Here is a 144,179-nt window from a genome sequence, read left to right on the forward strand (position 1 = left end):
AAATCAGAAATCTGAAGCTGGATAATTGTGTGTGACAGTAGGTTTTCCCCAATCGGACTACTTTACCACGTGGCATGCGCTTTTCTAAGGGTGATGGCGCCAGTGGAGGAGGGGAGAAGCAACCCTGCAGGTTAGTAAAATAGACTCATTTTCGCAACTGAAGTTGTAGTCCCTCCCTTGATTTTTGGGTTCTCTCAGGGCGAAATACGTGTACACTTTAGTAAATGAAACAAAACTAGATGATATACTAGAAATGTAGTTTTTGTTTCTTCTTTCTTCAAAGCCTATGTTTCCTAATATAACTGTAGGCAAAGAAAAAGAAGTGTTTGTTCTATTACGTAAGACATAAACTTCATTTGGTATTCCACTGACTTTCTAACGCCGCAGACAGGACTTTACATCTTCAAATACGGAAAATAAATTGCATTCTTGGCCCCTGCTTTCAAAGGTTATAGAGAAGAAACGCGCATCCTCGTCGTGTTCTAGTGATCTCCCTAATCTCAGTTGCACTTTGTCAGAAAGAGGTAACTGGTAGTTAAGTGAAATACCCTAGATCAAAGGGGGATTAATCACCAACTGAATCCTTGCTGAATAAACCTGTCATTCAAGAAAATTATTTCCACTGAACTTAGCAGAGGATTGAAGGTATTTGCATAACAGGGACCAACGTACTTCAGCCAGGTTAAAAGGTTCAGAATTCATCCCATGTTTAGCTTTTTGCCTCCTTTTCCTTTCAGCAGCCTGGTACAATGGTTTCTAATCTGATAATACAGCTAACTATCTAAATGATGTCAGAACAGGAAAGTATTGCAAAGTTTGGATGAGGGATGGATCAATTTCACTTTCAGTAACTCCTAAATCTGATTTGTTGGAATTTAAGATGTAATCCGAAAAAAGTCCCTTGAACCTGAGGACTATTTATGAACGGCCCCTCTGACCTTCGTCTTAGGGACAAGCACTCTGCTGTGGCAGCAGTGCCTGCACAGGTTCTGGATAATTCACCTCCCTCCCTCGCCGGGGTAGCACGGGGCTCTGTGTGTCCACGGAGATGGAGGACTTTGAAATGCTGCAGCAAAAACGAGAAGGAAAAATACTAGTAGCTTTTATGTAAAATGTCTGCTTCGGAAGATCTTAACTCATACAGTATGTAAAACTATAAGAACTTTCATCTAGTAGAAGTACTGATGTGGTATGAAAAAATTAAACTATTTTTACAGGACAGACTAATGTGTAATAAAAAAAAAAAAAAACCTGTTTAAACAAATAATTCTCCTAAGAATTCCTGACAAGGCTATTTACTACAAACTTAACATTTGAATTAATTATTTAAAAAGTAAAAAAAAAAAAAAAAAAAAAAAAAAAAAGCCACCACTATAAGGGTATCCTAACTACTTTGATGCTGGCTTAAGAAAGTTTAAAAGTCTTGTCATTAAAAAGTGGAGGAAAAAATGGTTTTGCCAAAAAATCATGAGCCACCTTTTCTCCAGTTCATTCTCAGACATCTGACACTATTTTTTTGGGGGGGAGGCTCACTTAAGAATAACTACCCATAAGATAGACATTGACTTCATAATCATTTTTTGGCACTAAAAAGGAATTCAGTAAATTTTGCGTCTAGAGTAGGTCTGACACCATCCAAATCTTTCACTGGCAGTAGTTGCTCATATTCACTGCAAACCAAAGCATCTTTCAAGTTAAAAATGCAAAGAATAGTTATCAAAGAAAATGAATAAAATCCATAGTGAGATAATTTTTTAGAAAATGATTGAAGTTTTAACCCAAGAAAGGACTCTTAGAGTGTCTTATAGCTTAGAATAAGAACATGTCAATCACGATTAAGCTTCTGGAATCGGAATCCCTTTGAAATGCAGCTGTTTCTTCTTTAATTGTGGCAGCGGACTCTGAAGAAAAGAAAGGTCCAGCCTTAAAGATGAGTAAGGAATACAAAATAGCTCAGGATTAGTCGTGGAGTTCAAAGGTCGCTAATTACACTAAGGAGTTCCCAGACACAGGGAAAACATTAAACAGGTCACCTACCAAACGGGAAACAGACTTTGTCTTCAGAAATTATCCTGAAGTGACAGGTTTCTAGACAAAATCAAAAGCATCAGTGTGCCCAGATGATCTCAATGGAGGAAAACGCTAGGTTGCTTCGGTTCTGTGGTGTTATGTGTTATGTAAGAATGCAATGGCAACAGATGGCACCAGGTCCTTCATCGCCCCTACACTTCCCAGTATTCCTGATCTTTCCCTCAGGTTTCTAGAAACATCAACTTAAAGATCGTTGGCTTTTCTAACTGTTCACAGAGAAAGTTTTACTTAGGGAATAATCATGTTGAATCTCTGCCTTCTCACTAGAAAAATACCTCTTGGCCATCTTACGATGATTGCCAATGGCACCATTAATATTAACACAAGTGAAATGTTAAGCTTTGTGTTTAAGAGTGATAAATAACTTATGAGGAATGATATTTTCTTTTAACAAAAGGAACAATTTTTACTACTGATTATCTATGATTAAGCTAGAATAACAATTTAAAGTCCTGGTCAGACAGTTAGTCTCTTTTCTTTGTTACTTGGGATAAGTTTGACATAGAACCTCATGGCATGATAATGCTTTGCAGAAAATGAGTTTATAATGAGTAGGATTGATCTTAATTAAAAAATCGTATTTCAAATCCTAAATGTATATGAACTATCCCTTTAAATTCTTATACCTCTCTTTCAAGGAGTTAGCAGCTTTTTCTAAGCTTTTCCTTAAGAGACTCATTTAAAAACAGAACCCAAGATATAACTGGATTGAGTATTAACCTATAATGCATATTTTTAAACAGTGCTTCTAATTTTGTTCTGTAAGAAGAACTTTACATGGATTAAGTTTTGAGACTCTTGATTTTCTTGAATTGGTAACTTAAAGTCTAAACTGACCATGAACTTCTCTGAAAACATAACGTGACATTAAGTGTACGGACAGGTAGGGAATAAAGAGTACTATATGGTTTGTGAATAAATCAAGCGAGTGGTAATAAGAATGTGAAAGTGACAAATTTAGAGACAATATGCTATAAGAGACTGAAATAAATGAATTAATTTATCTATGGAATAGTTTTTGAATTTTTACCTGAATTCACTCATTTAAAAATGCAGTATTATTCAGAAATTTATCTTAACACTCTGCGCACCTTGTGAAGGTATCCCACCCATCTGACTGTGCCTGACTGACATCCTAAGCAGATGTTGTGGCAGATCAACAAGCTTCCTTCAAGGTAATCTGAGGACAGAGACCAACACCCCAGAAAGATGCACACTCTTTATTAGTGAATCAGATGGTTCTAAGAAACGATTCTGTATAAATCACTTTCCTCTGTCTCCACTGGCTGTTTTTTTTTTTTTTTTTTTAAGAGATTTATAGTTGTTGGGTGGTCTCTGGTATTCTTTAACATGTTGAAAGAGGAGCTTAGTACTTAGGTTTGGAAGAGCCAATAATTATCCTGCACATCCTCTACAAATACATTGAAGTAGCTGCCTCAAACTCTACACTGAGAAGGAGCCTGGGTTTTTACCCAGGAAGGCTCAGTGCAGAAAGGGGGCTGTGACTGATTAGCAATGCCTGCTGCATTGAACGGGGCAGGAAGGCGAGAAGATGACAGAATGGCCCAGGATGAGTCTCAAGTAAGCCAAGTGACTCACTATGCTTCCGTGCTATGAGTCATATTGCAAAAGATTAAATGGAAAAAAACTGGAGACATTACCCTTTGAAATGTTTTTAAACTACATCAGATTAAAAATATCAATAAAAGTGTTTTTCTAATTAAAAATCATTCAATGATTATTCATTCACTGGTTATATGCAGACAAGTAGGAAAAAAAACAAACAAAACTATGATTCCATTTAAGCTATGTTACCATCATTATAAATCCCATTTATACATGAGAAAATTACAGTAATAATGATCCATATGTTACTGGAGCAGGGGCTTTAGAATTCCAGATGTAGTAATCAGAAGAAATTAGCTTCCGGTCTAAGAAAAAGAAAAAAATTAATGATAAGATTATTTTATCCTGGCAAAACTTCAACAAGAAAGCAGGCGTGATTTTTTTTTTTTTTTTAAATAGCGGAATATAATCATTTCAAGGCAGCATATTCAAATATTCATTTTAATTCTACTTTATCTAGGTTTTGTTATACCTTTTACCACTTGAAAAATATGGGCTGGGCTGGGTGTTTGGCCTGGTGATTAAGACACAGGTTCTCAAGTCTCCTGTTTGTGTCAAGAGTGCTTGCTTTCCACACCCAGCTGCCACTCCTGACTCCAGCTTCCTGCTAATGTGGACCCTGCAAGGCAGGGGTGACTGCTCAAGTATCTGGGCTCCTGCCAGCCATGTGGGAGACCTGGGTTGACTTCCCAACTCCTGGGCTTGGGTCCCAGGCCAGCAGGAGGCTATTGTGGGCAACTGGGAAGTCAACCAGTATAAGGGCGATCTCTGTCTCTCCCTTTCTGCCTCTGTAAAAGGCAAATGAAATTAAGATCTAGGGTTTTTAAGTATTTGAACAATCCATCTCTCAGCTTGTATGAAATACCTCATTTCCAATTTGCCATTCTTTTCTTCATATTTTCCCTAACTTTTTGAAGCAAAGAGAGGAAAGAAATAAGATACAGGGAAGTAAAGAATACTGACTTGGTCCTGGCATTGTGGCATAGTGGGTAAAGCCACCACCTGAGATGCCGGCATCCCGTATGGGTGCTGATTCATGTCCTGGCTGCTCCACTTCCAATCCAGCTCTCTGCTAATGACCCAGGAAAAGGACTGGATGATGGCCCAAGTACTTGGGCCTCTGTTACCCACATGGGAGATGTGAAATAAGCTCCTGGCTTCAGCCTGGCCCAGCCCTGGCCATTGTAGCCATCTGGGAAGTGAACCAACAGATGGAAGATCTCTCTGTCTCTCCCTCTCACTCTGTTAACTCTTTCAAATAAATAACTAAATCTTTTTTTAAAACAAAAATGAACACTGTCTTATGGTTACATATAACTTATTATTCTATGCCAATCACAATTCTGTAGTTCTGAGCTCTATAAATTTTTTGAAATTCTGAGGGAGATTCTTGCCCTGTTCTTCCTACTTTAGGGACCCTAATCCTTAGTTTAAGGATAAATAAGGATAAATATCAGGGGGCCGCCACCGTGGTATAGCCAGTAAAGCTGCCGCCTGCAGTGCTGGCATCCCATATGGATGCTGGTTTGAGTCCTAGCTGCTCCGCTTCTGATCCAGCTCTCTGCTATGGCCTGGGAAAGCAGTAGAAGATGGCCCAAGACTTGGGTCCCTGCACCCGGGTGGGAGACCCGGAACAAGTTCCTGACTCTGGGCTTTGGATAGGCCCAGCTCTGGCTGTTGCAGTCATTTGGGAAGTGATACAGTGGATGGAAGATCTCTGTCTCTCTGCCTCTCTGTTATGATGACTTTCAAATGAATAAATAAATCTTTTTTTAAAAAAGGATAAATAGCAGGGTAGGCATCTAGTGCGGTGGTTCATGTCACTGCTTGGGATACTCATATCCCATACTGAAGTGCCAGGTTCTGGTTCCGACTCCTACACTTACAATCCAGCTTCCTGCTGGTATGCACTCTGGAAGCCAGCAGATCATGGCTCAAGTACTCTTGGGTCCCTGTCACTCATGGAGATCAGCAATGAATTCCTGCTTTTTGGGCTTTTGCCTGGCCCAGCTCTGGCTTGTAGGTATCCAGGAAATGAACCAGTGTGTGGAAGGTTTCTCTCTTTTTTTAAAGATTTTATTTATTTGAATGTCAGATTTAGAGAGAGAGGTAGAGTCAGAGAGAGAGAGAGCGGTTTTCCATCTGCTGGTTCACTCCCCAGGTGGCTGCAACAGCTAGAGCTGGGACAATCCAAAGCCAGGAGCCAGGAGCTTCTTCTGGGTCTCCCATATGGTGCGGGGCTCCAAAGACTTGGGCCATGTTCTGCTACTTTCTCAGGTGCATTAGCAGGGAGCTGGTCTGGAAGTAGAGCAGCCGGGACTTGAAAGGGCACCCATACTGGATACCGGTCTGCAGGCTGAGACTTTAATCCACTGTGCCACAGTGCTGGCCTTTCTGTCTCTTTCAAATAAAATGAAAATAAATACGTAAAAATTATCTAAATATATTACCATCATAAGAATGGTATAAACTAGGATTATTCTTATCTAAATATAATAGTTTATCTCTTTAAAAAATCTCTCCTTAACTAAGTCCACTTTGCTCTAGCTACTTTTTTATTTTGCTACATATTTGAGCTGAATAAATTATTCTCTCCTTATATTTGCATACACACTCACACACTCCTAGATGTCTTGTTTGGTTTTTTTTTGTTTTACAACTAATAGTCATTGAAGGGAAGAAATATTCTCTCTACTGACCTCCTGGTGGCAGAAGAGACAAGGTGCTAAATAATGCCTACTGATTACATTGCTAAAAATTTTTAAAATTTTAAGCCTCATAACAATCTTGAGGTAAATAATACTATTATTTTCATTTTATAGATGAGGAAATAAAAACTTCAAGAAGTTCACTAACTTCCTCAAAGATACACGGCCAATGTCTGAGCCACATTCAAATCCTTGTCTGTCTTACTAAAGCTCTTGTGAACTGCTCTGTGCAAAAGGACAGATTACAATCAGAGCAAAACAAATCCAGTCTTGTAGCAAAGCCCATCTCTTCCCATTGCTACTCATCCAATTATCTTATGAGAAAGTGGAGCACAATGTAAAGTTCACAAACTCTCCTGTCAGGTGGAATTTGGGAGTTCTTTTAATAAGTTGGGATTATCTCCAATCTTTAAATTCTGTTACATTTTAATTTTACATAATAACTATACATTTCATCCCACTAAGTTGGTTTGAATCTATACAACTTACGTGTACTTATTTTTGGTTTTCCTGATGCAAAAACTTGAACAGAATGCTGATCCGCACAGCACCCGGTGAGTGTGTAATCCAGGATTCTAAAATGAAGCTAGGAAAAGAAGAAAAAATGCACCAAACTGAGGTGATGATTTAGTAAAAATTAAAAAGAAAAAAAAAAGGAAAGGTCATGTTTCTTCCCTTCAACATGATTGTAAGGAATTTATGTTAGGCAGTTCACAAATACTAAACTGTGTGTGTGAATGTGTGTGTATACATACACCACACACAGAGTGTCTACCTTTGCACTGGGGTCATTTCTTCTTAAGATGCCATTATGAAGTGTGTGACATATGCCAAGCACTTCACTGACATAACCTGTATCCGTTCTACAAGGCACCCACGAGGGAACTGAGGTTCACAGATGGAAGCAAATAGCATCCCAGCGCTTCAGCAGCTAAGCTGGCATCTGAACTCAGATCTGACTGGCTACAAGAGCTGGCTGGGCTCTTGAGCACAGCTGGGCTGTGTGGCTGTGACATACTCTCGTACACACAGGAACATACATTCCTTCCAGCAGAATACAAGAAGGCAGTGACTAAAACAGAAGACTGGTTTATCCTGTGTCTGTGGGAAATGACTTGTTCTATGTAATTCTCCAGAAAATTGAAATTTAACTTTTACAGAACTAAGCTTAGAAGTATGACCTTGTGGGGAGGGTGCCAGGCACAGTGAAGGTGCTGCCTGGGAAGCCTGCATCCCATATCAGAGTGCCTGGGTTGTGGACCTGGCTTCATTTCTGATTCCAGCTTCCTGCTAATGTGTACCCCAGGATGTAGCCAGTGATGGCTCAAGTAGTTGATTGGGCCCCTGTTACCCATATGGGAGACCCGGCTTAGGCCTGGCCCAGCTCTGGCTGTGGTAGGCATTTTGGGAGTGAACTAGCAGATGGAAAACTTCTCTCTGTTGTTCTCTGTCTCTTTCCCTTTCAAGTGAATAAAAACTAAATTAAAAATTTAAAGAAAGAGATGTTACCCCTTCCTTCACCTAGAAAATTCTTTAATTATAATCCAGAGTTTCTAGATTGCATTGATAATGTAGGGTTATCACTATAAATGCCAATTATCATACTGTACTGAAACAGAGCCATTAGTATGTTCTCTATGAAGGCATAACATTGGGGTGCCTCTGAGTCTTATGTGAACTATGAAAAAAATTTTTATTTTACAGAGCTAGTCTCCTTTTACACAGTTCCCCTCATCTCTACTGCTAAACACTCTAGATTTTCCAACATCCTGGTATCTTTTCTATACTTTTTCCCTCCAATCTCACTTCCTTGCCAATTTCTTCCACGGTCTTTCTCTTTCAATTGCAAAATTTATCACAAGCACTGGATGTGATTTAGGATTTGTTGTAATTTTGAGATCTCAGCAATGTTTTCCTGTTGCAACTCAAGTCATTTCTGACAGTAAAGGGCTTTTGCTCGCCTGTTTGGTATAATTCGGAAGCTGTAAGTCATGGCAACATTGATTTCCACACAAGATACCATAAAACTCATTCAGTCTGGGGCTGGGGCTGTGTCGTACTGGGTAAAGCCACTGTCTGCAGCACTGGCATCCCATGTAGGCACCCGTCTGCGTCCTGGTTGCTCCTCTTCTGATTCAGCTCCCTGCTAATGGCCTGGGAAGGCAGCAGAAGATGGCCCAAATGCTTGGGCCCCTGCACCCACAAGGGAGGCCCTGAAGAAGCTCCTGGCTTTGGATTAGCCCAGCTCCAGTTCTTGCAGCCATGTGGGGAATGAACCAGCAGATGGAAGACCTTTCCATCTCTCCCTCTCTACGTCTGTAACTCTACCTTTCGAATAAATAAATAAAATCTTTAAAAAAAAAAAAAAGATATACAATGAAACAACATCTGATCTATTTTCTAAAAAATACTTAAGTAGGAATTTTTATAATAATCCCTGAAACAAAGCTTGTGAACATAGTTGAAGCCAAGAAAGAAGAAATGAGTTATCACCAGCATATTTCTGACTTTACTACCTCTTCTCATTAGTGCCTGTATGTACAGATTGTATTTTCTATTCTTTGATTTCTTTGGTACCATTTGATTTAGATTTTCTTGCTACCTTTTTGGTGAATTCTTTCAATTCGCTTCATTGGTTCTTCTGAATGGTTCCCTCATTTGATCTTTTTTGATCATATTCATTTCTATTGCCTCAACAACTTCTTTTCTGCAGACAGCTCCTAAATCCCGCACAGCTGAGCTCTCTCTAGAGCACGGATTGGGAATGTCTGGCCCATGGATCATCTATGAAATTATTTGGTCTGATCCTGCCAAAACAACTATAGGCCAGTCTTGAAATTCAATAAATCTACAGCAGGTTAATATTTTAAAAAAGATTTATTTTTATTTATTTGAAAGGCAGAGTTACGGTGGGAGTGGGGTGGGTGGTGAGATACACAGTGACAGAGATCTTCAATCCACTGGTTTACTCCCCAAATATCCCCAAGAGCCAGGGCTAGGCCAGGCTGAAGCCAGGACCCAGGAGCTTCATCTGGGTCTTCCACGTGCGTGCAGGGGCCCAGGGACGTGGGCCATCTTCTACTGCTTTCCCAGGCCAAGCAGAGAGCTGGATCGGAAGTGGAGCAGCCAGGACTAAAACTGGCACCCATATGGGATGTTGGCACCGCAGTTGGTGGCTTTACATGCTATGCCACAGGGTTGGCCCCAAGGCTTTACTTTTATCAAGGCTCTTATAACATTCCTTTTTTCTCTCTTCCTTTCTCTTTCTGCTGATGTGACACTGGGTCACCATCATTAACTTAACTATCTTTCATTTGGAATATTAATATAACTATAAAATGATTTCTTTGCCTCTATTTTTTCACTCACTTTCTTTACATTCAATCCAGATGACATTCATAAAACCTAACTTTGTGAAAGACTACTTCTCTACTCAAAAAAGCACATCAGCCAAAGGAATAAAAGAGTCAAACCTTCTAAAATATAAACATAAATTATGAATATATGAATATGAATATAAAGATTTATTTATTTATTCGAAAGGCAGAGTTAATGAGAGAGAGAGAGAGAGAGAAAGAGAGAGAAGTCTTCCATCTGCTGATTCATTCCCCAAATAACTAGTACCAGACAGAGCTGGGCCAGGCCGAAACTAGGAGCCAGGATGTTCGCCCAAGTCTCCCACATGGGTGCAGGGGTCCAAGCACTTGGGCCATCTTCCAAAAAACTGCTTTCCCAGACGCATTAGCAGGGAGCTGGATCAGAAGTGGAGCAGCTGACCTGGTGCCCATATGGAATGCTGGCATTGCAGGTGGTGCCTTAACCCACTGTGCCACAACACTGGCCCCCTTCTTCATTTTTTAAAGTCACTTTTATACCTAAACAAGAGTTAGTCAATCTTTAAGGTTTAAAATTCATGTTTACCCAGGTTTCAGTTTAGCTTAAACTCCATCTTCACTGTAAAGCCATCCTTGTCCCCTCAGCCAGCAAGGCTCACTGTCCTGGGCAGACCAAATGCAGAGTGCTGCTCCCTGATGGCATCACGGAAAATCTCCAGAGCTCGAGGACTGCACTGTGTGTTTCTGCATAACAATCTCAATCTGATAACGAAGAGCTGGGTACTAAGAGGTGAAGCTGGGATGTTTAGGTTATACTGAACTATTTCCCTTAAAATTTTTTTTTTGTATTATAAAGATCTTCCTTCCGTTGGTTCACCCCCCCCAAATGGCCGCTACGGCTGGCGCGCTGCGCCGATCCGAAGCCAGGAGCCAGGTGCTTCTCCTGGTCTCCCATGCGGGTGCAGGGCCCAAGGACTTGGGCCATCCTCCACTGCCTTCCCGGGCCATAGCAGAGAGCTGGACTGGAAGAGGAGCAACCGGGACAGAATCCGGCGCCCCAACTGGGACTAGAACTTGGGGTGCCAGCGCCACAGGCGGAGGATTAGCCAAGTGAGCTGCGGCGCCAGCCTCCCTTAAAATTTTTAAGTAGTTTTTTAAGTATTAAGTGAAATAGACAAATGACTAAATGACAAAAAGAATAAAAAATCGGAAAGGGACTTAGCCCAGACAAAAAAAATAGAATTCCATAAAAATATTGGAGAATATTAAAAATCAACTACAGGCAGGGCCGGCGCTGTGGCCTAGTAGGTGAAGCTGCAACCTGAATGCCGGCATCCCATATGGTTCTGGTTCGAGACCCGGCTGCTCCACTTCCAATCTAGCTCTCTGCTGTGGCCTGTGAAAGCAATGGAAGATGGCCTAAGTCCTTGGGCCCCTGCACCCATGTGGGAGACCCGGAGGAAGCTCCTGGCTCCTGGCTTCGGATCGGCGCAGCTTCGGATGTTGAAGCCAACTGGGGAATGAACCAATGGATGGAAGACCTCTCTCTTTCTCTCTCTCTCTCTGTAACTCTAACTTTCAGGTAAATAAATAAATCTTAAAAAAAAATATCAGGCCGGCGCCGCGGCTTGGTAGGCTAATCCTCCGCCTTGCGGCGCCGGCACACCGGGTTCTAGTCCCGGTCGGGGCACCGATCCTGTCCCGGTTGCCCCTCTTCCAGGCCAGCTCTCTGCTGTGGCCAGGGAGTGCAGTGGAGGATGGCCCAAGTCCTTGGGCCCTGCACTCCATGGGAGACCAGGATAAGCACCTGGCTCCTGCCATCGGAACAGCGTGGTGCGCCGGCCGCAGCGCGCCTACCGCGGCGGCCATTGGAGGGTGAACCATCGGCAAAGGAGGACCTTTCTCTCTGTCTTTGTCTCTCACTGTCCACTCTGCCTGTCAAAAAAAAAAAAAAACAAAAAACAAAACAACAAAAAAAAATATCAACTACAGGCAATTTAAATGCAAAGGAGGGGCTTTAATGTGGTGAGCCATTTAAATATGTTTACCTTTAAATATGCTGTACCTCCAATACAAATCGGGTCAAATGGCTGCTTCTCATGGCTCTTGGCTCCAAAAGTTACAGTTCCAGAAAGACTAATGTCCATTGATTTGGGAAACTTCTGGCCTAAAATCACAAGCACATCAATCAACTACAAACAAGTAAATTGTACAGCAAATGAAAAGTGGGGAAAAAAAATAAACAAAACCCTGCTCACCAATAATCCAAACCAATAAGCCTTTCTCTCGAAATACTTCAAGCTGGCCAAAACTAACTTTGTATTCCAAATGTGTAATTGGACCTCTTTAAAAAGGAAAGGGACAAAATAAAAAGAAAATGAGAAGATCAGATATATCACTCCTAAGAGTTTTACAATCTTGCTACTATTAGTTAATATAAAGACAGTATAAAATCAGATTTCTGTTCAAGTGTGTAGAATAGAACACATAATGAACATTTTTGTTGATACAGATTTCATTATTGGTTCTAAAGAGAACTATAAAATCATATAGGATATACTAATACAATCATACAAGTTCGCATATTAAAAACTATGATTACTACTATATATTTTGTTATACTTTGAAACTAGTTATACTGCAGAATAAATCTAAAACTCATGAAGCAGTTTATGTTACAACTGGCTAATTCACCATGTTGTTGTTGGTTGTGCTATATTTGTATGTAAAATATAGAGAAATTACTAGAATTAAAACCAGTAATAAAAGAATCCCTCTGGAAACTACAATGGCTTAAGTTTATGGTACATTAGCAAGTTTAGTGAGAAAAATGAAGAGGCATTTTAAGGTAAAGAATTACTTTTATGACTGTTTTGGTTCAAAATCAGCATGTACTTAAATAAGATAAAATACTTTAAATCTTAAAAGTATGATTAAAGAAATAAAGACAAATAATTATCTGGGGGCAGCAGGAATGTACTAAGGTTGGCCGAAATCATGACGTCATGTTATTTCACTCCTACCTATTGTAAAAAGGTATGTGAGCTTCACAGAATTCAAAAGTGTTTTTTACACTTTCATGAAGTTTTAAATTAACTGTTATTTTTAGCTGTATGTCTTCCTCCTTTATTTGATAAAAACCCAAAATTGGTGGAACAGGGACCTGAAAAAAAATAAACAAATTTTATATACTTTTCAGAATAACAGATATAAAATATCAATGGTGACTGAAAAACAAAGCCTGGCAGTACTATGTTATATACATTAATACATTGTACTGTGTATATGTATACACTGCATATGATACATACATAATATATATTTTATATAATAGTCATTATATAAATACAGGACTAATGGTTAACTCCACCATTTTGATAGTAGCCAAAATCGATCTACATTCATTCTAAGGGTAAGGATTCTTCCATTTCTTTCTGTTCCCAGAGATGAGAAAGGTGCCTTTCAAAGATGGACAATACATTCCTGTTCCTGCTCTTGTTCATCCGTCTTCACCTGCTCCAGGTTCTTTGACTTGTACCATAAAGAACCTGTACCTGGACAGACTGATTCCTGCCCAGAGCTCTTGCTGCTCCATGTGTACCCTGTGACTCTCCTCCAGCCCCTAGCCCTGCAGATTACTGGACTGGTCATTATGCTCGGAGGGGAAACTATCTGTAGGCTAGGGTGAGTCAATCATTCTTTTTGTTATATGTGAAGGCACAGAGAAATTCTATTTATACAGCACAGGTTCTAGAAAGCAGAGAAAGTCAACTGAGAGACTGAGACAGACAGTGTGGACCACAGGTAAAGAGAGATTTTAATTTTAAGTTTCTGTTCTAGTCCCAGTACGGTCTAGGTCTATTTTTCTTTTTCTTGAATGACAATAAGATTGCTTATTGCATTCTCAAATTCCCTTTACTTAGTTTAGCTTATAAGTTTCTCTATCCTGTCTATTCACAATTAGGACAAGAGACAAACTATGCAGTAAAAGTTGGGCTTCTGGGGTCCGGAAAACATGGACTCAAAGTCCTGCTCTGCCATTTATCATTTATCAATTATAAGACCTTATGCACATAATTTAACTTCTCTGAGATTCTCATCTGTAAAATAGGGATAATGAGGGTTAAAAGTACCGGACAAAATACATGTGGGGTTTCTAAGACAAGGTCTGACACACAGCCATTAGTCAATGAGCAATGAATAGCTATAATCATATTATATATTTATAAATAAAGTTGCCTCAGAGTACAGGTATCTTACACACATTGTTAAAACCATGACTAAATAATACCAGAATCTATCTTCTGACTATGGACTCCTTACTAGGGAACATTAAAAACCAAATAAACTCATCAGCTAAAAATGCATCAACTAAAAACTATTTAACACTGTTACAGACACCAGAAATAACAGAACTGAATCTTCATCTTCATTCTTCAACAACTGGTAAATAACTCATAAAAAGTTCTCATTTGGAACAAGAATATGAATATTTGCTTGTCCATAGTCACCTGTAAAGACAGCCAAGTTTCAGCCTTTCCAAGATTGTTTACCTGGGAAGTATAGTAGCATAAGTTGAATGATTCTAGAGGTGGGATGAATGGAAATTTGTAAGGTCCACTAAATGCAGAATCATCCATTCCATCAACACTACTAGAAGTCAGAATGGCAGAGTCAAGAGATGTCACACAAGGATGAACCAGGATGTCTTGAAGTGGAGATCCGTTGGTGGGGAGATGCAAGCTGACAGTTACATTTGGCACGAATCCCTCCAAATCACACTGCAATATAAACGGAAGTGGCTATTACCAAGATCTCAGAAGCATGTAGCTTCAGTCAGTCTGAGGCTTTTCTGAATTCGTCAAAGTCTTTTTCCTTAACTTAATGCCAATCAACCATCGGCATTGGCGCCTGTTTCCCTTCTGAAACTTCACATTTTTGGAAGATAAGCACTGTTATATTTTTCTTCACAGCTTAAGTCCCTAGCACATTGCTCTGCATAGGAGACACTTAAAACTGTTTTGTTGAGTGGATTTTGAAAAAGTTATTGACTACCTAGTTCTAGTATGAAATGTTTCACTTCTTAATGCTTTAGCTACTGCTTGACATATATATGAGTTCAAGAATTTAGAGAGCAGGCAGGCATTATGAATACTGCCACATACAATGAATGCTTTATGAAGGTCTGTTGGTGACAATTACAATAATGTACCTGTCAATGCATTTGAAAATAAAAATGCCAAATAAACTTACTTCCAAACTTTAACATGTTTTAGTGTAGCAACTTTTAAACTACTTGCTAATTTACTTTTTATTTGTGAACTACTAATAAAAACTACTTTGGGTTTTTGATAGATATTTACATAGTAAAATATGCAAATATTAATAATACCATTAAAACTTAAAAATACTGTTTATGCTTATTGAACTAACTCCTAACAATCCAACATTCAAAAAGGGGTCACAGAAACAGCAATCATTATGGAAACCTCTAACAAGTTGTTTGGTATCAAGGCACTTAACCAATCAGCCATTTACTATATCTACAAGGAAATCTATTCGAGAAGGAATCAGGTAGTACACTTCAGATCAATCTGGTATATGCAAATCTCAGGTCTAGGAAAACAGAAAGCATTTAAGAACTTCTCTCATTTTAAAATGAGAAAAGATTCACAACGTTATTTTCCCAAAGGCACAGAAAATTAGTGAACAACAAAAAAAAAACAACAACAAAAAAAGAAAATTAGTGGTAGTATGATTAGAACTTCAATCCATGGGCTTTTGTTTCTACTGGACTAAGATCAAACGAAGAGAATTATTTCTATTTACAATGAGCTTCACAATAAAACATCTTTAAGTAATAAATTCCTGAGGTACTTAAATGTTTGGCAAATAGCTATGCAACTTACCTACAACTTATATAAACATTTAGTATGTAGACTATAATACAGTCCTATTTTTTTTTTTTCAAGATGTCTTTATTTATTTGAAAAGGAGAGAAAGAGAGATCAATTGATCTTTTATCTGCTGGTTCACATCCCAAATGGCTGTAAGAGCCAGGGCTGCACCAAGGCGAAGCCAGGAGCCTGGAACTCCTCTAAGGTCTCCCATGTGGGTGGCAGGGGCTCAAGGACTTGAGCCATCTCTGCTGTTTCCCAGGTGCATTAGCAGGGAGCTGGATCAGAAGTGGAGTAGCTGGGACACAAACCAGAGCCCATAGAGGATGCCAGCCCATGCTGGCACTGCAGATGGCAGCTTAACCCACTGTACTACGATGCTACACTCATTTTTCTTTTAAAAGATAAAGCTTCTTAAAGAAGAAAGTTCTCTATCATGATAATCTGTATTAGGACCAAGAATGAGAACTAAAATCCAAAATTCCATAAACAACAAACTAGGATCCATCTGTCAATGAACTGAGACATTTAAATAGCATATTAACATTATATTATACAACATGTTTCTTACTCTCATTGAATGAAAAAGAACTAGAAATGGTGAATTTTCCTACTTTTATTTTACTGAACTTATGGTGAAAAAATGGTTCGACTACATTAAGATTTCTGACTGATATAATCTATGAAAATTCTGGAGCCAATAAAGGCAATGTATTTGGGATCAAGGTAGAAGTGAGTTTAAAAAGAGACACAAAACTTTTTCGTCATTTTAAGGTGAAAAGAAGAAGAGGGCTGGCACTGTGCCATAGCAGGTTAAGCCTCCACCTATGGCACCAGCATCCCATATGAGTGCCAATTTGAGGCCTGGCTGCTCTACTCAATCTAGCTCCCTGCTAATGCACCTGGGAAAGCAGCAGCAGATGGCCCAAGTGTTTGAGCCCCTGCCAGCTATGTGGCAGACCTGGAAAAGATCCTGGCTCTTGGCTTTGTATCGGCCCAGCTCCCGCCGTTGTGGCCATTTGGGGAGTGAACCAGCAGATGGAAGACCTCTCTCTCTCTGTATAATTCTGCCTCTCAAATTAATACATCTAAAAAAGAAAGAAAAGAACAGAATGATCCGATATCCCCATCTGTACTATTCTATTTCTCTGTTCTTGAAACATACTTTTATCTATGGTCTTTATAAAGTAAGTTTTATGTATAAGATGTTTACATTTATTGCGTAGAGACTAAAGAAAGATACCAGAAAAATAAACATAAATAAGAGTACTATTAGTATATACTCGGAGGAAGCTTACTTGGAGGATTATTTTTGACCATTAGTCAACATGGCATTAATCCTTGCTGACTGTATTACTATTTTCATTGTTTTTTTCCTATTTTCTAACCATAAACCAGAGTCATATTTTTTTTTAATTAGCTCTTGCTTTTTATTTATTTATTTATTTGAAAGACAGAGTTACAGAGAGAGGTGGAGAGAGAGAGAGAGGTCTTTCATCTGCTGGTTCACTCCCCAGATAGCTGCAACAGCTGGAGCTGAGCCAATCTGATGCCAGGAGCTTCTTCCGGGTCTCCCACATGGGTGCAGGGGCCCAAGGATTTGGGTCATCTTCTACTGCTTTCCCAGGCCATAGCAGAGAGCTGGATCGGAAGTGGAGCAGTCGGGACTAGAACCGGCACCCATATGGAATGCCGGTGCTTCAGGACAGGGCTTTAACTTGCTGCGCCACAGTGCTGTCATCCCACATGAGCACTGGTTCAAATCTCAGCTGTTCCACTTCTGGTCCACCTCTCTGCTATGGCCTGGGAAAGCAGTGGAAGATGGCCTAAGTGCTTGGGAACCTGCACCCACATGGGAGACCCAGAAGCAGCTCCTGACTCCTGGCTTCAGATCAGCCCAGCTCTGGCCATTGTGGCCATTTGGGCGAATAAACCAGTGGATGGAAGACCTCGCTCTCTCTCTGTAATTCTGCTTTTCAAATAAATGATCTTTTTTTAAAAATCCACAAACTCTTTGACAGTACTCTTCACAAGGAGGTGCCTAATTCCACACTCCTTGAATGTGGACTTAGTGACTTGCTTTTAAAGAACAGAAAGTAGTGGAGATGATGCTATGTGATCTCCTAGGCGAGTAATAAAAACAGCTTCTGCCTGTCTCTCTTTTTCTCTTTCAGATCATTCCAATGAAGGGAAACCAGTCTCTGAACTGTGAGGACCCTCAGGCAGCTCACTGGGAAGTCCACAGGGTAAGGAACAGAGGTCTCCCTTCAATAACAAGCACCAACTTTTGCCAGCCTCTAAGTTATCTTGCAAATACAGGTGGTCCTCCATGTGAGGGTTCTAGCAAACAACCCTGGATCAAAATATTCAGGAAAAAAAATTACAATCAAAAACTGTGTCCATGTAGAACAGTTACAGACTACTTTTTTCCTTGCCATATGGTACAACAATTTATATAACATTAACAACACATTAGGTATTAAAAGAGGTGACTTAAAGTATACAGGAAGATGTGTATAGGTTATATGCAAGTAAAACATCCAAGATTTTGGTAACTGAGGAAGGGTCTGGAACCAATCCCCCATGGACACCAAGGGATGACTTTACATCTTCTAGCCCCAGGCACAACTTCAGATGACATCTGCTGCAACAAATTCTGATTACTCCTTCTAAGAGATTCAGCACTGGAAATTTCCCAGCTAAGCTGCTCCTGAAGTTCTGACCCACAGAAACTATGGGGATAATATGTTTATTTTAGAGTTAATGGGAGAATTCATTACACAGCAATAGGCAGCTAATATAACTGGTAAAGAATGCAAAAAATTTCACAACTAACATCTAATGACTGCTGCTTAAGTTAAAAATCAAGAATGTTATCGAACAATGTAAAACAGTTAGCAACTTTGACTTTCCTTCTTGTGTATAGAAGGGTACAGTAAAGCAAATGGCAGAGAAACTCACCTTGCAAGTGACTGTTCCAACTACTTGCCATGTATCTGCTATATCCTGTTTACCATACTGCATGGATTTTACCTTTTCAGTGATAGAAATGGACACCTGGGGTTTTCCTTTGTATGTTCCAGCTCTCCAGGCTGGCTGTTTTTGTGGCTGAGTCACAGAAGCAAAGCCGACATTATCCAGTGAATTTTGTAAGTTGGCATCTAATAGAGTACCAAATGGGCAAGCCTGGAGAAGTAACTCAGGCAGCTGGCTCAATTTTGTATTTAGCTCAGTGTCATTTTTTTGACCTGAGTAAAGAAAATCCTGTATCCCAAAAAGCAACTCCAGGCCTTGAGAAATCCCACTAATGCTAATTAATGGTGGACGGGGGTTTAGAGTTTGTTCAACCAGTGGAACACAAGCATATATCATGTCATTCTTCAGAAAGGCAACAACTGGCCAGAGCTCTTCACTTCCTACTGGGAGTCCATAGATGGATGTTTTATTGATGCGTGAACAGCTATCACGGCTCTCCACGAAGTCCTTATCATCACCCAGTAATCTCAGTTCGGAGAGTAGTGCTTTGAGAAAGGGACCATCTTCAGGAACAGGCACATAATTTGCTCCATTGTGGACGCTGGCTCGTTTTTCAACAGTTGGGTACCGTCTGCATTACGGAAACAGAAACATTATACATGATTCTTCCAGGTGAATTTCAACAAACACTTAAAACACAAGGTAAACAACAATAACAATGAAACATTAACAACAAATACATACACACACCCACAAAAGCCAACAACTGAAAATATTATATGTTAAGTACTACCACAACAACTTTTTCATGTTTGGGGTTATCTCAAAATATAAAGTAGCACTATTTACTAATGAATATGTTTCCTTCAGCACAGCAATTTCATTTTTAAATAGGCAGAGTTCCTGATTCTAATTCAGAATCCTTGCTTCTCAGCCACTAGAATTCTCTCGATAGGCAAGGAGCGTATACCAGGACCACTTCAGGCATTTGTAAGGATTTTCGCCCTCTGATTCCATCTTAGGAGCATAGGATCAAAGAAGTCGTTCAATTTAACCCTCCGCGATTTTGGATTCACTAGTTGAGATGATACTATTTTAAATGAATGGTTTTACTACACTGAACCTGCAGTGAATCCCAGGCACCTTGAGTCTTCTTGCTAACCCCTACAAACACATGGAAGATCATTTTAATAACAATTATTTACATTTATAGGCCTGGAAGATATGAGGAGGCAATCAAAAAGAAGAACATCAGAGAGTCCTGTATGGTTTGCATGCTCTGGGTTGAATGGTAAGTTTTTAACTCACCACCCCCCTTTGAAAATAGAAGATACTTTTGCTTATTTACAGAACTCTGTTAAATCACATTTTCTTAGTTCCAAAAGTTGCACTTTTCCACATTCCTTTTCTCTCTACTTCCAAGTCCATAACAAAGTCATCCATTAGCTATTAACTTGAATAAACCACCAAAATCTTTAAGCTTACTTTCTTACTTGTAAAATAAAAGGGTGGGAACAACAGGTTTTATCAATGGTCGAAAGCATATCTAAAACAGTATTTTTCACTAATCTGATGCATTTTCTTGATTGAGAAAGGCAAAAATTAGCTATCACACTAGTAATGAACTAGCAGGTAAATGACATTTCTTTCTTTAAGTCTCTAAATATGAACAGTAGCTAACTCTGGACTAAACCGTAGTCTTATTCTCTATCTATAGGAAAATTAAAGTTCTTAGGGATACAAATTTCATGATTGAAATAAACATAAGAAAGACGAGAAGTTAGTCTGGGATCCTACATAATGCCTGCATTTGTTAGATGACTCAACCTGTTACTTCCAATTTATTTTAGCCTTTTTCTAAAACAGGACTTAGCCCTTAAGTAGCCCTAATGACGGGTTACAATAGCAACTTAAACCACACTTTAGCTGATGTTATTACTATCCGGACAGCAATTTTTAAACAAGTTTTGTTGTGAGTATGTGTGTGGGGGGAAGCGGCAAGCTCAACTTGCCTTACCAAATTTGAAATAATGGACATTATCCTTAGACTTACTCATGGGTAAGATGTAGCAAAGACTGTTTGGCCTTAACATCAGTCCCAGGGGTCAGAAAACAGGATATAAGAAAACAATTAATTTGTTCAATTTGTACAGAATTAAAGTGATAGATGGGTTAACTGAATCCAATTCGTTGCCTCCACAGAGATGCTGAAAAGCTTCCCCAAACATATTTGCATTTTTCTTCTAAAATATTGAGCACAGTGGGAAAACAATCTGAAAACTGTTTTTAAGTAGTAAAAATCTTACCTCTATGAGATACTAAGATAAGCTACAAAGTCACATACATTTTGGTTCGAGGTAGATAATAAGACAGACTGATATTTATATCGGGGACATAATAAACAGTATCAATAGCTCCACCAATCAAGAAAGGAAAGATACACTGATTGGAAGATGGTAGTAGGAAAACTGGCCCACAATACAGAGAAAAACAAAATGACAGTCCGACTTAACACTATATCCAGAGATGGAATACAGATGGGTTAAAGACCTAAAGACAATAGATAGAATTAGAAAGTTTAAACAAGATAATGTGGGAAGAAATCTCCAGCAAATATGGACAGAAGAAGAATTCAACAAATTCCCCAACGCAGTAACTACTCTGAATGCATAAAAATTAGTGACTTCTGTTTAATCATGGGCAACACAAAATGAAACAACAATGATAAATTAAAAGGAAATACATGAACTACCAAAAAATGGCATGGTACTAATATCAAGAATATACAACAAATTCCTACAAATCAAAAGGAGAAAAACAGCAACTTTCAAGGAAGAAAAGGACACGAGCAATTCACTGAAGGAGAAAGCAAGGACTGGTAATCATTCCTGCATGGAGAAACACACCTGAAGACATCCTTCCTTGGCAAAAATTAGAGTCAGGGTTAGGGAAGAACGGAGTACACGAGCCTTGCTCACTGCCGATGTGCAGGTGGGGGAAGCGGAGGTGTGCCCCAGGGACTGGCTGAGGTAGTCCACATCAGCATTGTTCTGATGGCTGAGAGCTGGAGGCCACTTGGGAGAGGGGCACTAGGCTAAGAGGACAGGTGAAATGTGGAGGACACAAACCAGGAGTGCTACAGAGCAGGTAGAAGCAACGGGCTAGCTCTGCACGGTCCAACATGGGAGACACTGGCTACGCGGAGATACCTCAACTTAGAGTTCAACACCCACGTGCGGTTAGTGGTTAGAATATTAGCCAGCACCATTGAAGGACATTCCCTCTTTCCCAGCATCCTAGAAAGTGCTACTGGCAATGCTGCTCACGATGAACACAAAGTAACGGGATGTTTGCCACAAACAGGACAAATGCAAGAAAAGGAAATGAAGTCACATTTAATTATTACTTAACTATGTAATTTCAAAAATACAAATAAAAGGCTAAAATCAAATATGTAAGAATTACCTGTGAAGAGGAGGGGAACAGTAGACCTAGGAAACCAAAGGGAATACGGAAGCAAAATGAGGGGTACCTTGGATGGACCCGACAGGCTGATACACCACGGACCAAAGAATATTATCAGCCTCCTGTGCTTGAGGTCCGACAGCAAACGCCAGGCCTCCTGGCGGAAGCCTCTAACCTCCAACTCTGATGCTGTTGGTAACGAAAACTGTCTGGGGTATAAAAAGGAATTTTTCCGAACCCACGTTCCCAACCACGTTTCACGTAAGTTTACAGTCATTTCAGTCAATTCCACTACGCTGCTTCACTCGTAATAGAGTTTTCCTCCGGGAAGAATAAACTGTCGGCAAACAACTTGCAGTGCCACCGTGAATAAAGATGCAATTCATCATTCGACCATCACTCACATTTTTGTTTTTCAAGGATTTATTTTTCATTTACTTGAAAGGTAGAGAGACAGAGAGAGGTCTTCCATTTGCTGGCTCACTCCCCAAACGGCCACAGCAGCTGGAGCTGGGCCAGGCCACAGCCAGGTGCCTGGAGCCAGGTCTCCCAGCTCCGTCCAGGGCCCGAGCACTTGGGCCATCCTCCGCTGCTTTCCCAGGCCATAGCAGGGAGCTGGATCGAAGTGGAGCAGCCGGGTCTTGAAGCTGGGGGGGGGGGGCCCATATGCAATGCCAGGGTGGCAGGAGGTGTATTAACCTGCTAGGCCACAACGCTGGCCCCATCACTCATATTTTCTGAGCTATCGCACAGGTCTCTTTACAGAGCTATTTTGACAAAACACGAGGGCCAGGTCACCTACACCACCTGAGAAAAGGCGAATATAATCTTATTTTCCGACTTCTACTTTCTTTAACAATTAGGGAGTCTATCTGAGGATTTCTGGCCGCGACACACTCTGAAACGTGAAAACCGGCTGCTGCTGTTCAGCCAGGATTCCTAAGCAGGAGGTAAAACGCCCCTGAGTGATTTGTTTAATCAATGAAAGCTGAAAACCGGGAGACACGGTCAGTACTCAGCTCTCCCCCCTCCCTCTCCCATACCGATGCTGAGCAGGCCGAGTCCGGCTGAAGATGCAATCGCACCAGTGTGTGTGTGTGCAACACAGAAACAGTCGCTACGGGCCGGGCAGCAACGCATTTACTCCTCACAACGCTACGAGGTAGAGGCATTGCAATCCACACGCCGCGGAGTGAAGGGGCTTGCCCCAGGTCAGGCAGCCCTGCGTGGCGGACCTGGGTCACCCACGCCCCGAGCCCCGGGCCGGCCGACGTGCGTTTACCTGGAGAATCTCACCGTGCCACCACGCGGGGTCCCCGGCTCGTGGCTAATGAGCCACACCGCCCGCTGGGCCATGGCAAGCCGCGGGAGTCTCAGCTCATCGCCTAAGCAAGCTGCCCAGGGAGACTGGCTTTCTCCGAGGATGGCCTCGCACCCGGCACCCGTCCGGCGGGTTTCGAACAGCACCGGCTCCTTCCCGTAGGAGACGAAAACCCGACCCCCTCCGGGGCAAAGCACAGCGCAAAGTTCCCAGACCCTGCGCTCGCAGTAGCGCCCGAAGCGTACTCGACCCCGGGACTCGTCTTCCTCGACAGCCCACTTCCGGGATGGTAGCCCGCAAGGACCAAGCTTCCTCAGGCGCCCGCGTTTTCGGTTCGCCGGCCGCTCGCGTCCCTCGCCCGCCCCTCCCGACCGCCGCCCGGGCGCGCGCAGCTCCACTTCCGGCGTACGAGGCGGTGACAATGGGAGCGGCGCGGGCGGCGCCGGGAGGCAGCTGACAGGCGTCTGCGGCTTCGCTTCATGGCCGCCCTGCCGCCCCGCCTGGGCTCTGAGGGGAGTGGGGAAGCCCGCGGGGGCCCCGAGCCGGAGCTGGCGAGCCGAGCGGGGAACCTGAGCGCGGCGCCGCGGGGGCGCAGCATGTGAAGCCAAGACGGCGGCCAGCGCGGGGCGATCCTCCCAGCCGGCCGGGATGGCCACGACGGCCGAGCTCTTCGAGGTGGGTCCCGCGCGTCTCCTCAGGGAGCTGCAGGCCCGGAGCGGGGGGCCGGCGGCGCGGGCGGAGGCGGTGGGGAGGAAGGGGCGACCGCCGAGGGGGGCGGCGGGCCGGGGTGACGGGTGCGGGGTGGGGGTCCCCGGTGCGGCGGGCGCTGGCTCCCCGCGGCGCCGTGCGGAGGGGGCGGCGGGAGGCCGGGACCCCCGCGCCCGTCCCTGGCGGTTTTGGGGGGATCTCTGTCGGGAGCCGGGCGCGGGCGCCTGCGGGTTTCCCGGCGCGTTCGAGAGGGTCGGGAGTGGGTTTTTTTATTTTATTTTATTTTATTTTTTATTTTTGGACAATGAAGGCCTACTGAGTCCTTCCGATGGGAGGGCGGCGGGACTGAAGGGAGCTGGTGGGTTGGGATCGTGCGGGAACTGGGGTGTTGTTATAAAACCACCCGAGGAGCGACAGGTGACGGGCGATGAGCCTCGGTGGTCGTGTATTTCCTTGAGCGATGTCAGGATCCAAGCCTTGACGTTTGATGTCGTGAAGCCCACTGTGAGGGCCGTGGTGTTTGAGATAATAGAATGGGAAACCTCTGATCAGACGGATGAAGCATCTCCTGGTGTGAAAGGATCCGGGTGAGAAAGAGAAAGCGAGGCGCCCCCCGCCCCCCCTTTGTGTTGGGTGTACGCTTGTTTTTCTTATTGAGTAACCAAAGTGTGAGTAAGAATTGAAACACTGCGGCTGACAAATGGAGACTTTCTCCATGAGTGAAAATTGTGTCCAGAAGATTCAGCAGTTTTTGTGGCTTCAAATTTGAATATCACAGTTTCTGTAACAAATAAAATTCTATTGTGCGTATTTTTTTCTTTAAATGTTTAACCACTTTTCGCTTATTACATTTGGGGTTTTAGTTGATCGGTGTTTCGATAAGTAATAGTAATTTATGAGTGGAGGATTATACTTACAAGGGAGACTTCAGCAATATTGATCGCATTTTCTCAGACTGAAGTATTAGGAGATAGAGTACATTAATTTTTCTATTTCAGAATTGTGCCTGGAGCAAGGAGACCTTGTTCTTGCTAAGAAGTTTTACTTTGTGCCCCTGGGCAAGATACTAAAGTAGTTTTGGAGTTCCTTGTTTTATTTTTCACATCTTCCAAAAGGGGAAAGCTGTTTATGGAGTTGTTTGAGATCTTCACTTAATGAGTTTCATTACAAACCCACTGTTAACAGAAAACTGTTATATTGTCCTACAGTTCACAAGACTTTATGAATATGGGTTGAGGTTCCCAGTTGTGTCTTGCACTTTATTATGTGTATTTTTTTTAAAAAAGCTTGACCGTGTGATTCTAATAACTTGTTTGAAACGTATATTTGATTCCTGTTCTTCACCCTCAGGAGAAAGGATAGGATGTGGAGAAATAATGTATCTTGCTTTCTACGGTACTACCATTTGTAAAGCAGTTAAACCAAGTTAGTTTAACTTAATTTAGTGACTCCGGTTACATGGTAATCATAGTGATGATACAGACTGTAGTCTGGTGGCCAGAGGGTTCTTAGAACAAATTTAAACATATTTATAGGTTTTAAACTCATGTGTCTTTTCCCTCTGACCATTTGTGGCTTATTGCTTGGTCAAAATGTGGAAGCATGTATTTGTACTTAGAATGAAATGCTCCCAGTTGCAGTTAGGAAGTATCTGTTTTGGGTTGATTACCAGTCTAGCCCTACAGTGGTCTCTGCTCTTGAGTAAATTTTCACCACCAACTGAGAAGTTGACCTCTTTGCTTCAGGAAGAGAAGGGAGGGGGGAAAAAGCAACTCAGTCTCTGTTGCTATTTTCTGTAGCAACTACATTAGGAGCCAGGTCCTAGGATAAGTTAGGGAGTGTCTTTTTCTCTTGCTTCCCTTTCTTAGTCACAGCTGAGAACTGTGGGAAACATAGGGCAGGACGTTGTCAGCCATACTTTTTTTTACGCATCCTGGTTTTCATGCACTATCCAACAGAACTGTGCTTTCCTTTTCCACACTGAAGAGAAGTTAAGTAACATAAAATTAAGTTTTTCAATTCATGAGGCTTCATTGTGTTAACTTTTACCCTTTTAAAGTTCTTTTACTAATGCGAGTACTCTTTTTCTTTAACAGAAACAATTTCATACATAAAACCAGAACTGCAGAATATTTCCTCTGTTGGCAGAAATAATTTAGTAATAGATGACTTATTTATTGTAATAGCCTATATCCTAGAAACTGCTCAGAATCGGTTTTTAGTTTCAAACCTTGCTAACAGATCTTTCTGAAGGGATTCTTCTGTTTGGGTTTTCTTTTTTTAAAGATTTATTTATGTATTTGAATTCAGAGTTACACAAAGAGAGGAAGAGACAGTGATATCTTCATCTACTGGTTCACTCCCCAAATAGCCTCAATGGCTGGAGCTGGGCCAGGCGAAAGCCAGGAGTCAGCAGATTCTTCCTGATCTCCCATGATGGTGCAGGGGTCCAAGCACCTGGCTCATCATCCACTACTTTCCCAGACACATTAGCAGGGAGCTAGATTGGAAGTGAAGCAATCAGGACTTGAAGAACCAGTGGCTTTATCCGCAACACCATATCACGAGACCCAAGATTCTTCTGTTTCACTCCAGGATGGACACTCTGAACAGGGATTCCATATGGTTTGGATTAATTATACTTTCTTTCTCTCTCTCTTTTTTTTTTTTGACAGGCAGAGTGGATAGTGAGAAAGAGAGACAGAGAGAAAGGTCTTCCTTTTTGCCGTTGGTTCACCCTCCAATGGCCGCAGCATCTCGCTGATCCGAAGCCAGGAGCCAGGTGCTTCTCCTGGTCTCCCATGCGGGTGCAGGGCCCAAGCACTTGGGCTATCCTCCACTGCCTTCCTGGGCCACAGCAGAGAGCTGGCCTGGAAGAGGGGCAACTGGGACAGAATCCGGTGCCCCAACCAGGACTAGAACCCGGTGTGCCAGCGCCGCAAGGCGGAGGATTAGCCTGTTAAGCCACGGTGCCAGCCTAATTATACTTTCTACATATAAAAAGTGGTTTGGATAAATTCTTTTTCTATTGCAAATATTTCTCTTACTGTACTACTAAGAACATGGACTGCTTTCTTATTTGCTAATTTTCTTTCCTACTTTTTAAAAGTCTTTTCTTCCGGGCAGGCTACCTTTGTGAAGAGTTCTTTGTAAGATCCCTTACTCATTCATTCAACAAATCTTTCTTGATTACATAGTAGGTAGAAGATAAGGTGCCAAGTAATGAGGCTGCATGTCTCAAAGGGTACAACTTTAGAAATACTAATCCTACAAGGTGTGCTGTAAGAAGTCCAAAATGGTTCAGAGGCCAGATAAGTTATGAATGGACATAGTCTGTTCATTGGCAATTTACAATATATCTTTCTATATTTATATCCCAACTTCTGTTGACCATGAGACTGCTTTATATTCTGTACTTCTTAACTTGATTATGTACTTAGTTTGAAAAATGTAGAATTAGATGTAGAACCCATCCTCATCATCAAATAGGGGAGAAAAGGTAGAAATATAACAACATTCTTTAGACAAAGTTATAAATGGTATCAAAGAAGGCTAAAGTGCCAAAGGCATTTAGAGGATGGGAGGGAAAGGATTAGAAAATAGCATTTGATGGCCGGCGCTGCGGCTCACTAGGCTCATCCTCCGCCTTGCGGCGCCGGCACACCGGGTTCTAGTCCTGGTTGGGGCACCGATCCTGTCCCGGTTGCCCCTCTTCCAGGCCAGCTCTCTGCTGTGGCCAGGGAGTGCAGTGGAGGATGGTCCAAGTCCTAGGGCCCTGCACCCCATGGGAGACCAGGATAAGCACCTGGCTCCTGCCATCGGATCAGCGCGGTGCGCCGGCCGCAGTGCACCTACCGCAGCGGCCATTGGAGGGTGAACCAAAGGCAAAAAGGAAGACCTTTCTCTCTGTCTCTCTCTCTCACTGTCCACTCTGCCTGTCAAAAATAAAAAAAAAAAAATAGCACTTGAATTATATACAAAGATAAAATAGTTTGTAGAACTGGGTAGAGGGACTTTCCAGTAAAGCAGACTATGAAAATCAGTGCATAAAAAGAAGAGGATAGGCTTGAGAGACAAGGAAGAGTTCATTTTGGCTGGATATAGCACACATGAAGAGGGGGATTGGCTTGTAAGGGAAATAGGGATTTAATTGTGGGGATCCTAAATACGGAATTGGAATTTGACTTTTTTTTTCTTGTAAATGTAGATATCTTGGTAATAGTGCCTGAGGCCAGGTAATTTGTGTATGGTGGCAGTGGCTATTTGACTTCCACCTTAGAATGTGAGTATCCAAGACACATTTATGTTTCTCTTAGATTTTTTCAAACTACATTACAAAAACTATTTGAAACAGACTTGTTGAAAAAAGTGTCTCCTGTTCTGTTAGCTAGCTAAGCATGTGTTTGTGAAATTGAGATAACACAAGGGAGGAGTACCCTTTACCCTCAAGGTGCTAAAATGCTATTTGACCATATTAGTTGTTAAATAAGTATTTGCAGAATTTGGCTCCCACTTATAGTATTAATGTATTAATTAATTATTAATTCACTAAACATTTATCAAATACCCTGCCTGCCTGAGACCAGACATTTCAGATACTGGAGTTAAAAGATGTTGAAGTAAAAATCTAGTTGAAGGAGGTGGACAGGTGAACCAGTAATATAGTACAGTGTGAGTAGAGAATCTCTTCCTGTGCTTATTAGGAAAGGTTTCATGTAGTAATGACATACAGGTTGGGTGTTGATTGATGGGTAGAAAGCTGGAGAAGGGCATTCTAAGGCAGAGAGAGAGGTGACTCCAGTTTGTAAGGTGAGGTGTTTTGAGGGAGTATTGAGAAGGGATATTTAGGAACAGGGAGTGATGGTTTATGCCAAGGCATTTAAACCAAGGAGTTTGGGAACCTTGTGAGACGTTCAGGGGACTGACTGGAATTTATACCAGCTTAACTTCAATAATACATAAAAACTCTGCTCCTTAACAGGTATGTCCCCACCCCTTGTGAGGTGATACCTTGCTGATAATATTTTAGAGGATCCCTTGTATGTGACAGTTCACATTGTTCCTGCTGCTTTCACAGTTATCTTTGTCTTTTGAAAGTTTGATTATAATGTATCTTGATGTGGATCTCATTATAACGTATCTTGATGTGTTCATCTTACTTGGAGTTCAGTAAGTTTCTTGAACGTTTATATTCACTTTTTTTCAGATTTGGAAAATTTTCAGTCATTATTCCTTCAAATACTTTGTCAACCCCTATTGCTCTGTCTTCTCTTGAGACTTCCACATATGTATGTTGGTTTACTTGGTGGTTTTCCACTATTTCCTTAATTTTGTCAGTCTCTTTTCTGTGTGTTTCTCAGACACAGTAATTTCTATTTCCTGTCTTCACAGTTTCTTTCTTCTGCTTATTCCAATCTGCCTTTAAATTCCTGTAATGGAGTTTTCACTTTGGCTATTGTATTTTTTAGCTCCAGAATTTGTTTTCAGGGTTTTTTTTAGGTTTTCTCTTTATTGACATTTCCATTTTGTTTATACATCATTTTCTTGACTTTCTTTGCAACTTCCTTTTATTTCTTTTAGCATCCTTAAGACAGTTGGTTGAAAATTTCTGACTAGTGGATCTACCATTAAGTCTTTTTTCAGGGGCAGTTTCTGTTAATTTTTTTTTTTTTTTAAATTTGAACAGGGCATAGTTTTCTGTTTCTTTGTACGCTTTGTCGATATTTTGTTGAAAACTGGATATTTGAATCTTTCAATGTGTTAATTCTAGAAATAAGATTTTTCCCCTTCCTCAGAGTTTATTGCTTGTGTTTTTGGTTTTTGTTATAGGCTGTCTCTGTGAGGAGTAAATACAAGGTATACCTTTCCCTGGTGTGTACATCACTTTGCAATTTTCTGTGTACCTGAAGATTCTTTTGAATATCCTGGTCTTTAATATCTGATTCCCAAAAAGGGGGAAAGAGAAGAATGAAGAGGGATTTATTAAAAAAGATTCCAGCCCTTTGAGTCCTCTGGAAGTTACTTTATCCAGAGGGATAGAGGCTTGTGAAATGGGAGGGAGAAAATGCAACAACAGTAGTCATCAGCTTCTTTATTCTTCTAGGATCTGAAGCAGAAATCAGAGCACAGACCTCCTATATTTGGAGGACAAGGTCGTTTTTTCCCCCACCCTGGTTCCTGAAAGCTTTTTGCAGATTGTTCCAGGAATAAGTGTACAGCTGTCTGCTACAATGCTTGGGGGTGGAGTCTGGCCAGCTGCTACTAGCTAAGAGCTGAAATTGACCAAAATTAAGCAAATTTTACTGTTTAAAACTTCTCCTGGGAAATTTCAAGCTATCAGTAGACTCCTGAGACCCAAGATGGTTAAATCAGGTTGTACCAGTACAATGTTGTTTAAGTGGAGAGTCAGATTTATTGTTTCCTACTCCATCGTCTTCCCAGAATCCTCTCTTTTTAAAATTTTGTTAATACATAGCAATGCCTGTTTGTGTATTATCTGTGGTCATATTTGTACCACAATGGCAGAATTGTATTATTGTTACAGAAATTGTGTAGTTTGAAAGCTTAAAATATTTGCTATCCTGCTCTTTAAGAAAAAATAAATGTTGATCTTTAACATTTTTCAGATATTTAAGGGTGGCATTAATTTTGGCATCTTATTTGATTAGCTACCTTCACTAGACAGGGGCAGCTTTATTGTTTCTATCCTTTATATGTTTGCATATTGGGGAAATGGCTATTAGGTGGGCTCATGGACCCCCTGGACTCAAGCATTGCTAGACCTTGGCTAGGAATCTATTTAGTTATTTGGCCTCCACATGTCTTCACTTTGATAAAGTCCATGAGACTCTGGGTCAGTCAGGTGTTAATGCCAGCTAGGACCCTATATCCAGTAGATTGCATGAGTGTTCCCTGTTCCCTAGTTTACCAAGGTAAATGCTTATAGCTCTTTTGGGGGGAAGCAATAGTAGATTCTTACTGGATGTATTTGCTGGCATATTGCAGGTTCCTTCTTCTCGGGAACCCAGCCTTTTTTCAGTTAATAACAGAGTTATAGGAGATTCTGTAAAACTTTGGTATAAACTCTGGACACCATTCCTTCTCTTGACCTCATCTTGACCTTCTCTTGACAACTAATCTCCCCTTTACAAATGCTGTGTTAGTCACATTTGCCTTGGAGTGCATATTAAGAGTGCTCCCTGTGCTTGGAGTAGTCCTCCCTCAGATGGCTCATTCTTTAGGTCTTTGTATAGGTCTTTGCTTAAAATTTACCTTCTTAGGTCTTGCATGATGACTTTTTTTTTTTTTTTTTTTGCATGATGGCTTTTATCAGATAATCATTCTCTTCACTACTCTGTAGTCCTTTTTTCTTCATAGTTCTTACCATTTTACTACTCCTATGTTTGTCACTGTCTTCCGCTAGATCTAAAGGAGCAGATTTTCCCTCTTGTCTGGTATTAGTATAGTCTGGCATGTAGTAAACTAAATTCATATTTGTTGAATGAAGAATATTTTGAGAGAATTTAAATTTGCAAATTATAGTATTGAATGCAATAAAGTTGTTTTAAAAGATTTATTTATTTATTTGACAGAGTTACACAGAGAGAGAAGGAGAGGCAGAGAGAGATCTTCCATCCGCTGGTTCACTCCCCAAATGGCCACAACGGCTGGAGCTGCGCCGATCCAAAGCCAGGAACCAGGAGCTTCTTCCAGGTCACCCATATGGGTGCAGGTGCCCAAGGACTTGGGCCATCTTTTTTGCTTTCCCAGGCCGTAGCAGAGAGCTGGATGGGGAGTGGAGCAGCCGGGACACAAACCCATATGGGATGCCAGCACTGCAGGCGGTGGCTTTTACCTTCTACACCACAGCGCCGGCCCAGAATGCAATAAAGTTTGTAAAGTACTAGGCACATGTCTGGGACATAGTAAGCAACTAAAAAAATTAATCATCACCATCTCATCATTACTTGAGCATTTTATACATACTTGTCGAGTTTAAAAAATTTTTAAGTAGCTTAGTTTCCAAAGTTCTGAGTAGCTCTAAATGTAAATTCCTTTTTCCTAAGTCAATAATTGTCAATTTATATATATAAATTAAAGATCATGGGGCCAGTGCTGTGGTACAGCGGGTTAAAGCCCAGGCCCATAGTGCCTGGCATCCCCATATAGGCGCCGGTTTGAGTCCCAGCTGCTCCACTTCTGATCCAGCTCCCTGCTAATGTGCCTAGGAAAACAGTGGAGGATGGCTCAAGTCCTTGGGCCCCTCCACCCGCTTGGGAGACCCGGGAGAAGCTCCTGGCTTTGAATTAGCCCAGTTCCGGCCGTTGCGGCCATCTGGGGAGTGAACCAGCAGGTGGAAGTCCTCTCTCTTTCTCTTTCTCTTTCTCTTTCTCTTTCTCTTTCTCTTTCTCTTTCTCTTCCTCTTCCTCTTCCTCTTCCTCTTCCTCTTTCTCTTTCTCTTTCTGCCTCTGCCTTTCAAGTAAATAAAATAAATCTTAAAAAAAAAAAAAGGTTGTTGTTTATGCACTGTATCTTACATCTCAAAAGAATTGAAGTAAAGTAAAAATATGACTATCTAAATGATGATAGATTTGTTAAATGAGTTCAGTGTCCTTTATGGTGCTGAAGTTTTTCACTGTGCCTTGGTTATCTAATTCATCCTTAAGACTCCATCTCAAACATGTCAGCAGTAATGGATAAATTAAAAGAAGTTTTATTTTTATTTTTAAAGGATTTTTTAAAAAACATTTTATTTATTTGAAAGGCAAAGTTAGAGAGAGGAAGAGAGAGAGAGAGAGAGAGAGAGAGAGAGAGATCTTCTATCCAATAGTTCACTGCCCAAATGGCTGTAATGGCCGGGGCTGAGGCAGGCTGAAGCCAGGAGCCTAGAACTCCATCTGAGTCTCCCACGTGGGTGGCAGGAGACCAAGCACTTGAACTGCTGCCTTCCCAGTTGCATTAGCAGGGAGCTGAATCAGAAGTGGAGCAGCTGGGATTTGAACTGGTGTTCGTTTGGGATGCTGGCATTGCAGATGGCAGCTTAATCTGCTGCACCACAGTGCCAGCCCCAACTAAAAAAATTTCAAATTAGGAATCTTGTTTACATTTTCTGCCTTGATCATGTCACATATTTCTAATAATGGAAATCTTCTGAAATAAACTGGATTAATATGACTGCTGGTTTTCAGTTATTTGGCCACCATGAAAAAACCTTTTATGGTAAAACATAGTCTTTTAAAACACCTTACTTACACTGTTTTGAATTCTTTCTGGTTGACATTTACTCTTCTAGTGATCAGTGATATTATAGTCGTAAAGGCTATGGGGTTTATCAGTTGTGTGGTAAGCCTGCTGGTTTGCATTATTGATCTGTCATATGATTAACATTTATTAATAATAGATTAATAGATACAAATTTATAAGACAAAATCAGTGACATGCGTGGGTGTTCATATAGCAGCTTCCCCTCTTCAGTGTTACCAGTTAGCGTTCCCCACCTAGAACTGTCTGGGTACTAGGAGCCATTTGTAGTTTACCAAACTTGCCATTCAGTTTGCATAGCAATAATGACACTGATTTATGTATCAGGCTTGCCACGTGTAATTTGTGTTACTTAGGGCAAGTAATTCAGTTTCCTTATCATAAAGTAAGTTAAATAGGATCCTCCACCCCTTAAAAGTGTTATTGAGAGTAGTAAATGAGATAATTTCATGTGAAGTGTCTATGTGAAGTGTTTTGCTTGTTGCTATTCCCATTTTTCTGGAGGATTATTCTTACTCTGACTGGAATTCATTATTTTATTCCTCTTCTTACCACATTAGATTGGTGAACCATTCTCTCAAGTTCCAAAGTGATGATGAGAAGGAGCACCAGATTGTCAACTATTGGTCTCAGTTGTCCTTTCTCTGGATACCCTGTGTGGTCGCTGTGACCTCATCTGTGCTTGCTTCTCAGTTCTTGTAAGGGGTTAAGCTCTGTCTTGCTTTTCCCTTTGAGGAAAACTATTTGTTTCATTTTTATCTGGCCAGCTTTTTTGTCTTCCTTGACTTAAACATCACTTCCTCAGCAAGTTTGCTTGTTCTAAAAAGCTTTACCAATCTTTTATCTTTTCCTGTTTTCCCTGTTATGTTTTCTTAAAGCACCCAGAACCTTTCTTTCCACCTCATTTATTAAAATTGTAATTAGTTATTTCTGTGATCACTTGTTTAATTGCCATTCCTACCTTGGAGATTCTTTCCATGAGGCCTTGCAAGGAAGCTGTGTCAGTTGAGATCACAGTTGTGTTCTCAGTGCCGAGCACAGGGTAGGTGTGAACTTTTGTTCTTGTTGCTAGAAAGTATTTGCTGAATTAAAGAATAACTCAGTTTCGTCCTTCAAACTCCCTGTTCCATTAATAACTCCCTCAGCAGTGTTAATACTGGAGTTTGTATACATTTTGTCACACATTAATGCATTCTTTACACTTCTCTTATTAGGCTATAAATTTTGTACAGATACAGTACAGTATATATTTTATTTTTTAGTTTTTTAAAGATTTATTTACTTGAAAGACAGTTTATGGGGATTGTTTCTTCCATTTGTTTGTTCATTCCCTAAATGGCCACAAAGCCAGGGCTGGACCAGGCTGAAGCCAGGAGCCAGAAATTCCATTCGAGTCTCCCACGTGGGTACAGGGACCCCAAGCACTTGGGCCATCTCCTGCTGCTCTCCCAGGCCATAGCAGAGAGCTGGAACGGAAATGGAACAGCTGGGACTTGAACCCGGCACCCATATGGGAATGCAGGCACTGCAGGTGACATCCGTACCTGCTGTGCCACAGTGTTGGCCCTCTGTTTATTTTCTTGATTGAGCTTTCTACTCTAGTAACCTTTTTAAAAAAATTAATGGTGCTTTTTTAATGAGAAAACTTAGATTTTTGAATTCTGCTTTTTTCATCAAATATGTTAGCATTTTTCTCATTTTTTAATGTTAATTACATGATTTTACCAGGAACATATTTTCATTCTGTAAGTTTATCATAATTTATCAACTGTGTTTTGTTCACTGTTTATAAAATTATTCTATTTTATACCTAATGCTTGGAGAAAATTCTGCAAATATTTTTGTGTTCAGATGTACTTTTTCCTTAGAACTTTAAAACCAGAATTACCTGGTTAAAGAATATGAGCATTTCCGCCGGCGCCGCGGCTCAACAGGCTAATCCTCCGCCTTGCGGCGCCGGCACACCGGGTTCTAGTCCCGGTCGGGGCGCCGGATTCTGTCCCAGTTGCCCCTCTTCCAGGCCAGCTCGCTGCTATGGCCCGGGAGTGCAGTGGAGGATGGCCCAAGTGCTTGGGCCCTGCACCCGCAGGGAGACCAGGAGAAGCACCTGGCTCCTGCCATCGGATCAGCGCGGTGCGCCGGCCGTGGCGACCATTGGAGGGTGAACCAACGGCAAAAGGAAGACCTTTCTCTCTGTCTCTCTCTCTCTCACTGTCCACTCTGCCTGTCAAAAAAAAAAAATTAAAAAAAAAAAGAATATGAGCATTTCTAATACTGTTGACGTTACCCAGTAGTTACCAACCTTTCTTTTCTTTTTTTTTTCTTTTTTCTTTTTTTATTTTTGACAGGCAGAGTGGACAGAGAGAAAGGCTTCCTTTTGCCACTGGTTCTCCCTCCAATGGCTGCCGTGGCTGGTGCGCTGCGCTGATCCAAAGGCAGGAGCCAGATGCTTATCCTGGTCTCCCATGGGGTGCAGGGCCCAAGCACTTGGGCCATCCTCCACTGCCTTCCCGGGCCATAGCAGAGAGCTGGCCTGGAAGAGGGGCAACCGGGACAGAATCTGGAGCCCCGACTGGGACTAGAACCCGGTGTGCCGGCGCCACAAAGCAGAGGATTAGCCTGTTGAGCCACGGCGCCGGCCACCAACCTTTCAAAAATACTGTATTTGATAACATTCCTACAGTAATTAAAAAGTTACTGTATTTTGTGAAATTAAAAAAGTGATAAAGTAAATTCATTTTAGTTAGTAGTAAGACTGAACATTTTTTCCTGTGTCTTTTTGGGCCATATTGTATAAATTGCCTTTTTGTGTTTTGCTCATTTTTCTGTTGAGTTGTTCTGGCTGGTTATTAATACTATTTTAATGTTTTGCTATCCTAATTTTCATTAAGCAATTTGTTTTGATAATTGAAGATTATTTTTAAAGATTTTATTTTTTTTTATTTGAGAGAGTTACAGAGAGGGAGAGAGAGACAGAAAGATCTTCCATCTGCTGGTTCACTCACCAGATGGCCGCGACATCCAGAGCTGAGTTGATCTGGAGCCAGGAGCTAGGAACAATGTGAGTGCAGGGGCCCAAGTACTTGGGCCATCTTCTGCTGCTTTTCCAGGAATATTAACAGGGAGTTGGATCAGAAGAGGAGCAGCCAGGACTCAAACTGGCACCCATACAGGATGTTGGCATTGCAGGCAGAGGCTTAGTCTACTAAGCACTGGCCCCAGAAGATTTTTTTAATTGGGAAAGACCTAGTACATTTTTCATAATATGGATATACTTAAATGACTAGTAATTCAATACATTTTTTCACGTATAGTAGACATTATTTTTCTAAGTAATATTATTTTCCAAGAAACTCAAAGCATATTTATTTTGTAAACTAGGAGCCTTTTGTGGCAGATGAGTACATTGAACGTCTTGTGTGGAGAACCCCAGGAGGAGGCTCTAGAGGTGGACCTGAAGCTTTTGATCCCAAAAGGTGAAGTAAAAACCCAGTCTTCCACATAAACTCAAGCTAATGCTACAAATTTGTGTTTGGAATAGAAGTGACTGTTGAGGTTACTGCTGACATTCATGTTTACATTTTTGTACAATTAGTCAATGAAGTCCACCAAAGACTAAAAGAGAATATTGGAAGTTTGGGCTGTGTTTTTCCTTTTACATTCCTTTTATTTTAATGCTTATTTATTCATTTATTTGAAAGGGGGGAGAGAGAGAGAGAGATCTTCCATCCATCGATTCACTCCCCACATGCCCACAAGTCAGGGTTGGGCCAGGCTCCATCTGGGTTTCCCCTATTGGTGGCAGAGACTCAAGTACTTGAGCCGTCATCCACTGGCTGCCCCTTGCATCAGTAGGAAGCTGGATCCCAAGCACTCAGATAAGGGATGTGAGTGTCTTAAGTAATGGCTTAACTTGCTGCACCACAGCTGGTATGAGGGAAGGGATTTTATTGAGCGTAAGAATTTAATATTTTCTTCCCTTAATAATCATAAAGGATTGTTACACAACAGCAACATGGTGAATAGGTTGTATTAAATACAGTAGTTGCAGAAAGTCACTGAATTCTGGACTGGGTAATGCTATTTTTATATAGTACGTTCTGGACTGTCTAAAATAAGCTATAGGCTATGAAGTTTGTTTTTCTCCTGGAGTTTTTATGGGGATTCTGGGTGAGGTTTTCATTCACGTCCGAAATTATCCCCTGAAAAGTCAATAAAGACTGGCCATATTTTTCAAATGTTATGTTTGTTTGAAAGCTGTGTGGCTTGGAGAAGCTATGAAAAAGTCACCAAATTACAGACTTAGTCTTTTCACTGAATAAATTCCTAGCAAAGTGCTATAGAGAAAATTGACAAGTTCGTCTCAGCTCAAAGAACTCTTTTTTTTTTTTAAAGATTTATTTATTTTTTTGAGGCCAGCGCTGCGGCTCAATAGGCTAATCCTCCACCTGCAGCGCCGGCACACTGGGTCCTAGTCCTGGTTGGGGCACCGGATTCTGTCCCAGTTGCCCCTCTTCCAGGCCAGCTCTCTGCTGTGGCCCAAGTCCTTGGGCCCTGCACCCGCATGGGAGACCAGGAGAAGCACCTGGCTCCTGGTTTCGGCGGCCATTGGAGGGTGAACCAATGGCAAAAAGGAAGACCTTTCTCTCTGTCTCTCTCTCTCACTGTCCACTCTGCCTGTCAAAAAAAAAAAAAAAAAAGATTTATTTATTTATTTGAAAGTCAGAGTTACACAGAGAGAGGAGAGGCAGAGAGTCTTCCATCTAATGGTTCACTCCCCAATTGGCTGCATCAGCCAGAGCTGTGCTGATCCGAAGCCAGGAGCCTCCTCCGGGTCTCCCACGCGGGTGCAGGGGCTCAAGGACTTGGGCATCTTCTACTGCTTTCCCAGGCCATAGCAGAGAGCTGGACAGGAAGTGGAGCAGCCGGATCTCGAAACAGAGCCCATTTGGGATGCTGGCGCTTCAGGCCAGGGCGTTAACCCGCTGCTCCACAGTGCTGGCCCATCAAAGAACTCTTATTAGGACTTTATTTACAAGTGAATTGTTCAGTTCCTTTTGATTAATAATAGATTGATAGATACATTTTCTGTTTTCATTTAGATTATTAGAAGAATTTATAAATCACATTCAAGAACTCCAGATAATGGATGAAAGGATTCAGAGGAAAGTAGAGAAATTAGAGCAACAATGTCAGAAAGAAGCCAAGGAATTTGCCAGGAAGGTGCAAGAGCTCCAGAAAAGCAATCAGGTAAACGTTGAGCTAAGCAGTGAGCAGTTTGTATAGCCCATGATAACTGTCTCCTTCCAGCTTGCATAACCCATAGTAACTCTTTCCTTCTAGCTTTACGTTTTTACAGACAGAGGGAGAAGCAGTGAGGTCTTCCATCTTCTGGTTCACTCCCCAAATGGCTGGAGCAGGTCCAATCCAAAGCTGGGAGTCAAGTGCTTCCTCCAGTCTCCCACGTGGGTTCAGGGGTCTCGCGAGCACTTGGGCCATCTTCTGCTGCTTTCCCAGGCCATTACAGGAAGCTGCATTGGAAGTGGAGCAGCTGGGACTCAAACTGGTGCCCATATGGGCTACAGGCGCCACAGGCGGAGGCTTAATGTACTGCACCAGAGCACCATCCCCTAGTTAGGAGCTTTTAAAAAAGTTCAGTGAAACAATAGTAACTATTGAGCTTTTGCTTTGCCATTGTGGTCTCATGAGATGAAGTGTTAATAAGTTGTTATCAAATACTCCTGGCATTGGCTTGCTACTAAGTGTTAGTTTGGAATCACAACACTAGCATTTCAAGATAGAGTGGTATCCTGTTTATTGTGGTCTTTGCTTTACTTCTAATAATGCAAATTTTCAAGAATGTACTTCAGTAGACCTATATTTTGACTATTTTAGTTGGCATTTGCATTCTCTATAATCATAAAACGAAGTAGTATTAGACCAACTATTGCCTGGATCAGGTTTTTCACTGAAGTAAACCTAGTCTAGGAAATGTCAAACTTTGAAGCATATGTCCCAATGAGAGCTGTTGTACTATGGGAAAAGGAGATGCTGAATTCTTCCTTGGCCATTTTGGAGTGAAACCAAATCACTTGATTGGCACTGGGGCTCAGTAGGCCAACCTTTGTTGTCACTGTCAGGCCCTAGAATTAATCTGGAACCCATGAATTCTTCCTGTGGGCTGAGCCTGATCTGGAATTTGATCACCTTGGTTTGAAGAGCATTTGTTTAGCTTTGTTGCTTCCCAAGAGCCATTTGTTCTTTTAGTAGTGTTAGGGATTAGCAAGTTGATTTCTGCTAAAATTTCATTTATTTATTTATTTATTTTTTGCTTAAGCAAATACAGCTATGAGAAAATGTTTCATTAAGGAAGTCAAAAATTTAAGTAAGATAAGAAGTGTGTTGTTTACTAGTCGAGGTGACAGTTTTCAAATATTTTTAATGGAGTTTTTACTTGATAATAGAATTAATAGCTAAACTAAAAACCTGTGGAACCACACTGCCTGATTTTTAATTGCAGCTCTATCACTTATTCAGTATGTAATCTCAGGCAGTTTAACCTTTTTGTGCCTCAGTTTTTCTTTTTAAAGATTTATTTATTTATTTCAAAGTCAGAGTTACACAGAGAAGGAGAGGCAGAGAGCGTCTTCCATCCGCTGGTTCACTCCTCAGTTGGCCACAATGGCTGGAGCTGCAGTGGTCTGAAGCCAGAAACCAGGAGCTTCTTCCAGGTCTCCCATGCGAGTGCAGGGGCCCAAGAACTTGGGTCATCTTCTACTGTTTCCCCAGGCCATAGCAGAGAGCTGGATAGGAAGTGGAGCAGCTGGGACTCAAACTGGCCCCCATATGGGATGCTGGCACTGCAGGCAGCAGCTTTACCTGCTACAGCATAGCACTGGCCCCCTCAGTTTTTCATCTATAGTATGCTTTGTTGTGTGGGTCAGATTTTTAAGTAAATACATATAATAGGCTTAGAACAGTGTATAGCACAGAGAAAGTCCTTGGGCCGGCGCTGTGGCTCACTTGGTTAATCCTCTGCCCGCATGGGAGACCAGGAAGAAGCACCTGGCTTCGGATCAGCACAGCGCCGGCCGTAGTGGCCATTTGGGGTGAACCAACAGAAGGAAGACCTTTCTCTCTGTCTCTCTCTCTCACTGTCTATAGCTCTACCTGTCAAAAAAAAAAAAAAAAAAGAGAAAGTCCTCAATTAACTGTTTACAACTTTTTCCTGCTCGATTTAAAGTCAGAAGAAAGTACAATACTGAATGGCGGCAGTTCTGCTATAAGCAATTCTAAGGCATTCATTGCACACAGTTTTCATTTACCGGAGGACAGTAAGTTCCTGGGAGAAGGGAAGGAATATTCTAGAAGGCAGTGTACCTTTGCCGTAGAATAATTGTTGCAGTCTTTTGTTTTAACAGCTAACAAGAACAATTTTACCTTGTATATAGTATTAACATTGCTTTTTAAATGTGAACTGTACTGTATTTTTTAATAAATATCTTTTAGTTCTGTCTTTTTTTATGCTTTTCAGAGAGTTCTTTAATGTCTGATTCCTTCCATGTTTAGTCATTGTTTCAGAATCAATGTTCAGGAATAAATGGTACTGAGTTATTTTGTTAAACAGGTTGAAAGTAGCCTTGTTTTGATCAACACATGTATTCATTGTAAGTGTGCTTATTTTAATATTAAAAGGGTAAAATCAACTTGCTTAAAAGATTTTCAGATCATATTATATAAATGAGCATGGACTGGTTTTATAGAACATCTTATGATAATATTACTTCAATGTTATCTTTGTAGTGATGAGATTGGCAGTTTAGTTTTGATGCATATTAACTTATATAAAATAAGTTCTCTGATTGTGTTTTATGCTTGTGGACATTTTCCTAGGTTGCCTTCCAGCATTTCCAAGAACTCGATGAGCACATTAGCTATGTGGCAACCAAAGTCTGTCACCTTGGAGACCAACTGGAGGGGGTAAACACGCCCAGACAGCGGGCAGTGGAGGCTCAGAAGTTGATGAAATATTTTAATGAGTTTCTAGATGGAGAATTGAAATCGGATGTTTTTACAAATTCTGAAAAGGTAAGCACTGGCAGAGGATAAAAACAAATTTTAGTATTAATAACAATGCTCTAATTATGAACTTCAGTTAATACTTTTCAGATTCGACTTCAAATCATTGAGTAGCTGACTTAAATTTTTGTTGTTTTGAAATGTAAATGAGCACATTGACCTGTAGATTACTGATGGAGTATTGTTATTCAAATTTAAATTGGATTGCTTGGTACTTTTGTTTATTACATTATGTATAGTTTAGAAATGCCAGGGTAACTGTGTTCATGAGTACTCATATTTCCTGACCAATGATTTTTTATATTAACAGAAATTCTTTTTTATGTGTAACATATATAGAGCCGGCACTGTGGTGTAGCAGGTAAAGCTGCTGCCTCTAGGGCCGGCATCCCATATAGGTGCCAGTTCAGGTCCCAGCTGCTCCACTTTCGATCCAGCTCTCTGCTATGGCCTGGGAAAGCAGTGGAAGATGGCCCAAGCCTTTGGGCTCCTGCACCCACATGGGAGACCAGTAAGAAGCTTCTGGCTCCTGGCTTCGGATTGGCACAGCTCCAGCCGTTGTGGCCATCTGGGGGGTGAACCAGTGCATAGAAGACCTCTCTCTTTCTCTCTCTGCCTCTGCCTCTCTGTAACTCTGCCTGTCAAATAAAATAAATAAATCTTTAAAAATATATATATATATGTAACATATATAACATAAGTGTTATATATGTAGCAACCTAAATCATTGGTAAGTGAAATGTCTTCCTGTAAAGGATTTCAGAACTTTACATTTTTATTAGTTGAATAAAGGTCTCTAATAAAAAGTTAAAGCTGTTCGGACCAAGGATAATAGAAAAGCTGAATTAATTGTTCATGTTAATTCTTTTTATTGCACTGGTCACTTAATCCTGGTCTACAGGTTCATGGAATTGGCTTCTCTAGAATTTGGTAAGATTTGGTAATTTGCCTCACTTTTCTCCCCTCAGGGGATGATTTCATGAAAAGAGGACATTCTTATGGATCATAAATACACAAAACATTGTCTACTCATGTATTGAATGTAGTCTTTCTGAACTATTCCACATTTGCTCCATAAAATATCTCATATAGAGGAATGTTAAGAGATAGATATTATTGAGCTTCACTTTGAATAAAGCAACACATTTTTGTATTACTCTGTAGGGTTGTGGGATTTATAATTTTTAGAAATCTTTGAAAAATGATTACTGATAGCTAAGTCTGTATTTTGAAGAATAAGTTTCAGGGATTTGCAATATAGAGTAATACTGATAAGATTAACCTCAAGAAAAATATACTTACAAATTTGTAAAATACTGACAATGTAGTTTTGTACATTTATGTACTTTAAAAAAACTTTTCTAAAAGATTTATTTGTTTGAAAGGCAGAGATACAAAGAGAAGAAGAAGACAGTGAGAGAGAGAGAGAGAGAGAGAGTTTCCCATCCGTTGGTTTACTCCCCAAATGGCTGCAATAGCTGAGGCTGGGCCAGGCCAAACTCTGTCTTGGTCTCCCACATTGGTGGCAGGGGCCCAAATACCTGGATGATCATCTTGTTGCTTTTCAGGCACATTAGCAGGGAGTTGGATTGTAAGTGGAGCTGTCCAGGATTTGAACCAGTGCTGATATTTTAAAAAAATATTTATTTGTTTATTTGAGTTATGCAGAGAGGAGAGGCGGGGCTGGGGGGGTATTCCATCCGATGATTCACTCCCCAGATGGCCACAACAGCTAGAGCTGTGCCTATTTGAAGCCTGGAGCTAGGAGCTTCTTTCAGGTCTCCTACACGGGTGCAGCGGCCCAAGAACTTGGGCTATTTTCCACTGCTTTCCCAGGTCATAGCAGAGAGCTGGATCAGAAGTGGAGCAGCTGGGTCTCAAACCGGTGCCCAATGGGATTCCGGCGGTTCAGGCCAGGACGTTAATCCACTGTACCACAGCGCTGGCCCCAACCAGTGCTGATTTGAAATGCCAGCACCGTAAATGGCAGCTTAACCTGCTGCAACATGATACCAGCCTTTTATGTCATTTTTATACTGACATGTTTATATTAGTATATAGAAGGTTTGAACACTATACTGTTTTTCAGGATACCTTATAGACTTTTATGTTTTAGGTTTTTCTAAAAACAGATTTATCTTATGAAAATACTTGTACATATTTTTATATATAAAAGTTATTGTCCGGCTCCGTGGCTTAACAGGCTAATCCTCCGCCTTGCGGCGCTGGTACACCGGGTTCTAGTCCCAGTTGGGGCGCTGGATTCTATCCCGGTTGCCCCTCTTCCAGGCCAGCTCTCTGCTATGGCCCGGGAAGGCAGTGGAGGATGGCCCAAGTCCCTGAGCCCTGCACCCGCATGGGAGACCAGGAGAAGCACCTGGCTCCAGGCTTCGGATCAGCGAGATGCACCGGCCGCAGCAGCCATTAGAGGGTGAACCAACGGCAAAAAGGAAGACCTTTCTCTCTGTCTCTCTCTCTCTCTCACTATCCACTCTGCCTGTTAAAAAAAAAAATTATAACTCAAGTCTCATACTTTGGATTATATCTGTCAGATTATATAGTATATTGATGCTATTTTATAAAGAAAATGCAGATATTTTATTCCCTGTGAGTTGGCCTGCTTAGATGTATACAGTTCAAATTAGTCATTAGCTAGAGAAATATGTGACTTGGAGAAATTAGAATGGGATGTCAGCACATCATACTCTTTTCCTGCCTCCTTGGTCATTTTGCATTTTATACTCTTTGATTTTCAGAATCCTCTTCTTCCCTGAGAATATGCTGCCGTGGATTACTACTGTCTTTACATGTGTGCTGATTGTTTTCTCCTTCCAGTGGCAGCCCATTGTTCTTTGGTAGATAATGGCTGTTGGTCCTGATGAAGTGTAATACACTGTCACTTATTTAAGAGCTACTTTTGCTTTAAACAATTTTATAAAATAATCAGCTGTGGGAAAAACAAGCATCATAGTACTTGCTACATTAAGCAGTGTTTGCACACTTCAACTTACAAGGGCTTCTGTCTCTTAGAAAAAGAACAAACTCTTAATGGAAACATGGAATTGGCTGTGTGTCAGGCATGTTTCTGAAGGGGTATTGGTTAAATGAAATGGCGGATTTGACTAGCACTACCGATGGGCGTGATTGTACCATATGCAGGAGGAATGAGAGAATGTTTGTTAGCTGCCAATGACCGTGAACTGCTGACCAGGAGAGAAAAGATAGTGGAAGCAGAAACGCTATATTCAGTATCATTTGGAGCAAGAAGTAGGATCAGGCCGTGCTGTTGTTATCTATAGTTGCTTGCCAGAGTTCACGTGGGTACATAGAAAAATCTATATTGATGTCCCTAACTCTTCCTTTTGTTTGTCTTTTTTTTTTTTTTTTTTTTTTGACAGGCAGAGTGGACAGTGAGAGAGAGAGACAGAGAGAAAGGTCTTCCTTTGCCATTGGTTCACCCTCCAATGGCTGCCGCGGCTGGCGCGCTGCGGCCGGCGCACCGCGCTGATCCGATGGCAGGAGCCAGGTGCCTATCCTGGTCTCCCATGGGGTGCAGGGCCCAAGCACTTGGGCCATCCTCCACTGCACTCCCTGGCCACAGCAGAGAGCTGGCCTGGAAGAGGGGCAGCTGGGACAGAACCGGCACCCCGACCGGGACTAGAACCCCGTGTGCCGGCGCCGCAAGGCGGAGGATTAGCCTAGTGAGCCGTGGCGCCGGCTTTGTCTCTTTTTTTAATGTAAAAAAAGTGAATCCTCAAAATTAGTTACTTAAGTTGTGTCAAGATAAAATTGGTACTAATTTGAAATTTAATTAAACGTGAACATTATATAACTTCGCTATACTATTGTGTAGATAAGCACAAATACCTGTAATTAAACAGTTTTAAACCCATTGTTTAAATCTCTTAGTTCTGCAACTTAAATAACTAGGTGCATTTCTATATAATATTTCATTTAGGAGACTTAAAAATAAGTCTTATTTTTGGTTTTAGATTAAATATTGTGAATTTATCTGGTCATTAAATGAGAAACATATTTGTTGGTTTATTCTCTTAAGGTGGAATATATGCAGCAGTATGTCCTATCATTTTCATAAATCCTGTTTATTGTTTTTGAGTTCATAAACTTAGAGATTTACACTTGTTTTCAGCAAGTAATGATGTGAATTTGTATATCTTCGGAGTAAACACAAACTGTAGATTTCATTGGGAAAGGTTATGGCATCAAAAAAAAGAAAAAAAAAATCACAAATTTCAGTGACAGAAAGACAAATATTTGTATTTTATTGATTCACATTTGGTGACACCCTAAGTAGATTCTTGCTGCTTGCAGATTTTATTTATTGGGAATTTTTAAAGAAAATTACTTGGGGGAGGGCCTGTTTGCATATACAGGGAGATATTAACTTTTCAATATTTAATTATCTTTGATATTCATAAGAGTTTTTAATAAAATTATTGCTTTTTAATCTATTTATTAATAGATAAAGGAGGCAGCAGACATCATCCAGAAGTTGCACCTAATTGCCCAGGAGTTACCTTTTGATAGGCAAGTTTATTTCTTAAGAGCTAATTTGGATATGTGTTGTAATTTTACTAGATAAAATTATGTTTTTTTCTCTTTATGATTTTCTTTGCCCATGAATTCAAGAAGAATTTACTGAGCATCTCCTTTGTACAAGATATAGTACAAAATACTGGATTGAGAAATAAGGTCCACTGTTAATATCTAAATTTAATGATATACCCTGAAATAATTTTTATCTTTTATCTTCTGAAAAAGTTAATGGAGAACTTTGAGATTGACTTAAATAAAAGTTTGAATTTTTGTATTGAACTTGGAGGACCAGGGAAGTAGGAAACAGGGAGAGATTAAACATGAGGCTATTCAGTTGATTTTCCTTTTTGTAGATGAGGGTTTTAAGGTTTTTGTGGTCTTGGGTAACTTTGAAAAACTGATGAAAAGCTATAGAATTGTTTCAAAAAATTAAGATACACACAGTGCATTTTATAAATTTTCAAGGCATTTTAGACTCCTTAGTCTATCCACAAAACACTTTCTAAAGACTTCAGGTTAAGAATCCCTGTTTTAAATGCCAGGCCACAGGTGGGCATTGTGGCACAGTGGGTTGAGCCTCCATTTGGGATGACTGCATCTCGTATCAGATTACTGATCTGAGTCCCGGATACTCTGCATCCAATCCAGCCTCCTGCTAATGCATCATGGGAGACTATATAAGATGGTTCTAGTGCCACCCATATGGAAGATCTTGGTGGAGTTTCAGGCTTCTTGGGGAGTGAGCCAGCGGATTGAAGATCTTTCTCTGTTGCTCTGCCTTTCAAGTAGATGAAAATAATAAATATTCATTTAGTTAATGCCACGTCCAGGGCCATTGTTTACTTTGAGTTCATCATAAAATAAATTTTCCACTGAGAAGGAATTTTTTCATGATTTCCTCTAGTTTATGGGATGCCAGGCTCTTTAATAAAATCTTGGTAGTATTAGTTCCTCTATTTGAATCTGAAAGACATATGACTTTCTATATAACAAAATCTTTTGGTGATACTTGAAGATCCTCAGGTACAGACAAAATGTAGATATATTGCTACACTAAAAGCTTTAATGTTGTCTATGAAATGTACAATGAATACTCCCAAATGGATGCTTACATACATACACATACATGTGTATTTATACATGTATTACTCTCAGCTCAGATTCATCATAAAAGATGAGTAGTAATAATCACATACCACTTTTTAGCTATTAATAACCTCATAAGCATTATGATTTAATGTGCTGTAATAATTTTTAAAATCTCCCACCCAGACCTCTATATCTCATTTTAGAGTTGGATGATTTACTTGAATAGGTAAAAATGTCTAGCTCAAAATAGGTACACAATGACGATTGGCTACATCCTCCATCTCACTCTCCATTCTGTTCTTTTGCGCTTGAACACAAACATGTATAGTCATCTTCTTTACCCCTCAACTACATACTTCTCTCGCTGTTTTATTTTAGCCCCTCTGCTGAGGTTTAATGTATCTTCAAATATATGTATTTATATATATTATATATAATATATTCACACAGGACAATATAACCTTATAAATATTCTGTATTTACCAAATCTTTCTTTTTTAAAGATTAATCTTATTTATTTGAAAGGCAGAGTTATAGAGACAGAGGAGAGGTAGATAGATAAAGATGTTCCTTCTGCTGGTTCACTCCCCAAATGTCCATAACAGTTGGAGCTGGACCAGGCCAAAGCTAGGAGCCAGGAACTCCATCTCAGCCTTGTACGTGGGTGACAGGAACTCAAGTACTTGAACCATCATCCACTGCTTCCCAGGCACATAAGCAGGGAGCTGAATCAGAAGTGGAGTACCTGGAACTTAGCCAGCACTCTGATGGAACGTGGGTGTTCCAAGCAGCAGCTTAACCTACTGTGTAATCACTCACCCTGGTATTCTAGTTTTTGACGTTGTAAAGGTTGAATAGTTATTCAGCTAGTCATGTTGCTGGATATTTTTTATCATCTCTATTTTTTCTAGTTTAAAAATGATTGATTTATATATTTTATCATTAATCATTTTACTTTTAGTAATCACTTTTTTTTTTTATTTGTTTTGACAGGCAGAGTTAGACAGTGAGAGAGAGAGAGAGAGACAGAGAGAAAGGTCTTCCTTCCATTGATTCACCCCCTAAATGGCTGCTATGGCTGGCACACTGCGCCGATCCAAAGACAGGAGCCAGGTGCTTCCTCCTGGTCTCCCATGCAGGTGCAGGGGCCCAAGCACCTGGGCCATCCTCCACTGCCTTCCCTGAGCCACAACAGAGAGCTAGACTGGAAGAGTAGTAACTGAGACTAGAACCTGGCGCCCATATGGGATGCCTGTGCCAAGGTGGAGGATTAACCAAATGAGCCACGGCACCAGCCCCTTAGCAGTCATTTTATCATTAGTATTACATATTGTTTTACCATTGTTTTTATTTTTATAGTAACAGTGAAACTTTATTTTTAAAAATCCTCGTTGGGAGGGACGTATAAATAATGAAATGAATTTAACATGCTAGTGAATATGAGTAGAGACAGTAGCTTAGTTTTGAGACTGGCTGGGTTGTTAGTGCACTGTGCAGAACTGTTCCTTCTTTAGTAAGGGAATTTATTATTCCATTTAAATTTCCTAAGTGAGAACTAGCTATACCATCAGAATTGCCTAAATTTAATTATGTCATCTAGTATGCTTTCCATCAGTACTCTCCTGATTTTTTCTGTCTTGTGTATGTGGGTGTATATACATAAAATAACTTTCAGATTTTATAACAGTTTTATAGGAAAGTTGGCAAAGATAGTTTAGAGGTTTCCCATATTTTTCTGCACACATTTCTTCCTTTTGTTACATCTTATGTCACCATGGTATGTTTGTTAGAACTAATGGATCTCATTATTCATTTTTATCTTTCAGATTTTCAGAAGTAAAATCCAAAATTGCAAGTAAGTACAGTACTTGAGCCATTATCTGCTGCCTGCTAGGGTACATATTGTTTTACATATTTACATATTTCGATAATATTATCAAAAAGCTGGATGGGGCTGGCGCTATGACTTACTTGTTAATCCTCCGCCTGCGGCGCCAGCATCCAGTGTGGGCACTAGTTCTAGTCCTGGTTGCTCCTCTTCTAATCCAGCTCTCTGCTGTGGCCTGGAGGGCAGTGGAGGATGGCCCGAGTGCTTAGGGCCCTGCACCAGCATGGGAGACCAGAAGGAAGCACCTAGCTCCTGGCTTTGGATCGGCACAGCGCTGGCCATGGTGGCCATCTGGGAGTGAACCAACGGAGGGAAGACCTTTCTCTCTGTCTCTCTCTCTCACTGTCTATAACTCTACCTGTCAAATAAATAAATAAATAAATAAAAATAGAATTAAAAAAAAAAAGAAAAGCTGGAATAGGAAGTGAAGTCTGGACTCAAACATGCGCACTCTAGTATGGGATGTGGACTTCCCAAGTGATGTCTTAACTGCTTTTTTAAGTGCTTACCCTGAATTTACCTTTTAATTCCATGTTTCTATAAGCTCTTTGGAGTATATTTACCTTCCTAAAGGTCTTCAAATAAGGATGACAGTTGGATTTCCTGGGAATATTTTTGTTTACTACAGATTAATCTCAAATTCGGGTGTTCACTAAGAACTGTATTTTCTTCAAGAATGTAGTAGATCGAATACCACCTATTATCAAGATGAAACTTCATGTTCATTCACCATTGTTCATGAAAGAGGCATCTAAACCATAGAAAAGTGTTTTACCAAGTCATCCTCACCTTTTCCGCAACTTCAGGTTTCAGATTTTTCCTATTTTTGCTGTCAGAACTGGCATCTGGAGAGGTTTTTTCTTATGAGCTGCTGGTTTAAATAACAGACACAGGAGCTCAACTATTTTATAACTCTAGAAGTATTTTTGTGTCTTGAATATATAGACATATATACTATAGCATATTATTTTTGTAATTTTTTTAAGAGAAGGCTAGATCCACAGTCATTATGCTTGTAAATAATTCAGATATTCATAAATAATTTGGCTATCTTATACCTCAGTATAACTGGCTGACTGTTTCTAGGTAAATATCATGATTTAGAATGCCAGCTGATTCAGGAGTTTACCAGTGCTCAAAGAAGAGGTGAAATCTCCAGAATGAGAGAAGTAGCAGCAGTTTTACTTCATTTTAAGGTACATAGAAAAATTTTTAAAAATTTTAAATAAAAACTAGTCTTTAAGATTGAGAAGATATTTCATGTTCTATATATTATAGTCTCAGATTTTCCTGATAGTTGTGTAACTGTTTCAATAGAAAATTTTTATTATTTTGATAATTTGTACATTTTATGTCTCTCTTCATTAATGGTATTAAGTGTTTAATATTTAAATAAGGACTTGATATTCAGTAATATATCAATGAATTTTATGTAGTTTAATAGAATCATGTTATCTGCCTTCTTGGTTGTCAGTACATCCTTTTTTCAGTCAAGTGTGTTATAATAGATCCAAAGCAAAGACCTGACTGTAAATATCCGGTGGAATGTAGCAACCAGGGAGTAGATGGAATTTGACTTGTGAAGTAAAAGCCTTACATACAGGGAATCTCAGGTGTTCAATACAAAGAAATGTCATATTAGGAGCCATCTTCCTGGAATTTGAATTGGAGAGTAAATCCCTATGAGGTTATTTCTGCAAAGAAGAGGTTTGAAGAAAGACTCATCCTTCAGGTGTTTCTTCATTTTTTTTATCAGATTAGGGAAATGGAAGATGTTTGTTGAACTTTTCATTTTGGTAACTTCTGAATAGACAGTATTGAGAATGGCTCTTGAGACAGTATAGTGATTTGTCAGTAGGCAAAAATCTCATTATAGTAAGTGTAATATGATGCATTAGTTTGTTTCAACACATTTTATTAAAACTACCAGTTAAACACAGCTCTGTCTAAACTCTTGCAAGAGAGAGAAAATGCTTTGAATCTAAGAAAGAAGTAAATATGCATGTGTATGCAAAACTTTTTCTCGAGACCCTGAGTCTTTGTGTGTACGTTTGTGTGAATTAAAGATGATCATAGGACAGAAATTACTGTAAAGAATTCAGTTGTGTCAATTTTCTTCGTTCAGTCTTTTTTTCCTTCTTTCAGTCTTAAAGTCCAACATGGATATAAACCAGCTGATCAAATTTCTTGATAGAAAGTGTGGGAGAGGGCGAGGACATATTATGTTATTGATTCACTATAATTAATCTAACAGCTATTACTATTGACTGTTCCCCGGGATATAGGACAGCTTTATTATATATAGTGCTTCTTTTATTGGGGTGATTTTTGTTACAGTTGAAACAGATCAGTGGTAACAATATGTTTCTTCTTCCTAGGGTTATTCCCATTGTGTTGATGTTTATATAAAGCAATGCCAGGAGGTAACATTTCAGTACACTTCATTGGATTTTATTTTATGCTAATTTGTGTTTTAAAACCACCTAAAATTGTTTATTATGTAAAATGCCTTTGTTGTGTAGGGTGCTTACATGAGAAATGATATATTTGAAGATGCAGCAATACTCTGTCAACGTGTAAACAAACAAGTTGGAGATATCTTTAGTAATCCAGAAACAGTACTTGCTAAACTGATTCAAAACGTATTTGAAATCAAATTACAGGTAATTTTAAATAATGAATTAAGTATTCTTGTCAATGTATTTTTTTTTAATATTAGAACATTGTTAATTTAGTTTACTTAAAGTACTTGTGGAAAAATGGAATTAAAAGATAAGTTTATTTTGATATAAAAGAATTCTGAAATCTATGCATAGTATGCATAGGTTCTTCTTTTCTTTTCTTTTTTTTTTTTAAGATTTATTTATTTTTATTTGAAAGAGTTACAGAGAGAGAGAGAGAGAGAGAGGTCTTCCATCCGATGGTTCACTCCCCAGTTGGCTGCAACAGCTGGAGCTGCACTGATCCGAAGCCAGGAGTCTCTTCCCAGTCTCCCGTGCGGGTGCAGGGGCCCAAGGTCGTGGGCCATCTTCTCCTGCTTTCCCAGGCCATAGCAGAGAACTGGATCGGAAGTGGAGCAGCCGAGTCTCGAACTGGCACCCATATGAGATGCCGGCGTTTCAGGCCAGGGCGTTAACCTGCTGCGCCACAGCATCGGCCCCTAAGCATAGGTTTTTCATAATTCATGTACTCTGAATTTTTTTTTCTTTTTGCTTTTAAAACTTTTATTTTGAGTGAGAACCCTCCCCCCACAATCTTCTGGTGCTGCCCCCAAAGGCCTAAAATGGCCAGAGGGAGGGCCAAAGCCAGGAAGTGGGAGGGCATTGTCTGATCCCAGGTGGGTGGTAGAGGCTCTCACCTCTGGCATGGGGAGGGAGTGGAGAGGGGCAGCATTACCAGGAGGCTAGAACGGAGAAGTAACCAGGAACTTACACAAGGTACTCAAGAGGCTGTCCCAGTGGCTTCCACCCTCAGCTTGTGGTTTCTGTGCCCACTCTGGCTACAAATCAGCTGCACTTAAAGATCAACTCATTCCACTGAGAGAGTTCCACCCCATCGAGTGACTGGGTTCAGTTCCCGCCTCGTACCACCAACCCAGCATCACGCCCCAATCCAGAAGCACCTGTGTTGGCTTGGGGCTAGGATTGCTGGCAACTGGAGACCGTAATGTCCAAAGCAATGTCATTGAGCCACCCTCCCAGGACTTGGGAAAATATCTTTTGGGTTATTAAGACCCTCACAGCATGGTGGGACAATAGGCTCCCCTGCCCAACCCAAACCAGGCCAGACCTTGGTATTACTCCATAAACTCTGGGAGGTGCCCACCCAGCACAGGCAGGGCCAGGAAGCTGCCACCACCCTCCCTCACCGCCCAACCCCAGTACGTGCTGCTCAGCTGAGGCGCCATCAGGAAGGTGTGATATCCCGGTGAAGGTTCCTTGGCAGTGTCTGGACTTTTTAAAGACCCTTTCTTTAGGGACCTTAGAAATAGTAATCAGTTAAGGGCAAGGGAATGCTAGTATCATGCTTTTTAAATGATGTTTTGGTATTCATCAAGGAAAAAGTGTCAGTCACCGTCATCAGGGTACGTGCGTGAAGTTTGTGTAGCTCTAGTAGTAGTGAGATACTGTAGTATAGCCTCAATTTTTGTTCGTCCTCGTTTTGCCTGATAGATGACTTTTATAGAATTAAACAAGAATTATAAGTTTAGTCTGTAGAATTTTTAGTAATGATATCAGTTTAAAAAGGAAAAACATAGGAATTTAATTTACAACCTTGAATGCTGTAGCACTATACTTTCAGGAAACGCTTCCTACACTATATTTACCACTGGATTAAGCAACATTCAGTATATTTTTTGTTGTTGCTGTTAATGCAGTTTAGGACTTTCAGTAGCCTTACAAGTTGTGATTCTTTAGAAATGGGATTTTAATGTATAGCATTTCTCACATTGACCAAGGAACCCTATTTTATAGTCATGCCTGTTAATATCTAAAGGGACACTGGCACTATGTGGATCACAGTTTGGGAAATGTGCTGTAAGACATTGACGCTAGTGGTGTGGTTTCAGTTGTTTGATTGAATTTGTTTGTTTTAAATACCTCATGAGGCAGAATAAGCCAGTTTCAAAAGAAAGGGTATTTCTAAACTCATAATATTTACTCCGAAGACTGAAAGGGATTTTCTGCAAGCAAATAGGAGAAACAGAAAATAAAATTTTGTTTTTTTAAAGGCTTATTTATTTATTTGAAAGTCAGAGAGAAAAGACAGAGATCTTCCAAGTGCTGATTCACTCTCCAGTTGGCTGCAAATGGCCCGCAGCTGGGCCAGGATGAAGCTAGGAGCCAAGAGTTTCCTCTGGGTCTCCCCTGTTGGTGCAGGAGCCCAAGAACTTGGGCCATCCTCCTCTGCTCTCCCAGACACATTATCAGGGAGCTGGATTGGAAATGGAGCAGCTGGGAATGGAACTGGTACCCATAGGGGATGCTGGCACTGCAGATGGGGCTTAATTTGCTCTGCCACAGTTCCAGCCCCTTTTCCCTTTTTAATTTTTATGATTGGTCTATTTCTCTGAATTGCCTTTGAAGATGTATGTATTTATTTATTTGTTTGGCAGAGTGACAGAGGGAGGTAGAGAGGAAGAGGGAGGAAAGGAAGGAGGAAGGAAGAACACAGAGAGGGAGAGAAAGAGAGGGAGAGATGGAGCGAGGAAGGAAGAAAACAGAGAGATTTTCCATCTGGATGTTCATGCTCCAAATGGCCATAATAGCCAGGAGTCAGAAACTCCATCTGGGTCTCCTACAGGGATGGCAGGGACGCAAGCACTTGGGCCATCCTCCACCTCCTTCCCAGGCTTGTTAGCAGGGAGCAGGATCAGAAGGCTAACAGCTGGCACTCGAACTGCAGCTCCAGTTTGGGGTGCTGGCGTTGCAAGCTGGGTCACAATGCCAGCCCTTGGTGTTGCTTTCCTGATTGGATTTTAAGTCAATGTAATTCAAACTATGGAAGAATTTTAGAGACAAAAAAAAATCTTGGGGCCAGTGCTGTGGTGTAGCGGGTAAAAGCCGCCTCCTGCAGTGCTGGCATCCCATATAGGCGCCAATTTGAGACTCAGCTGCTCCACTTCCAATCCAGGTCTCTGCTATGGCCTGGGAAAGCAGTGGAAGATGGCCCAAGTGCTTGGGTCCCTGCACGCACGTGGGAGACCCCAAGGAAGCTCCTGGCTCCTGGCTTTAGATTGGTGCAGCTCTAGCCATTGCAGCCAATTGGGGAGCGAACCATCGATGGAAGACCTCTCTCTCTCTCTCTCTGTCTCTCTCTCTGCCTCTCCTCCTTTCTCTGTGTAACTCTTTGAAATAATAAAATAAATAAATCTTCAAAAGAAAAATCTTGGGAAGTTAAAGAATTTAATATTTACTTAATTAATAGAATGTTGACTTTTTTTTTCTTTAGGGTTTTGTGAAAGACCAGTTAGAAGAATGTAGGAAATCTGATGCAGAGCAGTATCTCAAAAACCTCTATGATCTATATACAAGGTATATTTTTAATTGTTAGAAAATAATAATCCATCTCAGATTTTTTAAATAGAAAATGGGGAAATATTCAGGTACTTTTGAATAACATTTTGTCAGATAGCAGTATGCCTTTTAGCATTAAATGCATGGCCATATAGAGTAATAATATGCAAGAGCAGTGTTCTTAGTGCATTAACCTTAGGAATTGGATGCTATGCTTTATGTTAATGTACTTTAATGATGAAACATAAGACCTTATTTAAACTTAAGACTCAGCTATTTTTTTTCTGAATTTAATTGTGGCTGTTTCACTATTCTATATCATTTTCACCTATAAATTAGTGTAGTTACATTTATCTGAAGTTAAAACTTGCAGAAAATTCAAAAGGGAGTGATATTTGTAACAAATAACAATTTCAGCTTTAAATGATGTGAGAATTTCCCTTGTACTTTTAAATATTTGTAATCTATTGTACTTTTTTTTCAAATATTTGTAATAGTCTATTGTACTTTATATATATCCCTGTTGAGCTGCTCTCTGCATCCTAAGTAGTATTCTCCCAAAGTTTAAGAAATTGTTGCTTAATTAAAAACATATTGTAAAAATACATATTTCTTAGTATTGTTACTATACAGATGCTATCTCAGAAGCTTCATTTGGAGCTTTTGTTCTTGACCTTTTCCAATTCTATTGCTTTTCTTCAGTGTCTTCATTTTGAGAGAAGGTTCTACAAAAGTTACCCTAATGAAGAAGTCCCACTCAAACACAAGATTATTGTGTACCTATCTTTAACAATAGGAAATAGAAAATTAGAGGAAAGTTCACGAGGACAAAGAGGAAAGGGGCTAAACGGAGAGCAGAGCTCCCAGTGCTCTGTTGCGGGTGCCCTGTGGTGAATGGCACTCGAGCATCCTTGAGGCAAGAGTCTTGCCACTGTTGTCATGTCTAGACTGCTTCTTGACCTCGCAGTTTCTTCTCCTAGAACATCCAGAGGTGCTGGGGTAGTTGTCAGTCATAATGTTATTTGTAATATTCCATTCTAATTTATATAAAATACTTTATATATATCCCTGTTGAGCCACTCTTTGCATCTTAAGTACTATTCTTAAGGATTAAGAAATGGTAGTTTAATGTAATTCATTAAAGTCAAATTGTAAATGTATATTCCTTAGTATTGTTGCTATACCTAAATATACATTAATCTTTTTCTCCCCCTTTTCCATCAAAAGAACCACCAATCTTTCCAGCAAGTTGATGGAGTTTAATTTGGGTACTGATAAACAGACTTTCTTGTCTAAGCTTATCAAATCCATTTTCATTTCCTATTTGGAGAACTATATTGAAGTGGAGACTGGATATCTGAAAAGCAGAAGTGCTATGATCCTACAGCGTTATTATGATTCAAAAAATCATCAAAAGAGATCCATTGGCACAGGAGGGTGAGTGTTCTTGTTAAATATTATAGTTAGAACTGAAGAGATTAAGAACTTTTTTTTTCAGTTTGGGCAAGCATAGAAAATATTGACTGTCATTAGAATTTTCTTTTTCTTTTTTTTAAGATTTATTTATTTATTTGAAAGTCAGAATTACAAAGAGAGAAGGAGAGGCAGAGAGAGAGAGAGAGAGGTCTTCTATCCGGTGGTTCACTCCCCAGTTGCCCGCAACGACTGGAGCTACACCGATCCAAAGCTAGCAGCCAGGAGCTTCCTCCGGGTTTCCCACGCGGGTGCAAGAGCCCAAGGACTTGGGCCGTCTTCTACTGCTATCCCAGGCCATAGCAGAGAGCAGGATTGGAAGTGGAGCAGCCAGGACTAGAACTGGCGCCCATAAAGGATGCCAGCGCTTCAGGCCAGGGCGTTAACCTGCTGCGCCCCAGCGCCAGCCCCAGAATTTTTAGTATAGATCTTTTACCCCAGTTGTTTATATCATGTTGACATTTCAACTCTTGACCACATATTGAAATAAATTAATATAAATGATTATAATGTTTAGCAGATGTTTGTTAGTTTTTTAAAAAATTAACTTTTAAAAATTAAAGCAGAATAGCAGTAATATAAAGAGTTCTGTAGTTTTTTTTTTTTTTTTCTGCCAGAGTAAATTATTTCAGGTTATTTTTGTGGAAGTTTATCATTTTTTTGTTTGTTACTTTTGTGAGTTTGAAAATATAGCAGGTATTTCACAATTTAGGTACTCGAATTGATGAATTTTTTTCAATGACTTGGGCATAAAAGTTAAATTAATACTTGAAAACTGGCTGGTGCCGTGGCTCAACAGGCTAATCCTCCGCCTTGCGGCGCCGGCACACCGGGTTCTAGTCCCGGTCGGGGCACCGATCCTGTCCCGGTTGCCCCTCTTCCAGGCCAGCTCTCTGCTGTGGCCAGGGAGTGCAGTGGAGGATGGCCCAAGTGCTTGGCCCTGCACCCCATGGGAGACCAGGATAAGCACCTGGCTCCTGCCATCGGAACAGCGCGGTGCGCCGGCCGCAGCACGCTACCGCGGTGGCCATTGGAGGGTGAACCAACGGCAAAAGGAAGACCTTTCTCTCTGTCTCTCTCTCTCACTGTCCACTCTGCCTGTCAAAAAAAAAAAAAAAAAAAAAAATACTTGAAAACCAATGATTATCATACTGGAAGAAAGTGATTTGTAAGAATTGGCTTTCAGTTACTTAGACCCTAACCACTTGGAACCCAGTTGTTTCTAGAAGAAGGCTGAATGATTTCTGTGAATGCAGAGTCCACACACGTGCAAACCCAAATCAGTGTCTCCTAAAAATATTTATTTAGTTAGTTAGTTATTTGAAAGGCAGAGCTAGAGAGAGTGAGAGCGAGCGAGCGTCAATCTGCTGTTTCACATCTGATAAAGGATTAATATCCAGGGTATATAAGGAGCTCAAGAAAGTCAACAACAAAACAAGCAATCCAGTTAAGAATTAAAGATATGAACAGGCATTTTTCAAAGGATAAAATGTAGATGGCCAAACAGACACATGAAAAGATGCTCAGGATCGCAAGTCATCAGGACAATGCAAATAAAAGGCATGATGAGGTTTCACTTTACCCCACTTAGAATGACTGTCATCCAGAAATCAAAGGTTAACAAATACTGGCAAGGATACGGGTGAAAAAATACCCTAATACTCTGTTGGTTGGAATGTATACTAGTACAACTGTTATGGAAGACAGTGTGGAGATTCTTCAGAAACCTGAAAGTAGATTTGAGACATGACCCAGCCATTCCACTCCTGGGAATTAACACAAAAGAAATGAAATCAGCATATCTGTACCCCCATGTTTATAGCAGTTCAACTCAGAATAGCTGAGATACGGCATCAACCCAGATATCTACCAACTGATGAGTGAATAAAGAAAATGTGGTCTATAAACACGATGGACTACTACTCAGACATAAAAATGAATTAAATCCTGTCTTTTGCAACAAAATGGATGCAACTGGAAATGATTATGCTTAGGAAATAAGCCAATCCACAAAAGACAAATATGTTTTCCCTGATTTGTGGTAACTAATATACAGAGTACAAAAAAAGTAATGTTTCTAAGCAAAATTGACATTTTGATATTTGATTATTGTTTGTAGCCCTTGTCTATGCATATCCTTTTTCTACTTACAACTTGTTGAATTCCAGGTTTAGTGGAGGATTTAGCTTGTGATTGTAAACAAAATTGAAATTATGTCATTTAAAATTTTGAAAAAAAGGGAGGAATGGAGAGGATATGGTGAGATATATCATGCTCTTTTTTTTTTTTTTTAAAGATTTATTTATTTTTTTGAAAGTCAAAGTTACACACAGAAGGAGAAAGTCAAAGTTACACACAGAATGAGAAGCAGAGAGAGGTGTTCCATCTGCTGGTTCACTCCCCAATTGGCCACAGTGGCCGGAGCTGTGCCGATCTGAAGCTAGTTGCTTCTTCCAGGTCTCCCACGTGGGTGCAGGGGTCCAGGGACTTGAGCCATCTTCTACTGCTTTCCCAGGCCATAGCAGAGAGCTGGACGGGAAGTGCAGCAGCCACTTTGCCTGCTACACCACAGCACTGGCCCCTCGTTATGCTCTTTAAAGTATTATGAAATACATGAAATTTGTTCCTTTCAGGTAATTTTTAAGAAGTTTTTTAAAAAAATATTTATTTAATTAATTATTTATTTATTTAGTTGGAAGAGTTAGAAAGAGATGTCTTCCATCTGCTGGCTTATTCCCCAAGTGGCCACAGTGTTCACTGCTGAGCTAGGGCAAAACCAGGAGCCAGGAGCTTCCTCCGAGTTTCCTACATGAGTGGCAGGGGCCCAAAAACTTGAGCCATCTTGTACTGCTTTTCCCAGCCATTATCAGGGAGCCGGATGAAAGTGAAGCACTGACTCGAACCTACGCCCATTTGGGATGCTGACATCGCAGACAGCTATACCTGCTATGCCACAACACAGGCCCCACAAATCAGTCTCTTGTTTCCAAGTTTATTGTGTATTAAACAGTGATCAGAGAGAGGTTGTAATTAGAACTAAGAAGTAACATCTGAAAGGCAATAACAAGAAAAGGATGAGAAAAACTAAAGAGCAATCATAAGAATTTCTTAAAAATGAGTTCATAGTAGCTGGAAGCTACATATGTATTCTAGGAGCAAGAAGGATTTTAAGCTTCTAAAGCAATAAGTGTTCCAGGCTACCCTCAGTCATTAAGAACAGCTAAATAATTGTTTGTAAGTACTGTTTAATACAGTAAAGAAATGTGTAGTATGTTTAGATGATTAAATATGTTTTCAGATATTAAAACTTTTACTAAAAGTTTTATTTTTAAACAGGATAGTTTAATTATCTGGAATATTAATTTATTGGAGTAACTTACTGCCTGAGAAACCAGATAAAAAAAATTTTTTTTTTTGACAGGCAGAGTTAGACAGTGAGAGAGACAGAGAAAGATCTTCCTTCCATTGGTTCACCCCCAAAATAGTCACCACAGCCATCGTGCTGCGCCGATCCAAAGGGTGCAAGGCCCAAGCACCTGGGCCATCCTCACTGCCTTCCCAGGCCACAGCAGAGAGCTGGACTAGAAGAGGAGCAACCGTACAAAACTGGTGCCCCAGCTGGGACTAGAACCTGGAGTGCAGGCGCCACAGACGGAGGATTAACCTAGTGAGCCGCGGCCCCGGCCCCAAATAAGTTTTTGATTATTGAGTCAGAATTGTTAAGACCCAAAGGCCCTTTAGAAGTTGTGACTCCAAATCCACTAATTTTTCAAGTGAATGTCTTCTGTTTAGAGATCAGATCTTCCCTCATGAAGTAGTTATTGAATTAGGACTTAGGTCTCTTGTTCTTGTTTTGTTTCTGTTGTTCTTGTGTATTGAGTTTGATAGTACTTGAAGTAAAAAAATCTGTGTATAATAAAGTGTTCTTTTTTCATTTTTATATCTGATGTTCTAGTATTCAGGATTTGAAAGAGAGAATTAGACAACGTACCAACTTACCACTGGGGCCAAGTATTGATACCCATGGGGAAACTTTCCTATCCCAAGAAGTGGTGGTTAATCTTTTACAAGAAACCAAACAAGCCTTTGAAAGATGTCATAGGGTAAGAATGATTGTAAATTTATTTTATTTGTATATACTTAAGTATTTTAAATTTTACCTTGTTTATACTAAAAATTTACTGTCTGTTTAGGATCAGCTATTTTTTGATAACCAAAAGATAGGATTTTTGTTTTGGAGGATAGAATTATTTTTAAAATTAGGAATAAATTTTAACATAATTTAGATTAAAGTTGAGTAGATCAGATTCTTATTCTGTAAAGTATTAAAATGATGTGAAAGGGACAGTTAGAACTTTTTCATAGAAAATTGGAATATCAAGAAGAGAGCATTTTTTTTTAAGAACATAGATAACAAAGGTAAAGAATGATAATTTGATTCCGTTAAAATTTAGTATTTCTCCAACAAACACATAAGTAAACAAAATAAGCAGTTAAATCGTAGTAACTAATAATACCAGCATAAGATTATTTGAAATAAGAGGAACTGTGTTCTGGGCACTATTATAAGCCCCTTAAGTATATATGTAAACTCATTTAATGGTTGTAACAGCCCTGTAAGGTTGTCATTCCATTTTGAAACATGTATATACATAGACCCTAAGTAATGAAATTGAGAGTTGAGGCAGTATCAATCTTTTATTTTTGTAGCTATGTATAACCTATTTATATTGAGGAATAATAGATCAGTATAAATTACACATAGAAATGTAAGTCAACAGAAAACAAATCAAAGAATACACATAGGCAATTTACAATAAAGAAAATATAAATCATCAAATGATATTCGATTTCATTTTTAGGGAAATGAAACTTAAAGTAGGAGAGATACCACCTCATTTCATTTGGTTGGCATAAATTAAGAAGTCTCACAGTACCAAATATTGGTAAGGAACTAGAGCAATAAAATTGTTCGGGTACTGTCAGCAGGCGTGAAAACTGATGCAGTTACTTTGAGGAGTAACGTGGCAGTTCCCTAGAGAAGCTCTGGCAGGTGCTCTGATCAGTTTTGAGTTGACTTTTGTAAGTCATACAGTTTATGGATCAAATTTTTTTTTTTTTTTTTTTTTTACAATTAGGTATCCACCTGGTTGTTTCACCATTGCTTATGCATAAAACTTCTTTTTCCTCCAAATTGGCTTTGAATCACAGTGGTAAATCAGTTGACCATTTCTTTGTGGGTCTGTTTCTGGCTTTATTCTGTTGTTCTGTTTGTCTTTATGCTGGTACTGCGCTGTCTTAATTGCTTTATCATAAATCAATCAGATAGTATAAGTTCTCTCATGTATAAATTACATTTTATTTGCATATTAAGTCTGACAGTGGCTTGTCAGTTTCTTTAAAAAAAAGTCTAGATTTTGATTGAGATTGCCTTGAATATACAGTTCTGTTTGGAGAAAACTGACATTTTTCTGCTTTTATAATATAGATCTTTCTATAAACATAATTTATAGTTTCACTTAGTTGTTAATATACAGAAATACTGTGCTTTTTAAAAAATATTTGTTGATACTGGACCCTTGAAAAAACAAGCCAAAAATTCATATGGAATCACAAAAGACCCAGAATAACCAAAGCAGTCCTGAGCAAGAAGAATCAAACTGGAAGCATCACCTACATGACTGCATACTACATACATAGCATACTACAAAGCTATAGGAATTAAAACAGCTTGGTACTGGCATAAAAACTGACACACAGATTAATGGAACAAGATAAAGAGCCAAGAAATTAATTCACATAACAAACTGCCAACTGATTTTTGACATTGGAGAGAGGATAATCTCAGAAATAAATGGTCCTGGCAAAACTAGATGTTATGCATGGAGAGAAATGAAATTAGATTCTGAAACCTACAACCTAAGCTCAATAGCTTTTTCTTTTCTTTTCTTTTTTTTTTTAAAGATTATTTATTTGAAAGAGTTACACAGAGAAGGAGAGGCAGAGAGAGAGAGTCTTCTATCTGCTGGTTCACTTCCCAGTTGACCACAACGGCTGGAGCTGAGCCAGTACGAAGCCAGGAGCCAAGAGCTTCCTCTGGTCTTTCTGCATGGGTGCAGGGGCCCAAGGACTTGGGCCATCTATTACTGCTTTTCCGGGCCATATCCCAGAGCTGGATCAGAAGTGGAGCATCCAGGACTTGAACTGGTGCCCATATGGGATGCGGGCACTGCAGGCTATGGCTTTACCCACTACGCCACGGCGCTGACCCCTCAATAGCTTTTTTTGTAGGTTCCACTATCATAATTCCATTATCACTTTTCTTACAAATTCCACAGACACTATCACATTGTCTGCCCATGAAGACAAGTGACATTCCTTTCCTATATATATGCCTTTTATTTTGTTTTCACTTTATGATTCTGTCCAGACTCTACACAATGTAGAATAGAAGGGATGAGAGTGAATACCTTGCATTATTCCTGAACTTTGGAGCAAAGCATTCAGTGTTTCACCATAAAGCATGATGCTAACTTCAGACTTTTCATAAATGATTTTTTTTCCCAGATTGAGACAATTCTTTATTTCGTTTGCTGTTTTTTTTTTTTTTTTAAATAAGGGTTAGATATTAGATTTTTTGCAATGCTTTTTATTCTCATATTTTGGTGAATTATATCACTTCTTTTTCAAATGTTTGTTATGCTGTTGGTCATCTATTTGCTGTTATCCTATTTATTGGATTAGGTTTACTAAACTTTTGTTGAGAATTTTTTATTTCTGTGTTCATGAGAAATATTGGCATATATTTTCCTTTTTTTTTTAAAGATTTGTTTATTTATTTGAAAGAGTTACACAGAGAGAGGAGAGGCAGAGAGAGAGAGAGAGAGAGGTCTTCCATCTACTGGTTCACTCCCCAGTTGGCCGCAATGGCAGGAGCTGTGGCCAATCTGAACCCAGGAGCCAGGAGCTTCTTCCAGGTCTTCTACGTGGGTGTAGGGGCCCAAGGATTTGGGCCATTTTCCACTGCTTTCCCAGGCCATAGCAGAGAGCTGGATTGGAAGTGGAACAGCCAGGACTCGAACCAGTGCCCATATGGGATGCTGGCACTGCAGGCGGTGGCTTTACCCGTTACACCACAGTGCCGTCCCCTATTTTCCTTTACTATCGTTATCTAGTTTTGCTATTTTGGTAATACTGGCCTCATAGGATGTGTTGGGAAATATTTACACACACACATATATACCTTTCAGTCTTCTGGTGTAAACTTTTTAATTTTCTTTATTTTTTTATGTATTTTTTGTGTGTGATTTCTTTTGTTTAAATGTTTCATGGAGCTCAACGATGAAGTCATTTGTGGCTATGATTTTCTTTGCTAAGTTTTTAAGCAAACATTCAGTTTATTTGATAGATACAGGGAGATTCAGATTATTCACTTCCTTTTAAGTTAGCTTTGGTAGTTAAAGATTTGAATATTTCATGAAACTTGTACTGGAATAAAGTTATTCATGATACTCTATTTTCTTTTTAATATCTGTAGAATATATATAGCTGTTACCTTTTTCATTCCTGATATCTATAATTTTTTTCCTGATCAATCTGTAGAGTTTATTATATTATTGATTTTTCCTAAGGAGCCAACTTTTTGTTTCATTATTGTTTTCCTTTTTGTTTTTCATTGCCTTTTACTTTTTATTTTCTTTTTCCTCTTCTTTCTTTGGTTTCTTTGCCCTTGTTTCTTATTTTTAAATATGGAAGCTGAGGTCACTGATTAAAGACCTTTCTTTTCCCTAATACGGGAAATACAATAAGTTAGTCTTAAATTTCCTTGTAGCTAGTGTTTTAGCTTCTTCTCCCAAATTTTGATTTGCTGTATTTTACTTCCATTCACTTAAAAATATTTTTTAATTTCTCTTTTGATTTATTTTGGCCAACAGGTGATTTCAGAGTTTCTAAATATTTAGAGATTTGTTAGATTCTGTGTTCAGTTTGATTCATGGTGGTCCAAGGACATGTTTTGTATGATGTGAATCTTTTTAAATTCATTGAGACATTTTTTAGCCCAGATATAGTCCATCTTGGTAAATGATTTGTGTATACTTAATGTATATCCTGATATTTTGTTATTGGACAGAATATTCTGTTAAGTGTCAGAACCAGAAAATTGTGTTGATCAAGTCTGTCCTTACCAGTTGTCCATCTACCCCTTCTATTATGCATGGATGTTTAGTTATAAACCAGAGGAGAGAACAGCAGTGAACAAAGTAAGGATTCAGAGTTAAACTAATAAGGGGTAGCTGATGGGGTTGTTATTAAGAAACCAGGGGCCGGCGCCGTGGCTCAACAGGCTAATCCTCCGCCTTGCAGCGCCGGCACACCGGGTTCTAGTCCTGGTTGGGGTGCTGGATTCTATCCCGGTTGCCCCTCTTCCAGGCCAGCTCTCTTCTATGGCCCAGGAAGGCAGTGGAGGATGGCCCAAGTGCTTGGGCCCTGCACCCGCATGGGAGACCAGGAGAAGCACATGGCTCCTGGCTTCGGATCAGCGAGATGTGCCGGCCGCAGCGGCCATTGGAGGGTGAACCAACAGCAAAAAGGAAGACCTTCCTCTCTGTCTCTCTCTCTCACTATCCACTCTGCCTGTCAAAAAAAAAAAAAAAGAAAAGAAAAAAGAAAGAAACCAGGAAGGGAATTGAATGGTATCAAATCAATAATTATAATCAGTGAGGATTTAAAGTGGGTTATGGAGTTTTTCATCAACTCCCAGCTTTATATATCAGATGGTAAGCATTATCCTGAGAGTATGCATGAATGTATAAATAGGTTTGACAAAGGCTGAAATCAGCTTATGCATAATATAGAAAGCAGTTTTTTTTAAAAACTTTTATTTAATGAATATAAATTTCCAAAGTACAGCTTATGGATTACAATGGCTTTCCCCCCACAAACTTCCCTCCCACCCGCAACCCTCCCCTTTCCCACTCTTTCCCCTTCCATTCACATCAAGATTCATTTTCAATTCTCTAGAAAGCAGTTTTAAGAAAGCCAGAGTAATTTTCTAATTTTTGAAGAATTTCATTTTTTCAGTGTAACTACTAATCATTCTTTTACTAAATAGTTTATCAGTAACAGCAGCAACATTGTGAGCTTTACTGTATGCCAAATAACTATGTTAAAAACATTTCACATTAATTTTCATATTTTATTCTTACCTCAAGGCTAGAATATAAGAAGTTACTATTATTTCTACCTTACAAATGAAGAAATTGGGGACTGGTAGAATTAAATAGCATTTTAAAGATTAACTTAACCAGGATATGATAAAGCTGAGATTTGAGCTTGTTGTATTTTCTAATGCTACTGTTACAGATTTCCCCAGCTTCACTCCCCAGCAAAATAATCATTTGTGAGTTTTACTAGAAGAGCCCACATTTAGTCATTGACTTTCTAACCTCTTTGATTGTGACCCACAATAAGATATGTAGTTTATATGGTAGCCCAGTGTACACATGTTAAATCTATGTGTATATTTGGGAGCTTATGTGTATGTTTTATGAAAGTGATCCACTAATGGATTGCAATCCGTGTTTGAAAAATGTTGTTCTAAGTCATGAGAGTTACAGACAAATGTGGAGCATTATAATTGTTTGGGAGGGGATGTTGGGGGCAGTGACTTTTTCTGATACCTGAAATACTATGTCTTATAAAAAATTGATTGGAAAAGAACAGTTGGCTGTTTTAAAATGTAAACTTGAGAAATGATATTATTTGTTTTTTGTTTTTAAAGCTCTCTGATCCTTCTGATTTACCAAGGAATGCCTTTAGAATTTTTACCATTCTTGTGGAATTTTTATGTATTGAGCATATTGATTATGCTTTGGAAACAGGACTTGCCGGTTAGTATATTTTAATTATATTTTGTGTTAAATTTCTTTGATCCTACTTGGTAGAGTATATGCATAATCTTGTTTTACATAACTTACCTATATTTACCAAATTCAATTCAGTGCAATGAATTTCAAGCTTCTGTAATACAAGAATTTATCAGGTGTTAAAAGCTATTCAATGGCTTTGTTCTCTCATATTGCTTATATGTAGCAAAGTAGGATTAGAAGCTTCATAAGTCACTATAGTGTATGGCAGGATATATTACAAAGCTAAGTTATAAAATGTCAAGGAGCGGAAATAAAGAGAATAATTCTGGTTGGGAAATTGCGTAATAAGAGATTTAGAAAGGAAAATAGTCAAAGGGTTTGGAAAGGAGTATATTCATATTAAATTTTTTCTTTTATTTCTTTACTAGTAACTTACTCGTTAGTAGTAGTGTATTAATGATCTCTTTCCGATGTTCTGATCACATGAATTCAGTTGCCCACTTAACCCCTCTACCTGTTAAGTGAATGCCTCAAATTTAACATATCCAAGGTGAAACTCACCTTTTGCTTAAGCCTGTTCCTTTCCCATTTTTTCTATGTCATTAGAAGACATTACTATTTACTGGTTGCTCAAGCCTCAAACCCAGGGGTTGTCAAAATTCTTTCTTTTAATCAATTGTGAGAATCAGTGTATCTACACATACTGTCAATATATCTAAAGGCATAATTCAACTACTGTTCTATCCATTTCTATGGATGCTGCCTAGTTTGAACCTCTTTTTTACTGTTCTTGTAACTGGTGTCTCTATGGCCATTGTTGCTTTTCCAAGTTTCTGACTTCATGTAACAGTCAGTTTAATTATCATTTCCTTGTTGAAACCTTTCAGTGGCTTCCTGTTCTTAGAGGGAAAACATCATCAAACTCTTAGAAAAGCGTGGCTTTTGAGCTGGCCTCCGATGTATTCATCCCCATCTCCTGTTGCATTTTCCCTCACTGCTCCAATCATTCCGGCCTTTATCCTTTTTCTTTACGTAGGCTCTGCCTGAGTGTTTTCTCGTGGCTGACTTTTCAACTTTCTGATCTCAAGTAAGCTGTCACCTTTTCAGAGAGGCCCTTGCTGATACTCCTAGTTAAATTAATGCTCCTTTCTCTCCCAATTACTCATGATCTCATTGAGTTAGCTTTTTTATAGTACTTACCTCTGATATTTATATCTGTTAATGGCTGCCTTTACTGACCAGAATTCATAATCCTGTACCTATGGAGTTTACATTCTTAATGAAAAAGATGGTTAAATGATTAGGAAGTACAATGAAGAGAAGTAAAACTGGGTAAGGGATAGACAATAGTAATGGGAGGTAGGGTGGAAAATTCAAGGGCAGAGGCTTTTTTTTGAAAGGTTGGTGAAAGAAGGCCTCTCTGAGGAGAACATAAGAACCAGGGACCTGGACAATGTGAAAGGGTGAGTGGAATATTTGGAGAAAAAGTGAGGTAGAGACAGTATAGCATATTAAGTTTTTTTGGTTAGAAATCTTACCTGTTTTATTCACTGTTGTACTCTAATATCTAGAAGGTCCAAAATTGATGCCCAGAAAATCTTATATTGACTGTATGCAATGACATTCCATAAAGTTTCTAACAGGAACAAAATTTAGCCATAATTCGGTCATTTTGGCTTAACTGTGGTTTATTATTACATATTTTTCACATTATTGCTGTCATGATAGACATACGCTTTTTAAAACTTAAAGCAGAACCTTGACATCAAGTATTTCCACATTTGCTGTTAACAATGAGTTAATGTGGTAATTTCTATTGAGATAATAGTGTCATTAAGCTATACCTTTAAAAAGAGAATGAATACAAAAGTAACATGAATTTGAATCTGTGTGGTATGAGAGATTTGTTATTAGCCAATATAGAGACCTAGCATTTTTAGTTTAATGGCATAATTCTCAATTTGGAGAGATTTATTAGGAAATTTTCTTATAGGCTCATATTCATAAGTTTTCTTTCTTTTTTTTTCTTTTCTTTCTTTTTTCTTTTTCTTTTTTTTTTTTTTTTTACTTATTTGACAGGTAGAGTTAGACAGTGAGAGAGAGAGACAGAGAGAAAGATCTTCCTTCCGTTGGTTCACCCCCCAAATGGCCGCGACGGTCGGTGCTGCACCGATCCGAAGCCAGGAGCCAGATGCTTCCTCCTGGTCTCCAATGCGGGTGCAGGGCCCAAGCACTTGGGCCATCCTCCACTGCCTTCCCGGGCCACAGCAGAGAGCTGGACTGGAAGAGGAGCAGCCGGGACTAGAACGCAGTGCCCGTATGGGATGCCGGCGCTTCAGGCGGAGGATTAGCCAAGTGAGCCACGGCACCGGCCCCCATAAGTATTTTCTATGCAGTAATTTAGTTAGTATTCAGTTTAAGCTATTACGAAGGCTTGGTAATTGGAGAAAAATTATGCATAAAAATAGCTTTGCGTGATTTTATTAAGATAGTTTAATTTTCCTTTTATGTTCACAGGAAAATATTGCTTCGTCACACAGCAGTTAACTTTTGTTCATGTTGTATATTTAAAACCACACTCTTTTTCTGTTGTTAAAATAGATTGATTCTAATCTATATATGTCTTCCAATTTTAGGAATTCCTTCTTCAGATTCTAGGAATGCAAATCTGTATTTTTTGGATGTTGTGCAACAAGCCAATACTATTTTTCATCTTTTTGACAAGCAGTTTAATGATCACCTTATGCCACTAATAAGGTTAGTCAAAATATCTGATTTTCATTTATATTTTGGTGAATCTTACAGTGTTCCACATATATTTTTAGAAGTTTTAAAAGTAATACATGTTCATAAAGACAACAAAAGGGATAAGATGTAAAATACATAACAGTTCTTTTCCTTCTTTCATTTCTGTTTTCTTTTCCTACTGTGTTATTAATTTTGGTGTATTTGAAAGACTTCATCTGTCATAAACTAAAACTGAAATCTGAAATGAAAGAAGACATTCAATTTAGTGAAACTCAGCAAATTAGATGGCCTTCAAAAGATTCAATAGGCACTGTTCACTAGGAATGACATAAAAACATTCAAAAATTTATGAGATTTTGAAGAGTTGGTTTATTTTATATCTTGATACCAATTTATGTGGGCTTTTAAAGCATATGAGAATTAAACAAGGTAGTGTATATATGAACGTGCTTATGAGCTTGTTTAACAGTATTGAAGAAGAAAAATAGCCATATGAAAGATAAAATGGTAAACATTTTGGTGTAAGCACTGACATACCAGAACTAGTCCAGAAATAGTCTCAAAAATCACTTGTGATTCCTGAGTCTTACTTTGACAGGAAATTTTTTTGAAGAACTGTTAACGCCACATTATAAAGAATCCCCATAATTATATCTTAGTTTCTTGGTTTGTTTTGACTTTTTGGTAGCATTCAGAATGCAATGTTAGGTTTTTTTTGGTTTTTGTTTTTAATTTAAGAAAGCTGAATTCAGCTGGATTAACTTTTAGCCTCCAAAGTTTAATTACTGTGATTTACTTAATCTATTAAGAGTATAGTGATACCCTTGACTTTTCTGATATACCAAGTATTTATTTGTAGAGGAAAACCAAGTAATTCCAAAATTTTAAATTTTAACTGTTTCTATCTTTAGATGTATCCTCAGACATCTGAATAATCTTTCTCTTTTTTCTTTTCTAATGGATTAATTGTTCTTCATGTGATTATTAGGATGAGTTTGGCGTAATGAATATTCATTATTATAACTACTACACATGAGCTTCTTGGACTAGTGGATAAGCTAAATTAATGAGTGTGTGTATATATTTAAAGTGTGTGTGGTACACTTGTGTATGAGAAACTTTTAGAAGTTATAAGGCCGTTAATGTGATTTTTCTCCCCTTTAAATATATAATAGCTCTTCTCCTAAGTTATCTGAATGCCTTCAGAAGAAAAAAGAAATAATTGAACAAATGGAGATGAAATTGGATACTGGTATTGATAGGCAAGTTGCTGGTTTTTTTCCTCTTGCAATTGTTTTTTTAATTTAAAAATACTATCTTAATAACATGGAAACAGTTTTAGAAAAAAAAAACTCTACCTTTTTTTTCACCATTTTGCTATATGACATTTGGTTTTATCTTTGCATATTGCTTTTATCCTTACTACAATATTTTTGAGTTGCCAAGCTTTTTATTTCTGGTAGTCATTATGCTCAGATTAACTTTTTCTTTTTCAGGTTTATATTATTTATTTGAAAGGCATTGTTACAGAGTGAGAGCAAGAGAGAGAGAGAGGAGATACACAGAGATCTTCCATCCCCTGGTTTGCTCCCCAGATAGCCGCAACAGCTGGGACAGGGCTAGGCTGAAGCCCGAAGCCAGGAGCTTCATACAGGTCTCCCACATGGATGTAGAGGCCCAAGGACAGGGACAATCTTCCGCCGCTTTCCCAGGCTGATTAGGAGGGAGCTGGATTAGAAGTGGAGCAGCCAGACTTGGAACCAGTGTCCATATGGGATTCTGTTTTGCAGGCAGCAGCTTAACCTGTTGTGCCACAAGGCCTGCCCTTCAGATTGATTTCTTCTTCTTTTTTTATAAAGATTTATTTATTTGAAAGGCAGAGTTACAGAGAGGCAGAGAGAGGTCTTCCATCCACTAGTTTATTCCCTAGATGGCCATAGCAGCCAGAGCTGGGCAGATCCGAAGCCAGGAGCCAGGAGCTTCTTCCAGGTCTCCCACGTGGGTGCAGGGGCCCAAGGCCTTGGACTATTCTCTGCTGCTTTTTTAGCACAGAGCTGGATTGGAAGTGGAGCAGTGGGGACTTGAACTGGTGCCCATATGGGATGCCAGCAGTGCCAGTGATGGCTTTACCCGCTACACCACAGGGCCAGCCCCTCAGGTTAACTTTTTTTTTCTTCAAAGATTTATTTATTTATTTGAAAGAGTTACACAGAGAGGAGAGGCAGAGAGAGAGAGAGGTCTTCTATCTGCTGGTTTACTCTCCAGCTGGCTGCAATGGCTGGAGCTGTGCTGATCCGAAGCCAGGAGCCAGGAACTTCTGGGTTTCCCACACGAGTGCAGGGGCCCAAGCACTTGGGCCATCAACCACTGCTTTCCTAGGTCATAGCAGAGAGCTGGATTGGAAGTGGAGCAGCCGGGCTTGAACCGGCACCCATATGGGATGCTGGCACTGCAGGCGGTGGCTTAACCCGCTATGCCATAGCGCCGGCCCCCAGATTAACTTTTAAACCAGATTCAGTTAAAAGCGTTTTTGGTTGTAAGCCTCCCTTTTCTACACCACACAGTTAAAAAATGTAAACTTTTTTTAAAAATATGTATTACATGAAGGATTATATTTTCATTGAGAATTTGCAAAATTATGTTTGAAATATTCTAAATAAATGTATTAATACTCTAAAAGTAACTTCTAGTTGCAAGAAAACTTTTGTAATGTTAATTACTATTAATTACCTGTTTATGGTATAGTCTTTAGAGTAATGGCAACTCACCCCCCAACTGGTTTTTGCACTAAGCCATAGAACTACTAGAATATAATAATAAGTGGACAAGAAATAAAATAGAAGAGTAAATCTGGGAAAAATAAAATGTTATAAAATTAATTAGTCAAGCTAGTTTACTGAAGAATAGGCTAAAAACAGTCCTAAAAACTGGTCACACTCTTTTTAAATTCAGCTTTATTGAGTTATAATAGACAATAAAAATTATAGATCTTTAAAGTATACAAGGTATGTTTTGATATAAGTATAGATTTTGAAATGATTGTCACAATAAAGCTGATATATATTTTTATCACCTCACATAATTACCATCTTTTTTCCTTAAGATGAGAATACAAAAAGATCTAAGCAAATTTCAAGTGTATAGTACAGTATTATTAACTATAGTCACCATACTTTAGATCTCTGAAACTTACTATTTCTGTATAGCTTAAATTATCTTTTGATCAACATCTATTTTATTTTCCCCAGCCCTTGGCCCCCACCATTCTACTCTGTACTTCTGAGTTCGACTCTTTTAGATTCCACATATAAGTGAGATCATGTAATATTTGTCTGTGTCTGGTTTATTCCACTTAGCATAGTGTTCCTCCAGTTTTATCCATGTTAACATAAGTGGAAAGATTTCCTTTTTTTTTTTTTTTTTTTTTTGACAAGCAGAGTTAGTGAGAGAGAGAGAGAAAGGTCTTCCTTCTGTTGGTTCACCCCCCAAATGGCCGCTACAGCCAGTGCTGCACTGATCTGAAGCCAGGAGCCAGGTGCTTCTTCCTGGTCTCCCATGCGGGTGCAGGGGCCCAAGCACTCGGGCCATCCTCCACTGTCTTCCCGGGCCACAGCAGAGAGCTGGACTGGAAGAGGAGCAACCGGGACTAGAACCCAGGGTACCGGCGCCGCAGGTGGAGGATTAGCCTAGTGAGCCGTGGCGCCGGCCTCTTTTTTTTTTGAAAGATTTATTTAAGAGACAAAGAGGGAGAGAGGTAGAGAGAGAGAGAAAGGTCTTCCATCCTCTGGTTCACTCATCAATTGGCCTCAGTGGCCAGAGCTGCACCAGTCCGAAGCCAGGAGCCAGGAGCTTCCTCATAGTCTCCCACGTGGGTGCAGAGGCCCAAGCATTTGGGTCATCAAGCACTGTTTTCCATGGCCATTAGCAGGGAGTTGGATAGGAAGAGGAGCAGCTGGGACATGAAACAGAGCCCACATGGGATGCCTGTGCCACAGACTGAGGCTTAAGCTCCTATGGCACAACACCAGCCCTTGTTTCTGAATCTTGACTGTTTATAATGATGTAGTGAACATGAAAGTGCATATACCTCTTTGAGATGTTTATTACAGAAGTATTGCTGGATTGTATAGTAGTTCTACTTTCAATTTTTAGAAGAACCCCCATACTGTTTTCCAAATGGCTTTAACTACTTAAGAGTCTCATCAGTGATGAAAAATTCTCACCAACAGTGTACTAGTACTCCCTTTGCTCCACACCCTCAACAGCACTTTTTCTTTTCTTTATTTATTTTTTTTTAATAATAGCTGTCCTTATAGGTATGAGGTGATAACCTCTTTGTGTTTTTGATTTGTATTTCCCTGATGACTAGTGATATTGAGCACCTTTTCATATATCTGTTGACCGTTTGTATGTCTTGGAGAAATGTCTGTTCAGAGGCTTTGTACTTTTTATAAGCAGGGTTATTTGTTCTTTTGCTATTGAATTATTTATATATTTCGGATATTAATTCTTTATGTGATGTCTAGTTTGTAAATATTTTCTTTCATTTTGTATGTTGTTCACTCTGTGTTGGTTTTTTCTTTGTCATGCAGAAACTCTTTAGTTTAATGCAGTCTCAGTTAACGTGTTTTTCCTTTTGTTGCCTGTGGTTTTGGGATCATATCGTAAAAACATTGCCAACATCAGTGTCAAGAAACTTTGCCCCTGTGTTTCCTTCTAGTAGCTTTATGGTTTAAAGTCTTTTGTTGAGGCTGTAATCCATTTTGAGTTTTTTATATACATGCAAGGTAAGGGATCTGATTTCATTATTTGCAATGTGGATATCCGATTTTCTTAAGACCGTAATTGAAAAGGCTATCCTTTCCCCATTTTGTATTTTTTTATTATTTTTTTTAAAAGATTTATTTATTTGAAAGGCAAAGATACAGAGTGAAAAGGAGAGAGAGAGCAAGAGAGATCTTCCATCCATTGGTTCACTCCCGAAATGGCCACAACAGCCAGGGTTGGGCCAGGCTGAAGATAGGAGCCAGGAACCTGCTCCAGGTCTCTTATGTGGGTGCAGGATCCCAACAACTTGGGCCATCTTCTGCTGCTTTCCCAGGCACATTAACAGGGAGCTGGATCAGAAGTGGAGCAGCTGGGACTTGAACCAGTGGCCATATGGGATGCCAGTACTGCAGGCAGAAACTTAACCTTCTATGCCACAGCACTGCTCCTCCATTCTGTGTTCTTGACACCCTTGGACGATCAGTCAGCTGTAAATGCATGCATTTATTTCTGTGCTTTTTATTTTGTTCCAATGGTCTGTATACCTTTTTTATGCTAGTACCATGCTGCTTTAGGTATTATAGCTTTATAATATATTTTGAAATCAGGAATGTTATGTTTCCGCTTTTGTTACACTTGCCCAAGATTGCTTGGCTATGCAGGATCTTTTGTGGTTTTGTGTGAACTTTAAGATTGTCTTTTCGTATCTGAGAAACATGTTGCTGGAATTTGCACTGGAATATGTTGAATCTGTAGGTTACTTTGTGTATTGTGGACATTTTGACAATACATTTCTTCCAGTCCTTGAACACACTATTAGTGCTACTTCAAATCCATGCCCCATTTCTCAAGTGGATCTTTAGTGCCACTTGTTGTACCTTTAGACTGTCATTCATGTTCCTTCCACCTGCTCCTCCAAATCTTGTCCGTTCTGTAGCTCTTAATCTTCCCACCTCTGTGTAGTTTTGCCTTTGAGGATCCTTAGTTGTTAAGGAAATAAATTAATGACGGATTTCTAAGATCTTTAAGATTTCCTTGAAGTATTGAGCAAGGAATCTTTGCCTTTTGTTTTGAGAAAGAGAGTAGTAAAACTAAGAGTTTTTCTTATGTAAACACCTTGAATTACTTTTTTCTAAAATCTAAAGTTTATAGCAAAATATTTTATGGTGATTTGGAATTAAATAATTCTAATGTAGTATAAATGACATAAATAAAAGTAAATATCAAATAAGTGGTTCAAATGTGTTGTGTTCTCAATTCTCTAGGACATTAAATTGTATGATTGGACAGATGAAGCATATCTTGGCTGCAGAACAAAAGAAAACAGATTTTAAGCCAGAGGATGAAAACAATGTTTTGATTCAGTATACTAATGTGAGTGAAACAATACTATTTGTTAATAAGAGTATCATACTTTGTTAGCATTTTCATTGGTATATCTTTAATAAGTTTTCTTTTTTTGTACTTAGAGATTAAGAAACAAAAATATTTTCTCCTTAGCTAAGCTGATGTACATTTCTGTATAATAAGTATAGAAAAACTTTTACAGGCCTGTGTAAAAGTCTGTGCTTATGTAAGAAAACAAGTAGAAAAGATAAAAAATTCCATGGATGGAAAGAATGTGGATACAGTTTTGATGGAACTTGGAGTACGTTTTCATCGACTTATTTATGAACATCTTCAACAATATTCCTACAGTTGTATGGGTGGCATGTTAGCAATTTGTGATGTAGCTGAATATAGAAAGTGTGCCAAAGACTTCAAGGTATGTGTACCCAAAAATCAAACTTACAAATAGGCTCAGAAACATAAGTCAGACTGTTAATGATCTCTACTGATTTATAGTGATTAGTGAAAAGTTTATAACTTTTGTTGCTATTATAATATGAACCTAACACACCGAACTTGAATAAATGTTCCATTTATTTTCAATATTTAGCACACTTTTGCTTTGTGCTTGATTTTAGGCAAGGTCATATGACATAATGACCTTGTGGACACTGTGGCTACTGCTGTATATGTCACACATAGGAAAATGTTCTTTGTGTATGTCTGAAGTAATTTTTCCCTGAAGTTTGAATTATTTAAGAAAAATAATATATTAATAACAACTGCTTCTAGTCCACCAAAATATAAGTATCTGTTACTATTGAAGAAAATTGACAGTGAAACTATTCAAGAGAATATATTTTAAGTAACTACTGAAATCTGAATTTTAACGCTTTAGGAGCTTAAAAAATACTAATATAGCTAACTTTCCCTTCTGCAGTAAGTTCTGGTTGACAGTATGTAAATGAGAAGAATTTACAAATGAATTATCACATGGCAAATAATATTGTTTCATTGTTACTTTTTTCCTTTTCTCAATTCAGATTCCAATGGTATTACATCTTTTTGATACTCTGCATGCACTTTGCAATCTTCTGGTAGTTGCCCCAGATAATTTAAAGCAAGTCTGCTCAGGAGAACAGCTTGCTAACCTGGACAAGAACATACTTCACTCCTTTGTACAACTTCGCGCTGACTATAGATCTGCCCGCCTAGCTCGACACTTCAGCTGAAGTTGAGTTGACCAAGGGAATGTGTTGTACTTCGGCAGACCTCGGTTGACAGAAAGCACAGGCGATTGCTTATGACACAGCCAACATTTTATGGAAAAATGACTGTTTGGAAGTAAACATCAGCCATACTTACTGTTGAGGTTTTATTTGAAATTTGGATACCACTAGATATATTTTGCTTTTTTTCTCCTAAGTTGAATTTTTAATACCATTTTTGAATTTATAAATTTCAAAATCTGCAAAAGTTCATGTCACTGTTTTTGTCCTGGAAAGTGGTGTCAGAAGGCAAGTGAAATGTTACCAGTGTTCCAGTTCTTGTTCTTTGACATGTTCCATTGGGAAATTTTACCATCCCATTTTTGCTTTGGTAACAGGTGAAATACAGCAAAACTGCATTGATTATGCATAAGTTTTTAATGAACAACACTGGTAATTGTTTAACAGATTATTCTAGATTTTTCAAAAGAATTTTTTGCCTTTGTCAAAAGGTTAACATTTAGATAATAATTTATGTAGTTGGATTTTTTTCTGATGTACAACAATAATATATTCCCAGAAAAATGTTATAAACTAAAGTGATGAAATGTTTTATGTAGACATTAGGAGTGGATCAGAATTCATCTCCTTTCTGAGTAAAACTTAAAAGTTTACTATTTCTTATTTGGTAAATAGATTTTAAGCCAGTTCTAGCAAGGAGTTAATAAAATTACCTTATTTTACATTTCCACTTAAGACTTTAACTAAAAGACCATATTTATTCATTATTTTAATATTATAAGGGAAGTAAAAAAAACTGAGGTATAGCATAAACGGTGCATTTGGGAAGTATTGACAATATTTCACAACAATGTAGTTCTATTAAGATTTCTATTTTACTGCTAACCTTGAATAAGATGGGGTGTCTACACATGCAGTAGTCTTCTGTTTTAAGAATTGGCATTTGGTAGGTAAGATTATATACTCTAAATGTGGAGACAGCTTTTCCATATTTACAGGTTCTGTCATTGTCCTTTTTCAAGGCATTTCTGAAGTTGTTCCTAGTTGGATATAGTTAATTGAATTGGCTTCCTATGGTGACATAGTAAATCGCTTACGAAATCTTAAACATCAGTTAAAAATTTAGAAAGGCCATTCTATCAACCCTATAAACTTCTGCAAAAATGCATTTTAAATTATATGTAGTTTTTCAGTTTCCTTTGTGTTGTTCATAGTCTCCTAGGCCTAGGAACAGATAAACTTTAATACTTAATTCATTCTTGGCATTTTTTCTTTAATGGAGGCTTTTTTGGCCTAATTTTGGAACACTTTTTCTTTTGAGAGCCTGATTCTGAATGGTCATCAATTTTACCAAACCTTCCATGTCCAGAGCTAACTAACTGCTGTTCAAGTTACCATCGACTTCATTTTCTTCATTTTCTATTCAGCCCAGTGTTATCAAAGTCAGCAAAGAAAATGAAGTATGCCAACTTTTGTCAAAACACGTTAGGGCACTGTGGCAGCATCAGGAAGCTGTCTGGGTTTGTATTCCTCAGCCAAGGGAGAGCCAGAACACGTTTTGGAGACTGGAGAAAATCCTATGCCTGTACTGTTGCCATTAGAAAGCTCTGATGTGAATTCAAATTATACCTCTGTTACTTAAAGCCAACAGTTTTAAGGCAGTAGTTTTAGAGGCCATTTGAACTCTTTGTACAGTGACAATTTGTAAAAAAAAAAAAAAAAAAAAAAAAAAAAAAAAACCAGAAACAAAGACAAAAAAAAAAACCTCAAATAAAATACAAGAGAACATTTTAAGACTTCCGAATCAGAGATATGTTTCAAATTATTTTGTTTGGACTAATTTTTTAAATGTAAAGCATATACTTGTTGCTAGATATTTTGTTAATTATTGTTTCCATGCTTGAGTTCTGTGCAATATTTTCCATTATGTCCTTTGACCAGGATAGTGACAACTCATAAGTGAATATTTAACTTAGAAGTGTTAACATTAATGCTCAATAAATAAATTCCCTGCAGTTGTTTTTTTTTTATTTCACTACATTTTTACATTTTAAGGACATCCATACTGAATTTTATAAATGATTTTTTATTTAAAATTTTAAGATATTTATTTTTCATAGATTTTCTCATTTTCCTTTTTCGTAGAAAAATGCTGCTCTATACTTGTATAACCAAGACTAGAAATTCAACCTGAACAGATGGTCTTTCTGTAAGAAAAAAAAAGTGTGGATGAACAATATGCATTTTTGTGTTCTCATTTTTATAGCCATCACAAAACTTTCTCCAAAATTTATGGCTCAAAAGAGATGGTCAATATATCTTTTATATGCACGTAGTAAAATTTTAGGTAGAGATAGTGGAGAAAGGTAACTTTAACCAACATTCAAATAAGGCGAATCTTTGCAGTATTCTAAATATTTAGGTAATGTATGTTGAAGATTTGCCCAGAAACACTGCAGATTGGTTTTCTAAAACTCAGGTTACATGAAATACAGAATCTGGTTTAAGAAGGAAGTCTGACTTCCATGAATTATGATATTGAAAATGATAGTCAACCAGAGTAGTGAAAGAGTCCTAATGAAAACTTGTTCAAGAACAGCTGGTTCTTTAGGTGACCATCTGACCATTCCAAGATAATTCTTGGTCTCATTTTGAAGATACCATGGTTGCAAGTCTATAGGCTCTTCCTTGTTTTAAGAAGAGCTTCCAAAGTAAGTTAGTTTAAAGTAGGTTAAGTTAAAATGTAATTTAAAGAGGATTGATTCATGTTCTATTTTACATCATTTTCTTTCCCTTTGCAAAATATTTCACTTTCGAAGATTGGCCTTCTGACTCACAGTGAAATGTCTGAGTTCTCAGCCAGTGGATTAGTACCAAATGGAAGATTTACTGCTTCCCTGAGGTTCACTGCCCTGTGGTTAAATTTGTGTAAGAATCCAGATGAAGAGGTGTTGGCTCTTGAAATGTCACGAAACCCCGTGAGGTGGCCATGTTTATATGATAGTGGCTGAGGTTCACTCAGTGCGTAATTTGTCGGTCACTATACAAGCTCACCTCAGGGAGATTACCACTATTCTAAGGCAAAAATGTCCTGCATATTATCCAAAAACTGCCCATTGCTTCTCTCAGAAGTAGATGTTTTCCAGAAGCATGCTGAATCCTCCTGATTGCTGATAGGGAATTTGACACACCAAACATTTTGTGCTTTCCTCCAGTTTGTGTACTACATCTCTCTGCTCAAAATCTGTTCTGTAATGCATTATGAACTTTGGAAGAAAACACCAGTTCATATTGTTAGACTAAATAATTCTATCTGAAGTAAAAACAGTCATCAATTTTCACATTTTATTGCAAAATAAAGCTAATGATAGCTGTACTTACTGACTTAAATCCCATACACTATAGTAAGTTCTTTGCGTATATTATCTTACTTGATTCTAAGCCAACACTAGGATTTAGAAAATATTATTTCCATTTGACACATGGAAAACATAAGGCACAAAAAGGTAAATAGACCTGTCATGGTCTGCAGCTAGTAACATGCTCAGTTTGAAACCTGTGTCTTCTAAGCTCTAAACATTGTTCTGTTAATGTAACATTCAAGTAGGTCTCGAGTTTGATAGGCTCATTTGTTTTGCTTAACCTAACTTTCTTTTCAACCAGTGTTTGGTTCTCATTGTAGTGTTTAGATTATGCAACTGGTAGACAGGGTCAATATCTAATTTACTCATCTTTTTTTTTAATGTGTTCAGTGTTTTTAAATTTGGTTTTTTAAATTGGGTGAATGGCTGTGAAATTTCAGTTGAGTATTGTTTGTATCTAGTAGAATTCTTTTCATTACAAAGTTCTCAGTATTATTTTATAAAATCATATTACTATTTCTGCTTGCTAATTTTCACAATAGCCAGAGTCCGGGTGTTTAGTACCATATTTTATAATATGGGAATGAGGAAATAAGTATTTGTGTGTTTAAAAACAGATGATTTTAAATGTCACTAGCTTACCAATTCTGTTAACCGTGTAGTGGATTGATATTTTTAAGTGACTAGTGCTAGAGTGAAAATGAAGGGCAAAATATATTTAGTGTATTAGCAGTAGGTATTTCCATGTAATCAAAATTGCATGTTACGTCAGTTACCTTTTATTTCTACTGCTGATCAATCATTTCAATCATTCCTCTTTCCAAACTTAGAGGGGAAACAACTCTTCAAGTGTATCTGGGAAAGAAAACTGAAACATTAGAGAATAAGAATTTTATGGGTGACCTGGAACAGCAAGATTGATAACCCTAGGCTTGGCAAAATTCATATTTTTATAGGCCCTGTCTTTTATCAATATTATTTGGTAGGTACCATTAAACTTCAGTTGTTGGGATTAAATATCTACTTGGGGGGATGGTAAGGGAGGAAGGTAAGTAATTAAACACACTTGCTCATTTTCTAAGTGGTTTAGAAGGTTGCAGTCTGCCTCACCATACAAAGTCAATTTAAATAGGAAAATATCACATCATACTCCAAATTGCAAATAACCTCAGAGGAAAGTCATTTATTCAGAAGGCATAGATTTGCCCTAGGCAGCAGTGATGCATTACAAATATATAATTATTTGCACTAATATTTGAGCAGGTGGAATGGATTAGAACACAGTCAACATTACGCTGCTGATAACATGTATTTTTCTATATTAATATGTACTGTGCAACATGTATTACAATTGTCAATAATTCATTTTAGCCAAGATACTAATATTTATATTACCGTGTTTAAGAGACAGTATCCAACTGAGCTACTTTTAATTTAAAAGTGTGAAACTGGAATTAAGTTTACTTTCAAAAACCACTTAAATTATAATCAGGGAAAGGTCACTAAAACATGAAATTATCAGTGCCTGGTGACTTAACAGGAAAAAATATGGAAGGTTAAGAATGGGAGTAGAAATCGAGTGAGGAAGTTAAGTTTCATTTATAGCTGTTAAGTGATTCTCTTTGTTTTCATCATTTGCAATCTTAAAAAGGCAAAAATGTTTTGTCCCTTCCAGTGTGTCTTTTTACTAATAAACTAAGTGAGGACTGGATCGAAACAAATCAAAGGAATTAATCTCCACTGGTGGATTTTCAAGTTTTGAGAGGTGGGAAGCCTTCCTGATACCCTGTAATCTTAAATAGGCAGGTGCCTTTGAATGAGGCTATTGCTCTTTGCCTGCCTATCATTTGAATCTTTATACTCTGAGTAACTTTGATTCCTTTGAACTCTGGCCATGACTTTTGTTAACGGCTGTTTTATCAAACCTGCACCTTTTTTGCTGTTTAGAGTATTATTCAAATAGAATTTGGACAATACCAGCCTAATAAAACTGTGAAACTACCTCTAAGTATGTTATTTGCAAATACTGTGTGCTATTTAGAGGATATCATGAGGGATTTACATGAAATTATGAAAATACTGTATAAGGAATAATACGCTTAGTACCTCTGTTAGGATTCAGCAGAATGTATTTTCAGTTTTTGCCACAAGAGGGAGTTCTTTTAGAGTAATACTTTCATTTGTTTGATTTCAGAAATAGAACTCCTGTAACTTCTTTCTACTGAATATCACCTGTGAACATGTCATTGTCCAGATAAAGTGTGTGTGTGCACATGTGTGTGTTTAAGTAAGATTCTGAAAGCCATGCTTGGGAAAAATTTCTGGGGGCACTTAATGACAAAACCAGAGCCAAATTTGAAGAGCATGTGTGTGACCAGTGGACACAAGAACTTGAAAAAAAATCACTGTAATTCACATTTTTAGAATTATATGTTACTTTAAATTCCTTTATCAACTCTTCAAGAACAAAAATCTGTTGGCTTGTTTTCTGCATTCTGGTTTTTAGAGAAAAAAAATTTAAATAATCTGAAACTTACAGGAGGGTTATAAATAGTGTACAAATAAAAATTTTCATCCTCGAAAGTAAGTTGCTGTCATGCTGCTGCATTATACTCTAGTACTTTTATATTTCCAAAAAGAAAATTCTTTGGTATAACTGCAAAATAACCATAAAAATTAAGAAGTTAAGGATGATATATTGCTACCATCTAATTCTCAGATCCCATTCAAGTTTGACAAATTACCCTATTAATGTAAAAATCCAGTTCAAAATTATGTGTTGATTTAGGATGTAGCATCTCTAGTCTTTCACTCTGGAACAGTTCCTTAGTCTGACTTTTGTGACCTTTGACAGTTTCATAAACTACAGGCAAATTACTTCATAAAATGTCCCAAAAATCAGGCTTCTCCATTGTGAAACTACTATTTTTCCCTTTGTAGGTTTTGTGAAAAATATATATCCTTCTAAACAGAATTTTAATTTATTGATATTAGCATGGATTCATTGTTTTTTGTTTAATGAATTATAAATGTTACTTTGCAGAATTTCAGGTTATCCCCAATTTATCTCCATTGTGAAACTACTATTTTTCCTTTTGTAGGTTTTGTGAAAAATATATATCCTTCTAATCAGAATTTTAATTTATTGATATTAGCATGGATTCATTGTTTTTTGTTCAATGAATTATAAATGTTACTTTACAGAATTTCAAGTTATCCCCAATTTGGTCAGTGGGACACTCTTTTTTTTTTATTTAGATAATCAAAAATTTTTTTAACTTTATTTAATGAATATACATTTCCAAAGTACAGCTTATGGATTACAATGGCTTCCACCCCCCATAACTTCCCTCCCACCCGCAACCTTCCCCTTTCCCGCTCCCTCTCCCCTTCCATTCACATCAAGATTCATTTTCAATTCTCTTTATATACAGAAGATTAGTATATATTAGGTAAAGATTTCAACAGTTTGCCCCCACATAGCAACACAAAGTGAAAAAATAATGTTGGAGTACTAGTTATAGCATTAAATAACAGTGTACAGCACATTAAAGACAGAGATCCTACATGATATTTTTTAAAAATTGATTTTCTATGCAATTTCCAATTTAACACCAGGTTTCTTTTTTTTTTCATTTTCAATTATCTTTATATACAGAAGATCGATTCAGTATATACTAAGTAAAGATTTCATCAGTTTGCACCCACACAGAAACACAAAGTGTAAAAATACTGTTTTAGTACTAGTTATAGCATCACTTCACATTGGACAACACATTAAGGACAGATCCCACATGAGACATAAGTACACAGTGACTCCTGTTGTTGATTTAACAATTTGACACTCTTGTTTATGGCATCAGTAATCTCCCTAGGCTCTAGTTATGAGTTGCCAAGGCTATGGAAGCCTTTAGGGTTCACCAACTTTGATCTTATTCCGACAGGATCATAGTCAAAGTGGAAGTTCTCTCCTCCCTTCAGAGAAAGGTACCTCCTTCTTTGATGCCCCCGTTCTTTCCACTGGGATCTCACTCACAGAGATCTTTCAGTTAGGTTTTTTTTTTTTTTTTTTTTTTTTTCCAGAGTGTTTTGGCTTTCCATGCCTCAAATACTCTCATGGGCTCTTGAGCCAGATCCGAATGCCTTAAGGGCTGATTCTGAGGCCAGAGTGTTATTTAGGACATCTGCCATTCTGAGCCTGCTGTGTATCCCGCTTCCCATGTTGGATCATTTTTTCCCTTTTTGATTCTATCAGTTAGTATTAGCAGACACTAGTCTTGTTTGTGTGATCCCTTTGACTCTTAGACCTATCAGTGTGATCAATTGTGAACTGAAATTGATCACTTGGACTAGTGAGATGGCATTGGTACATGCCACCTTGATGGGATTGTATTGGAATCCCCTGGCACTTTTCTAACTCCACCATTTGGGGCAAGTCCGATTGAGCATGAGTGGGACACTCTATGTTGACTCCTTTGTCCCGTTACACAGATTTAACATTTTTTAAGTACTTTCTTAATTCTGGGTGTAAGGATTTTCCAGATTCATTTGTACTTGGCCTTGCCCCTGCTCTGGAATCATCTGTTCCTTCATGTTTTAGTGGAAATGGTGATTAGAAGCCAAAATTTGTATATGAGATGTGCTTTGTAAGATTAAGGTGTTGCTATCCCTACTCTTTCTCAGTTGATAGTGCTGGGAGACTCTGTTCACACACGTGTGCCCACCAGCCTTTGCAAGATATTCTCCCCAGTTGACTTGGGATCAGTGTTCGTTGGCTTTACCCGTCCCACACTCCAGAGAATGGCATTTTTATCTCACTCAACTGCTAAAATTTTGGCAAATCAAGGGAATGAGAGTGGTTATGTAAAGATTTAAAAATTCTAACTAAATAAAGTAATTTTATCACTCAGAAACAAGTATATTTTGGTGAGATTTTGCTCTTTTTTTTTCTGTAGTGAGCAAATTAGTAAAGCTGAATTGAGGAGGGTAAAGTGTTATGCCAAAGACATTGAACTTAAATTTTGAAGATACTAATTTGAAATGCAAACCATAAGTTTTTCTATTATATATTACTACTGTAATTGCTACTTATAGAGTATACACCAGAGAAGTGTGTGGAAATCTGACTGTTAAGCTCTGAATAGCCATAGAATATTTTTACTAATAAAATTCAAAGGAAAATGGTCATACAAGTTGTTTTTATAGGCCTTTAAAAAATGTGTTAAGACTTCATGTGAGAAAGGATCCTATACTAGGCTGTATCTAGTATGTGTTAAGATAAACTTTATGTGAAATGGGAATCCAAGTGAAGCACAGAGCAGTTAAATTTAACTACCAAAATTACATATCTAGAAACCTGTACCCCCACGCTTCCAAAGTCTTTTTTTTTTTTTTTTTTTGACAGAGTGGACAGAGAGAGTGAGAGAGACTTCCAAAGTCTTTTTTTTTTTTTTTTTTTTTTTGACAGAGTGGACAGAGAGAGTGAGAGAGAGACAGAAAGGTCTTCCTTTTCCATTGGTTCACCACCCAATGGCTGCTGCAGCTGGCGCGCTGCGGCCAGCACACCGCGCTGATCCAAAGGCAGGAGCCAGGTGCTTCTGGTCTCCCATGGGGTGCAGAACCCAAGCACTTGGGCCATTCTCCACTGCACTCCCAAGCCATAGCAGAGAGCTGGCCTGGAAGAGGGGCATCCGGGACTAGAACCCCGTGTGCCGGCGCCACAGGTGGAGGATTAGCCTAGTGAGCTGTGGCGCCGGCCCAAAGTCAATGTTTTAACCACTTTGTTTTATTACCTCTAGGGAGATTTCACAAAGGAGGTTACATTCCCGCTGAACTTTAAAAAGGCAAGTAGCACATCATGAAGTGGGGCAGGGGGAAGGATGTTTTAGGCCATAGTGACTTACACGTGTAAAGGTCTGAAGGCATGAGTCACTGGTAATGTTTACTGAGTGGGAAGACTGCTATGTGAGTTGAATTCAGAGTGTGTGATCCATAAAAAGGCAAGCAAAACTGGAGTGCTTGGGGTTAGCTTATTAAGAATCTGTTTTTTTTTTTTTTTTTTTTTTTTGGACAGGCTGAGTTAGAGAGAGAGAAAGGTCTTCCTTCCATTGGTTCACCCCCCAAATAGCCGCCACAGCTGGCGTGCTGCATCAATCCGAAGGCAGGACCCAGGTGCTTCCTCCTTGTCTCCCATGCGGGTGCAGGGCCCAAGGACCTGGGCCATCCTCCACTGCACTCCCGGGCCACAGCAGAGAGCTGGACTGGAAGAGGAGCAACCAGGACAGAATCTGGTGCCCAGACTGGAACTAGAACCCGGGGTGCCGGCGCCGCAAGCGAAGGATTAGCCTAGTGAGTCGTGGCACCTGCCATTAAGAATCTTTTTTTTTTTTTTTTTTTTTTTTTGACAGGCAGAGTGGATAGTGAGAGAGAGAGACAGAGAGAAAGGTCTTCCTTTTTGCTGTTGGTTCACCCTCCAATGGCCGCTGCGGCCGGCGCATCGTGCTGATCCGAAGCCAGGAGCCAGGTGCTTCTGGTCTCCCATGCGGGTGCAGGGCCCAGGGACTTGGGCCATCCTCCACTGCCTTCCCGGGCCATAGCAGAGAGCTGGCCTGGAAGAGGGGCAACCAGGACAGAATCCGGCGCCCCGACCGGGACTAGAACCCGGTGTGCTGGCGCCTCAAGGCGGAGGATTAGCCTGTTAAGCCACGGCCCCGGCCAAGAATCTTAAATGTGGGACAGGCTCCATTGTGCAGCGGTTAAAGCCCTGGCTTGCAGCACCAGCATCTCATATGGGCTCTGGTTCGAATCCTGGCCGCTCCACTTCTGATCCAGCTCCCTGCTAATGCACCTGGAGAGCAGCAGAAGATGGCTCAAGTGCTTGGGCCCCTGTATCCATGTGGGAGACCTGGAAGAAGCTCCTGCCTCCTAGCTTTGAATTGGCTCAGCTCCAGCCATTGCGGCCATTTGGGGAGTAAACCAGCTGATAGGAATGGAGGACTGACTCTCTCTCTGTGTGTCTCTCTCTGTAACTCTTTAAATAAATCTTTTTTTAAAAAAAGAATCTTAATGTTTTTGTCAACAAATGTGAATGACAGAAGAAAACCACTGAGGATTAAGTAGGTGAATTGCATGAACAATTGTTTTAGAAGCAGGCAGCTAATAGGAATGTATGCAGTAGACTGGAAGAGAAAAAGAAAGCAGAAGCCAAGCTACTGTGTTAATCTCTGTGGTGAAGGCCTGAACTAGGGGTATAGGAAATGAAGAGGAGGTGATGGATACAGGGAACATTTGCAATATTGAAACAATAGAACTCGTCAGTTGTTGGCTTTATTGCATATGGAAGGTGCACAAGAGAAGAAATAAAAAATGATTACGATTCCTAGCTTTGCATCCTTGATGAATACAGATACTGACTTTTTTTTTTTTTTAATTTATTTGAGAGGCAGAGTTACAGACAGAGGAAGAGACAGAGAGGTTCCATGCACTGGTTCATTCCCCAAGTGGCCACAATGGCCAGAGCTGGGCTGATCTTAAGCCAGGAGCTTCTTCAGAGTCTTCTATGTTGGTGCAGGGACCCAAGCACTTGGGTCATCTTCCACGGCCTTCCCAGGCCATTAGCAGGGAGCTAAATCAGAAGTGGAACAGCAGGGACTTGAACTGGTGCCCATATGGGATGCTAGCATCTCAGGTGGAGGCTTAACCTACTGCACCACAGCACTGGCCCCCAGACACTGACTTCGTATGTCAGGAAAGGTAGGCTTAAGAAGGGCTGTCGATGGATGCTAAAGGAACATTGATGTTTCTCTAGCAAAGCTTGGTTCAGGTTGTATAAAGTTTTACATCACTTTTAATTCCATGTTTTTCAGAAGCAATAAAAATTGCCCACATGGATAGCAGGGACCAAAACACTTGTGCCATCTTTGGCTGTTTTTCTCTGGCCATTAGCAGGGAGCTGGATTGGAATGGAGCCACGTGGACATGAACTGCACCCATATGGGATGCTGGCCTTGCAGACAGCAGCTTTACCTGCTGCACTACAGTGCTGGCCCTTAAAGCACAGTATTGGGAGATTGGACATAACCAGGTTAAAGTGTGCCAGTACTTAACTAAAAGGTCAGTAAATTCCTTTGGACATCTTATTTCTCAATGTGATAAGAAAAATCTCCACATATGGTCATCTGTTCTCCACTCCCCCAAAGGTTGTTTGTTTATTTATTTATTTGAAAGAGAAAGAGACAGAAATCTTCCATCCGGTTTACTCCTCAAATGACTGCAATGACTGGAGCTGAGCCAGGCAGGAGACAGGAGCTTCTTCCCAGTCTTCTGTGTGGGTGGCAGGGACCCAGGGATCTGGACCATCTGCTGTTCCCAGGTGCATTAGCAGGGATCCAGATTGGAAGTGGAACAGTGGGTGCTGGAACCAATGCTTGTTTGGGATGTTGGTGTTGCAGGTGGTGGCTTTACGTGCTAGCCACAGCACCAGAAAGAGCAGTGCAATTCCAAATAACTCAGGAGTAAAAAAACTGTAATGGGGGTCAGCATTGTGGTACAGTGGGTTGAACTGTCACTTGAAAAGTCTGTATCCTATATCAGAGTGTGGGTTTGGTTCCCTAATACTCTACTTCCAATCCAGCTCCCTGCTAATGAGCCTGGAAGCAGCAAATGATGGGTTAAGTACTTGAATTCCTGCCATCCACAACGGAAACCAGGGTGGGCTTTCTGGCTGCAGCCAATTGGGATGCGAACCACCAGTGTGAGGGTCTCTGTGTCACTGACTGACTCTAAATCAATAACTATTTCTTTACACATGCAATGAACAATTTAAAAATAAATAATTCTAACAACAAAAACATCAGCTACCAATGAATAAAGCTAATGAAAGATAAGCAAGACATCTGTGCCTGACTGTAAACCATTGCTGAGTGAACTAAAGGGAGTGAAAGGCGGTGCTTGTGCATCAGAAGTCTACAAGTCAGTTGAGCACAAAGTGATCTATGCGTGTAATGAAATCATTGTAAGTACCAGGTTTATTGTAGTAATTAACAAGCTGGTTCTAAAATTACAATAGAAATGAAATGATTCTTAATAGCCAGGAGACTCTTGAAAAAGTTGGAGAACTTTGACTACTTGATACTAAACACCTCTTGCAAAGTTACAGTAATTAAGATGCAGATGATATTAACACAGGATTGAGAAGTAGAACAGTAAAAGTAAGGGAGAGTAGTAGGCCCATTTCACTAATGGATACTATTACAAAACTGTTTCACTAATGGATTTATTACAAAATTGGCACCATAGAAAAGTAAGGGGAGGCTATTTTTTTTAATAAAGTATATTGTATATATGTAAAAAGTGAATCTTGACTCCCTACTTAATACCATAAACAAAAATAAATTCTAGGTGAATTATGTACCCAGATGTGAAAGGTGAGGCTTTTATAGCATAACATATATTTTCACGATGGTTTATGTATCTGCAGATAATGAAAAGAATTCATCTTAACTTATATCCGTTAAAATTAGGGACTTGTGCTTCTATTTGAGGACTCAACTGAGCTTTGAGACATCTATTATGATAGAATTGTTCTGGAATTCTGCCTTTTGAATTATGAGAATCAGATCACCATGTGGGTTGGACAGAGGTTTTCATCTGAAAAGGGAAAAAATGTTCTCTTTTCTAATTGTGCTAAGACAGAAAGTAAATGGACTTTGGAACTAGTAGTGAGCGAGTAGGGGCAAAAAGAACTTCTAAATCTGGGCCAACAGGTTAGAGAACGATTTATAAGTTTGAAGATTTTTGAAAAGTTTGGTTTATAGAAGTTAATTTTTTAAAAGATTTATTTATTTGTTTGAAAGGCAGAGAGAGAGGTTTTCCTTTTTGGTTCACTCTCCAAATGGCTGCAATGGCCGGAGCTGTGCCAGTCCGAAACCAGGAGCCAGGAGCTTCTTCCAGGTCTCCCATGTGAGTGCAGGGGCCCAAGGACTTGGGCCATATTCTACTGCTTTCCCAGGCCATATCAAAGAGCTGGTTTGGAGTGGAGCAGCCAAGACTCGAACTGGTGCCCATATTGGATGCCAGCACTTGAAGGTGGCAGCTTGACCCTCTATGCCGCAGCACTGGCCCCTATAGAAGTTAAATTAAAAGGGGTTGGTGCTGTGGCATAGCAGGCTAAACCTCTGCCTGTGATGGGGTGCTGGTTCGTGTCCTGGCTGCTCCTCTTCCGATCCAGCTCTCTGCTATGGCCTAGGAAAGCAGTAGTTGGCCCAAGTGCTTGGGCCACTGCACCCCCTTAGGAGACCTGAAAGAAGCTCTTGGCTCCTGGCTTTCGATTAGCCCAGCTTCAGCCATTTGGGGAGTGAGCCAGCGAATGGAAGACCTTTCTCTCTGTCTCTCCCTCTGTCTGTAACTCTACCTCTCAAATAAATAAGTGAGGTAACCTGAATGGAGAAAATGCCTACAGGAATATTCCTAAAGTTAAGCCATTGAAAAGGCAAAACAGTAGGAAAAAACATTTTCAGCATCAATAGTTATGAAAGAGTTGTGACCAAAATATATGAAGAATTTCCACAAATTATCAAGAAAATAATCCAACAGAAAAATGGGTGAAAGGGGGCCATAATGAGTTAGGCCACTACCTGCAGTGCTGGCATCACAAATGGGCACTGGGTCAAGTTCTGGCTGCTCCGCTTCTGATCCAGCTCTCTCCTGGTATGCCTGAGAAAGCAGTGGGGGGTGACTCAAGTTCTTGGGCCCCTGTACCCACCTGGGAGGCCCAGATGAAGCTCTTGGCTTCTGGCTTCTACCTGACCCAGCCCCAGCTGTTGTGGCCACTGTGGAATGAACTAACAGAGCTCTCTATCATCTCCACCCCCAATTCTGCCTTTCAAATTAAGTAAAGTAAATCTTTTAAAAAAGAAAAATAAGGCTGGTGCCGTGGCTCAACAGGCTAATCCTCCGCCTTGCGGCGCCGGCACACCGGGTTCTAGTCCCGGTCGGGGCTCCGGATTCTGTCCCGGTTGCCCCTCTTCCAGGCCAGCTCTCTGCTGTGGCCAGGGAGTGCAGAGAAGGATGGCCCAAATGCTTGGGCCTTGCACCCCATGGGAGAACAGGAGAAGCACCTGGCTCCTGCCATCGGATCAGCGCGGTGCGCCGGCCGCAGCGCGCCAGCCGCGGCGGCCATTGGAGTGTGAACCAACGGCAAAGGAAAACCTTTCTCTCTGTCTCTCTCTCTCACTGTCCACTCTGCCTGTCTAAAAAAAAAAAAAAAAAAAAAAAGCAAAAATAATTGAAAGAGGATCCACAAAAGATACCCAGTGCCCCTATCTGTATGAAAAGGTGCTCGACCTCACTGGGCATTTAGAAATGCAAGTCAGAACCACAATGAGGTATCAATATATATCCCATGGAATGACAAACATTAAAAAGCCCTGACAATTCTGTGTTGGTGAATGTGAAGCAAGTTGAACTACATAGATGCATTGCTATTTGGATACTTTTTTCTTCTGCCTATACATGCCCGCTACTCCACACTTGGCGGAGAAGGAGACTATATAGTGTCTTGGAGGGCTTCTGGGATGCTCTTTATTTCCTGATCATGAGTGTGTTCACTTTGCAATAATTCATTGAAAGTACATTTACAGTTTGTGCATATCCGCATTTAAGTTACATTCTGATTAAAAAGTTATTTTATGGAAATTAATCAAAGGAAACAATTTTTTATTCATACCCATTAATAGTGCTGTTAAAAATATTATAGAATCCAGAGGCACATTTTCTTATATTTTCGGATAGAATGCATCTCCTGACTTGATCTGTTTGTTGAATAATTAGCATCATTTGGCCTCAAAGGATAAAACAATTATTGTAATTACTGTACAATCATTGTAGTTACTGTAAAACATGTATATATAATATATTTTTCTTTTCTCATTTCTAAAATAATGTATATATGCTTTAGATACTGCAAGCATTGTAGAAATATATAATGTAATATAGCCAGAAATATACAGGGTAGTATACTTCTGCTTCACTGGCTTGACCTATCAAAGTCAATTTTATAAAATAAATTCTAAGTTCTAACAACTCCAATCCAGCACCTTGAATTTCCTCCAAACCTAAAGTTGTGGTGATTAATAAAGCTTTACTGCATGCTTGGGGGATAACCAAAGAACAGCTCCAAAGTGACTTGCTCTGCCATTGGCTGATTTTTCTTAGGTTCATGAGCCCCAAATTCAATGTTGGACCCTGTGGAGTTCCTATCAGGCTCCAGATGTTGAGGCCAATTTAACGCCCATCAACAAAACTCCAAGAACTTTCATGCTCCAAATCCAGACTCAAAGGGGCTCTTTCTGCCCCACATCCTGACTCCTAATTCCAAGAGCCATTCATTTTTCAAAATGATTGACTAGGACTAAAAGGTCAAGTCACAGAAGAGTGGATTTCTCAAATCCCAAGTTAGTTCATTTTAATGTCATTTACATAAGAACACTGAGAGTCCTATCTAAATCTACACATAGTAAAACACTTCTCCAGTGCTTCAGGAGCCTAGCACAGCCAACCGCACATCTAGGTACTAAACAGAACTAATGATGTAGCTCACACTCTTGGAGCATGTACCCTGAACCAGATGCCATTTTATTCATTCAACCTACACAAAAACTATGCAGTAGATTCTATCACCATTTTATGAATACAGGAGTTCAAACATGGAGAAATATAAGGCAGAGCCACGATGGGCAGACATGCTCACCTACACTGTTAAGCGCCATGCTACATTTCTTGAAAAATGCTCACATTATAATACCTGGATTTGGATTTTTTTTTGTGACTTCACATATTCCTCCAAGTTAAGCCATTGAACTGTTGCATTCATTTTTTTATAACAAAGGAGCCTATCCAGGATAATTTTCCCCAGAGGGAACTTCTCAGAATATAATGAATTTTTCTCCTTTGGAAAACTATAACTGTCCAATAACTTTTCAAAAGGCAGATCACAGCACAAAACAAACCAAAAATATTTAAAAAGTAAAAAATGCCATTAATCCTGCCCGTTGGAGCTGAACCCTATTAATAGTCATGTGATGGATTTTGATTGACATAGCTTCAGAAATATTTTCCTACTCTTGAAAACAACCATACTTTCACACTTAAATATGCAACAAGTTAAGTACCAATGTGGCCTTTCATTGCATGAGCAGAGGTTGGAAATTTGAGGGTACTTCAGGAAATCTGTGGGAAGAGTAGGATTAAGAGACAAGATTATTTTAGTGCAAAAAAAAATTTGAAATTCATGCAGTTTTTTCATACTATGCATTTCCATGAACTTTTTGGACATACTTCATATACGTGGATTTAAAAAGAAATTTTAGCAAAATAAAGTCATCTTTTAATTACATTTTCCACAAATTTTTTAAAGATTTATTTATTTGAAAGAGTTAAAGAGAAAAGTAGAGACAGAGAGAGAAAGGTCTTCCATTTGCTGGTTCACTCCCCAAGTAGCCACAATGCCAGAGCTGAGCCGATCCAAAGCCAGGAACCAGGAGCCTCTTCTAGGTCTTCTGTGTGGGTGCAAGGGCCCAAGGACTTCTGCTTTCCCAAGCCATTAGCAGGATGCTGGATCAGAACTGGAGTAGCTGGGACTCAAACCAATGTTAGGTCTTTAATCCACTGTGCCACAGTGCCAGCCCCTCCAGTTTCTTGATGTAGGCACTAATTGCTATAACATTGCCTGTTAACAATGCTTTTGTTGCATCCCTTAAGGTTTGATAAGTTATGTTGTTTCTTCATTTCCAGGATTTTTTAATTTCCCTTTTGATTTCTTCTATTACCCACTGTTCATTAGGGAGCCTGTTGTTCAGTTTCCTTGTGTTTGCATATTTTCTAGAGTCTTAAGTTGTTAATTTCTAGCTTCATTGTGGTCAGAAAAGATACATTGTATGATTTCAGGGTTTTTTTTTTTTTTAATCTGTTGAGACTTGCTTTGTGGCCTAACATATGGTCTATCCTACAGAAAGTACATGCGCTGTTGAAAATGATGTATTGGAGTCTGTGTCTCCCTTTAGATCCATTGACATTTGTTTTAAATAGCCAGGTGCCCTGGCATTAGGTGCATATACATTTACTATAGTCACATCATCCTGTTTAATTGATCTCTTTATCATTACATAGTACCCTTCTCTGTCTCTTATAATAGTTGTGCTAAAGTCTACTTTCTGATGTTAGGATGGCTACTCCTGTTCATTTTTGCTTTCTGTTAGCATGGAATATGTTTTTACATCCTTTCACCCTCAATCTGTGTCTGTCTTTGTTGGTGAGGTGTGTTTCTTGTAGGAAGCAAATAGATGGGTCTTGTTTTTTTAATTCCATCAGCCAGCCTGTATCTTTTAATTGGACAGTTTCAGCCATTTACATTGAAGGTTATTATTGATAAGTAACGACTTAATTCTGCCATTTTTTTATAAAAATTTCTATTACGTACTTTGGACCTCCTTTATACTTTTACTAGATTTTCTGCCTTCACATTCTTTCATAATATTGACTATATTGGGACTGGCGCTGTGGTGCAGTGGCTTAAAGCCCTGGCCTGCAGCACTGGCATCCCCATATGGGTACCGGTTCAAGTCCTGGCTGCTCCACTTCTGATCCAACTCTCTGCAATGGCCTGGGAAGGCATTAGAAGATGGCCCAGGTGCTTGGGTCCCTGCACCCACATGGGAGACCCAGACGAGGCTACTGGCTCCTGGCTTCAGATCAGCTCAGGTCTGGCCATTGTGGCCATTTGAGGAGTGAACTAGCAGATGGAAGACCTCTCTCTCTTTGGCTCTGCCTCTCTTTGTAACTCTTTCAAATAAGTAAAATTAAAAAAAAAAAAGAATAATGATGACTGTCTTTCTGTTTCTGTGTGTAGCCCATCCTTAAGTGTCATTTGTAAGGTTGGAGGAGTGGTGGCAATTTATTTTTCTTTTGGAAGGTCTTTATTTCATCTTTGTAAATGAGAGCTTTTTTGGCTGGGTACAGTATTCTGGGTTGACAGTTTTTTTCTTTTAGGACTTGGACTATGTCTCTATTCTCTCCTTACCTGTAGGGTTTCTGATGAGAAATAAGCTGTTATTGTAATTGGAGATCTTCTGAAGGTAATCTGGCTTTCTCTTGTGCCCATTTTACAATTGTTTCCTTATGTTTTACTGTTGAAAGTTTGACTATGGTGTGTGATGGTGAAGATCTTTAATGGTCATCTGTCAGGAGTTCTGTGTGCTTCCTGTACTTGAGTGTCCTAATCTGTCTCCAAACTAGGGAACTTTTCTGCTGTTATTTCATTGAATAGGCCTTCTAATCCATTATGTCTTTCCACACCTTCAGAAACTACTAAGATATGTGCATTAGGTTGTTTGATAGATCCCATAAGTCTCAGTGTTTTTGGTTTTTCTATTTTTTCTTCTGTTTTTAAAATCTGAGCTATTTCCAAAGATTTGTCTTCTAGCTCAGATATTCTTTTTTCTGCCTCACCAAGTCTGTTGTTGAGGTTTTCCACTGTGTTTGTTATTTGGCATATTGAATTCTTCATTTCTCATATTTTAGTTTGATTTCAGTATCTCTATTTCTGGCAAAATTTTTCAACAATGTCATGTATGGAATTCTTTAACTCATGAATTTGCTTCTCATTATTTTTGAGTAGTCTTATGATCATTCTTTTGAATTTCTTTTCAGGCATTTAATCAACTTGTTTGTCTTCACATTCTAATATTGAAATGTTATGTTGCTTTTGGGGGAGTCATATTGTCTTTCATTTTTCATGTTCTTGTGTTTCTACATTTATTTTTAGGCATTTGTAGAAACACTGTTGGTTTTTCTCCTCTGATGGCTTTTATCTTTGAAATATGCCTCCATGGCTTAGTGGAGTGTTTGCTCTTTTAGTGGCTATCCAGAGGGGTATGCAAGGTGGGACAAGGGAACTCCAGTCAATGCTCAAGAAGGGATGAAAGTCTAGGGTGACACCCGTTTGCCATGGTAGATCTCCTTTATTGTCAGCAGAGGGGAGGGTATGATCACACCTGTTGGTGTGATCACAACTTCACTTCCTCTCTGCCAAGGTGATCAATGCCTGGGGTGAGCCCACAGTGGCTGCACACCCCACCCACACAGGCACATGAACCCCACAAAGGATCTGTGTGGTCCTCAGTATGAGCATAGAACCCTCTGCAATGACCAGCCCGAGGCAATCAGGGAGCTCTGAGCCTCTGGAGCCAGGCACCCTGTGCCCTGTCTTGCAGTCACAAGATTCCCACAGTTGTAGCATGCAGGTTTCCCACAAGTCTTTGGGAACAAGGGATCCACTCTCATCTCTGCATTCCTGCCCAATCCAAGGCATTCTCAGAGCCAGCTGTCTATTTGTGCTCCAGCTGGCCTTTGAATATGATAGCATGAGGGGAGGGAGGTGCCTCACAGGCCTACATGGGCTCCCCACTCCCCTGCCAACTCTGCAGGCCAGACTCGGTCAGTGGGGACTGTGGATTTATCCCTCTGATAAAAGTTCCCTAGTTGTGTGCACATGCTCTACAAGCCACAGCAGCTGCTACTCACTAAGATGGCGCTTCCTCTTTGCTAGTCACCGGGTGCCCTTGTTGGAGGATGAGAATGAAGAAAGCAATGTGCTCTCCCTTCAAAGGGGTTAGGTGGACACCATGCCACCACCACCCCCAACATCTGAGGCTGGACTCAGCGTGGTCCACAAGGTTCTCCCTCAGTCAGCATCACCAGTGACAGGCTGCCACAGACTCCCCTCACCTCACTAAGAAGATGGCATCTTCTCCAGACCACAGCTCTAGGAGTCACCTGTGGTGTCCACACTCACTGCTGTGTGTACTGTCCACACTGCTCCCTGGCATAGCTCTTCTTTCTGTAGAATTTCTACCGTGGACTTCTCTCCAACTGTTTCCTGAGAATAGTTACTCCATTTTTCATGTTGTCTTCCTGTGGTCAAAATCAGCATGTCTTTTCTCTATTCAGCCATCTTGGATCTCCTTCCACAAACTTTCTGAAGTACTCAAGCCAATATGTAGAGCTCAGGAAGTGAGCCCTTCTTTTGTGATTCTGAGTGAGTGAGAAGAAAAGATGGATTAGTTGATAACATTGCTTAAATATTGGACAAGGCTAGCCCTAGAGTCTGGGCCAGAGTTTGCTTTATAGACCTGCCAGACCCCAAACCTTGGTCCAGCTTCAAAGATGGGTAATAAAAAGAAAATTGGCCCATTTTAGGGTACTCTGCCCAATTAACTTAGAAACAAGCAAATGAGCAGCCATACAAATTTGTGAGTGGAGAGCCTCTTGATGTCTCTCTTGTCCTCCACGGGAGGATGCCCAAAGTTTAGATGACAGTGTGGCACATTTCCAGGGACAAAATTACTTTAAATAGAGTTTTATGACCGTAGGGTAGAGGCTTGTCTTATTCCTTCAATTCAGTCAACACTGAGCAGCTGTTGTGTACTGGGAGCATTTATAGGCAAATGGGGTGAACCAGTGAACAGAGTCCCAGACATTGATGAGCTTAGATTCTAGCAGCTAAAACCAGATATTCAACAAAATGAATAAATAAATTCTGTATTACATTGGGAAGTCCATGGTGCTTTAAGGAAAAGAAGCAGACTAGATACAGAGAAAAAGTTGGTGAGAATTTCAGTTTTAATTAATGTGGTGTAGATGGCAACTTCATGCGTGTTCAGCCTGTGCAGTTGCCCAGGGCCCACCCTCAGAATTGAGTTTACTGCTCTGCTGTCATCATCATAAAACTCTTGGTAAGTTTATCTTTGAATTTCTGTTTTGTTAAGTGAATTCTCAGGGACAATAGTACATGTGTATAGACAATATGCATGTCTGTTGTGTTGAGTTTCTAACTGAAACTGCATTACACTGGTATATGTGAGGAGAACTGACACTTGTATAGTTTCAAATTCTTTTCTTTTCTTTTCTTTCTTTCTTTCTTTCTTTCTTTCTCTCTTTTTTTTTTTCCAGGCAGAGTTAGACAGTGAGAGAGAGAGAGAGACAGAAAGGTCTTCCTTCCATTGGTTCACTCTCCTAATGGCCGCTACAGCCAGTGCACTGCACTGATCTAAAGCCAGGAGCCAGGTGCTTCCTCCTGGTCTCCCATGTGGGTGCAGGGCCCAAGCACTTGGGCCATCCTCCGCTGCACTCCCAGGCCACAGGAGAGAGCTGGACTGGAAGAGGAGCAACTGGGACAGAATCCAGTGCCCCAACCGGGATTAGAACCTGGGGTACCGGCTCCACAAGTGGAGGATTAGCCTAGTAAGCCACAGCGCCGGCCCAAATTCTTTTATTCCAAGAAGTTGGCATATCTTTCCATGTAGTTGAATGTCCTTCATTGAGAGTATACTCATGTATATACTCTTTCACTTGAGTTCAGCACATTTTTAAACTTATTTGAATTTAAATGGATTCTATTTGGATTTATTTTAATATTAAAAACCAGCATTCAGGGCAGGAATTTGACCTCACATATAAGAGGCCAGTTAGGAGATCCACGTCCCATACTGGGGTGCCTCAGTTCTATACCCCCCTCCATGGGAGACATGGATTCAGTTCTCATCGTAGCTTCAGCTCCACTGATACAGACATCTGGGGAGTTAACCAGCACAGGAGACGTCTCTACCTTTCTGTCTCTTTGTCTCTCAAATAGATACTTTTTTTTTTTTTTTAAGTAATGGCATTTTGTCTTTTTGACTTATAATTACGAGAGAAAGGGTTTTGGGAAATTATACAACTATAAGCAAAACAATCTATTGTTTCTTAACACATTGTCTTGTTACCTGACCTTTACTTGTAAGTTTATTCTCTGAAAACCTTTTAGGGGGAAACAGGGATCGGCGAGTCTCATAGAGTAGCTTGGGCAAGACAAGGCCAGCCCTGACCAGGTGAGTAGATTGCCTGAGTAGTTACTTATTGTGTTAGCCACAGTGGTCAGCAAGGCCAAAGTAACCAGACAGGTTGTTGACCCCATGTCCTCGTGGATGCGTCTGCAAATGTTCCTTTGACATGGATGGCAAAATTGAATGCAAGGAGCAGCACAAACACAGACCACAGGAGCTGATATGTTGTATGGTCCGGGCTGATCAATACAAACCAGAGGAAATGGATCTCATGGCAAATCAATAAAGCTGTGAATGTTTTAGAATTTTAATTTATTCATTAGACATACAAAGATAGCTCCCATCTGCTGTTTCACTCCCAAAATGCCTGCAACTGCTGGAGTGAGGCTGGGACAGGAGCCCGGAGCTGGGAACATAATCCAGGTCTCCCATATGGGCGGCAGGGACCCAAATCCTTGCCTCATCGCTGCTGCCTCCTGTGTCTGCGTTAGCAGGAATGTCGTAATCAGAAGCCAAAGTCAGGAATGAACTGAGGTACTCCAGTGTGGAAGGCAGGTATCTTAACCGTTAGGCTAAATGCCTACTCTCGAGGCTGTAAATCTCATTGTAAGCCACAGCAGACACATTTAATGGGCAGAAGTATTTTCCATCAGCAGTGTGGAATATGCCAGTGGACAGAGATGGAGAAGCCAGATGGAAAATAAGTGCAGCGGCATTATGGATGCCAGAGGAGATGAGACTGAGGGAGGACATAGAAAGCTAGTGTGAGATTGTGGTTCCATCCCCTCCTGACTTGAAGACAGTGTGTGCAGTGTAGTGAAATAGTTGTGCCCAAACCTTTAGTGGACTCTCATGTTACTCCTAGAGGTGTTGCTTCTTAACAATGCATTTCTTTCTTTACAGTGTTAGGATAGAACCTTTCGCACCCAGTTCCCTATCCCACATGTTCCAGGTTCCTATCAGGTCCTTTATTTGTCAGGCTCCAGTTTTGTAGACCACTGTGGTGCTGAGGTTGTGAGAAGGTAGAATGAGAAGCTGTTGCTCAGATCCAGGAAGGATGACAGCACTCTTGATAGTCAAGATTCAGTTGGGCATTGAGTAAACCACAGGCAGGGAGAAAGTTAAGTATGTAAACTGCATACACAAAATCAGGAAGAACAAAGCAGTGTTCACCAGCATATTTTTTTTAAACAAAAGACATAAAAATGGAGGTGCTTGTGGGTATGGAAAAAATTTTGTATTGACAGCCGGAGGGGGTTATTATTGAGAATATGGGCAAACTTACTGCCAGTTTGTGCTGGTACTCATGTTTAAAAAGAAACTATGGAAACCAGGAGAAGGAATATTAATTAAGTTCAAATTTGGAATGTCTTTGCCAGGAGTGGATGAATGAATTCAATGAAGCAACCTGTCGTGTTATAATTCACTTTTGTTGGCGTTTTAATAGAACATTGAACTTTTCACAAATTAACACTTTGTTTTAGTAATCTTATTAAAAGGTTATTTCTTGATAAGATTAGTCCTGGAATGTGACTTAAAATTTGAATAATCAGTATATAAGAGTGTTTACTTTCTTTTGTACAATTTTAAATGAGCACATTGTTGATTATAACTAAAAATGTTTAATATATTTAAAATGCAAATTCATTTACATCTTAAGCACAAAATAATATAAACCATTAAATATCTTTCCTCCTCCAGACTCAGTTCCCCACCCCTAAATGAAGAAACTGTTAACAGTTTCTTGTGGATATGTTACATACCACGTGCACATGCAAATATCTTTTTCACATAAATTCACACAATCTGTTGTTAGGCTTGTCGTAACTCCTTAGAAAAGTTCCCTGTTATACATAAGACAGAAAATGTTTCAAGGCCCTGTGATGATGGCATCTTTTAGTTTTTATTTGCTAAGAAGACATGCCTTTTCCAAGAATATTTTCTACCAATGGAAGTAATATGGACGCACGGAGAGGGTAATGCAAACACCGAATGGGGAAATTATGCACGTGAATAAACCTAGGGCGTTCACAAGTGAAGCTTCGCCGGCCACTGCGGAGTTTAAAGAAGTTCGCTCTCCAGTGTGAGTGTGTTGTGGTCGTCTTAGTCCCTCGACTCATTTGCTGCTTTCTCGTGGGGAGGACAGCAATAGGGAGAAAACACTGACTAAACTGAAAATCAGCTCTGCTTAACTGTGGAGCTGCGTTCTAAGCGCACGCACCGTGTGCCGCGGGGCTCTGGGCGTTAAGCTCTCTGCCTTGCTGAAGTTTATTCCAAATAGGCAACAGCAGATGGTAACAATGCACTTCTCATAGATGGTAGGAGGGAGGCAGTCTTGTTTCAAGTAATACTATTTCTGGGCCATAATCCAAAATGCGCAGTAGGCAGAAGTTAAAAGGAAGCGCTTGCTTTTAGGGTTTAAAAATATATCCCTTAATCCTGGGTGATGATTGACAATCATGATTTAGAGTATGAGGGGCTTCGCTTTAATCCAGCAAGTTTGATGTTATTTGCGTATCTAGTAGGGCTTTTATTCAACTAAAACTAAGTGGAAGCCTGTGCAATTGATGCCGCATTTCAGAATTGATTCTTGGCCTGCTTCTCTATTTACAGATTAGTAAATGCACAGGATCCATCCCCCTCATCGTTTTGAAATTTAAAGGTTCTGAAAGGCAGATTTACAATTAAAGCGTTTCTTGCTGTGTAAGAGTGTGACCAGGAGATGCCGTTTTTTCCCGTGATTTAATTTCTTAAGAAAAGAAGCATTCTATTAATCCTGATTTGATTATCAAAACACAATAATGTTAACTATTGATCATTGTAGACGATGAAAATGTTGTCATTACTGGCTTTGTGCAGTTTGTTACAAGGGCTTTGGAGAAATTTTGGTGAATTATGATCAAGCCTCTTGCTCATATTATAAGCATTTCTGAGGACTAGATCGGTGCTCAGCCATTGTTATATGTCTATTGTCTTATCAGCTGTGATGACAATTTAATTTAAAACACATTTTTGAATTATTACTAGTTAAATCATAAGCTCCAAACCAAGATGTGACTAAGAAAAGGAAGTTCACAGACATGATTAACAGATGAATTTTATAACAATAACAAAAGAGTGATTTTCTCTGAGGCACTTAAACAACACTGAGGTCGCTGCCTCTGTCATGGTGACAATAAAGTGAAATGAGCCCACCAGAGGTGAGAGAGAGTTATTTGGAGGTAGTTCAAAAAAGTCTGTGAGAAAATGGAGTTAAAGGATAAATTTATTTTGGTGCAAAAAATTTTTAAATTCGATGCATAGGTTTTTTATAATATGCATTTTCCATGAACTTTAAAATTAAAAAAAATTTTTTTTGAAAGATAGTTAGAGACTGATGATCTGATAGACTGTGATAGAGATAGTGAGATAGAGTCCATCTGCTGATTCACTCCCCAAATGCCCACAGTTGGAGCTGGCCAGGTGGAAATCAGGAGCCAGGAACTCCATGTCGGTCTGCCATGCAGGTGGGCAGGGACCCCAGTACTTGAGCCATCATCAGCTACCTCCCAGGGTGTGCATTAGCAGGAAGATGAAGCAGAAGCAGAGCACCCGGGACTCAAACCCGGCACTCTTCTGATACGGGGCTTAACTGCTGGCCACGATGCCTGTGCCTCCATGTACTTTTTGAAGACCCTTAATATGTGAAGTCCAAGTTATCTAGTGTTCGCCCTGTTTTTTCAGGACATATGAAAATATGTAGCTTTTGGAAAAATTTTAAGAAATAAAATACATCCAGGGGCCAGCATTGTGGCATAACGGGTCAAGTCGCCACGTGCAACATCGGCTGCTCCACTTCCAGTCCAACTTCCTGCTAGTGCTCCTGGAAAGCTGCAGAAAGTGGCCCAAGTCCTTGGGCCCCTGCAGCCCCATGGGAGACCCAGATGAAGATCCTGGCTCCTAGCTTTGGCCTGACCCAGCTCTGGCCTTTGTGGCCATTTGGGGAGTGAACCCAAGGATGGAGGATTTCTCTCTCTGTCTCTCCCTCTCTCTTTCTGTAACTGCATTTCAACTAAATAAAATAGATCTTTAAAAAACAAATAAATTATATTCATCACGGAAAATACAGAAAAATTAAAAACAACTTTCAGAGATGTCCACCACCGTGAGTTTTCTTATGTTTCCCCTATTATATGATGTTGCAAGGACCATAGGATACTTTCCAGGCTGCTGGGAATGGGCACACACCATCAAAAAGGGCCCCTTATATCATCTACAGTGGGGGTGAGCAAGATGCATAGTGCTCCAGCCTTGGTCATTGTCTTGTACGTGCATCAACAGAGCTTTCTTCTTCTAAAAACCGCAATGATGGGACTGGCATTTGGCCTAGCAATTAGTCCACTGGTTAGGATGTCCAGGTCCCACATCAGAGTGCTAGGATTTGACTCCCAGCTGCCAATCCTGACTCCAGCCTCCTGCTAATGTAGTCCTTTGGTGTCAGTAGTACTGGGATGCAGAACCTTTTTTCTGCCAAAAGCCATTGGGATGTTTATACCCTCACTTATGGGCCATACAAAACAACCAATTTAAAAATTAACCTGCTATCAATTTATTAAATTTTGAGTTCTTCTGCCGTTGCCTTCGCAGGTCCAGACCAAGTGATTTTGTGGGCCTTATGTAGCCTGAAGGCTGGATGCTCCCCACTCCGGGAAGTAACCGGGTTCCTGGATTATATTCTTGGCTCCCAGCTTCAGCCTGGCTAGACTTGGCTGTTGTGGGCATTTGAGGAGTGAATCAGTGAGTGAAAGATATGTCTGTCTCTCAAAAAAAAAAAAAAAAAAAAGCCGCCCCAACAATGGGATACTTTGTGTTTAGAGCACATTCTACGTGAATGTTGATAATATCTCTTTCTGTTAACATCTCAAAAAACCATTTTTGTTGCAGTCATACAGTTGATATGTAAAGGTAGTGGAGTCAAGTGATGGGAAAATCCTATCAGAATATCTCTGGCAGAGCAGTTACTAAGCTCGCTTCCTTTTTGCATGTGGGCCCGCAGTTGCTTGCCAGTAAATGGTTGCTACCATGAAGCCTCCACCAGCCTGGTTAATGCTCAGTTGACTCTTTTTTTTTTTTTTTAAAGATGTATTTTATTGATTTGAGAAGTAGAGTTAGAGACAATGAGAGGGAGAGATAGAAAGAAAGGTCTTCCTTCCATGGGTTCACCCCACAAATGGCCGCAATGGCTGGAGCTGCGTGGATCTGAAGCCAGGAGCCAGGTGCCTCTTCCCAGTCTCCCACGTGGGTTCAGGGGCCAAAGGAATTGGACCATCTTCTACTGCTTTCCCAGACCATAGCAGAGAACAGGATTGGAAGAGGAGCACCCAAGACGAGAATGGAACCCATACGGGATGCATGTGCCACGGCACCTGCCTCCCAAATTCTTATGACTGTGCACTCGCTCAGTTAACTCTTAAGAACTGCGTAAGTTCTAGTCACATCTTAATGAGGATTTCTCTTTTACAAATTTATTTACTTATTTATTTGTGAGTCAGAGACAGAGAGTGGAGAAGGGAGGGGGGGAGAGAGAGAGAGAGCAAGCAAGTGCTTCCATCCTCTGGCTCACTTCCCTAATGTCCACTATGGCCCTGGGTTGGGCCAGGCTGAAGTCCTGAGCCAGGAGTCTAATCCAGGTCTCCCACAGGGTGGCAGGGACACAGCTACTTGGGCCATTACCTGCTGCCTCCCAGCGTCTGCATTAGCAGGAAGCCAGAATTGGGAGCAGAGCCAGTACTCAGATGCAGCCGGTACTCACACTCCAGGATGGGATGCAGGCACCCCAACTTGTTGTCTTAACTGCTGGGCTAAACACTTACCCCTTGGGTTTCTGGAAAGGACAGTAGGTGGATCTAAGTCTACAGATTCAAGAATTGAGTCTCAACCAACTGGACTGCCAAATCCAGGAAACAAGACCTTTTCATCTTAGAAACCTAAATTGCCACATGGCTTTTGCTTTGCCTGAGTGCCCCCTCCCCACCGCACATCACCAGCTGCAGTTATTTCTTCGAGATGCTGCTTGAAAGTCTCCTGCATTCTAAAGGCTTTGGTTTCTGTCCTCACTGCCATTCCAAGGTCCATGCCGGGACAATACACACTCATGCCTCCATCACTGCTCTCATCACCTCCGGTTTCCATTGTTTGTTGTCTGTCTCCCGCTCACCTGTGAGCTCCCACAACCTAGCACAGCATTAAAAGGAAAAAACAAAACAAAACAAAAAAACCCAGTTTGTTGACTGATTGACTTACTAAAGAGATGAATAAACAAATGGACGGATGAATTTGCTCATGAGATAAAGTACCAAGCACCCAGCACGTGTCTAGCACATAGTACACATCACAACAATAACAGTCAGACATTATGGTCAGAGCTTGAATGAATTCCTCACTATGCTGATCTTAATATTATCATCTCTGTTTTACAGAGAGGCAACTCTGAAGCTTAGAAGCAGTAAATCACTTGTCCAAAGGCAAACAATCAATAGCTCACAGGGTGGGCACTCAAGCTCACGCTGTCTCGTTCCAGAGCCTATGTACTTAGCAGTAGCAAATACTGCCCTTGTTGGCAGTGGACAGAATGTTGAATGAATGAATGAACAAGTGCTTTCCCAATATGAGAGAGGTTGCAGTAAGCACTTAGCACCAAGTCTCCAGAAACGGCAATGCTGTTGGCCTTATTTTATCATTCAGTCCACCTAGAAACAAACAAGTGGCAGTAGAAATCTAACCTATTAGGGATGTTGCAAGTAGTGGTACAAAATTTGTTTAGTAGAGAAGGCAAGGATGCTTCCCTTCCCTTCCCCTCCCCTCCCCCTGCCCTCTTCCTCTCTTCCCTCCTCCCTCCCTCTCCCCTTCTCCACTCTCCCTGCACTTCCCTTCACTTTCTTTTATCTTCTCTCTTTTAAAGATCGTCTACTGCAGAAGAAATGGGACTGTGTTACGTCTTGCACTTTGCGTTAGGATGCATGTATAAAGACCTCAGTTCACCGGCATCTCATTTCTGTAGTATTTTTAGAATGCCGACTATGTTAGTGATATCATTATGTCAGGTGCCAAATGTCACAAGCGCCAGGTGATTCACATGGCTCAGTGGGTCTCAGCCCTAATTTGAATCAGTTCATTTGGGGAGTTTTTAGAAGCTTCAGAGTCCCAGCACCCAGTCTGAGTTTCAGTTTAAGAAGACCCGGGGGGCTGTGGTTACCATATGTGTATTTTAAAAAGCTCAGCTCTGTGGATCAGGATGGGCAGCCCGTGTTCAGAACTAAGAAACCAAAAGTGTGTAAAAATCCCTTCAGTGCCTAGCACGTAAATGTAAGTGTCCCTTACTTTGTAGCCTCCTGGATCAGATGAATGGCAGAGAGAAAAAGGGGGTATGAGTGAGGTGAATCTCATTATGCTGACCCTTGTCATAGACATGGTTAGGGGCTCACAAACCCGACTGCTTGTTGGAATCACCTGGTGTGAGGAGTGTGGTTAAAAAAATAATCTGGGTTCGCTGGCAACGTATTTCTGTGGTATTTTTTGAAACTCACATACTGATACCACAGGCTTTCCTCACCTGGGGATTGACTGATCTGGGGGCGTGGCTTGAGCGTCAGGATTCCTGAGTCTAATGTGCAGAAGAATGTTGACCACCATCCGGGTTCAAGAGACTGCGTCAGACTTCGGGTGACGGACTCTCCTGGGCAGCGTCCCTTCATCAAAGGCTGCCTCTTCCGCTGATCCCTCTGCCACTGCCAAGTCTAAACAGGTCTCTGTTTCGGGAGAAGTGAGTATGGCTGAAGCAGAAAGTTCTGCTTTTCGAGAAGTTCTCACTGGAGTCTCTGAAAGCGTTTGGTGGAGGCACCTTCTTGAGATGTACCTTTGCTCTGCCGTTAGTCTCACCACGAAAGCACCTGATCTTTTTTTTTTTTTTTTTTTTTTTTTTTTTTTTTTTTTTTTTTTTTTTGACAGGCAGAGTGGATAGTGAGAGAGAGAGACAGAGAGAAAGGTCTTCCTTCCATTGGTTCACCCCCCAAATGGCCGCTGTGGCCGGCTCATTGCGCTGATCTGAAGCCAGGAGCCAGGTGCTTCTCCTGGTCTCCCATGCGGGTGCAGGGCCCAAGCACTTGGGCCAACCTCCACTGCCTTCCCGGGCCATAGCAGAGAGCTGGCCTGGAAGAGGGGCAATCGGGACAGAATCTGGCGCCCCAACCGGGACTAGAACCCGGTGTGCCAGCGCCGCAAGGTGGAGGATTAGCCTGTTAAGCCACGGCGCCGGCCAGCATCTGATCTTAATTTAAGCTAAGGTGTGAGCCAACAGGAGTACCCACTAGGCCGTCAGAGGTCCCAGTGTAAGTGACTGTGTCGTGGGTTAGTGTGAGCCATCTCATGAGGTCTTGACACCCCAGACACACTGACCAGGCTGAGTCAGATGCCATAAAACTTGAGAACCAGACCCTGAATTCTTGGTGATCTCATCACATTGCCACCAGGCCTGTCCAGAAAAAGGCCAGCTTTAATCCACTTGTTGTGCGAATGAGTTGGGAACCACCTCTAAAGTATCTGCTAGGTTAAATAAATCAGGACACCTTACTCCCTGAGCTGAGTGCTCAGAGTTGCCAGCATGGAGGAAAAATAGCCCTAACTACAGGGTTTCTCAGGACTGGGGGATGTCCGGCTTGCAGGCCATCTAACGCCCATGAAATTATTGGATCTGGTCCTGCCAAGGCAACCACAAGGAGGGATTCAAAATTCATTAAATCTTTAGCAAGCTAATTTCTAAGTTTTTAATTTTGGATGACCTACCAATGATGTTATGAATGTCCAAATATCCCTTTGCAGAAAAAACTGTTCCATACCCCTAGAGGTGCTGCCAACGTGAGCACCAAAGGGTGGTGTGCCTGAGAGGTCAACCAGCAGGCCATGATCCTAAGCCAGAGGCAGGCAGGACTCTGTAATTCCTGGCTCCATTTATTTAGCTCACTAATGAAGATGAAAGTCGCAGGATACCCACCTCCCCAGAAACTGACTTCAGTTTGCCTCTATCTGCCTCCATCTGATGGCCACCCTGAAATTCCCACTACTAAAGCTTTGTTATGGAATAAATACAAGTATTTCCAAAGAGAGAGGGTAATGCAGTCAGCCTTTCCATGAGCATATGTACAGTGATTTTCAATCCTGGCTGCACTGTTCAAATCAGTGAGGCGAGTTTTTTTCTTGTTTTTCAGTGCACATGCCCGCACTCCCCTCAGAGATTCTGATTTCGCTGGTCTAGGGTGGGGATCAGGCATTGATACATTAAAATAAGTAAGTAAATAAAAGGTGACTTGAATGTACAGGTCAGATTTGGAACCTGTGGTCTAGAGTGTGAAAAATCTGGTCAGATCCTTTCTGGAGGGCAAATTTTGATTGGAGAGGGAAGAAAACAGAGTCCTTGGCTGAAGGGAGGTGGGGAGAAGTACCCAGGGTTCTTAGGGGAGTGAAGATTAGGAATAGGGAGGTGGTGCTGAAAATAAACTCCTATTTGTCAGTTTTGCCTAGGGCTGGCTGTGACCCAGGACCCAGGCGAGATAAGAAGCAAGGAAGAGAAAGCTTATGAGAAATGTGAATCTTCATGAATACATATTTAAAGCTGTCGCAGTGAGAGTTCTCAGCATCACTGGGTATCCCAAATTGGCCACCTTTAGCAAAGCAATTCTACTTTTTGATTTGTCCCGGAGAGCCCCCAAATCAAAACTTGAGCAAGATGGAGTATTAAAACCTGTCTGTGGGGAGTGGGGAGTGAGAATCCTTCAGGCTAGTGATGTAGGAACCTTCAAATGTGCCCTTAGAGAAGTCTTAATCTATTATTGTGAAATCACTGTGTAAATGTCTTTAAAAATCCCGTTTTATCTTGTTTTTGTTTGCTTCTCCCTCGTTTGCTGGCCAAACAGCTTACCCCTTGTCCTGTTCTCTTGTTGCTTTGCTTGGCATGAGGCGTTTTAATTAGTTTTGTTGGTTGTTCTGCCTTCTGTTCAGAACCATTCCCAGGGCTGCTGCCGTACATCCAGCTCCCGGCCTCCAAGAGGCAGTGTGGCCTCGTGCATGGAGCTTGTGCAGCCTGGGTTTGAATCTCAGCTCTGCCCTGAGTACACCTGCTTGGATTTCCACTTTTCATCTGTGGGATGGGAATTTCGTAACACTCGCAGAATTGTGAGACTCGAATGAGAATCTACGTGAAAACTGCTTTGTTAATGTAAAATGTGTGAGAGAGAATTTTTTCCCTCTCAACAGCCTATCCACAGGGAAGGCCTTCCAAAGCTCTTTAGCATGAAAGAGGGCTGGGCATTTGGGGATTTTTTTTTAAGGTTTATTTATGTATTTGAAAGGTGGAGTTACAGAGAGAGGGAGAGAGACAGAGACAGAGAGACAGAGGTCTTCCATCCATTGGTTCACTTCCCAAATGGCCTCAATGGCTGGGGCTGGGCCAGGCTGAAGCCAGGAGCCAGGAACTTCTTCCAGGCCTTCCACGTGGGTGTAGGAGCCCAAGCATGGGCCATCTTTCGCTGCTTTCCCAGGTGCATTAGCAGAGAGCTGGATTGGAAGGGGAGCACCCGGGACTCAAACCAGTGCCCAAAAGGTGGCAGCTTTACCCTCTGAGCCACAGCGCTGATGCCTTGATGACGTTTTCACGGCATCTTCTCTCGGTCTGTGTGTCACTTCTGAACAGATGTGCTGAGATCATCCTCTGGTCTGCCCAAGGTCACAGCTCAAGGGTCAGGGTGCCGGCCTCAAGGAGCCATTCATCAGATCTCTGTCTCAGAATCTGGCATCAGATAGATTGTGTGGATGACTGGGTTTGTGGATGGGACCTTGGGTGGGGCACTAGATTAAGTCACTTCTTTTTTTTTTTTTTTTTGACAGGCAGAGTGGAGAGTGAGAGAGAGAGACAGATAGAAAGGTCTTCCTTTTTGCCATTGGTTCACCCTCCAATGGCCGCTGCGGCCGGCGCATCTTGTCGATCCGAAGCCAGGAGCCAGGTGCTTCTCCTGGTCTCCCATGCGGGTGCAGGGCCCAAGGACTTGGGCCATCCTCCACTGCCTTCCCGGGCCATAGCAGAGAGCTGGCCTGGAAGAGGGGCAACCGGGATAGAATCCTGCACCCCAACCGGGACTAGAACCCGGTGTGCCAGCGCCGCAAGGCAGAGGATTAGCCTGTTAAGCCACGGTGCTGGCCTAAGTCACTTCTGCTTGTGGGAATCAAGGAGTGAGCTGTATGACTTCTGGAGATACAAGACCAGAGATTTCTCTCCAGATCATCTTAGCTGTAGGCCCACCAATCCCTCAGCCCTTAAAGGACCCTTTGCTTGTTGGGGTCTTAAGCCTGAAGCTGGCCCCTGACCAGCAGGGGACAGTACAAGCACTCCCCGACAAGGCGAACGGGAGAGGTAAGGTCGACGGGTCAAGCACACCACAGCAAGCACCCATGAATTCTGTCGAAGCAGGAACTACTTTATTGAGGAGTGTACAGGCTTATAAAGCTTACGAAGGACATGCACAGTAGGGGAGCCAATCAGAGAAAAGGTCATGCAGGCATGGGTGGACCACGCACAGGGGCATATAGGGATCATGCACTGTCCACGTGTCTGGAACTAAAGCGGACCTATCCCTGCAGGTGGTCCGATCTCTCGTGACTTAACCGCAGCGGCCGCAAACACACCCCCCACCGCCCCCGCCCCCGCCAGTATCCTCCAGGCGCCATGTTGTCAGGAACTATTTTAGGCAATGCCCAATATTTGCTGGATGCTTAAGTCCCTGAGGATGTGTGTCTCCCAAACCATTCATCTCAGGCAATCTCTGAGCAAAAGCCTTGTTGGTAGGACTTGTGAGTGCATCAGTAGAATATCGTGGGATCTGATCTGTGAATAGAACTGGGGAAGAAATACTGGCCTGAGTTCGCCAGGCTTGCCAGCGGACTCTGATGCTCAGCGAGGATTGAGAACCACTGATCTCAAGTCACCACCTGCTGCTCACTTGGCTTCCATGGAAGCAGGGCTGAGGATCTTCAGGCACGGCTCACTGCGGCCACCCCCCTGGGCTGTTGAGCTTTATTGATCATGAATTGGTCCCCATCTACTAACCTGGTGAATAGTTGCAAACTACTTGAGTTCACAAACCATGTCTTCTTATTGTTTACCTCCAGGGTTTGAATCCAGTGAATTGAGGGGCAAGATTCTCGGTCCGGTTGGTAGCAGTGGGCTAGGAAGACAGGACTCAGAGGGAAAAGTGAGAAATTGTTTACTTCAGGAATGGGGTCCACCAAAAAGTGGGAAGCTGACTGAGATTCCCAAGGAGGAATAAGAAGTTTACCTGGATGGTAGACTGTGACATAGGTTGGATTTTATTATAGTCATCATTTTTAAAAATTTATGTTTATTATAAATTGACAAATTATGTATTTGTAGAGTTCAAAGGATTATGATTTATGAATGCAATGTGGAATAATTAAATCAAGCTAATTAACACATCCATTATCTCAAATACTTATCTTTTTATGGTGAGAAAATTTGAAATTTGCTCTCTTGACAATCTTGAAATGTACAGTAGACTAATATTAATTATATTCACCGTAACTGCGGCTTTGAACCCTTTGCCCATCATCATCCCATTCCTCCCAACCCTCAGTACCTGGTAGCCATCATTCTGCCTTCTTCTTCAATGAGTCCAATTGTTTAAGATTCCGCCTGTAAGTGAGAACACTCAGTATTTGTCTTTCTGTGCCTAGTATATTTCATTTAGCATAACTGTATCCAATTCGACTCATGGACATGACAGAATTTCTGATTTTGAGGATTGAATAGTAGTCCATTGTGTGTAAGATACAGCACATTTGTGTTATTCATTCATCTATAAATGAACACAAGTTGATTTCATAACTTGACCATTGTAAGTGCTGCTGCAAAGTACAGGTATTGCTTCAAGATACTGATTTCAAACTTTTTGGGTAAATATTCAGGTTTTAAGTTTTTTGAGAAACTCCTGTACAGTTTTCCATGATGGATGTACTAACTGATATTCCCACCAGTAGAGTCATAATTTAAATTCAGTTCAGAGGTTTAGACATGAAGGAACCATGAGAGAGACGACACAGTCTACATGATTATGTCTGATCAGAGTGTTGTCTGTGGAAAGAGGGACTTTAGCCTTTTTGAACTCAAAACAACATCATTTAGTAGAGGACTGACCTGCATGCAGTCACGTGTTCTAGTCCTCCCTGGCCACCAACTCGTGGTGAGTCTTGGACAAGTCAACTCTCTGAACCTTTTCCTTCTTAACTATGAAAAGGGTTTTGACTTCAAAACCTAGCTCCAGAGTTCCTGGGTTCATGCCTCCACATCCCAACAGCACTCTGTAGCAAGCCCAGTTGTCGTGTCCCTCTGTGTCACAGGCCTTCTGAGCCCTGCCCCCTGCCTACCCCCTTCCCACACTCTCCTTTCTCTTGCAAGGAACCAGGTTTGAAATGTGAAGAAGGGGCCAGCGCCATGTCTCAATAGGCTAATCCTCTGCCTGCGGCACCAGCCCCCTGGGTTCTAGTCCCAGTCTGGGCGCTGGTTCTAGTCCCGGTTGCTCCTCTTCCAGTCCAGCTCTCTGCTATGGCCCGGGAGTGCAGTGGAGGATGGCCTAGGTGCTTGGGCCCTACACCTGCATGGGAGACCAGGATAAGCACCTGGCTCCTGGCTTTGGATCAGCGCGGTGCTCTGGCTGTGGCCATTGGAGGGTGAACCAACGGAAAAGGAAGACCTTTCTCTCTCTCTCTCTCACTGTCCACTCTGCTTGTCAAAAAAGAAAGAAAGAAAGAAAGAGAGAGAGAGAAAGAAATGTGGAGAAGGGAGAGCAAAGACCCCCCAAGGCCGTGTCCTGTCACAGCCGTCTTGAGTGGTCCAGCAGTGAGCTGCAGACCGTTGGGGTGCGGGAGGTCTCACGGCCCGGTGCAGGAGCCATGATCAATGGCCCGGTGCTCTGAATGCTGCCTGACCTGCTGAATTCTCCCAGAGCGGCGCTCCACCGACTTCCTGGGCTCAGCGGCTTTCACTCTCAGGACTCACAGTTTTGGGAAGAAAAGCCTAGGATTTCTCTTTCCTGGGTAAATGTGCATTTTGTTATCTGACCTCAAGAAATAGCATGAAATTAACTTATTTCCCCTACCGTTGGTTAAAAGAAATGTAATTTTGATCTGTGGCTCTTCACACGTTTGGTAATATCTGACCATAAATAGTTTTAGGACTAGAGAGGGTCAAGCAAATAAAACAGCCTTGCCCATAGGCTGGGGGAAAAAAATTCTGCCCAACAAATTTAAATTGCCTGTCCTTTGATCATAACGCATATTGGTGGCCTGGAGGAGGATAGCACCAGTGTGCTGAAGGCTAAAATTTCCATTTCTTTCGCTTTTCTTTACCCACTGCAGTGGCTGTCCGAAGGACTCTTGGTCATATTCCCTCGCTAAGTAGGGTTCTGTGTCACTTTCTGCTTTCAAAATGTGCTGGGGGTCTGTGTAAAATGGCACTTTTTACCCATAGCAAGTAAGATATATTTTCTTGTTTTACATCTGATCACTCTGAGTGGTCACATTAGGGGGACAAAGAGAAAAAACTCTTTCCTTACCTTAGTTTTGGTCTGGAGCCCTAAGGGTTTGTTTCTTTGGTTCTAATTGATAAGGCAAAGAGACAGTTGAACCTGCAAATTCAAAGTTGGTTTAAGATTTATTTATTTATTATTTATGAGAGACAGACAGACACAGAGAGACCTTCCATTCACTGGTGCACTTCCCAAATTCCCACCACAGCCAAGGTTTGGCCAGGCTGAAGCCAGGAGCCTAGAATTCCATTTCTCTCATGCGGGTGGCAGGGACCTGAGCCCTGGGGCCATCATCTGCTGCCTCCCCAGGTCATTAGCAGGGAGCTGGAGCTGAAGCAGAGAAGTCCGGTCTTGAACTGCACTGGTTTGGGATGAGGTATCTCAAGTGGCGACTTGACTCCCTGCACCACGATGCCTGCCCCCAAAAGTGGTTTTTGAATATTACTTAATTTTAAAATTCTGTGAGAGGAGGCCGGCGCTGTGGGTTAACCCTGCACCAGCGGAACCAGCATCCCATATGGGCACCAGTTCTAGTCCTGGCTGCTCCTCTTCCAGGCCAGCTCTCTGCTATGGCCTGGGAAAGCAGTGGAGGATGCCCCAAGTGCTTGGGCCCCTGCACCCGCATGGGAGACCTGGAAGAAGCTCCTGGCTCCTGGCTTCGGATCAGCCCAGCTCCAGCCATTGTGGCCATTTGGGGAGTGAATCTCTCCCTCTCACTGTCTGTAACTCTAGCTCTCAAATAATTAAGTAAATACAAAAAAAGTCCTGTGAGATAAGTCCAAGCCTAAAGAGCCCCTCTTCATTTAATCACAGGTTTAAGATTCTGCTGGGTGGCAATGAGCCGTGGTTCAAACTTTTTTTTTTAAAGATTTTCCCTGTATCAAACTTCAAAATGAAGGCATGAGACCCTTTCACTTCCTTACCAGCAAATGCTGGAGGGGAGAGACAGGGGCCTTCGACCTTCAGCCCATTTCAGCCTTTCTTTTGTCATCACTGCCCCCCAACATGTGACATCTGGGAGCTGAAAAAAATGCATGGCTGACATAGAGGTCAATAGGGTTGCAAGACAACAGCCAGAGGAGGCTTGTTCAACTCGCTGCGCGGAGCTCAGTAGAAAAGAACCAAATCCCGCCCTTTGCCAGCTCTGGTTGGCACTGCCTGTGACAATTTTTTCCCTCGCTGGCTTGCTTATTGATAGGGATAATTTTGGATCTGGTAGCTGTCTGGGACAGACAGGACAATGACAGTAACTCCAAACTTCCCCAAGACATTGCCTGTCCTTCCTTTGGCCTAACAGTGGGATGTGGGGCCGTGCCCTCTGCTTCCCTGCTGCCTGCCCGGTGTTTTCCCCTGAGCCTCGCCCTCTTCCTGCCAGGCCTCAGCACTTTAACCAGTCCCATTTGAGAGTGAGGGCAGTTGGGGGGACAGCAGCCAATTGCCCATGTAGGTGCGGCCAAATACACACAGGTTTTCTGTGTTCACACTGCTGGCACACTCAGAGTAAGAAAATGCTCAAGTTATGCTTGCTACACTGAACTGAAAACAGAAGGGCTGGCGCGTGGCACGTCGGGTTAAAGCCTCAACCTGCAGCACCGGCATCCCAGAATGGCAGGGTTCGAGTCCCGGCTGCTGCACTTCCAATCCAGCTCCCTGCTAATGTGTCTGGGAAGGCAGTGGAGGATGGTCCAAGAGACGCTCCTGGCTTCAGATCGGCCCAACTCCGACCCTTGTGGCCATTTGGGGAGTGAACTGGGGGATGGAAGATCTCTCTCTCTCTCTCTCTCTCTCTCTCTCTCTCTCTCTCCCTCTCTCTGTAACTCTGCCTTTCAAATGCATAAAATACTGAGGGAGAATACGCAAATGTTAGTTAAATCTTTCACCTTATCTGATTTTATCACTGAATCTTTACATTAGATGGGTTGGGGGTCTCGTTCATGATCTTAATTTTTTTCAGAGGTATCTGAGGCACAGAGTAGGCAAATGGTTTGTCCAGGGAGACAGCAGTGGAGATGAGGCCGGAGTCCCACCCAAACCCTCTTCTGTCCACACCTGGAAGCGATGACTGACAGGCAGCGTGCGGCTTCTGTCGCTGAGACACAGTACGCTTCATCCTGTTCCTCTTCCCCACTGAAGAGTAATCCAAATGCAAACACAAACAGCTTTCTTTCTTTCTTTTAAGATTTATTTATTTATTTGAAAGGCAGAGTTAGAGATGCAGTGGCAGAGAGAGAGAGAGAGAGAGAGAGAGAGAGAGAGTCTTCCATCCACTGATTGACTCTCCAAATGGCCTCAACAGCAGGAGCTGGACTGCTCCGAACTCGGGAGCCAGGAGCTTCTTCCAGGTCTTCCAGGTCTTCCCACACTGGTGCAGGGGCCCAAGGACTTGGACCGTCTTCTGCTTTCCCAGGCCATAGCAGAGAGCTAGATCAGAAGTGGAGCAGCTGGGACTCAAACTGGCACCCATATGGGATGCTGGCACTGCAGGTGGTGGCTATACCTGCTATACCACGGTGCCAACCCCAGAAACAACTTTTTTTTTTTTTTTTAAGAGAGGAACATGAACAACCTGAAAATTGGACTCCAAAGAGAATAGATTTTCACATGTGTGCTCAGGGTTTCGGGGATGGTATTTTTATTTTACCCACAGTCGTGAATACAGCATTTGACTTCCCCAGCTCTGCTTCCTCACCACCAGGACTGGTGGACAGAGGATGTCCTTCCCTGTCTTACCCTCCCTAACTTCACAGGTGAGAGTGTTTCATTTTGTTCATGGTGTAGGTTTTGAAATTGATTTCTGTATCCAGAAGAGATTTTAGAAGGGGAGAAATCGCTAATGTAAAAATGTATCTCCTCATTGTACAGCCAAATCCTATTAAATGAGCAATTATTTAGCTAGTTGGAGGTAGTATTGTTTTCCTCTAAGGAGAAATAAATTTTTGTCACTATTTCTATCCCAACTCTTTTCTCTTTACTGTCAAAGAAATAAAGATTCTATATTTAACCCTATAGATTGATTTTTAAGTTGTTCTTCATTATTTAAATCAACCAGGCAAATATGTACTCTTGCTAGTGTGATATAAGCATTCTTTATTCCTATTTATTATGAGAATAAAGAATGATGACTTTATTTAATAACTTGAATACCTCCTGGAGAAAGTAAACTGATACAACATCTCAATATTTAAGTTCAAAGTTGATTTTCAATGATTTGACTGGGAGGCATTTGAATTAAAAAATCAGCTATTTGGAAGAGTCTTTCCTGAATTTTGTATGTTTGCTGTGGTGTTTTTGTCACCCTTAAATTAAACCTACCTAGAAGCTTCTTTTGTGGGATGTATGTGGCCTAGCAGTTAAGCTGTGGCTCAGGGATACCCTTATCGTGCATGCCTGAGTTTGAGACCAAGCTCCACTCTATTCCAACTTCCCGCCGAGGCACACCATGAGAAGGGAGCAGAAGATGGTCTAAGTACTTGGGTCCCTGACACCCATGTAGGAGGCCTGGATGGAGTTCCATGCTCCTGGCTTCAGCCTGATCCAGTCCTGGCTGATGCAAGCTTTTGGGGAGGTGGGGGATCTCTGTCTCTCTGTGTCTATTTCTCTTACTTTGTTTCTCTTTCCCTTTCTAATAAATAAATTTTTTAAATAAGCTGCTTCCATTTTTTTTTTTAAGATTTATTTATTTGACAGGCAGAGAGACAGAGTCAGAAGGACACAGTGAAAGGTCTTGCATCCACTGGTTCACTCCCCAGATGGCCACAATGGCTGGAGCTGAACCCATCTGAAGCCAGGAGCTTCTTCTGGCTTTCCCATGTGGGTGCAGGGGCCCAAGTACCTGGGCCATTCTTGGCTGCTTTCCCAGGCACATTAGCAGGGAGCTGGATCAGAAGTGCAGCAGCAGGGACTTGAACCGGCGCCCCTATGGGATGCTGGTGCTGCAGGCAGCAGCTTTACCCACTATGCCACAGTGCCAGCTCCCATAAGCTTCTTTTTGATGATAAAAATCTATGTTATAACTTTTCTTCCATATTATTCATTCAGGGCAGAGATCAGCAAACTTTTTGTGTTCAGAGAGTATATATTCCAGTTTGTGAGTCATAGGACCTCTGTCACAGCTACTCAACTCAGCTATTGTGGTGCATGTGTAGCTTGTAGATAACAAGACAGCATCGACTTGTCCCAATAAAACTGTATTTGTAAAAGCAGGCAGTGGGTGGTAATAATGCCATCTTAAGTGTTAAGGTGATCATATTAAGTGTTAAATTGATCATATAGATAGAATTAAGTGTTAAAGGAGATCATATAAATAAGATCAAGTGTCTGGTAATAACAACAGATAGAATTAAAAAAGAGAGAATGTTCCAACATGGGAAGCAATCCACACAGCAGACTCATAGAATAATAATCACTTTAAGTAGCACTCTGACTTCAGAATCAGCCCTTAAGGCATTCTGATCTGGCTGAAAAGCCCATGAGAGCATTGGATTCATGGAAAGCCAAGATATCATAGCAAAAAAAAAAAAAAAAAAAAAAAAAGTCCTACATGAATAATCTCTGAGTGAGACTTCAGTAGAAAGAAGGAGCCATCCAAGGAGATACTTTTCTCTGAAGGGAGGAGAGAACTTCTACTTTGCTTATGGCCTTGTCTAAATACTGATGGAGTTCATGGACTCAGAAGGCTTCCATAGCCTTGGCAGCTTGTGTCAAGAGCCTCGGGTGATCACTGACATCATACATAAGAGTGTTAACTATTAAATTAGTAACAGGAGTCATTGTGCACTAACTTCCCATGTAGGACCTCTGCCCTTGATGAGTTGTATTATGGGAATTAACTGTAAAACTTGTTCTCCATGATCCAACATGGGAAGCAGGATACACAGCAGACTCATAGAATGGCAGATGTCCAAAACAGCACTCTGGCCTCAGAATCAGCCCTTACGGCATTTGGATCTGGCTAAAAAGCCCATGAGAGTTTCTCAGGCATGGAAAGCCAAGATACTGTGGCAAAAAAAATGACCTAAATGAAAGATCTCTGTGAGTGAGATCCCAGTGGAAAGAATGGGCCATCAAAGAAGGAGGTACCTTTCTCTGAAGGGAAGAGAGAACTTCCACTTTGACTATGACCTCGTCTAAATAAGATCGGAGTTGGTGAATTCAAGAGGCTTCTATAGCATTGGCAACTCATGACAAAAGCCTCAGGTGATTACTGACATCATAAATAAAGAGTGTCAATTGTTAAATCAACAACAGGAGTCACTATGCACTTACTCCCCATGTAGGATCTCTGTCCTTAATGTGTTGTACTATGTGAATTAACGGTAAAACTACTACTAAAACAGTACTCTATACTTTGTGTCTGTGTGGGTGCAAACTGTTGAAATCTTTACTTAATATATGCTAAATTGATCTTCTGTATATAATGATAATTGAAAATGAATCGTGATGAAGAATGGGATGGGAGAGGGAGTGGGAGATGGGATGGTTGTGGGTGGGAGAGTGGTTATGGGGGGAAAAAGCTGTTATAATCCAAAAGTTGTACTTTGGAAATTTATATTTATTAAATAAAAGTTAAAAAAAACTTGTTCTCAAACAGTTTTTTTATTTTTTATGTGTGTGTGTGCGTGCGCAAATTTTGTTGAAATCTTTACTTACTATAGAGTTGGTCTTCTGTTTATAAAGTTCATTGAAAATGAATCTTAATGGAGAATGGGACTGGGATGGGAGAGGGAGGAGGTGGTGGGGTGGGAGGGCTGGTATGGTGGGAAGAATCACTAAATTCCTAAAGTTGTAGTTATAAAATTTATACTCATTAAATAAAAGGTTTCTCTGGGAACAATAAAGTAAGAAAGACAGGCAGTGGGCTAGATTTGGGCCCGTGAGCTATGGTTCATAGACCTCTGGTCTAAGAGGTTATTGGAGTACATTTGTTTTTCTGGGCAAAGGTCAGTCAGTTGTAGACAAGAAGCTGTCATTTCATGATTCCAGCTCTCATGAATCAGTCTCCAGAACTGTATCTTTAAAAGAAGCACTGCTGTCCTCGAATCCAGAATTAGGATGAGCAATGAAGAGAATTTCAACGGCTTCATTATAAAATACAGCGTTTAAGTGGGATGTGCACCTCATGAAAATGATGTCCCATGCAAGGACTCTTCAAAAAGCTTGCAGCAAAATGGAATTAAAAGGTATGCTCCCGGTGAGTGCTGTCCACGGGGGAGGTGTGTGGCTGCTGTGGCTGCTAGATTTCCCCCTAGGTGGGTGGTCGCTGGCCAGGTTGGAGACATGGCCATGGGAGCCCAGGATCCTAAGGCAAGGGCTAGGGTCTGGTAAGACCTGTCATTGGACAGGTGAGGGAGTTGGACAGAGGTTTAGTAAACTGAAAGAGATGGGACAGTGAAGGGCAAACGAGAGGACCATTCAGAGGCCACTCCGGTGTGCTGTGGATTTTGCACCTGCCTGGGCAGCCTTCTCGAGGCAGTCTGGCCCCATTTCCCAACTGGAGACGGTTGTTGGGGTCATTGTTTACTGTGACTGAATCCTGTGTGTTAAACAGTGACCTAGGCCTGGGATCTGTAGGGTTCTGAGCCATCAGTTCATCTTGTGTCCCAGGCAGGAGTGGAGAATGTCTGGCCCATGGGCTGTATAAAGCCTGCGAAATCATTTGTTCCATCCCTGCCAAGGCAACTGCAGGTGGGACTCAAAAGTCAATAAATCTATAGCAAGATAATTTTTAATGTGATAATTTTGTGTGGCCCATGAATGATCTCACAAATATCTATATGGCCCTTGGCAAAAAAAAAATTAAAAAAAAAAAGTTTCCCCACCCCTGTGGAGCATAAAGTCATCTGGCTAGAATGAAGACCAATAAAGCTTTTATCAAGCCAGTGTTAGGCAGAGAATCTCCTTTAATTGTTTGCTAGTGACATTTTCAGGTTGAGTTAGGGGACTCAGTCTAGGTTAAGAGCAAGGGCTCTGAAAGTCAGCTGGCAGGGCTCTAACCCCAGCCTCGCCACCCTGGCTGTGTGATGGTTCTGTGTACAATAGCCTAATCTTTCCAAAACCATCTTAATCTAGCCTTCTCTCTGAAAGGCTGTGAGTGTGTGCCTGCCTGCCCGCCCCACTGCCCCATCCCCACCCCAGATATTTTCCCCTGGCTGCTGCAGATGTCTGGATGGAATCATATTAATTTTAAATTACTTTTAAAAATGACATACTTTGCTGCAAGCCAACTCCTTCCTAAGCTGTGTCAGCTAAAGGTCTCCCCACCAGTTAGTCTGAAGAAGTTTTTGCTGTCATATCTGTCCTGTTAATTTAAGCAGAAACTGTAATTAGATGTAAGTGGTCCTGTTCCCACAGAAATGAGTGGCAGCATCTGTAGAGAGACAACCGTTCCAAACCCTTTTGGCTACCAGTGCTGTACAAGTTAGCTGTGGAGCGAGGCCCAGATCCAGACTTCTGTCGGCCTAATTTTCTATCTATGGACACACAACACTAAATCCAATATTTCTAATGCCTTGCTGTGATGGGTGCAAAGCCAAGCACATTCCAGACTCTGATGCTGGTGGCTCCTCCTGAGAAGAACACACGTAACTGGTGTGTGTGTGTGTGTGTGTGCGCTCACTTGGCATAGATAGGAAAAATAAATAGAAGTTCGATGAGCTGTGTGGAAAACCAGAAAATCGGAGAAAGAAAGTTGTGCTTATAACCAAGCAATCAAACCATAAACATATTTTGAATGAAGATGTTTTGTTCCCTTGTTTATGCTGCTGATTAAGAAATGCACTCCTCATACTCCAGAGGCCTGGCCAATGCTAAAGCCAAGTGCAACAGCTTCCCTTCTTCTGTGCATTTGGGAAAGACATGTGCATAGAGACGTTCCATACCGTACCAAAGCTTCAACAAAGCAAAAAGCAAAAAACAGCAGCTGAACAGCTTTCTCTCCTCCATGCCACACTAGACACTGTGAGGCACACAAGAACCATGGAAAACATCAGTCTTGATGAATCTGCAAATTGGTAAGGAATTGAAATACGCAAACTCAAAAACATCACCATGTAGAGTTGAGAACAGGAATAAGAAATAGAGTGAACCTCTCTCCACGATGACAAAAGCGTAGTTCAAAAAATTCATAAAATCTGGTCTCCTATTGCAAGATCAATGAAATGACGGAGTGAAGTTACCCAGTTAACCAACTGCCCAGACATTCCAGGGGTCTGTGCCATCCAACTCCCTCCTGATCTTGTCCCCAGTTTGGTGCCACCTGGGGGTAGTTGTCCACTTCAGCTTAAATATGCCTTGGGGTGGACTGGACCTCCAGAAAAGATGTTGTAATTCCTGGAATCTCCCAGAAAGCTGGTGCCCTTTTCGCTAGCTGGATCCAGGGAAATTGGGATGTGGGAATTCCTGGCCTCCCTGCTTCCTGGTGGGATTCCTGCGTAGGCTTCACTTTGCCTTCCATGCACCTGTCCTCCTGCCCACCAGTATCTTTGAGAACCACACCAGACAAGGGCAGCCAGTTGTTAATTTTTCCGATCCAAATTTGCTCCTTCCTATGCTTTCTTAACTTTTTCAAACGTAGAAAGGAGTTCTTCCAGTGTAGATTGTAGCTACAAAGGTTTATTGAGAGAAGATAGGCTGAGACCTTAATGGAAATGTAAAATTTAGCTGTCCCAAGGGATGATGAGGGCATTTCAGGAAAGATAAACTTTATAACATCAAGTAAAGAATATTTTCCTAGCTGACTTTGCGATTCCCTAGAAAACACATACGTGATTTAACAGGTGTGAGGGTACTTCAAAATTCATGGGAAATAGAGCAAAAAGATTTATTTTGGCACCAAAATTTTAGAATCCATGCATATTTATGAGGGGGGCATTGAAAAATTTGTGGAAAATGTATATTATTAAAAAAAATCCTATGCATAGATTTTTTTTTGACAGGCAGAGTGGATAGTGAGAGAGAGAAAGAGAGAGAGAGAGACAGAGAGAAAGGTCTTCCTTTGCTGTTGGTTCACCCTCCAATGGCTGCTATGGCCGGCACACCGTGCTGATACCAAGGCAGGAGCCAGATACTTATCCTGGTCTCCCATGGGGTTCAGGGCCCAAGCAATTGGGCCATCCTCCACTGCACTCCTGGGCCATAGCAGAGAGCTGGCCTGGAAGGGGGGCAACCGGGACAGAATCTGGCGCCCTGACCGGGACTAGAACCCAGTGTGCCAGTGCCGCTAGGTGGAGGATTAGCCTGTTGAGCCACGGCACCGGCTTATGCATAGATCTTAATTTTTTGCACTAAAATTAGCTTATCTATTCTACTTTCCACAAATTTTTTGAACTACCTTTATATTTGACCAAAATAGGGAACTTTGAGATCTTTTGTAGTGGCAATAAGGGACAAGCGTCTGTATTGGTACCTGATAGTGGTTTTTTTTTTTTTTTTCAGATTTATTTATTGATAAGTCGGAGTTACAGAGAGAGAGAAGGAGAGGCAGAGAGAGAGAGAGAGAGAGAGAGAGAGAGAGGTCTTCCATCTGCTGGTTCACTCCCCAGATGGCCACAATGGCCGGAGCTGTGCCAATCCAAAGCCAGGAGCCAGGAACTTCTTCTAGGTCTCCCACATGGGTGCAGGGGCCCAAGGACTTGGGCCATCTTCTACTGCTTTCCCAGGCCATAGCAGAGAGCTGGATTGGAAGTGGAGCAGCCGGGTCTCAAACCAGCGCTCATATGGGATGCCGGCACTGCAGGCAGCAGCTTTACCCAGGACGCCACAGCTCCGGCCCCATTTTTTTCTTCTTTTGAGCTCTTGGCTTCTTAAGCATTTGGGGTAGTAGAGGAAAAGCTGTGTTTCTCGGGAGGACATTTGGTTGCATCTGTGCATCACACAAGACCCCATCAACTGTGACATGTTTGGATGCGAAGACTAAAAATCAAGAGACAGAAACAGAGAGAGCTAGGGGTTGGCAGGGAGAGAAAGAGAGAGAGAGAGAGAGAGAGAGACAAAGCCCAATTCACCTAAGGACCAACCTATTAGGTTTTTCTAATTCAAAAACTGGGCTTGCCCTTTTATATAAACACAGCAGCTTTGTCTGGAATTTTGATTTCAGTTAAATCTCAATCAAGCAAACTGCAAATACTCCAGGGATCAAGACAGGAAATCTAAGTTGATAGCAGTTGTGTAGCTCATTTTAGTAAAGGCTTACCTTCTGGTTGATTCACTTGTCATTATCTCTTCCCTTGGTGATTTTCCTATTCCTCCCTATGGTTAATACTTGGCTTTTTTTTTTTTTATGTAGAGCATTTTAATCTTTAAAGTGCCATGCAGGCAAGAATTAATCTCTGGTGGAATTTTTCCATTTTGTCGATGGAGGAGATGGCGGAGGAGATGTAGATAGATTGCCTGGGACTCCAGAGTGGAATATTTTCAGAGCTGGGATTTGGTGAGCAATTTCAACCCTTGAAATCCTGACACAGCGTTAGAATTTCAGCCGGCTCCTGCCTTACAGAGCCTCTTGCTCCGAGTTTGTGAGGATGTGAGTTTGTATGGTGGTGGGGGAAGAGGATGAGGGACTACTGATGAACAGAGTAAACGTGATGTGTTTCACTTGAAAAGAAAAGAAAACAACCAACACCCAGACAAGAAATTGCTGACAGCATCGGATATAACAGAGTTTTGGGCAATTATTTTCTGCCTTTGGGGTATGGTGCTCCCATCTATAAAAACAGGAACAAAGACAGAAACATGTGCTGAGCTACTGTACTTTGCTATAAAGGACTGAAAGGGAGTTAGGTGGCTTCCTGTGGTCACTGACGTAGACAAAGGAGACTGGGAGAGATGTCGGGACCTGCCACAGTGCATGTAACTAAGAAGCACAAGAGTGTGTTGTGTCATAGCGTGGCTGCCTCAAGAGAGCGGGCAGGACTGGCTGACCCTGTGGGGCCTGGATGGCTCTTATGTCACAGGATCCCACGAGAGGGGGCAGTTCGGTGAGTCTGAGTGGATGACCAGATATGATTAAAGAGCGGATCCTCTGTGAGTGAGACCCCAGTGGAAAGACGGGGCCATCAAAGAAGGAGGTACTTTTCTCTGAAGGGAGGAGAGAACCTCCTCTTTGCTTATGGCCTTGTCTAAATACTGCCGGAGTTTGTGGATTCAAAAGGCTTCCGTAGCCTTGGCAGCTCATGTCAAGAGCCTCAGGTGATCACTGATGTCATACATAAGAGTGTTAATTGCTAAGTTAACAACAGAAGTCACTGTGCACTAACTCCCCATGCAGGACCTGTGTCCTCAATGAGTTAGTTGTATTATGAGAATTAACTGTAAAACTTGTTCTCAAACAGTTTTGTGTGTGTGTGTGTGCAACTTATGGAAATGTTTACTTAGTATAGAGTTGATCTTCTGTGTATAATGTCAATAGAAAATGAATTTTAATGGAGAATGGGACTGGGAATGGGAGAGGGAGGAGGAGGAGGGGTGGGAGTGAGGGTGGGAGGGTGGGTAAGGTGGGAAGAATCTCTGTATTCCTAAAGTTGTACTGGTGAAATTTGTACTCATTAAATAAAAGGTTTCTTACGGGAAAAAACAAGAGGTAATCATCCACGGTGCTTTTAATAAATGTTTCTGACAAATATGAAGCAAACAAACAAAGAGTGGATCCTCTCCTTGCAGCTGTGGGTCACTGATTCAAGGCAGTGGTTGTCGAGCTTAACTCCACATCTGTATCACCTTGGGAACCTAGAAAGTGTCCTAAGGCTCCAGTCTATCCCCAGGCGCATCCCCACATGGGAGAGGGGCCCGGACATCAGTGTTTCCAGGTCTTCCCCGGTGAGTCCACTGTGCAGTCGGAGTGGAGTACAGATGCCTTGGACTTAGCGATTCACACTGGGGAGCTTCCATGGGGAGGTGATTTGATTCAGCCTTCCCTGTCTCTCCCGTGCCTTGTCTCCCTTTGCTCTTGTGAGCGAGCAAACGGGATGGACAGCATTCCCCAGCTTCCTGCTGCTTCCTCCTCACTCTTCACAGCAGAGTGTGATAGCTGGAGGGTTGGGGAAGAATGAAAATTAATAACAACAGGCATGAACAACAAACACTGGCAACAGGTTTATTCCTGACAAAGACTTAGCAGCGCCTAATCATGACATGCCAAAACATTAGCGAGGAGACTACTCACGCGTGACTTGCTTGGGTAGCTCTGCCAGCAGACGTCGACTGGCTCTTGGGAGTAGCTTCCACCCAGTGCACCTCCCAGACAGAGGACGTGGAGGCTTTACTTTGAGGGGAGACACGAAAGTGATGTGCAATGTCAAAGCATTCCCATGTTCAAAATGACCCAGCACCATATGGGATTCTGTGAGCTAGAAAATGCTTGATTAAAATTCCCACCCTGTCCACAGACCGAAAGGGACTTTATCCCTAAATCTGGCACATTTAGACTGTGGCTACTTCTAGAGTTGTATTATATGGGTTCTTGCTTAGAGACAGGTCCTCTATTTTGGATTCTGATTTCAAACTCTCTGACTGATGGAATTTTGAATGTTTCACAGTAACGAACATGGCAGAATTATAAGCAATCTAGATCACATTATGTTTACAGTATAAATGCGTTTCCATAGAAAAGTGAGAAAAAATGGAGCAGGGTAGTATTTGGTAAATTGTTTCCAGAATTTTCTTCAATTCTTCCTGTATAAACAGGCTGAAATGAGTCAGCCTTTTGCTAAGTGTTCTTAACAGGATGAGAGAAGAATAGTGACTATGAAGAGGGGGTTCCAAGTTTAGAAACTGTTCCCCAACTCTGAGGCTATCAGAGTAAAGATGCTTTTTCATTTTGCACAGCATGTTAGGTTCAGTTTCAATTGTTGGAAATGTTTTTAGTAAGTTTAAAGGTTCTTCTTGTGAAATACACACATACATCATAATGCAAAGATATTTGGCTTGGAGCACGTGTTGAGCCTGGCAGTTAAGACGTCGGTGTCCCACATCAGAGTGCCTGGGTTCCGTCTCTGGCTCCAGCTCCTGACTCCAGTTTCTTGCCCTTGCAGACCTTGGGAGCAGCAGGTGATGGTTCAAGTAATTGGGTTCCTGCCACTCTCATGGGAGACCTGGACTGCATTACTAGATATTGTAAGCATTTGGGGGAATGAACCAGTTGATGGGAGTGACGGAAGAAATGAAAGCAGGAAGGGAGGGAGGAGGACCAGAGAAAAACAGAGAAAGAAAAAACACTCAGCTCAATGACCTTTCCTAAGGGACATTTGTGAACCTACCACCAGCCCAAGAAACAGAGTGTTGCAAGCCCTCCTATAGTATATTTGTTAGGTAGGAAAGCAGCATCATTTTGAAATTCTGTCTTTCTTCTTGGAAAAGTAATGAACATTTGAATCTGGTTCTGAGAGGCTCTTAAGAGGAAAAAGAAGGAAAGTGTGGTCATGGGTAATGCTGAGTCCATCCACAGTGTGGGAGACCCATCTCCAGGCTGGCTCCACTTCCCGCTGTTGCCTGGGCCTCCTTCTGTGCCTTTGCCCCTGCTCTTTCTCTGCGTGGAGAGCCCTCCCGCTGTCCAGTGTACAATGGGACTTGATAATACCTTTCCAACCTGAGGCTTTCATTAATCACTTGAATATAAAGAGAGGCCCATCTAGCCCAGTCTCTGAGGAATTACATTTGGAGAAGTGTAGCAACTGCAAGAAATTAAAGCAATTCTAAATCTTACCTGCATCATTTGAAGAATGTATTAGGAGTATATTTCATATTCCACAGGGACAAAAACGCCCTGTCGCCATCTCACCGCTTCCATGCCTTGCAGAATTTCTAGAGTCCTATTCCCAATTCTACCCAGAAATTACCTCCTAGACAGCTCACACCCTGGCACTGTCTCTCTGTCCTCCCTCCCCTTTCCCTGTTCCTTATTGTGGGCTTCCTTACGTTTCCTTTCATCTTCACCCATCATCTAGATCTTTAAAAGCAAAGAAGAGCTGTGGAAGTAGGCCTACTAGCAAGATGGTTTCCATTTTCCTCTTTATTTGGGATCCTTTTTCTGTCTATTCATTCCAAGAATTCTGTCTCACACAGAGCCCAGACTGGTTTGGCAAAGGCTAAATTATGCTTAGGGGATGAGCTAGTGGGGGCTGATGATCAATGTGTGTGGATGGGTGGAAGAATCGGGTGCAGATTGGAATTCAAAATTCTGATCACAAACATAGCTCTTTGGGTTGAAGAAGATTTAAAAAATCTATTGAATGAGTAGGAGTTAGAACTGCTACAGCTTAAGCTCATATAAGGGGCAGGACAGTCTTTTAAAGGGTTAAACACATTGATAGCCCTGTGTGGGTCAGGGTTACAGAAAGCATTGCTTTGACCTTGGAAGATTCCTCAGGACTGAGGTGGTGGGAGAGGTCGTGGGGAACACGGGGTGGGGGGGATCAGAAAAGTGGAATCAGCCTGCTTGGGTGGTGCTCATCTTCCTCAGGGGTCTTTGCTCTTCTTTCCTTCACTCACATCTGCAAGGACCGAATCCAGGCCTTCCTCATGCAGGGCAGAGCCAGAGGAGCCTGAGAGTGGACAGATCCATAAAGACAAGGCTGTGCCAAGGGCCGATGTGCTGCTCCACAGCCTGGGCTATGAGCCTTTGGGTGGTGAATACGATCGGGAAGCAAAAGTGACCAGTGAAAACATAGCCCTGAAGCCAGCAGAGCACTTGGTCCTCTCTTCTAAAGTGTCCGGTGGCCAAGAGAACAAAGTAGCCTTGATAGAAAATCAAGGAGCAGAAAGATGAGCTCAGCTGGCCTCACACATGGGTCAGACAGATCCCAGACGGGTGGGCTAGCTAAGAGAAAAGAAGGTGATTTTTAGAGAACAGTAACAGAAAAGAACTAGAGATTTTATTTACTAAAAGTTGCTTCTAGCCATCCAATGGTGTGAACTCCATATCCTGCAATAATACTTGTGTTTCTGAAATCTCAAAAAACAACTCTGATTGTTAACTCCCAAATCTGATTCCACACAACAAAGCATCCGTTCACTGCAGACATCAACCTTCATATAATGCTATACGTGGGGATCCTTGTAGGGCTGCAGCCAATGTATGGGGTAATATGACACAATATATTTCCTAGCTCCCACTGATCCATGGATGGAAACTTGAAGACAAGCAAGGAAAAGGATTCTCAACACCACTGGGAAATAACCATTTGCTAGGCAGGACTATGTCTCTTTGATGAGGAGAGCAAGGCTTCAATACGTCCTTGTCTTTTCTTGAACCTAAACACTTCTGCCACTCATAACCCAGCTGCCCTCTCAGGCAGTGTCTGTTGCTCACAAATATTTGTGGTTGGTATTTGAAGGACAAGAAATGGGAAACAGCATTTCCTGGGGGCCTAAGAGATGTAGCTAGCCTGGTGGCTGTCAGCATGGCGCATCAGACCCTCCGGGTCACGCCTATGATCCCAGGACACAGGGTGCTGCTATTTGGACCCATCTCTTCTCTCTTTACCCAACACAGCTACCCAAGTCCTGCTTCTTGTTACCTGGGACCTTGGTACTGAAACAGCCCTACCTACCTATGGGCTTGTCTCTTGCCAGTCTACCTGAATCACCTGTAAGATGAATTTTGCAAATATGCCCTACTGTGTCATTTCTTTGCCTTAGAATTTATAACAGTTACCTGCTGCATACTGGATAAAGTCCTAAAATGTGACCTGTAAGTCAAGGACCAAATTATTTTCCCTTGTTTCCTAATAAATACCTTTTGCTGAACCAAGCTGCTCCCTTAATACAGATGCTTATGAATATTTCTAATGCATGCTTTTCAAAAACAAAAAAGATGATTATCCTAAGGGCTGGTGTTCAGCCTAGCCGTTAAGATATTCCTGGGGACACCTGTATCCTGTATCAGACACTTGGGTTCAGTTGTCAACTCTGCTCCTGATTCCGGCTCCTTGCTAACTGCACACCCTTGAGAGGCAGCAGTTGATGGCTCACATAGTTGGGTTGCTGCTACCCACATGGGAGATCTTGACTGGGTTTTCATTTCCTGACTTCAGTCTGTCCCATCCCTGGTTGTTGTGGGCATTTAAGAACTGAACCAGCAGATGGAAACTCTTTGTTTGTCTTCTCTGTTTCTTTGACTTTCAAAATAAATAAGTAATACATAAATAAATAAATAGATATTCTTTAAAAGATGATTAATCTAAACATTCTCACTTGTGATTTGCCTGACAATATACCATATACAGCTTTCCATGTCAGCATATCAGAATACCACAGTCTTTAAAAGCTGGATATAATGAATGTTACATGTATGTAATACATCAACTGTAAATGAATACATAATACTATGTATTTCAAAGAGTCATAGTAGAGATTAACAAGGTGAAAAGAATTGAAATGCTTAGAACTCTATTTAGCACATAGTAAGAACCTATTTCTTTTTTTTTTAAACAGGCGGAGTGGATAGTGAGAGAGAGAGAGAGAGAGAGAGAGAGAGAGAGAAAGGTCTTCCTTTTTGCCGTTTGTTCACCCTCCAACGGCCGCTGCGGCCGGCGCACCACGCTGATCCGAAGCCAGGAGCCAGGTGCTTCTCCTGGTCTCCCATGCGGGTGCAGGCCCAGGGACTTGGGCCATCCTCCACTGCCTTCCCGGGCCATAGCAGAGAGCTGGCCTGGAAGAGGGGCAACCGGGATAGAATCCAGCGCCCCAACCGGGACTAGAACCCGGTGTGCCGGCACTGCAAGGCGGAGGATTAGCCTGTTAAGCCACGGCGCTGGCCAAGAACCTATTTCATAATAACAATAGCAAATATAATGATAATAGTATTGATAATCATTATTGATTTATGTGTCAGTTCCTCCACTGGAAATATCTATTTCTTCTCTAGTTTTTCAGTTGACAGATAATGTTACAGCTTATAACATATCTTTGTACACTAGGTTTCAATACTAATTCACCTATCAATAGTATAAAAAATGTGGAATAATAATTTCTAAACATGTGCTGTATTTATAATTAGAGAAATGCTCATTGTGAAGACTATGGAAATACAAAAATGTAATAAAAATTAAACCCTGTCAAAACCTTACCGTTTAGAAATAAAATCATTGCTAATAATTTAATGCATTTTTGGGGGGATCATTTTACTAGATAAACATGTTTTCCTTTTTTCATATAATATTTTTAAAGATTTATTTATGTATTTATTTGAAAGCAGAGATACAGGGGGAGAGAGAGAGAGAGAGAATATCTTCCATCTGCTGGATTCACTCCCCAAATGGCTGCAATGGCCAGGGCTGGGCCAGGCAGAGGCCAGGAGCCTGGAGCTTCTTCTAATTCTCCCACATGGGTGCACAAGCCCAAGGGCCTTGGCCCATCGCCTGCTGCTTTCCCAGAAAGATCAGAAGTGGATGAGTTGGTACTTGAACTGGCTCTCCTATATGGGATATGGTATCCCAAGCAGTGGTTTAACCCACTATACCACAATGCCCAGCTCCCTTATTGGATATTTAAGTTAGTGCTAACTGTTCACCATATATAAAAGTCCACAGTCAATTCCTTCCTCCCTCTCGCTCCCTCCCTTCCATCCATCCTTTCTTGAGACAGATAGGCAGAGGCAGAGACACAGATCCAGAAAAACAGAGCTCCCATCTCAGTCTCTAAAATACCTGCAATGACTGGGGCTGGAGCAAGCTGAAGCTGAGATCCAGGAACTCAATCCTGGTTTCCCACATAGGAGGCAAGAACCCAATCACTCAAGCCACCATTGCTGCCTCCCAGTGTGTGCATCGGCAGGAAGGTGGAATCAGGAGTGGAGCCAGGACTCAAACCCAGGCACTCCATTGTGGGATGCAGGCATACTAACCGGCCACTTAACCAGTAGGTCCAACACCTGTCCCTGCAGAGAGTTTTCTTGAATGTAAGCTTTTCGTTACATTTCAGTTTTACTTGAAGTGGGAAGAATGCGAACTCTTGATTGCCACAGTACTTTCTGAAAGGCTGTCAGCAACATTAGAACGCCCCTGACCCAGGAATAGCCTGCAGCCATCCGAGCCCACTTTCTCATTTGGAAACACCCAACCGTGCTTCTTTGGCTCTAGACTGGTCCTGGCAAGGCTGGCAACAGATACCAGGCTAGACCTCCCGCCATCAAGATGCCACCAGGCCTTAGACTGGAATCTTGCTTTGCAATCCTGCCTTATCGAATAGTATCAGTTCTTGCTTTTCACAATCTTCCATTCAAATTCTTTGTGGCAACACTTCATCCTCTTAGATACCACTGCAGTGAACTATAGAAGATAGGCATCTCAGCAAATCTAAATTCTATTTTCTGCTCAGGCAGGCACTAGCTGTGTGATGTCGGGAAAGTGATTTATCCCCTCTGTGCCGCAGTGGCCTAATCAGTAAACCAGGGGAATGTGTAACAGGTCTTTCTGCAATATGGCATTTAGCACCAACAAACGGAATAAATTCACTACAAGATAGCTTGGAAGATAGAAATCCACATGTAAGTGTGCTTAAAAGGAGCCTACAAGGGCACTTCAAAAAAGTTGTGGAAAAATCACATTAAAAGAAAAGCTTGTTTTGGTGCAAACATTGTTTTGGAATCCGTGCAAATTTTTTTTCCTACTATGCATTTTTCCATCAACTTTTTGAAGATTCTTTCATAGGCATGGACACCAACGTAAACTGATTTTTTAATTCCAGTTCTTCCATGGACTTTTCAAAGTCCCGTTGTCCATGGCTCATAGCTTTGTTGCTTTGATTAAATGAGTGATTTGTTAGCTAAGCTGACTTTGACATTTTCTTTAGCACTGAAGGAGCCGGTGAGCACTGGTCGCGTTCTGTACTGCAGAGTAAGATAGGCAGTGAGAGGGGGTGAAAGAACAGAGGTGACTGAAGGGGCTTGAAACAGTCTACCTAGCAGGTGTGTTGATAGCGTTGGTCAAGAATTCGCAAGCAAGGGGTGTCAGGTACAAAATATCACTGTCTCTTTAGCCACAGGCAGAGAGTTTGTGTCAGTTCCTTTTCCCTTGCTTTCATCCATATGCAAGCAAGTGATAACATGTGCTAAGTTAAATAATGCATGGTACTTCAACTATTCCTACTTTCTATCCTTTGGTTATTGTAATTACATGTAATTTTGTGACGGATTTTCTATTTTTTAAGAAATCGCACTTTTGTACTCGATCCAGCTAACAGGATTTTCTTACATTACTTCATAAAGAGGCCATCTTTAAACTTCTAATGTTATTTCTTATTCATTAGTACATTTGCCTGTGGGGTATGTTCATAAATGGGTTAAAGTTACAAAGTTATGCTTATAAAAGCTCATGGTAATTTGGAGTATCAGGAGGATTTATTAATTTTGAAATCTTAAAAGAGCAAAAGCTAAAATGAGATTGGATTAAGTATATTCTTGCATGCAGTTATTCTAAACACCCTTAAGGACCAAAGACTAACTTACAGAGGACATTATGCAAATGTGAATATATCTCCAAGTGCCTCGTAGGCTTGCTGATGTAATATTTTACATGGTTAGTTAAGTACATCAAGTAAAAGGTTTGACCTTGATAGAGTACAAAGGTGCTTATTTAAAAACAACTCTGTTATTTTCCAGGCCATTGCAGAACAATCAACATAAGGTGAACAAAATCAAGAATCTCATCATCAGCATCTTAGTCAGCCATTTATCTGCTCCACGGGAAACCAAATATATTCAGTAGAACCCCCCCGTATCTCCCATATCTGTGCTGGTCACCTGAATATCACATGTGCTTGAATACTCCTTTAGGGGCTGTTTGGTTGCAATGTGAAGAAACCATCTCCAGGCATGGCTGAGCCCAAGAATTGCCCGGGGAAGGTAATACAGATCCCCAGGTCTCATCTAGGTTCATTTCATCAGAGCTTTTGAGAGTAGGCCCAAGAACCATGAGCTTTCAATTCTTTTCTTTTCTTTCTTTTTTTAAGATTTTTTTTATTTGAAAGGCAAAGTGACAGAGAGAGAGAGAGAGAGAGAGAGAGAGAGAGAGAATCTTCCACCTGCTGGTTCACTCCACAAATGGCCATGACAGCTAGGGTTAGACCAGGCCAAGCTCAGCACTAGGAAGTCAGTCCAGATCTCCTGCCTGCATTACAGGGACCCAAATAATTGGGCCATCTTCTGCTGCTTCCTCAGAAGCATTAGTGGGGAGCTGGACTAGAAGTGGAGCAGCTGGGACTCCATCCAGTGCTCTGATAGCAGATGCCAGTAGTGTCCCTAACCTGCTACACCTCAGTGCCAGCCCTGAATCATGAACTGTCTAAGAAAGTTTTCTCACCCCCAAAATCTCTTGATCTGATTTAGGAATCACTGGAGGCTTTGTCAACCACAATTTGACAGCCTGATATGGTAGGACTTTATCTGTCCTTCTGATTCCACTATCGTTTCCATCAGATAAAGACTAGAGATACTTGCCTGGGATTTGCAGTTTCTGTTTTAATAAAGGAACAAAGTATGAGTGGGGTATGATAACTTAGACTCTGGAAACTCAGATGAGAGGGGCCATCCCGGGGCCCTCAGCATCTGTTTGTGGGACTCACACTTAGGGGAGGCTGGAGGTAGGGATGGTGTTTAGGGAGGAGAAGACAAGAGATGGTTATGAAGAAATCTAGGTATTCATTGCCTCACCTCTGCCCCAGGTAGAATTTTTCCTCCCAAAAACAACATAAATGAGCCAATTAATTGATCACTAGTTTATGTACTTATTCATTTTTTTTTTTTTTGACAGGCAGAGTGGATAGTGAGAGAGAGAGACAGAGAGAAAGGTCTTCCTTTTTGCCGTTGGTTCACCCTCCAATGGCCGCTGCGGCCGGCGCATCTCGCTGATCCGAAGCCAGGAGCCAGGTGCTTCTCCTGGTCTCCCAGGCGGGTGCAGGGCCCAAGGACTTGGGCCATCCTCCACTGCCTTCCTGGGCCATAGCAGAGAGCTGGCCTGGAAGAGGGGCAACCGGGATAGAATCCAGTGCCCCAACCGGGACTAGAACCCGGTGTGCCGGCGCTGCAAGGTGGAGGATTAGCCTGTTAAGCCACGGCGCCGGCCTTACTTATTCATTTTTAAAAACTAAACAAATGCAAGTACTTATCAAGCATTCATAGGAAACAGAGATCTCTGCTTGCCATGAGGTCACAGTTTTAGGAATGTTCTGTGACCTATTCATTACCAAGGAGCAAGAAGAAAGCAGAGTGTAAGTTGTATAAGCAAACATTTTATGTATTTGAAAGGTAGACCACTGTGTGTGTGTGTGTGTGTGTGTGTGGAGAGAGAGAAAAAGAAAGAGAGCGAGAGAGAGAATTTCTATCTGCAGGTTCATTCCAAAATGCCCACTACAGTCAGGGCTGGACCAGGCTGTATCTGGGTGGGTCTCCTGGGCGGGTGGCAGGAACCCAAGCACTTGAGTCATTACCTGCTGCCTTCCAGGGTGCACATTAACATGAAGCTGGTTTGGAAGTAGAGGCAAGACTTGAACCCAGACACTCTGGGGCCAATTTATTTTAGAAGAAATTGTTCTGAGGTTCTGGGGTCCAGGAGGGATATAAATTTCTCATACTGAGCCAAGTGCATTCTTCTCATCTTAATAGGAAGCGTGCGTGGTTCTTTCTGATCATTTTAAGTGTCATTAGTGGCAGGTGGGGGGAAATGGCGACAATGCAAGAGAAATGTAATTTCTTCCTCTGTCATCCTGCGTGAGCTGTGTAAACTCTTCACAGTTAAACACTTTTAAAGACAGAGGTTTAGCATCTGCTTCCAAACACTGCTGGTAACACCGCTCACTTTCCCTCTTTTGGAGCCTTCCCAGACAGCCTGGGGATTTGCATTTTCTCTAATAGTCTCAGCAGTATGCTTCCTTGCAAAGCAGAAAGAGAAAATGGAAACCTTGCATTTCCCTGAATGCTGGGTAAAATCACACAACCTTATTCCAGGTGGCCTAGTGAATAAATATGCAATTACTATTATTATTGATTGATGGATGGAGCAGACTCCCAAAGCTTCAAACTCCCAAACTTCACACCCCGGGGCAGGTAAAATGACGTCATTGCCTGCCTGTCAGGAGGGGAGAACTTAGGTTTTTTGTTCCCAGCAGCAGGTGGGTCGCTGAGCATCTCCTTCAATTGAGATGGGGAAAAGTGGTGGGGAAAATCCTGAAAATGTAAAATAAAGGTAAATATATAGGGTGTGGACTTTTAGTTCTGTGGAGGCTTTGGGTTTCTAAATTTCATACTTGTATTGGGGGAAATAGGGTATCTAAGGAGATTGAATTGTAGATTTTTTTATTTATTTGAGGGACACACACACATAGAGGAAAGAAGAGAGACAGAAAGAACTCCCACCTTCTGATTCTGTCCCAAATGCCTGCGATGCCCCAGCCAGGAGCTGGGAGCTCAGTCCAGGTCTCCCACATGGGTCACACAGACCAATTACTTAAGCCATCCCTGCTGCCTTTCAGGCTCTGCATTAGAGCCGGGATGTGGAGCAGGATGTTAAACCTGGGTTCTCCCATAGGGGATGCAGGCATCTTAACTGGTGGCATAACCAGGTGGTCAAACACTCGCCCAAGGAGAAGCCTTGTGGTAGGGAAAAACAGGACTGGTATTGGGAGGACTGTGACCCGGGAACACTGCCCTCCCTCACTTTACTGCAATGGTCTGCAATTCCGTCTCTCATTTCTCAGCAGCCCACTTGACCCAATGGCTTGAGCCGTGCCATTTGCTGCAAAAGTTAAGATAATGTAAGTGACCTGAATAGACATTGGAAACCAGGGACCCACTGAATGAGTGACAGGATCAGCACAATCCTAGTTTCTTTGTTCTTCGCCTTAATGTTGCCCAGAAAACAAGGATTTATGTGACACTAATTGTGTATGTTTTCTTGTCCAAGAACCTCAGAGGCAAAAATACAGTATTTTCTGCTGTGCAATTCCTAGTACATTCTAGCACACAATATATATTTTAATAAATATAGAAATGAACTAAATTACCAGCATCTTAGCTTGACTTCTGTAAATAAACCAAATGATAAATATTCCCTGACAATACTCTGAAGGCAAAATATTAATATGTTCAAACTTATTTTCTGCTAAAAGTTATTCTGGAGATGAAATGGCAGTGAAACATGTCTACTGATGTATAGTTATTTCTAATGCAGTTGATAGGATTCAGATTTGTCTAACTCTTATTGCACAGAGCAGGTGTAGAGAAGTCTTTTGTTAACAGAGACAGAAAATGAAAGAGATTTAAACCTAACAGTAAACACTACGGCATTTGTCTCTCTGGTTCTCAGCTGGAGTTGATGTACTGACCTCCAAGTTTCCTGTTGAGATACTTTCTAATAGCAACTTCTGTTCTAAGTTCCTAGAGCACTAGAGTTGGGTGAAGTGAAGGAGAAGGACTGATAGTCGCACTTTGGTTGCAAACAACAGAATCCCAACTTCAATTAACTCAAGCCAAGATGCAATCGATGAGCTCTCATTACTTGAAAGTCAGGCACTGCAGATCCAGACCTTCTTGATGATATACCTGTTCTGTCTGTCTCAGTGCCTTGGATTTATGTGTTTCTTCTTCTTGTGAACATTGGTCTTACTCTTTCTTGCTGTAGAGGAAGTTTCCCTGTGTGCAAGGGAAGATGTCTGCTAGCCCTGTCAAGTCCATAGTTTTGCATGTCATGATGCAAACGAAGAGAGACACCTGTCTTTCATGCTCACATATCAGTCTCTACGGTGAGACTCCAATTGATGCTACTTGTGTCATAAGCTTATCTCTGACCAGTGGGTGCAGTCAGGGCTGCAGGCTACCAACCTGGCCCAAATCTGGACCCCCATTCAGCTCTGTGGCCAAAGGGGACATCAGGTGTGTGACTGAGAAATCTAAGGAAATCCACTTGAAATAAACTAGGGGCAAAGGAAATGGGGGTGTTTTCCCAGGAGGGGGGGGAGGAGAGAAACAAAACAGGAGTTGCAGCCGAGGTGGGATGGGATGCCAGTGTTGCTTGACAGGTGGTAAAGCTATGGGTTGCTGTGCATCTTTTACTCAGAGATCCACATCTCATCCACTTCTGGGCATTTGATTCCACTAAGTAATGTGTTTCCTACCCCCAAAACAATCCATATGTTGATTGCTTCTTCTTCCTTCACAGGCCCCTCCTTTGAGCCTACTGATAAATGTGGGTGAGGATGGAGTTGCTTGCTCCCCATGCCCCATCCTGAGATTGCTGAGGAGTGGGTGTAAATGAAGTGAGCTGTGCTGAGGGAAGGATCTAGTGGGTAGCTTGGAAACACCACTAGTTGGACCTACAGCGCAGATTCAGTCTCTCAGAATAGAGGCTACTCTGATATTTGACAGTCTGCGATGTCAGCAAGCTCCCTTGGCTTGGCATAGGCTGGTATTGACTCAGAACCATTCATTCATTCAGTAATTTTATTTTTATAAGAGATTTATTTATTTATTTGAAAGAGTTACAGAGAAGGAGAAGCAAAGAGAGAGAAAGAGAGAGAGAGATGTGTCTTCCATCTGCTGGTTCACTCCCCAAATGGCCACAACAGCCAGGTCTGGGCCAGGCTGCAGCCAGGGAGCCTGGACCTTCTTCCAGGTCTCCCACATTGGTGCAAGGGCCCACGCATTTAGGCCATCTTCTGCTGCTTTCCCAGGCTCATTAGCAGGGAGCTGGATCAGAAGCAGAGTAGCCAGGACTTGAACTGGTGCCCATTTGGGATGCTGTTGCTACAGCCAGCACTTTCCTCATTCAATGATTATTTCTTGAGTTCCTTGTGATGTGTTGTTACTACAAAGGTAAGGCAAAATAGACATGGTCCTTATAGAGCCTACAACCTATTAGAGAGGACAGACTATTTTTTTTAAAGATTTATTTATTTATTTAAGAGGCAGAGTTACAGAGAGAGGGCGAGGCAGAAAGAGAGGTCTTCCATCCACTGGTTCACTCCCTAAATGGCTGCAATGGCTGGAGCTGGGCCGATCTGAATCCAGGAGCTAGGAGCTTCTTCCAAGGCGTCCACGTGAGTTTAGGGGGCCAAACACTTGGGCCATTTTCCACTTCCTTCCCAAGCCATTAAGAGGGAGCTGGATTGGAAGTAGAGCAGCCAGGACTTGAACTGACACCCATATGGGGCACTGGCACTGCAGGTGGAGGCTTAACTTCCTTCCTCTTTCTTTTCTTTTCTTTTCTTTTCTTTTCTTTTCTTTTTTTGACAGGCAGAGTTAGAGAGAGAGACAGAGAGAAAGGTCTTCCTTCCGTTGGTTCACCCCCCAAATGGCCACCACGGCCAGCGTGCTACGCTGAACCGAAGCTGGGAGCCAAGTGCTTTGCCCTGGTCTCCCATGTGAGTGCAGGGCCTAAGCACTTGGGCCATCCTCCACTGCCCTCCCGGGCCACAGCAGAGAGCTGGACTGGAAGAGGTGCAACTGGGACAGAATCTGGTGCCCCGACTGGGACTAGAACCCGGAGTGCCGGCGCCGCAGGCAGAGGATTAGCCTAGAGAGCCGCGGCGCCGGCCAAGGCTTAACTTTCTATACCACGATGCCAGCCCCAAGAGGGTATACATTAACTAAAGAATTATGCTAATATTCTTTTCAATTTTATTTCTACTCTTGCTCCTCCGACCTACCCATTCTCCATAGAGCAGCCAAGCTGATCTTTTAAAAGCATATACCAAAATGTATTCTTCAGTGACTTTATTTCTATGTGAATAAAATCTAAGCATTTATTATGACCTCCAAGAACTCTGTGGACTGGATTCCAGTTGAATTCACTCTCTTCTCCTTGTTGTACCCACTACACCTGCCCCTTACCCATTTCAGCCGCCTCTCAAGCCAGGCACTTTCTCTTCCCTTAGCTTTGCATCTGACTAGCTCCTTGTCATCCTTCTGGTCCCAAAATCAGAGCGATGTGGGCTGAGCAGTCCACATAAAGGGGCTTCCTGCCCCAGTTCATTTCTGTCATTATTCCCTCTACAGCACTGATGACAATCTGCAGTTGTCTTCCTTTTGGTTTTCCTCCTCAGTGTCTGCCTCCTCCCAGAAGAATGAATGCAGGGACCATGTTGGCCTCATTCAGTGCTTCATCTTGGTCTGAGCGATTGATGAGCTCTCACACCCCTGGCGTGATCCCTTTAAGACCCATCTCCAGAGCTACCTCCTCCTCCATGACTCCTGCCTTGGGCAGAACTGATTTCTGCTTCCACAGTGTCCCCACCATTCCTCACCCCACGGACACTTTCAGTATAACAGTCACAAAGTTAGGCTGTAATTGCTTCTCTCCATGCCTCGCTTCTCTGCTTAGCTCACAAGCTCCATGAGATTAGGCACTGAAACTTATCTCTGTGTACCCAAAGCCGAGCAGGGGTACCCAGGACGTGGCAGGGGCTCTGATGCTTATTGATGGAATGAAAGCAGCCCCAATTAATCAGCAATCCATACCTCGATGTTTGTATACTCCTCAAGGCAGGGAAGGGTGGAGAACTACAGAAAGGTTCCTTCTGCTTTATTTTCCATCCCAGTGGGGGCGCAGTGGGGTGCTGGGAGCCCCTTACAGTACAGGAAAACAATCAAACTTGCAAGGAAAGGACACATACTTGTATGTATTTCAGATTTAATTAGTAGCCTCTCTGGTGGCTTAAAAACAGAGAAAACTATTAGGGGAGAGCCCAAAGACAGATACTTGAGAGTGTTCCTGTAATGCTTTGCCTGTTCCTTGATGTATTGTCTTCTTGCAGAAATATCAACACTGCGTGTATACAGGGGGAAAAGCATCATCTTCAAATTGTAATGAATCTAACATGGAAACAAGCCACGTGGTTGGCCAGCGCTGCTTTAAGATTGCACATCAAGAACACTCCCAGTGACAAACACTTTCAAGGCAAACAAACCAAACAGAAATTAAAAAATCTCTGTGGGGTATAAATATGTAATTACACTCACACAGGGAGCATTTTATCAGGTAAACCATCCCACTTTGTTAATTGAAATGCTCCAGCGCTGGGCGTTTTTGACAAAGCGTCTGCACAGGGATGTGTACGGTATAGACACGCTGGTTCGCTGCAGCTCTTCCTAGCTGGGGTTAACCGCCTCAAAGCTATTTTCCCGTGCAGCTGGGAGGTCAGTTCTCTGAGCCTTCCTTTTGTTTGTTTGCTTCTGTTTTCATCTAGCTGCATTCACCCAGGATGCAAGCTGGTTTGGAATTCTAAATATCACAGCTAGGTTAAAAATTGCAACTAACTCTTGACTTTCACCAAGCTCATTTGGGAGACATAGGTAAGCAGTTCTCTTGGGCAGTTTTTAGAAATGTTCAGACAACGGAAAAGAGAAGGGATCCAAGGAGGTCCTGAGTGCTCCATCAGGCTCTGCCTCCAATCCCATGTATTGCCCCACCTGTGAGCATGCAGGGACAGGGGTCTTCTGCAATGTGAGACCCAGGGTAGTATTTGGGGACTGTGTCGGAGCAGAAATCCAAGCCCCAACATACAGACCTAGTAGTATAGCTGGAATCCAGACTGTCAGTTTTCCAGCTCCCTCAACCCAATATGCTAGGGCTGCCACAAACTAGGGGACATAAAACAGAGACTTGCTGTCTCATGATTCTGGAGGCCAGAAATCTAAATGCAAGGAAGCATCAGGGCTGCACAGTCTTTAAAGGCTTCAGGGAGAGATTCTGTTCCTTTTGTCTTCTGGTTTCCGGTGGTTGCAGGCATCCTTGTCTCATGGATTCGTGGCCCCAGCCTCTGCCCTTGCAGTCACACTGCCTCATCCTCTCCTGGCTCCCTGTGTCTTCTCTTCTACCTCTTATAGGACACTTGTTGGGTTTAGGGGCTATCCAGTTAATCCAGGATAATCCTATCTCGATCTTTAACTTAATTACATCTGCAAAGGTAACACTTAATATTCCCTGGGATTTGGATATGGACATGTCTGTTTTGGGCCACCTTCAACTCACTGTGCCTGATCTCTGTTCCAGGATTTCTAGCTGGTGGTGTAGGAAATCTGAAGCCAGTTATTAAAGGCACCTATAAGTGATTATCCTATGATTCATCCCCAGATCACCTTAGCTTGTAATTTATTTTGAGGAACTGTGGGAAAGTTGAGGAATAAGACACAGATGCACTTGGGATTAGTGAGGGTGTTAGGACACAAAGGGTACCAAATCTGGTTCTGAGCACTTACAACCTCAGCTAGGCACCATAAATACCACAATGACACCTAAAAGAAGGCCCTACCCTTCAGCAGCTCACAATGCTGTAGAGTGGAAAGGCATGAGAACCAGAGATATGGAAACAAAGGAAAGCTGGATATTCATATTTCTAATGGAATAAGCCAGCAATTACACTTCCCTGAGTTCTCAAATATTTCTTCTGAAACATTTTAGAAATGTGCTCTAACTGCAGGTGTTGGGTGGTGGACAGGCAACTAGAGCCCTTCTTCTCTTCTCTAAAAATGATCTAATCAGCCCCTGATCCCTGTGGGTTTCCCTGGGGCAGGGACTCTAGAATGGGGATGAGCACACAGTATGTTTCTGAAGAGTGCTGTTGGGATGCATAGTTGTAGAAGGGAGGGTTGGGTTGTAGAAGGGGAAGGGTTAGGTTGTAGCGGGGGAAGGGTTAAGTTGTAGAAGGGAAGGGTTAGGTTGTAGAAGGGTAAGGGTTAGGTTGTAGAAGGGAGGGTTAGGTTGTAACAGGGGGAGGGTTAGGTTGTAGAAGGTCAAGGGTTAGGTTGTAGCAGGGGAAGGGTTAGGTTGTAGAAGGGGAAGGGTTAGGTTGTAGAAGGGCAAGGGTTAGGTTGTAGAGGGGGAAGGGTTAGGTTGTAGAAGGGCAAGGGTTAGGTTGTAGAAGAGCAGAAGGGCAAAGGTTAGGTTGTAGAGGGGGAAGGGTTAGATTGTAGAAGGGAAGGGTTAGGTTGTAGAAGGGGAAGGGTAGAGGCAGGGTTGGGCTCTGAAATGGCCTCCATCAGGGTCTCAGTTGACTTCCAAGGAGCTCTGGAGCCAGGATGGTCCTTCAGATTGGGCAGGACCTTTGAATTACATGCCGATAGTCATTGGGTCTGATGCTGCCCTGAATGAAGAAGCCCTCTTCAACCATGGCATTCCCAGAGGGGCTGACGGCCAAGGGAAGCATGCCAAGAACAAACCAAAAAGCTGGGGAAAGAGATTCTTCAGTCCTGAAAGAGGATCTGACGCATCTCATCATCCAATTCAGATCCTTGCTCAAACCTACCCAAACTCTGTCAACTCTCTCACAGCTTGACAACTTTGGAACTTCCTTACCGACATACACATCACACTACCTTGTAATTGCCTATTTTTGTGTTCCCTCTTGAACTCTAAATGCCGTGAGGCCTAGGACCTTACTCATTCTGTCCCCTCATGTATCTCCAGAGTTCTTCATGTGGAAGTTGCTTGATATGTATTTACAGAAGAAACTAAAGGAGGAAGGGGAAGGAACATGAGAAGGGAAGAAGCAAGAGAGGCAAAGGGCAAAGGCTTCCTGGGGATTTTTGTCCAGGAGCTAGAGCACCATTACAGTAAAAGCAAGGAAGGGAGTGCCGTAGAGAACAGAGTGGCTGACATCGAATCTATCCAGGATGGGAGACTTGAATTTATTGCAAACGGCACACCTGTTCCTTGATTGTCTCCTCAGTATCATGAATTTTTTTTTTCACTTATTAAACTTTTATTTAATGAATATACATTTCCAAAGTACAGCTTATGGGTTACAATGGCTTCCCCCCCCCATAACTTCCCTCCCACCCGCAACCCTCCCCTCTCCCGCTCCCTCTCCCCTTCCATTCACATCAAGATTCATTTTCAATTCTCTGTATATACAGAAGATCAGTTTAGTATATATTAGGTAACGATTTCAACAGTTTGCACCCACATAGTAACACAAAGTGAAAAAACTACCGTTGGAGTACTAGTTCATTACCAATATTTGACCTCACTTTTCACTCTGACAGTGATCATGTTCCGTGATCCTGAATAGACAAAAACATACATGTAATATGATGACTAATGATGTAACACAGGAAATAAACTCTGGCATCCCGTATCAGAGTGCCAGGTTCAAGTCCTGGCTTGTTGTGCTTCTGATCCAGCTTCCTGTTGACATTCCTGGGAGGTAGCAGATGACGATTCAAATGCTTGGGTTCCTGCCACCCATGTAGGAGGCCCAGATGAGGTACCTGCGTTCTGGCTTTGGCCTGGCCTTGTTCTGGCTGTTGAGGTCATTGGCGGAACAAACCAACAAATGACAGATATATATCTGTCTGTCTCTCCCTCTCTCTCTGTTACTCTGCCTTTCAAATAACGAAATCTTAAAAAGAAAAGTTTATTTTGGTACAAAATGATTTTGAAATCCATAATGCATTAGAGAGGTCTTCAAAAGATTTATGAAAAATGCACATTATGAAAAACTATGCATCGATTTCAAAAATGTTTTACACCAAAATAAACTTATCTTTTAATTCTATTGCCATGAAATTTTTAAGTATCCGTATGTAAAAAGACAGAGGGTACACACATATACCCTTGCATATATACACTTATGTGTATATACACTGTGTATGTGTGTATGTACATACTTATATATTCATGGAAGTTATTATACTGTTAAATATTTAGCACAATTCCTGGCTTAAAGTAAGTACCAATCTTTTTTTTTTTTTCATTTTTTTTAAATTTTCAATTATCTTTATATACAGAAGATCAATTTAGCATATATTAAGTAAAGATTTCAACAGTTTGCACCCACACAGATACACAAAGTGTAAAATACTATTTGAGTACTAGTTATAGTATTAATTCACAATGTACAACACATTAAGGACAGAGATCCTACATGAGGAGTAAGAGCACAGTGATTCCTGTTGTT

The 144,179-nt window shown here is 41.2% G+C and overlaps 2 protein-coding genes across 3 annotated transcripts; one reads left to right on the forward strand and one right to left on the reverse strand.

Annotated features, from left to right (window-relative positions):
• Positions 1 to 3,296: 3,296 nt before the first annotated feature.
• On the reverse strand, positions 3,297 to 23,709 carry AP5M1 (adaptor related protein complex 5 subunit mu 1). Of its 2 annotated transcripts, XM_062205057.1 has the most exons (8): positions 23,381 to 23,709; positions 18,619 to 19,264; positions 14,314 to 14,541; positions 12,784 to 12,923; positions 12,019 to 12,104; positions 11,809 to 11,927; positions 6,915 to 7,011; positions 3,297 to 4,022 (listed from the first exon to the last, which is right to left on the reverse strand). In XM_062205057.1, the coding sequence occupies exons 1-8, from the start codon at positions 23,452 to 23,454 to the stop codon at positions 3,940 to 3,942; spliced, it is 1,473 nt and encodes a 490-aa protein (XP_062061041.1). In that variant the 5' UTR covers positions 23,455 to 23,709; the 3' UTR covers positions 3,297 to 3,939. The 2 variants fall into 2 exon arrangements, with proteins under 2 accessions (XP_062061041.1, XP_062061043.1); XM_062205059.1 differs by lacking the exons at positions 3,297 to 4,022; positions 6,915 to 7,011 and having other exon boundaries at positions 11,864 to 11,952.
• A 138-nt stretch (positions 23,710 to 23,847) lies between these two features.
• Positions 23,848 to 78,448, forward strand: EXOC5 (exocyst complex component 5). The gene is made up of 18 exons (XM_062205060.1): positions 23,848 to 24,094; positions 36,770 to 36,864; positions 38,491 to 38,638; positions 41,282 to 41,476; positions 45,951 to 46,015; positions 48,940 to 48,968; positions 50,088 to 50,197; positions 51,380 to 51,424; positions 51,524 to 51,664; positions 54,954 to 55,036; positions 56,246 to 56,455; positions 60,447 to 60,594; positions 66,273 to 66,381; positions 68,997 to 69,117; positions 70,284 to 70,370; positions 75,141 to 75,249; positions 75,425 to 75,640; positions 76,248 to 78,448. The coding sequence occupies exons 1-18, from the start codon at positions 24,068 to 24,070 to the stop codon at positions 76,434 to 76,436; spliced, it is 2,127 nt and encodes a 708-aa protein (XP_062061044.1). The 5' UTR covers positions 23,848 to 24,067; the 3' UTR covers positions 76,437 to 78,448.
• The last annotated feature ends 65,731 nt before the right edge of the window (positions 78,449 to 144,179 follow it).

The sequence above is a fragment of the Lepus europaeus genome, chromosome 11 (assembly GCF_033115175.1).
Source record: "Lepus europaeus isolate LE1 chromosome 11, mLepTim1.pri, whole genome shotgun sequence".
NCBI lineage: Eukaryota > Metazoa > Chordata > Mammalia > Lagomorpha > Leporidae > Lepus > Lepus europaeus.

Bases quoted from the DNA above. Each gene is read 5' to 3' on its own strand.
- AP5M1 (XM_062205057.1), bottom strand. From the start codon at position 23,454: ATGGCCCAGCGGGCGGTGTGGCTCATTAGCCACGAGCCGGGGACCCCG. The intron at 12,924-14,313 runs GTAAACAATCTT...ATTTTTTTTCAG, and splicing joins TATGCTACTATACTTCCCAG to GTCCCTGTTCCACCAATTTT. The intron at 7,012-11,808 runs GTAAACATATTT...TTCTTTTCCTAG, and splicing joins GAGGTACAGCATATTTAAAG to CTTCATTTTAGAATCCTGGA.
- EXOC5 (XM_062205060.1), top strand. From the start codon at position 24,068: ATGGCCACGACGGCCGAGCTCTTCGAG. The intron at 38,639-41,281 runs GTAAACGTTGAG...ACATTTTCCTAG, and splicing joins AGCTCCAGAAAAGCAATCAG to GTTGCCTTCCAGCATTTCCA. The intron at 48,969-50,087 runs GTAAGTACAGTA...GACTGTTTCTAG, and splicing joins AGTAAAATCCAAAATTGCAA to GTAAATATCATGATTTAGAA.